This window comes from Gigantopelta aegis, chromosome 8 (assembly GCF_016097555.1).
Source record: "Gigantopelta aegis isolate Gae_Host chromosome 8, Gae_host_genome, whole genome shotgun sequence".
Lineage (NCBI taxonomy): Eukaryota > Metazoa > Mollusca > Gastropoda > Neomphalida > Peltospiridae > Gigantopelta > Gigantopelta aegis.
The window spans coordinates 16,089,430-16,201,183 of NC_054706.1; the positions used below are offsets into that span (position 1 = coordinate 16,089,430).

Below are 111,754 nucleotides of genomic sequence, written 5' to 3' on the forward strand. Positions count from 1 at the left end.
ATGCATGCCACACCGAAAATCGTACCCCACCCATTTCGTCGAATTTTTTTAATAATTATTTTTTATTTTATTTATTTATTTTATTATATTTATTATTAATTAATTAATAAATAAATAATAATAAACAAAATAAAAAATTATGTATTTATTTATTTGTTATTATTTTATAATTATAATATATATTTTAAAATTATCTTTCATGTCTTGGAAAAAATATTTTAATTAAATTAATCATACACAATATACAACACTAAATTACCCCGAAAATGCGCTTCTGGTTAGTCATAAAATTTTCTGTATACTAGTTAATTACAAAACGAACCCTTTTGACACTTAATGGTGATGACCAAGGCAAGTACAAACAAAACAGGAGCTTAGGTTGGTGGTGGTGGGGGTGGTGTGTGTGGGGTGTGTGTGTGTGTGTGGGGGGGGGGGGGGGGGTCATCTTATACCCTCGTCCGCTGAGGCTAAACATATTGTTTTAATGTTCAATACATTGGGCTATACAAGTGTCCAGGGAAATTATTCGTTATGCTTTTATATTCTTGTGTATGGGCTATATACATGCTTCATTATTTATATTTTTAATGATTAATACACTTCCACCAACTTTAATGTGATCTACAATCTTTAAATAAGGTTGTATTATTCGACATACTGGTTTTGCTTTCACAAAACATACTAAAAATTAATGGTAATAAATACTGAAAATGCACCCAGATGCAATGCCTTCACATGTTATTATTGTGCGAATTTCACTCCCTTAATGGCGAACCGATCACGTGATTATAAACATGGCCGCGCACAGTACTTTGACATCACTGGCCAATAAGGTTGGACTATGCCAATTCAAATCCCATAGGCGACCATGTTAACGTTTGTGTTTAAAAACACTATATGCCAGGAGCGTGCGTAGGAAATTTTGCAGGGGGGAGGGGTCGATGCCCGACACCGCGAGTGCCGCAGGCGCGAAGCCCGTGGCGGGGGGCCTGGGGGACCCTCCCCCCGAAAAGTTTGAAAAATTGACCCCTTCTAGGGCTATTCTGAGGTGTTTTCTGCTGGCTAGCCGAGCTGCTTTCACAGGAATGTAAAAAATCGGGCTATGAATATTTTTTTCGCCTTGAGCGGGGGGGGGGGGGGGGGAGGGGTTCGACCCCCCCTCCCCCGCACGCGCCTGTATGCAATATATCAACCAAACTATGACCCATAAATATCAGTACTACAACTCCTACCTCAAAGTATTAACTGCAGAAAATGGTACCTTTCATGGCTAATTTTCGGTATAACCAGATGTTTCTACAACACCCCTAGTTTCGCACAAAATTTGAGTACTTTTTTTTACAGGTACCCCATATATGTTCCAAGCACAAGGCTACTTGACACGGTGGTACTACATCAAATAAAATTGCATACATTTTTAGCCCAGATGAAACCAATGTTTTTTACAACCAACATACTCACATTGATAACCAATCACAGGACTTGTAGTGTTAACTTCTCTATCAAAAGTTCGGTGCACCTCGAACTTCGACCCAGCCGGAAATTAATAGGATGAAAAATTAAGTGAGATTATAGCTTTAATCTGTTTGATTTTTAACTCGGCCAGTCAAGCATCTGATATGGCGATTTCTGACATATATTATGCTTTTGAAAACGTAATTTAAATGAAAGCGCCTGCATTGGAAATGAGTTTGGAAAAACATTATGCATTGTGTTTTAATTTTGTATGTTGTATGATAAATTAAAATTACATATTTTTGTTGACCTGGTTCTGTATTTCTTTCTTGAGTTTTTTTAAAATGGTGTTTGAAAGAAAGAAATGTTTTATTTAACGACGCACTCAACACATTTTATTTACGGTTATATGGCGTCAGACATATGGTTAAGAAACACGCAGATATTGAAAGAGGGAACCCGCTCTCACCACTTCATGGGCTACTCTTTTCGATTAGCAGCAAGGGATCTTTTATATGCACCATCCCACAGACAAGGTAGTACATACCACGGCATTTGATATACCAGTTGTGGTGTACTGGCTGGAACAAGAAATATCCCAATGAGCTCACCGACGGGGATCGATCCCACGCCGACCGCACATCAAGCGAGCGTCTTACCACTGGGCTACATCCGCCCCTTAAATGGTGTTTGATTACACCTGATGAGAAAATAGAACGCTTGTATTATTAGTTATTCGTTTTGTTCCATTTCTAATAATGTATGTCAGCTATAAAGACGTGCTACCGAAAGGTTAGTAGATAATTGGTACCAAGAAAAAAATGGGTTGGAGCCAGTACTAGTACAGGAACCCAAGGAGTAACTGTTGAAGTTGAATAGCGGCAAACGTCTGTAATGCTCAAAACCAGTTTGTTGGGTTGTGTATTGATGATACAGTTTTTATTCTGAAATATGTCTGGCTTTTAAAATGGCGCGTAATACTAAACTTGATGTAAATAAAAATACAATACGAATGAAACCTACTCATCTAATGGTCGTACCGAAAAATGATAGTCGATTGGCCCACCATTTTCTCTTCTTTTTTTTACAGCCTATTATCCTTTGATACAGGATAAAATACACTTCTGAATTTCTGATGCTAGGTTCAGACTATCAACTGTCACGACGGAGTTGGCCAACTCGCCGATCTCCCGACTTTTACGACTGTCCAGTTGCTCTTCTGGGCGCTCTTACAACTCGATTCTCGTCGTATACAACTCCTACGATCGATTATTTGTTAATCTGAGCGAACCCATCGTAAGTCAGGAGTTGGGGTAATTACAACGCAATACTCGAATTGGGCAACTTCGTCACTATAGTTGATATTCTGAGGTTAACATTAGTGTTATTTATGCTTCTAACATGTCGAAATTTCCTTTTAAAATACGTCTAGATAACTAGTGCCCAGGTCAGCGTGCTTAAACCTTAATAAAACATAAGCACAGAAATAAGTATAAATGAATGAACATGTTTTTAAATTTCGTGTTGCATCGCGCACAATTTTAAAGGCGAGCTATGTATCAACATGAAAATTGGACCATTAATACACAATTTAATCATCTGCAAAATATTAGTATTTTATTGTGCATATACTTTATCCGCTATTCAACTTCAAAAAGTGGGACCTTTTTTAATCACCCGATATATACCGGTATTACCATTAAATTAATATCATATAGATTTATATAGTGATATTAACTGTATTTATCCAGCAATCACTGCATACTTTGGCAAAGATATGATGACTAGATAAATATCTTTATCTCGCCTTCATATAAAATTCTTTAATCTCATTGGTTGTTTGCCGTTGGACAAATCCCTTATATCCCTGAGGGCGGATCCAAATTCTCTTATACCCCGTCTGTAATTTCCAACAGTTTCCAGCCACCCCAGTTAATGCTAAAGCAATAATTAGATTATAAATAACATTGATAGTCAATCAAGCATACATAATTAATTTTATTTTTACTATAAAATACACTATTTCAATACTTTTAAAAGCTGCAATGGCCTCAGACTAGAGTTATCCACCCATTTGGTTGTCCAAAATACGGAAACTAATGCGAGAAAATATAGTTTTCTTGTGATGTGATTAATGGCTGGGGAGCTGCTTAGTATACTGGATTGTTACACTGGGTTTGACAGGTAAGAGGATGCAGTTAGTGAATATGTGCACTTGGTTTACACTGGATACTGCATAATGTCCCCCAGAGCACATTGAAGTCATGCAAAAATTTGTGTAAAATGCAGAGAAATGGGTGTGATTCGGTCCCTTAGCCCACGTGTGTTTGTTTACATTGATATAACGCGGAAAAGAGCTGGACAACAGATGTCGTCCTTTCGAGTGTTCAATGGGCCCAGGCAGGTAATGTTTCCCGTGAAATGCTAATGGCCTGGTGAAATTAATAAAAGTGCTACAGCCACTGGGGCTACATGAGAATACATAGTGAAATTAATTGTGGTCTGAGGCCCAATGTTGAACTCGGTCACCTAATTACGGCCGTGGTGTTATTGTATTAATGCGCGATTAGCAACAGTCGTCTGCTACCAATGTAAACAGAACATGGCTGTCAAACGATTTGCAACGCACTCTGCCGTTGAAATTGAGGAAAAGCATGCAGACAATTTCGTATTACAAACATTTGAAGTTAAAAACTCGTTTATCGATGGAACTATTTTTCCTCACTGGCAAGTGGTTTCGTTCGCGTCCGCGTGGTACGGCTCCGTTAATAAATTGTTAAAGGGACACACCCTAGTTACGTTTATTTGTTAACCATTACGGCGTTGTTTTTCGCTATTAAACCCCATTTTTCACAAATAAAATTGCACTTTACTTACATTTTATTATTTAGAATACACATTTCCATTCGCCTGAAGTGCTTTTTGGTAATCCTGATGTTTGTAAAACCACGAAATGCATTTTTTGCATTTTTTCACAAAACGTGTTGTCGAGAAAAAACCGTTAAGCAAGCGAGGTCCAATCTATTTTTAATGTCACAGACGTTGGTATATCACGTGACCATTTTGGTTCGGTTTGTTTTCTCGTGCACGGTTCGCGGAATCAACATCCGATTTGTTGTTGTTCATTTGTGAGATTTTTCTTCACAGTTCGTGAACATTTTCAGTAACAATAAAGTTCAGACAAGTAAGTGTCTCAATACAAAACGTTACAAACCCTTAAAACCAATAATTTTGCTAAGTCTTACGATATCTGGAGAGGGGATACAACCAGGACAGAACAGTCGGAACATGTCCAGGAGAGGTGAAACGAACGCACCCCAAGTCTGTGAAATTTATCGTGACGTAGGCATTGTTGTGCTTCTACCGGTGACATCAGAATACTAACTTTCAAAATTATTTCAAGCAATGGGGACATGGGGATTCCCATGGTATTTATCCATATAAAACCTGCTTTTTCACTCCATTTTATAAAAACGTGATCTAAGTGTGTTACAGGTTTGTAGATTAACCAAATTATAATTTATTTTCGCTGGATGGAACTAGGGTGTGCGGCTTAACAATTATTGCCTGGCGTTATACCGGCCTCGGTGGCGCAGTGGTTAAGCCATCGGACTACAGGCTGGTAGGTACAGGGTTCGCAGCCCGGTACCGGCTCCAACCCAGAGCGAGTTCTTAAAGGGACATTCCTGGGCCATTTCCTGAGTTTGCTGCAACTTTTAAGATGTTATCGACCAACAAAGACTTTTTGACGACTGTAATTATATATCAAATATATTTTTCTGTATAAAATATTAGTGGCTGTATGTTAAACGTGTTTCTGATCGTTCTACTATTTGTACTAGGTTAAATTTCATTTTATTTACTAAAATATGTTTTTTTCGTACGTACGAAATTATTTGAAGACAACATTCAGTTTGGGCTTCTTACAAATTTTAAGACGACCAGAAACACACTGAATATACAGACACTGATATTCTAAACAAGCAAATATATTTGATATGTAAATTTAATCGTAGAAATATGTTATTAGTCGAAAACATCTTACAATGCAACAAACTCGGGAATGTCCTTTTAAGGGCTCAATGGGTAAGGTGTAAGGCCACTACACCCTCTTCTCTCTCACTAACCACTAACGAACTAACAACTAACCCACTGTCCTGGACAGACATACCAGATAGCTGAGGTGTGTGCCCAGGACAGCGTGCTTGAACCTTAATTGGATATAAGCATGAAAATAGGTTGAAATGAAAATCTGGCGTTATTTTGATTATTTGGCTATATGTTTTAACATGTCGGCAAGATAAATTCGTTGTAGAAGCATCTCTCGGGATATATGGCTTTTTATGTACCCTCTGTGTGCTCTTTTACCTAAAAGAACACACAGAGGGTACATAAAAAGCCATATACCCCTCGTGATGCTACTACAACTTATATTTTCGGTCACTGACCAAAAATATAGGTCACGTGACATAAGCCCGACTCGACTCGAGTATTTCAGAGTAGAATTGCAATAAACATACTCTTTAAATCATTTGTTGAAGTTCAGTAAATACAAATAACTTTAAGTTTTGCGATAACAATACAAAATTTGTATATTTATTTATCAATTAGAGTTTGGAAACGCTTTTTTAATGTGACATAATGTAGCTAGCGTCTTAAAATAATGACGCATGCATCTTGTATGATGTCATACGGCAAAAGCCTTGCTAGATTGACAATACTCGATTTGCGTACACAAAACTGGAATAAATAATGATTTTCCGAATATTCCTGTAGGATTGCAGGATAAAAGAAATAACTAGTTAGCCTACTGTCTTAAGATATCGGCTTTATCCTGCTCGGGTCGAATGGCGAAAGCAGCTCGGCAGAGCCTCGCTGCATTCGCCATTCTAACCTTCGCAGGATAAAGCCGATATCTTAAGACAGTAACCAGTTATTCCCTATATATGCGACACGTTTCCTACAAAATAGTAATAACTCGTAAGTGCCATACTATATATGTTGTATTCTTTTTCAATTAGAGGAACGGGGTCTTTTGCATAAAGTTCCGACAGACATGACCTTGCATATAACAGCCACTAATATTTCAGTAATGGAATACATGTTGGAATGGGATAAACGTTTCTCTTGGTCTCCCCCGTCCCTCTCCTTGTATCTCTCTGTATTTGATTATGTATTTTTTGTCTTTGTGTCTGTTTCTTTACTCTGTCTCTCTCCCTGTGTCTGTCTGTCTGTCTGTCTCTCTCTCTCTCTCTCTCTCTCTCTCTCTCTCTCTCTCTCTCTCTCTCTCTCTCTCTCTCTCTCACCCGGCTCGTATTAGGAATAACAATAAAGAAATTATATATTTCATGTTACATTCAATAGTTAAAGAGTATATTTTTAACAGTTTAAAATAATATAGAGAATATTTTATCCAAGTTACGTTAATTCTTCATTGGGCCCACTGACGGGGATCGATCCCAGACCGACCGCTCAAGCGAGCGCTGTACCGCTGGGCTACGTCCCACCCTTCTTCTTTCGAAGGCAGCGTTAAAAATGTATTTATTAAATTTAGAACTGTTTCTGTATGAAATCGGGTACTATACATTAGTGTTGGCATTATTTTATTGTACAGATAGGAGAGCGTACAAAAGGGGCGGGTCCAGACAATATGATGTTGAAATATTCTCGTGAAAAAGGCACATCAATCAACTTGTCAAAATGGCATCCGCATGGGAAGAAAAATTAAAAGAGGAAAAAAAAGAAAGAAGAAAACTGATAGTGTTCCTATTTTATAATTATATTACGCGATAGGAAGATCTGGTCAAATCTTTAAACTAATATAATATCCCCTCTTCTCTGTCAACATCCATATCGAATCCCATTACATCATCGTCTTCATCATCAAGATTATCGACTGTCTTTTCATCTGAAAATGGAAAGGAAACCTTATAACTGGGGAGGGGGAGGGGCAATAATGAAATTGCACATGCATTTGCACCCACCGCAGCTTAATTTTTAATATTTATAATGGTGCATACAGATGCATTGAACAACACACCATACACACACCCTGGACACCCATCACAACACTGTGTCATATGCACAGCTAACAAAAAGTGGTTGGGAATTCTGTAGACCAAAAAAATCCTGGGGGGGAGGGGCTGTACTACTTTTTATAAACAAATGAAACACTATACAAATTAAACCCTGAGATGTGTATGCTATTTTCTGGAGTAAAAAAAATGTGAGTTTCAACTGACACCCACCCTTCCCGGAGGATACGTCCCTGCTAGGAATATAATATTTTGGATCAGAGATACATTCCTAGGCCTAGCTCCTAATTCATGAATTTATTACTGAGATGAAAGTTTTGTAGGTACGATTATAGAATCAAGGCCCCTGTCAAATATCTACCGGCCTCGGTGGCGTCATGGTTAGGCCATCGATCTACAGGCTGGTAGGCACTGGGTTCGGATCCCAGTCGAGGCATGGGATTTTTAATCCAGATACCGCCTCCAAACCCTGAGTGAGTACTCCGCAAGGCTCAGTGGGTAGGTGTAAACCACTTGCACCGACCAGTGATCCATAACTGGTTCAACAAAGGCCATGGTTTGTGATATCCTGCCTGTGGGAAGCGCAAATAAAAGATACCTTGCTGTCTGTCGTAAAAGAGTAGCCTATGTGGCGACAGCGGGTTTCCTCTAAAAAAAAAAACAGTGTCAGAATAGCCAATGATAAGATAAAAAATCAATGTGCTCTAGTGGCGTCGTTAAATGAAACAAACTTTACTTTACCGTCAAATATCTGGACTAGCATTCTGGTCCGGTCCGTGTTTTACCAACACACATCGCTAACACTTTATGTCAATACTGATAGGCATTACGTTCATACCAGTGGATAGTTTGTTAAATATAATTTGTTTTAATGAATTGCTGGCAAAAGTTCCGTATTTCCCCCCTCTATTATAAAAAAAAATATATAGCATTAAGGTTAAGTTGATGAATATAAGTTTTTAACGAATATTAATAAGGCGGGGTGGGGGGGGGGGGGGTTGCGGGGGGGGGGGGGATTCGGAACATTTTGCAGATCGAATATAATAATTGAAAACAAATTCTAACAGGGGCTTAAAAATCATAAAAATTAAATGATTTGGCCTTGTTGATCTGGCACGTGTGAGGTCATGTGACACCCAGCGAATGTTAATTCATCTTGCTCCATTTTGTCAATTTCTACGAGGCATATGGACCCGATATCCGTAATTTTGAAAAATAAACAAAAACGACTTAGTAAAATTAATGATTTTACGGGTTAAAATTACAAGTGATAAAAATGTTCCTGAACTGTGAAGAAAAACCTCACAAATGAACGACTAGCAGACAACAAATCAGATGTTGATTGCGTGAACCATTCATGATAAAACAAACTGAACGGAGTTGCAAGCATAACGCAGTTAGGGACATTGACGATATATTTAACAAAATCTTTCTTTTTACCCCAACCAAAAAAACATGCCCTACTTTTTTTTTTTTATAGAATCCTCACCAAAATTATCCCTCTTTTTTACAGAAAATTTAGTGGGGCCCCGATTCTAGGTCTGAACCAGGGCCCGTATTTTCGAAGCCATCTTAGCTACGACATTTCGTAGCTAGTTAAAAGCAAAATACGAGTGTCGTAGATTTAAGATACGTCAGATTTTCGAAGGTATCGTAAAGTTCTTTTAGTGTGTCATGATTTATCATATTTGTCGTAAACAAAAATGGGAACTCTCATTAAATGGAGATAGAAAAGATGGGGTATTTCTCGGTGACGTCATCAAGGAAATTCCCTCTAAACATCATCTCGGTACAGCTGACTTTTCAGAATCACAGGGGATAACCGCATGCGGGTAATTGTAGTTACTCGCATCCAAGATGGCGATGAACGCAAATGATAAGTATTAATCAATGTGAATTTCCATTCTTAACGTGCTTTTTTGAGATATTCATATACTGAGCCTTCATGAAATATATAAAATACGCATTTTTGAAGCATACGTTTTAAAAAAATAGTATTTGAGAATTGAATAACGGGCATCAAAAATCGCGTGTGATGTTGGTAACTGAAAGTGTCAACATTATAAGGATGTGGGTATCTGTTACGGTTGGATGAGGGTAACTGTTCGATGCAAAATGCCGTTCAAGTCACAAATAATTCAAAATTGGGTGATTGTTTACTTTATTTTGAATATAAGACGAAATGACTCGACGGTAAAGTCATACTATAATATAGCTTTATGTTTTTATAGTCTTCTTGTATTAACTTTCAAGATTGAAATAGTCCGACATATTATCCAAACTCTGAAAGGACAATTACCCCAAACGAAAATTTAATGTTAGATTATACCAAAGTTAAAATTAAAATATACTCCCAATATATACCGAATCACGCACGCACGCACGCTTTCCATTCACTTTTTTATTTTGTTGTTGGACATCAAAATGTCCCGACAAGGAGAATAAAAAAAACAAAACAAAACAAAAAACCACAAATGACGTGGGGTGTGACGTCACGGGGACGCTAATCTTGACCTACTTCGAGTACATAGACCTCACTGGGTTAATGATTTGGACAGCTGTGGGGTGGGTGTGGGAACCTGACCTCTGTGTCAGGAAACACCGGATGTCGACCAGATTGATGGGTGTGTTAACCGTCGGGGGTCTTTTGATGTACAGGAAACAGATGGTGCGGAAGTCATTAATGACCCATAGAGTGGTGTCGAATGACGGGGGGTTTATCTGACTGTGACAGCTGTTCTTTTGATGTAAAGGAAACAGATGGCGAGGAAGTAGTTAATGGCTACCAGATGGCAAGATAGCGTGGGTTTTATGAGTGTGTTAACCGTCGGGGGTCTAAACAGATGGGGCGGAAGTCGTTAGTCAGATGGCAAGATGGGTTTAATCGTTTTGACGTGTGTGTCAACCAGATGTGAGTCAACGGGGAGTGGAAAATTCCAAGGCGTTTGAAACATGCCCATATATGGTCATGGCGTGGGAACACCATGAGCCATCCTAGAACGTGTTCAGACACGTTTTGACCTCGAGATAGCGTGTGGACGCTACCGTGGGGCCTATAAAAAATCAAATTCAGGACGCTTGCCATTCGCTCAGCGACACTGCTAGAGAGAAGACGTACGCTCCAAACATGGCATCGGGATATTCTAGAATGGACAGCAACAGTAGCAGCAGTTGTAGCAGCGGTGACGATGTCTTGGTATGCAAATGTTCCAAAAGACACACGATCAGAAGAAAATGACACGGATCAAACGGACGCTGCTCGTGAACCTGGTGAAATCGAGGATGAAGAACCCACGAATACCCGTGAACCCGTAGAAATCGTGGATGAAGAACCCATGGATCAGACGGATGCTGCTCCACAATATAAAACGGACTCGGCTCCCTACGATGATGATGCCTACGACACCGATGACGAATGGGATGGCCTTTCGAGACAGTACTTGTTCTGGCCATCGTCCCGAAATGAGAGGATTCTACAGACGACTCTACACATTTGGTCGGTGGCCCCTCCAGATGAGACAGAGACCGAGAGAACTCCCCAAGGCCGGTTTCTTCTACACGGGAGACCACGATGCCGTCGTCTGCTACTGTTGTGGACTACGCACCTACGGATGGCAGAAGATGGACGATCCAGTGATGGAAAATTACAGACTGTCCCCGAGATGTCCCTACATTAACAATGTGTTCAGACATTAAACACGTGTGTGCTACTTTTCGTTTTGTAAAATAAACGTGAATAACACGTTTTGTTTGTTATTAATGCAAGGGTGTCTCTCTCTCTCTCTCTCTCTCTCTCTCTCTCTCTCTCTCTCTCTCTCTCTCTCTGTGTGTGTGTGTGTGGACCTGTGTGTGTGGCTCTGAGTGTGGCCCTGAGTGTGGTCCTGTGGTCCTGAGTGTGGTCCTGTGGCCTTGCGTGTGGCTCTGAGTGTGGCCCTGGGTGTGGTTCTGTGGCACTGCGTGTGGCCCTAAGTGTAGCCCTGTGGCCCTGAGAGTGACCCCGAGAGTGGCCCTGAGCCGTGCACGAGCTATTCTTTGGGATGGGGGGGGGGGGGGGGGGCATGGACCATACGTATCACACAAAATTCAAACTACATCGTTGTGCGCATGTGCGAAATTATAGAGAGTATAAATAAAAGGGCAATGGGTAACATCGTTATTTGAGTTAGAACCTTCAGAGAAGCAACATGTCAGATCAGTACAAGTTGTACGTTCCCGACGCGGACAAGTGGACCCGCTTTTACAAGTTACAAGCCCAAGGCAAACTTCAACCTCATTTTCCAGTGCAGCGTGGTGGGAAAAGTCAGATAATGTATAGCGTGGATCGATGTCTAGAACTCTACGATCCCACGTGGAAAAAAGAAAAAGAGGAACAGAACAAGCCCTCGGCACCCAAAGTGGTAGAGCAAGCCAAAGCCGAGCAGAAACGGAAACGAGAACAGAGCGGAGTGGAACAGAAACGACGAGAACAGAAACGACGAGAGCAGACTGGCATAGGTCAAAAACGGCACAAACATTTCTGAGAAGACTATAAAAGGGACGTGACAGTTTCAACATCGTCAGTTCACGTCGAGACGTTGAAGAGTTAACACCACGAGTCAGTATGTTCCCGACACTGTGAATATCATGAATAGAAGGTCATGTCCCATATGTGCAAAGACGTATTCCAAACCATGGAACTGGGAAAATGTACCACAACGAACACTAGCTCTGTCTCCGGCTCCGGCTCCGGCTCCTCTGGCTCCGGCTCCGGCTCCTATGGCTCCTGCTTTCCTAATCCATCCCTTCGCCATAATCGTGTCGGGACCCACGTCGTGTGGAAAGACTTATTTGGTATACAAACTGCTGAGGGACGGTAAAACACACCCACCTCCCCAGCGCATCATCTGGCTCTACAAACGATGGCAACCCCTCTATGATACGATCAAAATGGTCGCTTGAGTGAAATTTGTTCAAGGTATACACGAGAATTTGGAAAAGGATCGTTATTAGGATCCCAGAGTCAGAAATCTCATCGTGTTGGACGACCTGATGTCTACAGCTGGAAAAGACTCGTATCACCGACCTGTTCACGGAAGGAAGTTACCACAGAAAGCGCTCGGTGATTGCCATCAACCAGAACCTCTATAACAGCAAGGACCGGACACAAAGAAGAACCTGTCATTACTTGGCACTGTTCAACAACCCCATCGACAAGCAGCAAGTCCTAACCTTGATGATCGAGCGTGAATTCGACATCAATCGTGACTATATCGAAAGCAACAGGAAACGCTACGAAGAATAAAAACATGTCCCAAGATGCCATCGAAAGAAACATGAAGACTTTACAATGGAAGTTATTTAAAGACACGTACTCTCGCTTCCTGACCTATATGCATTACTTTGACAAAGGTCCCAACACGAGAAAAATTCTACAGTCTGTGAATCCTAAAAGAGATCTGAGACCTCAGATTCGTTCTAAATTAAATCAGTATCGTTCCTGGATCAGCGAATATTTGGACGAACTAGACGACGACGATACCGATGGTCATGATACTGATGATGAGGACGAAGATGAAGAGAAATGAACACTAATATTATTCACATGTCGCCCCTTAGGGCCTCTCGATGTAACCCAATGTGTGTCCATTTTATGTATGTGTAGTTGTCGCCCTTAAGGCCTCTCGATGTAACCCAATGTGTGTCCATTTTATATATATATATGTGTAGTTGTCGCCCTTAAGGCCTATCGATGTAACCCAATGTGTGTCCACTTTATATATATATATGTGTAGTTGTCGCCCTTAAGGCCTATCGATGTAACCCAATGTGTGTCCACTATATATATATATATGTGTAGTTGTCGCCCTTAAGGCCTATCGATGTAACCCAATGTGTGTCCACTTTATATATGTGTAGTTTGTGATTTGTCATTTAGAAATAAAATGAAAAAACCAAACCATTGCGGTTTTTGTGTGTGTGTGTGTGTTTTTACTCCATGACTAGTTTTGTGATTGAATGTCAGTTGATATTTGTACTAGCTACATTATAGTAGCAAGGGATGTGTGCACAGGACAGCACATACCACGGCCCTTCACATAGCATTGGCACTGGTTGAATATAGCCTATTGGACCACCGACGGGGATCGATCCTAGATCGACCACTGTATTTACCCATTTGGTAAAAAATTATATTAAACTGTCAGGGCTAGTACTCTAGGAAGTACTCTGTGCAGTTATTTCCCTGATCCATAAATATTCTAAAAATATATAACATGGACTTATCGCAAACAACAAAAAAATATATATATATATATATATATATATATAAATTGACTTAAAGGGACACACCCTAGTTACGTTTATTTGTTAACCATTACGGCGTTGTTTTTCGCTATTAAACCCCATTTTTCACAAATAAAATTGCACTTTACTTACATTTTATTATTTAGAATACACATTTCCATTCACCTGAAGTGCTTTTTGGTAATCCTGATGTTTGTAAAACCACGAAATGCATTTTTTGCATTTTTTCACAAAACGTGTTGTCGAGAAAAAACCGTTGAGCAAGCGAGGTCCAATCTATTTTTAGAGGGGATATTTCCATTTCAATGTCACAGACGTTGGTATATCACGTGACTGTTATCATTTTGGTTCGGTTTGTTTTCTCGTGCACGGTTCGCGCAATCAACATCCCATTTGTTGTTGTTCATTTGTGAGATTTTTCTTCACAGTTCGTGAACATTTTCAGTAACAATAAAGTTCAGACAAGTAAGTGTCTCAATACAAAACGTTACAAACCCTTAAAACCAATAATTTTGCTAAGTCTTACGATATCTGGAGAGGGGATACAACCAGGACAGAACAGTTGGAACATGTCCAGGAGAGGTGAAACGAACGCACCCTAAGTCTGTGAAATTTGTCGTGACGTAGACATTGTTGTGCTTCGAGCGACATCTACCGGTGACATCAGAATACTAACTTTCAAAATTATTTCAAGCAATTGGGACATGGGGATTCCCATGGTATTTATCGATATAAAACCTGCTTTTTCACTCCATTTGATAAAAACGTGATCTAAGTCTGTTACAGGTTTGTAGATTAACCAAATTATAATTTATTTTCGCTGGATGGTAAGGGGGGAGGGGAACTCTTGGAGTCGTAATGCGAACACTTTTTTTTTTTAATGCAGTTATTTCCCTTAAGCTTTTGGCACAGCACGGCGCGTGTCGTCTACTAGTCTGCCTTTCGCCGAGTTAATGGATTAAACACGTGTGGCATATCGTCCGTCTCTCTCTCTCTCTCTCTCTCTCTCTCTCTCTGTGTGTTTTAACCGTTAGAGGGGCGTAGCCATTAGCTGCCTCTGTCTCTCTCTCATCTCAATACATTACGACTTAACTAAAAACAACTTTAAAACTCGAAACCACAAGAAGACCGGATTACGTTTTCTTGCTCGAACTACCAGCTCCGTATGGAATGATAATATATCGCGTGTGTTAAACTAATATTTCTACGTTAAAGGCTAGTTGCCCCATGCAATTTCTTGTTTATCTAATAAAGAAAGAAAGAAAGAAAAAGAAGTAAGTTAATTATTATTACAGATAACTGAAGTGTTTTTCTGCACATACTTGATAAATCTGTGCACTCTGAAACATTCATTGTAGTATATAAAATAAAAATGTCAATTTATAATTATCCATTTTTATTAATTATTAAGGTACATTATCATTATCTAAATTCAGATTGCAACTTTCAGTAAACATATAACCTCTTTCATTAAACAAGCCAATGGTCTCGGGGAACCACAGATATCCGTTTATGTTTTCAGCCAGCAGATCACAGTTAAACACGACAGATTGTCCAGTGATATAAATAAACACCCTCAGCGTGCGCGCGACAGACATTCGCATAAAAACGTACATCAAAGAGACGTGTTCAGTAAGAAAGAAAAATGTTTTATTTAACGACGCACTCAACACATTTTATTTACGTTTATATGGCGTCAGACATATGGTTAAGGACCACACAGATTTGGAGAGGAAACCTGCTGTCGCCACATAGGCTACTCTTTTACGACAGGCCGCAAAGGATCTTTTATTTGCGCTTCCCACAGGCAGGATAGCACAAACCATGGCCTTTGTTGAACCAGTTATGGATCACTGGTCGGTGCAAGTGGTTTACACCTACCCATTGAGCCTTGCGGAGCACTCACTCAGGGTTTGGAGTCGGCAATCTAATTAAAATTAGCTCCACTATTACATGTGGAGCTCATGTCCACCAATCAAAACCTTACTTGCAGAATCCTGCCAGTGATTTAAAAATAATTTGAAAACATTCCGAATTATCCTGAGGGTATACGACATGTTTCGTGTGAATTACGAATGCCTTAAAACATGTTTTATTTTATAAAATAAATAATTTGTAATGTAAAACTGAAGACTGATTTATTGGGGTTTTTTTTATAAATAAATAAATAATTTTTAATGTAAAATTGAAGACTGATAACCCGCCCCCGTACGTATTGGTATGGTTCGCTGTACTGCGGCCACTAAAATAGACTCGCCCGATATTTTTAGAATTTGTATGCTCCCAAATAACGTTATAAAAGGCGAAGTGTGATTGGTCAATATTTAAATTATTATTTACAGATGAAATGTTACCTGGACATTGGGTACTACGCAGTGTTGTTAGTTTTAAATCACTGGCAGGATTCTGCAAGTAAGGTTTTGATTGGTAGACATGAGCTCCAACTGGCTGGTGTTAGATCCACATGTAATTGTGGAGCTAATTTTAATTAGATTGTGGAGTCGGTATCTGAATTAAAAATCCCATGCCTCGACTGGGATCCGAACCCAGTACCTACCAGCCTGTAGACCGATGGCCTGCCACGACGCCACCGAGGCCGGTGTGTTCAGTAAGAAGACCAAAAAGCTGAGACGGAACAGCTGTTCTGTCAAATAATCGCAACCGTGTATCACTACTGAGTCACAATCTTGTTTATTTTCGAAATCCATCAATGAGCTTCTTCCAAACTGAATTTTCAAATTTTCTTCCAATGAACGTTACAATAATTAATAAACACATCATCGGATTTTTTTTAATTAGCTATTCGCGACACGTTTCTTTGTGTCAACATCCCTTAAATGCCGCAGATATTCGGTCATTTGGCACATGGAACACTGTTTATATTTATTTTCCGTACCTCTATCTCTATTCAATCACGCTATCCCGGGGGTACACACACACACACACACACACAGGGTTAAGCTGTCTGGGGCTGCCTAGGACAGTGGGGATAGTACTTAGTTGTTGAGATTCTCCGGTCTAACACTAATCCAATAATCCATTACGGTTCAGCACGCTATCCTGGACACACGCAGTTAAGCTATCTAGGGCTATTTAGGACAGTTGGGGATAGTGGAGGAGTGAGAGAGATTCCCCGGTCTAACACTATTCCAATAGTGCATTAAGGTTTAAGCATGCTACCCTGGACACACAACCACGCACGCACGCACTTAAACCGTGGGGCTACCTGTTCTGGACAGTGGGAAGTAGTGGTTAGTGAAACGTCTGAATACCAGTTAATACCCGGATACGAACCCAGTACCTAGCAGTCATAACCACTACACCAATGAGGCTGATCATAATGTGGGGTACAGCCATGTCTCGGGTGTGACGTCACATCCCACGCCATTCATAGCGTCCCCGCGCTATCTCGAGGTCAAGACGTGTCTGAACACGTTCTGGGATGACTCATGGTGTTCCCACGCCATGACCATATATGGACACGTTTCAAACATCGTGGAATTTTCCACTCCCCGTTGACTCACATCTGGTTGACACACACGTCAAAACGATTAAATCCATCTTGCCATCTGATTAACGACTTCCGCCCCATCTGTTTAGACCCCCGACGGTTAACACACTCATAAAACCCACGCTATCTTGCCATCTGATAGCCATCAACGACTTCCGCACCATCTGTTTCCTGTACATCAAAGGAACAGCTGTTGCAGTCAGATAAACCCCCCGTCATTCGACATCACTCTATGGGTCATTAACGACTTCAGCACCATCTGTTTCCTGTACATCAAAGGACCCCCAACGGTTAACATACCCATCAATCTGGTCGACATCCGGTGTTTCCTGACACAGAGGTCAGGTTCCCACGCCCAGCCCACAGCTGTCCAAGCCATTAACCCAGAGGTCTATATACTCGAAGTAGGTCAAGGTTAGCGTCCCCGTGACATCACACCCCACGCTTAGAGGTCAGCCAATCAGAAGAGGCCACGCCCAGGTCACGTGACCTAGCTCATTTGCATACATGGTACCCAAGTGCCAGGTCTACTACTGGCAGGATTTTGTATTGGGGGGGGGGGGGGCACCTGGCATCCAAGCCCTCTGGGCCCCCCTGGCTACGCCAGTGATCACCCCTAATTTCCCGGGATTGGGGGCATACCCCCCCCCCCCCCCCCCAACCCGGCTACGCCACTGTCCGTATCCAACGAACTGCATAGGCTAGAGTCCAAGATCATAAGGTGAAATTTAAAAAACAAATCTGAGAAACTTGATAAAAAAGTAAGTTGCCTTCGTGCTACTCTTTTGAAGGAAATGTTTGCCTTGGTACCTCTTGAACTTGCCTTAGTGCCCTAATGTTTGTTATTAAATCAAAGGCAACACTCGCCGACCCCCCCCCCCCCCCCCCCCCCCAATTATTCACCATGGGGCCGTTGAAATATTACGTAACGCTATTATATCAAAATTAGACACCCCCTCCCTCCCCTTTATTACATGGCGGTGGAAGAGATACACATGTGATATTTATCGTCTCTTCACATGAAAATACGTCTTATTGTTTGTATAAACTTCATTGATAGATGTGTCGCGTAGGAATGCAAAGTTTCATTGATAAATAGCTAAATGAAGTAGCCACGACATGACGTTATCCCCCCCCCCCCCCCCCTTGTAACGCCACATAACGTTTGGCGCTACACCCATCAACACCCTCGAGCGTTACGTAATATTTGAATGGCCCCAGTGTACATTTTGATGGGGTGTGTTAAAATAGTATTGGCTCAGGCGGAGGATGTATCGCACAAATAGCACATGTAATAATCTGAAAAGAAAATGAAGGGAAAAACGTAAGAATAATGTTTTTTACTAATTGTTTCTAGACGCATATGGCGACCATTAGTTATGAAGAGATAACTACTGCAGATACTCTCATCCTACAGTTACGCTCATCATTGCAGTTACCCGCATCCCATTTGTCAGATACCCACATCTCATCAGAAGCTGACTAGAGAGTTACCTACATCACCACTTCGAAGTTACCTTCATCGTGCCTAACTTTGTGCTTTCATTATCAGCCGAATAACACAACTTATCCTTAGTTTATTGATTCGAAATATATTCATACTAAAGCAACTGCCGATACGCGCTATTAAAATGTGAATGTAATGCTTAGAAATACGGAAATTCACATTGATTAATACTTTTCATGTGCGTCCTCCGCCATATTGGATGCGAGTAACTACAATTAATCCCCTGTGTTACTTAGTTATGTTATTTGTGGTTATGTCTGCGACAGGGTGAGGATGACTGCCCATGGAGTGCGAGTGCGAATAATTTTACATGCTCATATACCACTAGAGTTTCGAGCATGCCTGTCCCGGGGCCTGCCTCTGGATAGCCAGGGGCTTGTCCCGGGACAGAAAAAAACTTAAGTGGACATCCAAAAATTAAATAGTGGGCCTTTAAAATTTTGATGCGCATCTCTAATTAATATAATTAATAAAGACAATTCTACTCATTAAATTTGGTCGCTAGATTAGATCGGGTGGTCCAAATTAGATAAGATAGATGTGTGTGTGTGTCGGTAGCCTGACTCGGGTGTGGACAACAGTTGAAACAAAAAAGACAAAAAAAAAAAAAAAAAATATATATATATATATATATATATATATATATATTATTAATTTGTTTTACGGCAATGAATTAGGACACAAAAGTGGGGAATGGTGCAGCGCCCTTTTATATATTGCTACTTGAACACTGTATTCATTCAAGTGGGACCGGCCTCGGTGGCGTCGTGGTTAGGCCATCGGTCAACAGGCTGGTAGGTACTGGGTTCGGATCCCAGTCGAGGCATGGAATTTTTAATCCAGATACCGACTCCAAACCCTGAGCAAGTTCTCCGCAAGGCTCAATGGGTAGGGGTAAACCACTTGCACCGACCAGTGATCCATAACTGGTTCACCAAAGGCCATGGTTTGTGCTATCCTGTCTGTGGAAAGCGCAAATAAAAGATCCCTTGCTGTTAATCGGAAAGAGTAGCCCATGAAGTGGCGACAGCGGGTTTCCTCTCAAAATCTGTGTGGTCCTTAACCATATGTCTGACGCCATATAACCGTAAATAAAATGTGTTGAGTGCGTCGTTAAATAAAACATTTCTTTCTTTCTTTCATTCAAGTGGTTTTATAGTAAACGTAAACACGATAGATACCATTATGCGAATGTGTGTCTTCATCCCCTGGGTAACATTCATTTGATAATCCAGACGTTATGATCCCCTGTTTCTCAAGGCAAATAATAGTTCTACTATGAGAGTAGTAGACAATGGAAGATCAGTTCTACTGACTGACCAGTACTGCTTCTAACTATAGGCACTGTTACAGGAGTTGATGCTAAACACATCTAAGTTTAGTAAATAATTATGAGTAATCATGAAAGTAATCGCTGATTACGATTACATTAGCAATGTAATCGATTACGATTGCGATTACATGATTCTCAAACAATGAAATCGATTATGATTGCGATTACATGAAAACATGACGTTTAGCGGCTTCCGGATTTCTGAATATAGTTGTGGTGGGAATTAGTGAGTTTTATGGTGGCATTTTAAATAATTAATGTTGAATATTGTCGGAAAACAATTATATTTCTCATATATTTGTCCGCATTTTTTTTGTAATTGAAATTTTTGCATTATGCTTTGTCACACCAAATTTACATCATATTTGATGGGGACAACATCCAAAGATGTGTTAACTACATTTCATACAACCCATAATCACGATCCATTTCTATATATAAAAGTCAGGCTTTTTTTATTTGAGTAATTAACATGCATGCTATTTCTTTTGTTTTGGTTTTCATTTAAAAGTTATAATGTTTAGTAAATGAAATGGATTTACTGACTGCATTAATTTTACATCCATTCAAATATATAACTCTGTTTTTTTCTTCACACAATTAAATGCACAAATATACCCTGTAATGCTCCGTAACGCTAAACCACACCCACCCCCCAAAAAAAAATTGTAATTTAAAAAATAAAATAAATAAAATTAAATGTATGTATCACTTAAACATCCGCTACCACATTCACAAACAAATCATGAGATATGTATTATTTAATTTTAAAGTATTGTTTGATGACCTGGGAAAGCACATTTCAGTCATATAATCATTATTGTGCGTACATATATTTAGCTACAAAATAAAACAAAAAGCTCCCCAACCCCTCCACCTCACTGTCCAATCCAATCCAGAACAAGCCAACAAAATGCAAACCATTTAAGTAATAAAGAACTGTACTGTGTAACGCAGATCAGGACAACCACCCCACCCCACATAAAATAAGAACATTTGGAAACATACCAACTCCCTCCGTCATTAAATAATATTTGAATGGTCCCCAAACCACAATTGTTAAGGGGGGGGGGGGGGAGGTAATACGTTAAAACAAACATTTATTTCATGGTAGAAAGTTTTACATACATTACATATGATAATTTTCTCATATCTTTTTCAGGTTATTGTACCTCTTGAAAAGAACGCATTTTGTGCAACTGATTACGTATCCTTGTTTTGAAATACAAATATATACATATACTTTTCTTCAATACTTTTAAAATTAACCATGGCAGAAATAAAATTGGCTAAATTTATTGATGAACACCATGTGTATATTCTTTCAATAGATCCCTGCTGTTTTACTATTTGACAGCAGGGGAATGTATCTGATGGATTAGCATACGGAATTGTGATTGCCTGTAGTGTTCTTTGTGAAAAAGGTGCTCGTAGTGCAGTACTTTTTAATATGTTTAAAAGCAGGCTGTCTGAATTAATAAAACAACATAGTAAACCACCTGTTGTCTAGGTCTGGTCATGTACCTGCACAATTACCAGTCTTTTCGAAGGAAACATATATTACATTGAGAGATACAACTTCTCGAACTGTTGAAGACATTGTCATCGTTTGCAAGCAGTTAATGGCTTTGTCTTAAATTTGGGTTAGAAAGTTAGGTTTGTCAGTACGACATTCCACTCAGCTGTTGATTGGAATGCATTGAAAGGTCATATAGCAACTGATCAGTTCTTGTCGGTGGACTCACAAATCAAAGAACAAGTGGATTCACTGAACAAACCGGTTGACGATTTGAATAGTGAACTTGGTCTCAGTAGGGGCCTACCTTAAAATTTTATTGTGACCTTTGTCGTATTCGAACAGCCCAGTGAATACTTAATCAAGCATTGCTAAAAGATGGTGTGCACCCATTTCGAATACTTGCCCGAAAGTGGTTATTGCATATAATAGGGTATCAGCCACACATAGGGATTATGTTACATTATTTAGTTGTCTGTAAATGGAGCTTGAAAATAGGCAACAACTAATTTTCAAGGGTACCCATACAACCCCAATACCCGCCCATTATAGCCTTAAACCGATTTTCGTGATGAAAATGACTATGTAGTTGCTAACTCTAGGCTATAGTAGGGTATCAGACACACATAGGGATTTATGTCACATCATTTAGTTCTGTCTATAAATGGAGCCTGAAATTAGACAAAGAACAATTTTTTCGGGCACCCCTAGTCCCACTACTCATACACTACCCATATTGGCTCTTAAATGGATTTTCCTGATGAAAATTGCTATGTAGTTCCTATCTTTACCCTATAATAGGGTATCAGCCACACATAGAGCTTTATGTCACGTCATTTAGTTCTGTCTGTAAATGGGAGCCTGAAATTAGGCAATGACTAATTTTCACAGGTACCCATACAACCCCAATACCTTCCGCATCTGCCTTTAAATTAATTTGGTGATGAAAATGGCTATGTAGTTCCTAACCCTACCCTATAATAGGGTATCAGCCATACACGGGGATTCACGTCACATTATTTAGTTCTGTCTGTAAATGGAGCCTGAAAATAGGCAACGACTAATTTTCACGGGTATCCATACAACCCCAATACCCTCCCATATGCCCTTAAACCGATTTTCGTGATGAAGTTTGCCATATATTTCCTAATTCTACCCTATAATGGGGTATTAGCCACACATAGGGATTTATGTCACATCATTTAGTTCTGTCTGTAAATGAAGCCTGAAATTAGACAAAGACCATTTTTCTCGGGCACCCCTCGTACCAAAAGTAAAGTAAAGTTTGTTTTATTTAACGACGCCACCAGAGCACATTGATTTTTTTTATCTTATCATAAGCTATTGGACGTCAAACATGGTCATTCTAACACTGTTTTTTTTAGAGGAAACCCGCTGTCGCCACATAGGCTACTCTTTTACACAGGCAGCAAGGGATCTTCTATTTGTGCTTCCCACAAGCAGGATAGCACAAACCATGGCATTTGTTGAACCAGTTATGGATCACTGGTCGGTGCAAGTGGTTTACACCTACTCATTGAGCCTTGCGGAGCACTCACTCAGGGTTTGGAGTCTGTATCTGGATTAAAAATCCTATGCCTGGACTGGGATCCGAACCCAGTACCTACCACCCTGTAGACAGACCGATGGCCTAACCACGACGCCACCGAGGCCGGCCCCCCTAGTACCAATGCCCACCCATACTGCACTGTAAACGGATTATCGTGATGAAAATGGCTATGTAGTTCCTATCTGTACCCTATAATAGGGTATCAGCCACACATAGGGCTTTATGTCACGTCATTTAGTTCTGTCTGTAAATGGGAGCCTGGAATTAGGCAATGACTAATTTTCACAGGTACCTATACAACCCCAATACCTTCCGCATCTGCCTTTAAACTAATTTGGTGATGAAAATGGCTATGTAGTTCCTAACCCTACCCTATAATAGGGTATCAGCCATACACGGGGATTCACGTCACATTATTTAGTTATGTCTGTAAATGGAGCCTGAAAATGGGCAACGACTAATTTTCACGGGTATCCATACAACCCCAATACCCTCCCATGTGCCCTTAAACCGATTTTCGTGATGAAGTTTGCCATATATTTCCTAATTCTACCCTATAATGGGGTATTAGCCACCCATAGGGATTTATGTCACATCATTTAGTTCTGTCTGTAAATGAAGCCTGAAATTAGACAAAGACCATTTTTCTCGGGCACCCCACGTACCAAAAGTAAAGTAAAGTTTGTTTTATTTAACGACGCCACTAGAGCACATTGATTTTTTTTTTATCTTATCATAAGCTATTGGACGTCAAATATGGTCATTCTAACACTGGGTTTTTTAGAGGAAACCCGCTGTCGCCACATAGGCTACTCTTTTACGACAGGCAGCAAGGGATCTTCTATTTGTGCTTCCCACAAGCAGGATAGCACAAACCATGGCATTTGTTGAACCAGTTATGGATCACTGGTCGGTGCAAGTGGTTTGCGGAGCACTCACTCAGGGTTTGGAGTCTGTATCTGGATTAAAAATCCTATGCCTGGACTGGGATCCGAACCCAGTACCTACCACCCTGTAGACAGACCGATGGCCTAACCACGACGCCACCGAGGCCGGCCCCCCTAGTACCAATGCCCACCCATACTGCACTGTAAACGGATTATCGTGATGAAAATGGCTATGTAGTTCCTAACTGTACCCTATAACAGGGTATTAGCCACACATCATTTAGTTCTGTCTGTAAATGGGAGCCTGAAATTAGGCAATGACTAATTTCCACGGGTACTCATACAATCCCAATACCTTCCGCATCTGCCCTTAAACTTTCATACAACCACTTACAAATACTTTATATATTTGCAAACATTACATTTCATGTTCATATAATTTGACAATGTCTATATATAAGAAACAGTACATATGTGAAAAATAGTTTTACTTATTTGTGTATGGATAATTAAATGGTTATTTTTTAAATGTAATTGTTGATAATCTAGCTGGTTTACAGCGACCCCAAGATGATCGACTACATTATAATACAATTGGGAAACTATGGGTGTAACTACTTTCAGGTAACATATTAAGTTTCTATTAGTTGAGGTGGCACTATATCATGTAGAAGAAGTAAGTCTGTCTTCTTGAATGCAAGCTTCAACATGTTGGTAGTTAGAAAAACCAGTTATGGTTTCATGTCTAAAATTACATGAAAGGCCTATTGAGAACATATTTTAGAAATGCTGACAATTAGGCCGAAAGCTTTGGGGTGACTCTATTTTAAAAGAAATAACATTTTAAATTTTAAAAAATAAATTTGTTTGAAATTTTTTTTACTTTTCAATGAAAGTAAGTTAAGACTTTGGTCACAAATGTTGTACTTTTTAAGTTAGTGTGTACGTGCACGTAACATATGTCACCACAAAGGTATCAGGGTTGATGTATGGTAAGCAAAAGTTGAGTACGGTACTTGTATACAGATGCAGAAGTTACTCCCCGCCAAAAACACACACACAAAATAATTTTTAAAAACCCAACCCCAAACCCAACAAAAAAAAACCCCAACAAACAACAACAAACATACAAAACAAGCATATAAAACAACCAGAGGTTATACATTAAAACCAACCACATTTATGCATTATTGCTAGAAAGCAAGACATATTATTATTAGATGTTTTATTTCCAGAGTAAGGAAAAATAGTAATTTTATTTGATATGAAAAAAAACCCCAACAAATTAATAAACATTTGAAATAAATGATAATTATGTATAGTAAGTTATGTTCATATACAACGGGGTCCGTTCGTAATATTTATACGATATACTGTTAATCAGCTAATTATTGGCATTATGACAATGTCGATAGATTTAAGCTGGTGCTCTAATTAAAACACACATTTACCAAAGAAATAAAGATTGTCTCCCTTGATATCTTTTGCGTTTTACCATCGATAACTTCCGGTATAAAAGTTCGCTACAAAATAAAAAAATTAGCCAGAACTAGAAATCTTTATTAAATTACCACATTCAGGTCTACGCAAGGTTCGTTTCTCTTTTTTCTTTTTCAGGCTATTGTTTTTATATTGGGGTTTATTAATTATTTTCTTTAGTTTTTATCGAATGTAGTTTATTTTTATGAACTAAATTTATGTAGCATAGAGCAAGCATTTTTTTAAATGTCATAATGTAAAAAAAAAAATTGTGCAAACAAATGCAAATGGACCTCAATTAAATAAAAAAAATAAAAAAATAGTAATTTGATGTTATGAATTCTCACGCGAACATGTGTAAACATATCACGTGACCAGGTAATGCAAAAGCAAGTGTTCGATTTTTTGCTAAAATTTGACCCCACCTCGCTAAATTCAGAATTGTTTAATTTAATTTAATTCTTAAATACTATAGTTTCCTATATATTTGTACTTACCTGTAGTCCAATTTTTTTCATCTTCTGTATATTTCTTGATGTTTAATCGCCGTAATAGAAGCGCACCTGAAAAGTTGAAAAGGATTTTTTTAATCCAAAGTATAATTGGCTATAATTTAAACTTGGGACCCATCCCAAGAGACAATATGATGTCTCACTTACATTATTTAATTTTATGCATATATGTGCATTGTATATATGGTCATAACTGATTACAATTAATGAATTAATATGTAAATGCTGAAGTAAATATTTATGATATAACATCTTTTAAATAAATTAACTTACATGACACTGTATAGCCTATGTCATGTTATGATTACTTAATTCACAGACGGGGCATTCTACTGTTTCAGAGGTAGAGTGACATTTTGACACTTTAAATTCTCTCTGCTATCAGATACAACATTGCAAAGCTTTATATATAGCTATAGCTATAAATATATCATTGAAATGAAATGTTATTTTTAAACATTTGAATTTTTTTATTATTGATCATATATATATATATATATATATATATATATATATATATAAATTACTGTACATATAAAATATAATAATAATACAACACAATATTTTGGTAATTGCAGAACATCAAGTACATGCATAACTAATTTTCAAGTAAATCAAATGATTTGATACCCAATTGACATAAATTTTAAACTTACAACAAATTCTAAACAATTATGAATCACATTTTAAACTTGGACAATGATTGTGTCTTCATAAATATTAACCTGAACTTAAAGTGAACTCTGGCAACAGAAATATGAAACATAGATGAAACATTAATTATATCAACTCACCATTATTTAAGTACGATACATTTTCCTGTATTCTAACATATATGGGAACTGTGAAAGGTATGCATTATTATATGTTTGAAAAAACTGATAGCACCAGCAATTAATTTAATGTTAAATATGAACTGGCCGTAATCACTATCCTTTAAAATCAACATTTACTGCTTCAATTTTTACACTGCATTGGCTCCAATATTGTAAAAGAATTAATATAATACTTTATCCACAGCATTCTTCATTTTGCACATCAGTTATGTAACTGTAAATTCATGTAAACTGTCAATCTATTACATGGTGAATGTTTACAATTTTTTAAATTAACTGATGCAAGTTTGTGGTAATTAACTCAATATAACTATATGCGGATTAAATTTGCATTGACCGACTTCTGGTTAATGTTACTGCAACACTTTGAAATGTTGCCCATATCATTAGCAATGCAAATATAGACAGTTAGCACTGTTGACAAGCACTGTTGACAGGCACTGTCACCCAGTCAAGTATTTTCTGCACGATTTATTCCTCAGTACACATGTACATATGTAACAGGTCATTTTGACTTTATTACACATTGAAACAAACAATTACCTTAGGGAGAAATTGAAGTTTGTAAGCATTATAAGCATTCTTGTAGAAAATGAAAACAATGAAGATGAACAATAACAATTCAAAGTACTTTTTAATAGCAATACAGCATGTGCTGGCAGTTCATGAGTGTTATATGTATAATTATATGTTATATTATAAAAATGTATAACAGAATTTGACTATACTATGAACAATGTAAAATTATACAATTTATACTGATTATACGATTAACAATATGCAGGGCACAATATTTCACGCGAACCGCTGTTCTGTTCGCGTGTTGGTTACGCAAAATTAAATTTACGCGAACCGCAAATCGGTTACGTCATGACCTGTAAACGTTCAGAAATTAAAACTTGCAAACTTCACGATTACAGGAAGTTTATTCATGCAGACATACTACTGGTATTCCGACAAATGTTTTAGACTGATTTTTAGATACTTGTTGCGCAGCAAACCAGTAAACAACGTTATATTGCAACAGTTGTAACTTGCGACCAGTCTACAGTTTTAAAACAATGTGCTCGGACCGCTTGGGATGGCTAAATTTTCTGCTGCTATTTTATCTCTAAAGGAATATATGTAGACACACTATTGGATTGGCTATAATTTTACATATGTTAAAAACAGTTTTAACGTAAACAGGAATCCAAAGTATATAAGTAACATCGATGAAGTGAAAGTAGTATAGCCACTGCAAATCGCAAAAAGGAATCCCTACAAATGAGTATTTATCTATTTCAAAGGCGTACCGCCCATTACGCACAGTACGCATGTGCATAATTGAAAAACAAAATCTGGGAATAGCTCGAGGCTGTCTGTAATTGTTCTATAAAATAGACCTCTTAAAATTGACTCGAAAAAAGATTTTAAAAAATGCATCTACAGGCGTCCTGAGTTTCAAAATGTTCACAGGGGGAGGCCCCCCGAATCCCCCCGCTCGGGCACGCCTTTGGAGTGCGTAATTCTAAGAATATTTCTGGCTACACACCTGTATTTTGTTTCAGTACTGGGGCTAATATTCAGTTCTTTTATAATATTGTTAACTTTAGACATTTGTGGTTTTTTTGGTAAAAGGTTTTCTTTTGTATTTGTTTTAACTTTATGTTTCAGCTAAAAACTATGTATTTAAAATATAATTTCAACGTAATTTTGAGGTAACCGATCAGATAACCCATGGGTTACGCAAATATAATTCACGTAACCGAACAATTGGTTACCTAGGTAAAAACCACGTGAACTGACTTCTGGTTACCTCAGATTTTGAAATATTGTCCCCTGAATATGTACAACTTATAAGGCATATTGAGTATTGTTTTCAACAAAACATTTTAATTAATTACAATATATTATAAAAGATAATTACAAAACATTATATTTACTAACAAGAAATGCAATGTATGTTACATGTATATCCCTTGTTAGAACTATTTCCCTATTAAATATTTATACAAATAAATTTACTTTGCTTATGAAATGAAAATATTCAGCTTTCCCCTTTTTCATCTTAATTTTAACGGGATCACTGACAGAAATATATACAATGTACAGAGATCAGGGATGTAATTAATAGACGGCACCTGGTGATTTTTCGCTGGCTATCAAATCAATTGTCGTCGGGTATCGAACTTCCAATAAACAATGCTTGTTGATTTTTTGTTGATTAATGGCTGCCTATAAATTGATTTTCATCTGCTCTTTCTATTTTTAATGGCATCATCAGTGATAATTTTTCACTTATATTGGATTCAGAAAATTGGAGTGATTCCCTTATTTCTGGACAATTTATAAAAAGTTGCGTCCCTTTGTACAGCAGTGCGACAGCATGTTCTATTAATCATCATAAATTAACACCTATTTTAAATAAAGTTATTATTTAAAAAATATTATTAAACCTACTCTGTTTCAAAATATATACCTATAATCCGCAATCGCACTTGGTTAATTGTAAAAAATAGCTCGTCAACATTTGTAAACGCTATTTTCTTAATTTATCAAATGTGTATAAATAATACAGTTACAGGATCACGAATGCTGTTTATTCTACTTTATTAAAATTATTGCTTCCCCATTCTAGTGTATGCAGTACAAGTAAAAAATTGGAGTGATTCCCTTATTTCTGTTTCTAAACATAAATGTAGTATTAACACAGTATAAACATTTAACTAGAAATTTAACTAACAAATTGTTAAATTGTAATGCTACTGCAAGGTTGTCATCAGTTGTCACTGAATAATAATTTATAACAGAATATGACTATACTATGAACAATCTAAATTTATACATTTTATACTGGTTACAACAATATGTACAAGTCATAAGGCATATCGAGAATTGTCTTCAACAAAACATTTTAAGTAAATACAAGATGTTTCAATAGATAATTAAAAATACATATATTTACTAACAAGATATGCAAAGTGTGTCACATGTATATCCCGTGTGAGAACTCTTTCCCTATTAAAAATTGATACAAATCAATGTACTTTGCTGATAACAAAAAAACATTCACATTTCCCATTTTTCCTATTAATTTTAACAGGATTACTGACAGAAATGTCTAGAAATTACAGTGATGATGTTACATTTACATGGGAATCACAAAATTTGAGTGATTCCCTTACTTCTGTTTCCAAACAGAAAGTTAATAATTAACACAGTATTTAACTAGAAATTTCAGTAACAAATTATTAAATTGTAATGCTACTGCAAGGTTGTCATCAGTTGTCACTGAATAATAATTTATAACAGAATGTGACTATACTTTGAAAAATCTAAAATGATACATTTTACACTGGTTATAACAGTATGTACAACTTATAAGGCATATTGAGTATTTTTTTCAATAAAACATTTCAATGAAATACAATATTTTTTAATAGATATTTACAAAAAAAAAATGTATTCATTAACATGATACGCAATGTCTGTCACGTGTATATCCCTTGTGAGAACTATTTCCCTATTAAATATTGATACAAATCAATGTACTTTTCTTATGTAATGAAAATAATCTGGTTTCCCATTTTTCCTATTAATTTTAACAGGATTACTGAAAGAAATATTTACAAAGTACAGTTATCATATTTCTCTTGCATGGGAATCAGAGAATTGGAGTTATTCCCTTACTTTTGTTTCTAAACAGAAATGTAGTAATTAACACAGTATAGACATTCAAGTACAAATTTAACTAACAAATTATGAAACTGTAATGCTACTGAAAGGTTGTCATCACTTGTCACTGATGAATAATTTATAATACAATATGCCTATACTATGAACAATCTAACATTATATATTTCATACTGGTTATAACAATATGTACAACTTTATAAGGCATATTTGGCAACAGGCATCCCTGATTACTGATAATGTTGTTACATATTTTAATGGTACTTTTACAATTATTATTGTAAATGGATCACATTTATCATTAATTCAAGGAAAGGATTTTTTTTTTTAATTAATTACTTTGTTACTTAATGACTATCACTTGCAATTAAAATTAATAAATGTAACATGTTTCCCAATGTTTTCATTGAAGCTATATGTAATAACATAACTTAACATCAATTAATGCTGTTTCATTGCAAAGCCCATTCATGAAAAGCAGAAGCTTTGGAAATTATAACATAACTTAATGAATATTAATGTCAATCATGGCTAATAAATGTAACATATTGATATATAACATATAATGTTTGTTCTTTCAATGATGATGAACCAACACTTCTATGGTTTTGAATCTGCAGTTGCTCCTTTCCCAAAGTGTTCAGCAAAGTTAATTTAATAAACATACTTGTATATATCCATAACATAATTCGAATACCTTTCACTGCAATGCCCATTAATGCAAACAGACATTTCTAAATTATTTTTTTCTCTCACATAATGAGTATTAATATCAATCATTTTTAATAAAGTACTATTTACATAAATGGCATACAATGTTTCTGTCAGTAATGATAAAGTAACAATTTAATGTGTCTGGATCCGCAGTGGCTCGTTTCCCAGTGTTCATCATACTTAATCAACATCTAAAGCCCTTAATTCCTGAGGATATGTTTCAACTGCCCCCCCATCCATAGTCTATAGTCCTCTTGTATAATTCCCACGACACAAACCTATGGTATGTGCATACACAATAATGTATTCAATAAAAAAATATTTTTATGTAATCAAGTGCAAGTCACCACATGCATAGTCCATTAAAAGGTCATATACATAGAGGTTTTCAAAGTCATCATATTTTACATTGTACCAATTGGGGTAACCAGGTACAAAAGATATAACTTTTCCAATGTACTTTCTTCCATCAGAAAATGTGTGCTCAATTCGTCTGTCTACAAGTAAAGGTTTATCAGACAAATGTTTCTCTCTTTGATTTGGCCTTTTAAATGCTTCATTAATGAGAGCACGTAGTTTTGTTTCAAGTTTTTTAATGGGAAACTGCCTTGGTTTACCATTCTCATCTTTGCCACTAAATGAAAAGGCATCAGGCTGTGTCGATTTCTGAAATTCAGCTGCACTTTTAAGTGCTTTCTTTTTTTCAGTAGCAGTACTTATCTCTGCCAACTTGTTTGTAACATTGCTATCTGACTGCCAAAGTCCATAAAATGAAATCATATTTGTCAATTCTTCTTTTTCTCTAAGTTTCTTCTCTTGTTTCATTTTGATCATTTCTTCTTTCTGCCTAAGTGCTTCCTGACGGGCAATTTTTATGCTCAACAACCTTTTATTGAATTCTTTTTTAATTTCCTGTCCATGTTTTCTGGAGTCATTGATTAAAGTATCACGCTCAACCTGTGGCAAACGCTGTAACCATTGCCCAGTCTTGTTATGTGAAAACATTAAAAATGCTTCATTGCAAAGTATCGAAGCATTTGGTCTGTATCTGAGAAGAAAATCAACCTGTCCAAAAAAAACCTCAGGCAACTTGTTATGTTTCATAACTGACGCAGTTTCCCGTTGTAATTCTGCAGAAAATTCGGCATATTTTCCACCAGGAAGCTGGTCTACAAGTTGTCTTTGTAAAAGTGTTAACATGCTTTTGCATAACACTTGAATGACGGCAGCAGTAAGGCTGTCACTTGAACTTGGCTTGACCAATTCTTTATGAACTATGTCATCGTTTTCAACAACAGTGTCGAATGGAGTGTTATCTCCTTCTACAAACCTTTCAGTGTTTGTAACAGTTTGCAAATTTTCCAGAAATTTGCATAAAGTCAGATACTGTTTGTTCATTTCCAAAATATGCATTTTACCTTCAATAAGGCGCCACAGTGGTGAGGTTATTTGTTTGGAAATGAGTCCGAACGATCTGCATCCAGTGACAAAAGTATCATTTTTTAAACTCAATACAAACCGAACAAAAATGATAACGGTCACGTGGTATACCAACGTCTGTGACATTGAAACGGGAAGATCCCCTCTAAAAATAGATTAGACCTTGTCTGCTCAACGGTTTTTTTCTCAGACGCGCGTGCGTTTTTAAGAAATACGAAAAATGCATTTTGTGGTATTACAAAGACCAGGATTACTAGGATTACCAAAAAACACTTCAGGTGAATGGAAATGTATATTCTAAATAATAAAATGTAAGTAAAGTGCAATTTTATTTGTGAGAAAATGGGTTTAACAGCGACAAACAACGGCGTAATGGTTAACAACTATGGCGTGCCCCTTTAAATAAAACATTTCAAGTATGGAGTGTCACCCTAGTACGTTTGCTTAAATGTCAATAAACCTAGTGCCGTGACCTCGATTAATTTACATCTCATTTACAAAGTTATTAAATTCATAAAGTATGTACCGGCCTCGGTGGCGTCGTGGTTAGGCCATCGGTCTACAGGCTGGTAGGTACTGGGTTCGGATCCCAGTCGAGACATGGGGTTTTTAATCCAGATACCGACTCCAAACCCTAAGTGAGTGCTCCGCAAGACTCAATGGGTAGGTGTAAACCACTTGCACCAACCAGTGATCCATAACTGGTTCAACAAAGGCCATGGTTTGTGCTATCCTGCCTGTGGGAAGCGCAAATAAAAGATTCCTTGCTGCTAATAGGAAAAGTAGCCCATGAAGTGGCGACAGCGGATTTCCTCTCAAAATCTGTGTGGTCCGTAACCATATGTCTGACGCCATATAACCGTAAATAAAATGTGTTGAGTGCGTCGTTAAATAAAACATTTCTTTCTTTCTTTCATAAAGTATGTGATCTTAAAAATACCACATACATTGATTGCACTGATGAAGGTTTGCAACAATTTGATTTGCCGTTTGAGCTCGATTTCTTACAGCCTGGTTACGGATGAATCGATCCTGTAGGCCTACTCCTGTCGTTGCCCTGAGACGACCTGAACGGGGTCGATTGTCAACATTTTGGGTTTGTTGGCACCTATTCCGGGGTCGATTGTCAACATTTCGGGTTTGTTGGCACCTGTTCCATAGTCTGCTAATGACTGACTTCGAAACATTGAAGGTGTTGGCCACTTCACGTTGACTTCTGCCCGTTTGCAGCATGCCAATAGCCCGTAGACGCACGTCGCGTTGCATACGTTGCATACGCCGCATCGCAAATTCAAACAATAAAAATGACTAAAAACAAAACAAGATTTTCTGGTTGATTTAATTAAATTAATGATTTGTATTTTATTAAATGATTGATTTTGTTAGTTAATTAGTTAGTAATTACTGCGCAAACCCCCCCCCCAAAAAAAACAAAAACAAAAAACAACAACAACAACAACAACAACAAACAAACAGAAAAACAACAAACAAAGCCCCACACAAAACAACAACAAAACAAAACAACAAACATAAAAACCCGTATTGCATTCTTATCCTGTATAAACACTGGGGTGCATTTAACAGGTATCAAGGTGGATCTCGAGGTTTCAGAGGTCTTCCCTCCGGTCATTGGAAACCCTACGCCCACCCTTGTACATATTAAAGTATTTCTCTGCATTTTCAGAAATGGACTCCAATACTGAAACTGTGAGACAAACAACGGGTCCACTTCCACGGTGGGAAAGTTTTCTGTCTGATCTGACGCCGCGTTTAGACCTACCGCCAAAACCATATAAAACTGTGGGCAAGCATTCAGGTATGACCTTTGGACAGTCCATATCGAAGATATTTATGACGAACCTTCTCAACGACGACCACAGCGGTGACGATCTGTCATTAAGTGGGAGCAAGTGGACTTTAGAAATGTTCAGCAAATACATCAATTTTGAACACATCGATCAGCTGCTTATTGATACTGACGGAGTAGATCAGTCGGAAGAAATGAAAAGGATCGCCCAGAAGACTATGGACATGTTTTGTGCGCCTAACACGAATCACTCGCTCGAAAATGTGTTGGCCACGGAAGCAGACGTCAGGATTCATCTGTCAGCCATGTTGAGGGAAATGTGCCCGAAACTGGGGCTCATTCTTAAAACAGAGACACAAATTGTACTGAATTGTCTACCTACCTGTAAATTTGATTTCTTATTTTTGACGCGCGGCGGCAAGCCAGTTGGGTGCATGGAAGCAAAAGTGTCTTCTACCATGAACAAGAAAGCGTTTGTACAAGCTGTCGTCCAGCTACTGGTTCTACAGCAGTTAGCTTATCAGGACGACGTTGACATCTCCACTGTGCCGTTGTTCAACGTCCTGTCTGACGGCCAGAGGTTCGTTCTGATGCAAGTGAGGGGGGAAAAGTTGTGTCTGGAGTACGTGCCGAAGACCGGAAAGAATGTACTGAAAGTCCGTACCACTAAAGTGATGGAAGCATTATGTAAACTGATTAAAATGACACTGAATAATATTGAAAACCCTGGGATTCAGACCAGTTAATTTACCCCAGTGTCTACATCGTTTTCTCCCGAATGCAAAGATTTGCTCCAGCACTGGGGTGCAGTTGACCCCTAGGATCCCCCATCCCTTGAAAATAAGTAGGGAAGCTTAAAAAAGTTAAGTACATGTACATTTCTTCACGGAATTAATTACTACAATGATTCCGACTAGTGTACTTGTATAGCCTTTATATTCATTGAAGGTTGTACTCTCCTAAGACTGAGCAATGTCCATATATATATACACACACACAATTGCACTGGGATAGTCCTATATAAGGTAACAAATTCAACCGCTTCTAAAAATAAAATCCCCAAAGCAGATTTTAGCGGATTTTGGATATGTTGTTCTACTAGAAAGTAAGCTTCAACTGATAACAAAGTAATTTCGATACCATTTTTGTCCAGGTCAAACCCTTCAACGACCAGACTAATACGCTTATGGATACACACACCTTTAACGCGCTTTAACTTGGACACGCACACACACATTCCCGGGAAAAGTTATCTATTTATTTCAGTGGTAGAGTACTCGGCTGATGTGTTTTTGCTCCATCTTGTTTCATGCCCCACAGATGATATATCGAATAGATGGGGCCCAAAACCCGCTGTTGTTTTTGAAAATAGAATTTAACGGTCCTTGAGTGGTGGACGGGATAAGTTTGCATTTGTTTGGTGTGTATTCTGTAAAATATACTGTTTGACCAAAAATATACAAAACTCGTGGAAGGCGCATATGCAGGCACGACAGAAACAAGTGGACATCGGAAAAGATGAGATCGGAAGTGTGAAGCACCCGAGTTACAATGCCGGGGTTCTGGAGTATGCTCTTTCGGAAATGTTTTGGAAACTGGATGTCCTAAAATGCAGTTTTCTGCATTCTACAAGTAATGTAGGCTACATAATTTTTAAATGCATTGTTCACGATGTATAATTTTTATATACATATATTATTTACCAATTATTTACAATGCAATAGCTGTACCAGCCTCGGTGTAGCTCGAGTCACCTTCAGCCCTACCCCTTATTGATATTGTTATGTGGGGTGAGGCTAGAGGAAAGTCTATGTAGTGCTTTGGCAATCATCGACAACCAACATGTTGCAAGCTACTGGGTCTAAAATACACATTTGTTCCTAAATCTGATGCCACAGAGCTTTATTTTGATTACTCATGAGTCCAATCCTGACATTGTTATTAACCAGTACCAACGCTACACGAAGAAACGCGATGCCCCTATACGTCACCACAAGAAAGTACAGCGCTGGTTCGTTTTGCAGGTTTTTTAAAAAAGGACAATAATTTTTATTGTCATATATTTTAAGTTAAACTGGTAAATTTTACATTTAAAAAAAAAAAAAAAAAAAAATTCTTTGGGTTTAAAGCCTATTTGATGAAACGTTTACAGTATTACTATGTTATGGATTTCACAAATATATATTTCTTGGACATACAGCCCAGATAGCTGAGATGTGTGCTCAGGACAGCGTGTTTAAACCTTTAAATTCAATATAAGTACGAAAATAAATGGGAATGAATGAAATGAATGCAGTAGCTGTACTATCCAATAATGATCTTTTTAAAATTGTTTTTAACTTATTATACAGTGAATATTTACAATCACACAATCACTATTAGCAGTAGTATATTTACAATTGTAGTTTGAATACATTACTGTCACATGGTCACTATTAGATTTTGTATTGTACATTACAGTGACATTTATTTATATAAAATGTATATATACATTTTTTTTTTAAATTAATTTATATTTATTATTTATTTATGTATGTATTTATTCATTTGTGCTTTTTATTTTCTTCTTTTAAATTCATTATGTTGCTGTTATATTTGTAGGGGGTTTTTCTAGTTAAAAATCATTACTAATATTTATATATATTAAAATTACTCAGGGTTATCACGGACCCTGAGTCCCGGGTCCTTGACGCAGCGATCAAGGATGGGACGCACCATATAATATGTTTGAATTATAATTTGTAAACGTAGAAAGTTCCAACTAATAATGATTGTATATAAGTGAGAAACAATATGTATTCCTCATCAAAGGAGCTCAATCACGGATTTAGTGGGCCTTGTTTCTCTAAATATGCATTATAACTGGAAATTACATTCATTTGGAATACCAAACCTAGTTACTGTATGATCAAAAAATTTTTACGATCGAGGGAATTCCATGACACGCTTCTTTTTAAAAATTTGGAAGTCTTCTTGTCAAAAGTCATAAAAATACGGAAAAATAGACTCGTAGTGATGAGGCTATATATACGACAACCGTATAATGTATTTGTTGATTTTATATAAGCGACCGCCATGTATAGAGTTTCTTTTCACCTGAATAAATATTTTTAGTCCATGTATTTTTAAAGCGTCTGGTCCATATTTCAAGTAAAGCATTACAAACGAGCGCGCGCACACACAAATAAAACTAATAAAATAAAACGAGTAGCCTATATTTTTTATTTAAAACTGTTTAAAAGAAATAATTGGCCTACACTTTGTTAAAGGAAATTATTTCTTTAAACAATTTTAAATAACCCATATATATATATATATATATATATATATATATGCATATATGTATATATACATATACATATATATGTACATATAGATACATATATATGTACATATAGATACACATACATATATATATATATATATATATATATATATATATATATATGAACATTTGTTACAAATGAACAACCAGTAGACAGTATATAGACAGTAGTTATATATATATATATATAACACATCAGACTTGTCTACTGGTTCATTTGTAAGGCTTTTCATGAACAATAAATTTAAGCAAGTATCTTATTAGAAAACTTTACAAAAACTTTTAAAACTATTAATTTTATCAAGTCCTTTTTTATTCCTTAAACTTGTTGATATCGGATACATATTAACACATTGTATTAAAATGGAGGAACCTAAATTTAGTTTCCATACATGTTCCATGACCACACATACATTTCTCCCTCTAGCTACAGCGTCCCTTTTTAAATATTAGTACAGAACTTAGCCTTTTAAACCGGATACATCTCAAATTTAATTTACTTGGTCCCTCACCTTTGTGCTTTACATCTTCAGAACATTTTGTAGCATTATTTTTTATATATATATACATAAAAATTGCCATTAATATTTTAATCGCCTAATCCCATGCAGGCCAGGACATAGTTTAATACGCAGTCGATCTAGGATTGATTCCTGTTGGTGGTCCTATAGGGCTATTTCTCATTCCAGCCAGTGCTCTACAACTGGTGTAACAAAGGCTACACTATTTATTATCCTGTCTGTGGGCTGATGCATATAAAAGATCCCTTATTGTTAATCGGAAAGAGTAATCCATTGTGTGACAGCAGCAGGTTTCCTCCCTAATATTATCTGTGTGATCCCTAAACATGTCGGACTCTATATATCCGTAATTAAAATGACTTGATTGCATTGTTAAATAAAAAGATTCCTTCCTTTCAAATCTAAAACAGTGTCAGTTACCTTTGACAAGAGGCACAGTTTCAAAGGCTATCACTTTCAACCTGATTAATAAACCAGTTAAAACAACAAATTACTGTAAATGGTAACAATACAATGTTTAAATGTAAGACACACATTAACACAATGCAAATATCATTTGATCATTGGTTTATAATGATAATAGAAAAAGAAAATAATAAATATGTGTTGTCTATTGTTTCTCGATATAATTTTATTGATTTTGTAAAGTCTGTTTTTATTAGAAAATAGAGATCCTGGTAAAAAAAGATTAAATCCAAGTGTTATCAATGTCATCATCACATACTGGATAGCCCCAATAATATTGCACATGGTAGTTGGAAAGTCAGTGAAAAAGGTTCTGGTATTCTTCTTATGCACAGAAACATGAGATACTGTAGAAAAGAATCGCTGAATCCAATACCAGTGTTCTCCTTAGCATCCCTTAATTCACCCTAAAACTTAAACGCCCTTAATTCATCGTGAAAGGCCCATTTTTCATCCAAGAGTTGCCGGTTCTCTTTTTGTCCACAAACAGGGATCACTGATACCTAGAAAAAAATAAGAAAGTTGGTAAATTTCTATGATATATAAGTATGAAAGTTTTATATTGTGAATATTGAATATTATGGAAATATTTGAATACACATAAATGTATTTGTGAAGACATATTGACATCTGTCACTGATGACAATAATACTTGTAAATACAATCAGCCCCCTTTTCTTTCTTTATTTGCTGCAAACAAATTCAGATAACTTATATAATAAATGCATGTAACATAATTTATGTTTTTTAATAAAATATGGTGGCTATCACCAACTTGGGATCAATATCCAGTTTTATTATTAGTATTTACTTATTTTTAATCCCAAACAAATGATTTATTACATTTGATATCCCACCCTGAAATGTTTATACCTTTTATTTTATTATTAAAAAATCAACTTACACATTACAAATACACCTGTGGATCACTTCTTCAATACAAAAAGTAAAACATTATAATTAACATATAATATAATTAATAAATGGAAATATTTCAGAACCATTTTCATATGAAACAATATATATATATGCTTGATTGTACACACACACACACACACACACTCCCTGTTATTTAATTAAAAATATAAATACTCCAGCCACCTACATATTTTATGGCATAATACAATATAAAATATATTCAGATTTTTGTTTTACCCACTATAAATGGATCTGTCAATACAAACAAAAAGTTACATAAAACGTTGTTTGTCGATTGACTGGGTAGGCCTACTGTTCACAGGGCATCTTTGTTTCCATGTCAGTTTGGTGGGGGGGCTTTTATTTTTATTATTATTTTTTTTATTATCTTTTCAATTTTCATTTCAATAAATACTGACGTGTATTAGTATTACGAATGAATAACATACAACAAAACCTTGTATAAAATGACGATCTCCGTTGTGGGATGGGCAAAGTTGATTGTTGTCAGCTTTAACTGTTCAACGTTTCGCTTCCACTGTATTTGATGAAACTAATTTCATAATCCTTACTACAGTGACTTGTGCATCTAACAACAACGTATGAAATTACCATGACAAAATACCATTCATCAAAACTAGTCTACACTGATTTAATTGACGGAAAAACATTCGATTGTTCATTACTACTAATGCCAGTATTGTCAACTGGTTTCTTGCCTACCAGCGCTCGCGCGGTACCACGTGATCAAAACATGTGACGTCACCGTGGCTTCTCCTATAGAGACTTGGCAAATGAGAGCCGGCTATATACATGGCAAATAATAAAAAATATATTATTTCATGACGAAAATAACCGCGAATACGCAGAAATAAAATAATAAACAGTCGGAACATGAACTCGCCATTTATTATTATTATTATTATTATTAGGCGCGTGTGCAAATTATTTTGACTGGTTCGCAAAGTGGTATTTCGGTTTTAATGTATAGCGTAAAAAAAACTGTACTGTTGCATGTTTTGTCGTCCAAAGGTTGGCTAATTATTACTTAACCCAGTTGAATCCAGTTCTACGTGGAGGGACAAGTTCAGCCTGCCGTTTGTGCGTGTGTGCACGCACGTTAATCTTGCATTTTTATAGCCAAAACTCCTCCAGATAAAACACCGCCCCTCCACCCCAAAAAGGTAGTAGTAGGCCAATAATAATAATAATAATAGTAGTAGTAGTAATAGTAATAGTAATAATTGTGTATTATTATTATTATTATTACATGTGTTATAATGTTGGTAAAATCACGTCGCGATGGGGTGGGTGGGGGCGGTTGTTACAGAAATGTTACATAAATTTAGAGGGGGGCCCAGGAGTGGTCTAAGCTTTACTAGTAGCCTATAAAAAAAAATATTTTGAGTTTTATTGGCCCTTGCAATTTTGAGCATTTGAAATGTGACTAAATACAGCAAAATAACCTTTTAGTCATATTTATTTGCGGTAAAATTAACTTTTTTACAAAATTTACGTAAGCAGCCTCAAAATTGTAATCAGTGAAAAATTATTAAGTTCAAGCCCTGTTGTTAGTTTGTGTACTGTCCGCAGTTAGTTTCTCTTTCAGTTAATCTGCCTCAGCCGCTGATAATTTTTTTATTTATTTATTCATCATCATCATTATTTTTTTGTTAGTACTGTAGGGACAATATGACGCTATTCATATATCTATGAAAAGCGTACACAAAAGGGTCCGCTAAATTCATATACTCCCCCCACCCCGTCCCTGTAATATATTAAAAAGTCATTGTTAAAGACTTACAACGTTTAATAACGGAATCAGAGCAAACTTGTAAACTTTTACATTCAGGCCATGATGTACGTTCCGTTCGTGTGCCCTCCTCCTAATGTCCTTGAGCACCACACTGGTGGGAGGTTAACGTGACTTAACTATTAATGTACTTATCATTACAGTCCCCTGTTAAGAAAATGCACTGTTCGTACAGTACTTAGTATGTATTCCTCGTGTTCCAGATGGTTCGGTAATATGGATCAATCAAATACATGTGCTTATTTACCGCCTATATACATTTTTGCTGTGAATATAGCCAGCCCTCGTTAGTGGAGGCTATAGACACGGCCTTCGTATATATAGTCACATCGTATATAAACACCGTCTAGTTCAGAGCATTCTTTAAAAATGTAAAAAATTCCTATCCCAAGACAGCTGTTATTGCATATTTTGTATAATAATGAATTTGACAAGGTGGAAAATGACGGTGTTTGTGATCCAGATGTTTAGAGTTTTTCGCGTACGACTAACGATAAATTTACCTATAGATGCAAAGTCCTAACTAGTCGGGATTGTCGACGTTTAACATGCTTCTGTTACTAAAATAAATTAATGTATAAGCTTAATATCATTCAGTACATGTTTTTATTAATTTTTAATAACTTATTTTCATTGGGGTTTTTTTTCGTTCTATTTACCCTACGTCGCAGAGGACGGTCAAGCGTTCTCGTTACACGAGCTTGGTAAATCGTTTTGGCACTGCGGTTATTTGGGGAATGCCCGTTACGTGACTCAAAATAATACGTCACACATCTGCTCTCCAAATAGCCGTTATTTTTCACAGAATTATGGATCGTACCCATAATTCAATTTTTTAATTTTTTTTTTATAAAATATCAATAATAAGTGTGATATGGTGGTTATGTAGATGGTTCAGTAAAGTACTTTTAGGTACAAATCAAATGTATATATTGTCATATAATATTTTGTTGGGTCAGTAATTAGGTCAACCATCCGCGACAGAGCGCGTTCAATGCACCCACTTCGTAGAAATGAACTCAACCACGTGAACCAGATTTACAACATTAACCGGTACGACAAAACATGACTAATAAAAAGTAAAACTTGTTGTCTCTAGTAATCAAATATTTAATATAAAAAAGCAACATGTCTTAAACAGTATTTCATTTTATTTAATCGCGTTTTCTAGCTTTACGACAAGCAGCTGGCAGTACACTACTGAATAGTAGACTGGCCACGTGGACATGCAAACGGCGCTTATTCACACCATGAGGCGGATCAACTGAACAAAATTGGTTGAAAATGTTTGGTTCTAAAAATCGCGATGGAAAAAAATCTTTCGCAAATTTTTTCGCCAAACCGAAAATTCTTTATATATAATATAAATACATATGTATTTGAGTGAGTTCTTTTGTGTCATTATTAGTTGAATATATATGAGTTACCTAGTATTTGTTTTATATTTTATCATACATTTTAATAATAAAAAAATGTGTTCGTGTACTTTTTATTACGACATAAAACCATTTAAACGTCAATGTTTTTGTGTTGTCAGTTGTTATACAACTCACTTGATATTTTATTGGTTATATCAATTCATCTTCAAATGTGGACTCCTACATTCCTAATGGACTCAAAATATAAGGTCATGAGTCCATGGACTCAATATTTTTGGATGTATGAGAACCCTGTTTTATATATATATATATTTTTCATTTATATTTATTATTTATTTATGTATTTATTCATTTGTGCTTTTTATTTTCTTCTTTTAAATTCATTGTTGCTGTTATTTTTTGTAGGGTTTTTTTCTAGTTAAAAATCATTACTAATATTGCTATTTTTTTTAATAATTTTTTTTTTTAATAAATGTTTATTGCCCTAGAAAAACAATAGATAATGTCAGGGTTGGGGCCTCGAATCATTACCGTATATAGCAATTATACACAGAATATATCATGGAGCAAGGAGAGAAAGGGAAGAAAGCTGAAATAAGTTTTTTCCAAATCAGCAACATTGTAAAACAAACAACCATAGTCCTTTTTTTTAATATAAAAAACAAAGGCTGGCCGTTTAAATATTTTCCAAAAATCTTGACCAACATTCCCAGTTTTCGTCGAATTCTTTATGTAAACAATTCTTGTAATACATACATATTTTTCTAATAGTAGCTTATCTTCAATATAATGTTTGAAGCCAGTTTTATTGAGTGTGGTGTTCTGTAATTTTGTTTTGTAAATATAATACTTCACATTTATAATTAACCAATTTACGAAATTGTTTTCGTTATTTATACCACCAAATAAAATCATAGTTTTGTAAAACTGGAAGTCTTCACCTGTTTGTTGCAACCATTGTTCTGTAAGATTCCAGAGTTCGACGACTTTGGGGTAAGCATAAAACAAGTGACCCGATGTTTCTGGCTGGCGATGACAGAAATTGCAGAGATTTGAATCAACATATTTTACTTTATATAAGAAAGTATTCGTTGCTGTAATTCTATGTAGGATTTGGTATTGGAACCATAACAGTGTTGGGTCTTTAAAAATAGTAAATGGCAGGCTATAATACTTCGCCCACTCTGAAGGGGAAAAGGCAAATCCTTCAGCAGAGTACTTAATCTGCGAAGTAGGAAGTATATTCGTGTCGTTGATTTATTTTTCGAAAAGGGTTTTATTTTAACTGGTAAAATGGGATACTTTGGAACACCAATTGTTTGGATGTTAAAAGTAGTTTTCTTGCGTATAAAAACTTGTATAGCCTTTAATAAAGAAGCAAGTTCTAAAAAAAATGATTTTATGTTATACTTTAAGCTGAAAGTGTCATAATCTATACACTGTCCTTGATTATTAAGTAAGTCTTGTATAAATAAAATCCCTTTTTTGATGTAATTTATATATACTGCAGGCTTTTTATTTATAATAATATTGGTATTATACCAAATGTTTGAACATAGAATGTCTTCTGTATTGACGAATGTTTGTTTACGTTGCAGTAAAATCCAATTATTTAGTACATCTTTCCAAAATAAGTTTTTTTTTATTTGTCTTGTCTTTAACTGAATAAAGTGATCCCCATAAATTATTAAATCTTTCATTGTTAAACCAGTCAAACAATAGAAGAGAGTTGCCCATTTTGAATTCGATATCAAAAGTCTTTTAATCCAGGTCAGTTTTAATGCAATTGCAAAATTTGTAATATCTACCATTTTGATACCTCCATATTTATAATCTTGGGTAGTGAAATTAATAAATAAGTGATTTTGGGGATTACTAGTGTTTTCACTACAGTGATTCTACCCAAAACTGTTATCTTCCGTGTTAACCATTGATTTATCAAATTTCGGGCAACAATCTGTTCCATATTCAGCATAAATGTTACTCCTAATAACGTGAACTGATCAGCACCCCAAGCTAGCTTCCACTTTGCTGGATGGAAAACCTCTTTTGAAAACATTTTACTTCCTATCCAAATAATATGTGATTTTTAATAATTTATTTTCAAGCCAGAAACATCAGCATACATATCTAGTATTGTTAAAGTACTGTCCAGGGACTTGGGAGATCCGTCTAAAATAAAGGTAGTATCGTCTGCGTATTGAGATAAAACATATTCTTCCCCATTTATACTTATCTCTTTAATATCATTAGAGTTTCTAATTAGTGTTGCTAAAATTTCTGCACAGATGACACTGAATTATTATAGAGTTCCGATCCAATTTTTAATTGAACTTTTAAAGTTAAATATATCCAGGAAACTGAATCAAATGCTTTTTCGAAATCAATTAATACCAACATTCCTGATATTTTTTGTACCTCAGTATAATACATTATATCATATATTAATCGTATATTTTCACCTATGTACTTACCCTTAAAGGTAGGGTCAACTCAAACAAGAGCCTTATATGTTGGAAAGATGCATACCCGGATCACCAACACATACTGACACTTTAGCAAATGAAAAACGCGTAATTTTAGAGTTAATAAAAAAACATGATTATTCCTGCTAACTGGGGGCAGCCATTTTGTTTCGTTTATGTGACGTCCGGTGGGATAGCTTGGGGCGAAGTGACGTCAGCTCCTGACCATCTCCTGTATGTACAGTGTAAACAAAAGCAGTAATTTTCGACAAGGTGCTTCTCTTTGATCAACCTGACTTGTAAAACAGCATAAATGACGTAATAATATAATAAACTATTTAACTAAATATATTTCAAGTTGCATTAACGGAACAAAATGGGGTTATAGTATTTTTTTCTGTTAAATAATCCAAAGGAAAAATGTACACTATTAGACCTATTGATATGCTACGTTGGAGCAAAAACGACAACCCACGATACCCAAGTGATAATTTTCTTTTTGGGGGGACTACGTAATAGAGGTATTTCACATTCCTATTGCGCATGGGCGCGAAGAGTAACGTCCGTTGACAAAATAGACTGAAACTAGTCTATTTACAAATTGGGGGGCGTGACAGACAGGTTGTTATGGGCGATTTGAGTAGCTTCGTAGGAGACTTTTAAACTTTGGCAACTAACATGTACATATTTCGAATTAGATTGTATAATGGCCGTAGAAAACGGTCCGCTGAAATTTACAGCGGAATGGTTCAAATTAAAAAGCAGTGCAACAACTAGGACAAAGTCTCTGCGACTTGTATCCGAGCGTTTTGATAACGCCAGATTAAAAGACTATCTCGTAAAAAGTATAAACAAAACATTTGACAGATTCCATAGGTTATGGCATCGACAGGTTATGGCATCGATCGATATATATATTTGAGAGAGAGAGAGAGAGCGAGAGAGAGAGAGAGAGAGAGAGAGAGAGAGAGAGAGAGAGAGAGAGAGAGAGAGATTGATTTCAACTTATGTTCGTGCTTATATCCAATTAAGGTTCAAGCATGCTGTCCTGGACACACACCTCAGCTATCTGGGCTGCCTGTCCAGGACAGGGGGTTAGTTGTTAGTTTGTTAGTGAGAGAGAAGAGGGTGTAGTGGCCTTACACCTACCCATTGAGCCCTTAAGAACTCGCCCTGGGTTGGAGCCGGTACCGGGCTGCGAACCCAGTACCTACCAGCCTGTAGTCCGATGGCTTAACCACTGCGCCACCGAAGCCGGTAGAGAGAGAGAGAGTATATATATATATACACACACACACACACATATATATATACACAGTCAAACCTGTCTTAAGCGGCCACACAAGGAGTAGATAAACGTGGCCGCTAAAATCAGGTGGCCGCTGAGTACAGGTTGCCACATATATAGTCTTTAAAACATTTGTTGTTGTTTCTTGTTTTACCGTCTGTACTGCTAATTAACGGATGTGTGCTTCATAGTTGACTATAAATCAACTTTTGACATGTTGTCTCCTTCAAAAATAATGCAAATAGAATATATTAAATTAACCGTTCTCCACAAGTTTGTTTTCTTTTTCCATTTAATTATTTAATTCCGACTTCATGCGATGTATTGTTATAGTAAGTGAATCTACAAATGCCAAGCGTAGCCTGCCCAGAGGCAATTAGATGCATGTCAGATTCATACTTCCTTAATTGATACACAGTGGAGATGTCGGGACTGAATGGGTACTATTATTCCTGAAGGTGTGAAGATCGGTTATTTGCTGCACCTATCGCTGTTGTTAAAACTTCCCTTTTATATAAGAGTAAAACTTTACTGTGGCCGCTTAATGCAGGTATTTTAGCGATTTGGGATCAGATTTAGGTGGCCGCTGGCCGCGTTAGACAGGTGACCGCTTATTACAGGTGCATCAGAAGGTGTTTTGTTGCATTTTTCTTAGTGTCTATCTAATTGGGAAAAGTTAAAAAAGAAGAAGAGATTTTTATGCTGTTACATGTATATCCATAAAGTGGGAATTTAAAAAAAAAGGGGGATTTGGGGGGGGGGGGGGGGGGGTTGAAGGTAGGTGCCGTTCTGTTTACCCATACACACGTTTTTATACAGTGTCAACATGAACGCATTGAGTATTATACAAAATATATTTATTTTCTTTACTGTTAATGTGTTTTCCACCATATCTAAGTATATAAAATACTAGACGGACCTGTGTAGGAACGTCCTGTACAGAGCCGTCATCACTCTATATATATTTATATATCATTATTATTATTATTATTTAAGGAGTGTCTGTTATTTCTTTTACGTTCATCGGGGTATGAACAAAATAAATCATCCGTAAATTTTGTGAATCGGCGAAGCCGTTCTCACATAAGTTTGCGGATGATTTTTTTGTTCATACCTAGATGAACGTAAATTAATAACAGACAATACTTATAATTAAATTTGAAACATACTGAGTAATAATAACATTAAAAGTTCATATATATATCTATATATATATATATATATATATATATATATATATATATATATATATATATATATATATATATATATATATATATATATATATATATATTCTGTTGAGTATTGTCCGAAATATACATATATTTTCTGTATATACAAAATAGATATTTATTTTATTTTATTTACTGTTTACTACCATATCTAAGTAGAGAATACTAAACCGCCCTGTATAGGAACGTTCTGTACAGAGCTGTCCTGACTACATATATTTTTTATATATTTACACACGCACACGTTATATATTTTATCGAGTATAATCCGAAATATACATATATTTTCTTTATATACAAAATATATATTTATTTTCTTTACTGTTAATGGGTTTTCCACCATATCTAAGTATACTAGACCGCCCTGTGTAGGAACGTCCTGTACAGAACCGGTAAGGTTTTGGTCCCTTATGCGTTCACTGGCTTCCCTCCTACAAAATGTGCCGAACAAACCCTCGTACTTAGAGTAACATTAAAATCGTTTTCTACGTGAAACGATTACCCACAATCGTTTCCGATATCTATTGGCTTGATATCGATGGAAGGATAACGAATTTCCCGGATATATGCGGTTGGAACAGTTTATAATTGAACAATGGTCGTGGCCTCCCATTGCTTTTGCCCCCCAATTTGCAGATAGGTTTATTTTGGCGAGATCTCGCGAAATCTCGCGGTTTGCGTCCTCGAGTAACTCCGCAACGGGCACATGCGCAGTGGAATGTGAAAGAAGTCTATTGGTCAGTTCTGTGGTTTTAGATGGAAAAGTCTACGTAATCAATAGTTTTACAGAACTATATACAGTAATAAACCATGTCCATTACAATTTATGGGGCAACAGGTAATATTCCACAATACCGGTATGTATTTGTGTGTCTAGACAGCGTCAATTAATTGGCTTGTCTGGTTACCAATCAAATACACACGTGCCAATCAGGAATCACAGGTAGAAGCAACTAACAGCATAGACCAATTAACTAAGAAAACACTCCGTGTATCATTTCAGTACGTAGGTTAATGCATGGGCAAAACATTATAAGTTGTAGAAGCATCACGAGGGGTATATGGCTTTTTATGTACCCTCTGTGTGTTCTTTTACCCTGAGCCGAAGGCGAGGGGGTAAAAGAGCACACAGAGGGTACATAAAAAGCCATATACCCTGAGAGATGCTTCTACAACGAATTTATCTTGCCGACATGTTAAACCATATAGCCAAATAATCAAAATAACGCCAGACAATAATTGTTAACAATTTATTAACGGAGCCGTACCACGCGGACGCGAACGAAACCACTTGCCAGTGACGAAAAATAGTTCCATCGATAAACGAGTTTTTAACTTCAAATGTTTGTAATACGAAATTGTCTGAAACAGATATTAATAAAAATAGAATAAAAAAAAAACTTTTTTTTTTTTTATCAGAAATGTATGTAGTAAAAAAAATTAAAAAAAATAAAAAAAACTGTTGCTAATCGCGCATTAATACAATAACACCACAACCGTAATTAGGTGGCCGAGTTCAACATTGCAGCTTTTAAAAGTATTGAAATATTGTATTTTATAGTAAAAATAAAATTAATTATGTATACTTGATTGATTATCAATGTTATTTATAATCTAATTATTGCGTTAGCATTAACTGGGGCGGCTGGAAACTGTTGGAAATTACAGACGGGGTATAAGAGAATTTGGCTCCGCCCACAGGGGGATAAGGGATTTGTCCAACGGCAAACAACCAATGAGATCAAAGAATTTTACATGAAGGCGAGATAATGTTAATTGTTTCGACTTGTTGTGTAGCCACTTTGACAATGATATTTTATTTTGTATTGAAAAATAATATATATATATATATATATATATATATATATATATATATATATATATATATATATATATATATATATATATATATATATATATATATAGTGCTGGATATACTTATTGCTGGCTTATTGGGATGTGTATTATTACAGAACATTGCAATGTATGACTATTTATCATCCCGCAAAAACCAGGTAGATTGTGTTTCTCTAGTTCTAAGGCTCATTCCTGACGTTACGCGTTAAGTATTACGTAACCACCAGCTCGCCAGAGGGCGTACTCACTGAGATGGTACAAAATGGCTGCGCCCGTTATATATAATAGCCGTCACATTTAACCGTTTTATTAATGAACTATACGATTATTGTTGATATTAAGCAATAATGTGCATTATATATCGTTGAATATGCATACCAGGCCAAATGCCTTAATTGTCCTCTCCTTTAATAAAACCGGTTTGATCCTTAGCTATAATTTCATTTACTACCTTTTTAATTCTGTTAGCAATATATCCTGAAGCTATCTTATATATACAATTTAGTACATACATACATACCTATATACATAATACTTATGTACATTCTAGCGCACATGCATGCACGTACATCTTTTATGACACTCCTACAAATAGTGCACTTATACACAAATAGTGCACGTACACACACATGTATAGCTACACAGACATCTCAACCAGTGGATATTGTATCTGGCGAATGTACCCTGTATAGTATTACTATCGCATTTGCTGACTTTATAAGCCCTATTGTCACGTTTATAATAATTGTGTGCACAATAAGTTATTTAAGTTCTTTAATCTGTGGGTAAAGGCCACCTAACCTGGATTTAAAATCGCATTATGCTGAATTATATAAAATGAAAATGTAGACTGTATATTTTAGTTAAAGAATTATGTCTTAACATACACTCGGTAGCTGTGATATATATTATTTTATCTTAACTGTAAGCGCAACCGCACTACACACTCACTAATTGTGTATGAACATTAATCACTTGGCGTGCACACACACACCTGTGACCTAGATGCTTCTAGATTATAACAAGAGAAAAACAACAACACCCCGACGGGATATCTCATAGTTTCCTAATAAGTGTTGATATTTATATTTGGTCAAACAAGTCAATTTATTTATTTTTTCCGTCATGCACAGCAAACACAGTGCCGTTGAAAAACCAAGTATCCGAAATTCGTTCGTCCGAGCGCAGTCTATTTAGCACATTTAAACGTGTCACGTCGTCTGAGATTCGGACTTTGTGTTTCTCTCCGACAAGCTCCCATAGTCTGATTACTTTCAGCTTGGTATCTGAATAAAAGAACTTCACGATCACGGGACGCGGCTGAGACTTATCTTGTCCCGGCAATCTGTGAATGGCTTGGATGTCGTTTGGGTCGATATCCACATCAACACTTTTAATTATGTCAATAAACTTATCAATAATGTTTTCATCTTTTTCATCTGGGATACCCATTAATTTCACATTTCGCTTACGCGAATACTGTTCATTCCTGTTCGCCATTTGTATTGCCCTGTTTGTCTGTTTTTCACATTTGTGTAGCCTATCGTTCATTTCTTTCATCTTACATTGCTATTTTTATAATCATCAAAGTTGTTGTAAAAATCACAATTAAGAAACTAATAATATTAAAAAAATAAATAGTAAAAAATACGTCCGAGTACTATCTTACTACTTCATGAACAGTGGTTTATCATAAAACCAAAATCTGTGTACATGTGTGGGTGGGACGTAGACCAGTGGTAAAATGCTCGCTTGATGCACGGTCAGTTTTGAATTGATCCCCGTCAGTGGGCCCATTCGGCTATTTCTCATTCCCACCAGTATATCCAACGACTGGTATATCAAAGGCCATGCTATGCACTATCCTGTCTGGGATGGTACATATAAAAAGATTCCTTGCTACTGATGGGAAAAATGTAGCGGGTTACCTCTCTAAGACTGTCAGAGTTATCGAATGTTTGACGTCCAATAGCCGATGACTAATAAATCAATGTGATTTAGTAGTGTCATTAAACAAAACAAAAATTAATAATAAAAATTAAAATGGAGGGGAGCTGATTGCGGAAATAGACCTGGGTGGGGGGAAACCAGGGGACATTGTAAGGAGGGATTTATCAGAGGATAGGACGATTTGGAGGGGGTGCCCTGATAGTAGTATGGAGGCCTGTTGAGAATCATGTCCTACTTTCTGTGACATTGATCTACTTTTCCGTGACCTTGACATTTGACTGTTGGTCCGTCCTACTGGCCTTGACCTACTTAGACTGGCCCTGACCTACTTAGACTGGTCCTGACCTACTTAGAGGAACAACGCCCATGACCCTAGTCCCACTTGGGCTAGATCCTACTCTGCTTAGACCGTGAGCTCAGTCGGTCGAGTGCTCGCTTGGGGTGCTTGCGTCGCATTCCATTCCAACCAGTGCACCACAACTGGACAAAGGCCGTGGTATGTGCTATCCTGTCTCTGGGAAAGTGTATAATAAAGAAAAATGTAGTGGGTTTCCTCTCTAAAACTATCAAAATTATGTTTGACATACAATAGCTGATGATTAATAAATCAGTGTGCTCTAGTGGTGTCGTTAAAAAACCTACCACTTCTAAGCTACATTCTCAAAGTGTGACAGAAATACGAACTGATTTAAATAAGTGTAAAAAGGAATTCTCATGCCGCGCTGATAGTGACAATGCGGTCACAAAAGAGAGCACTTCCAGATATTTATGTTAAATAAATGTTCAAGATTGACCTACTTCGTCGCGCATATGTATGGTTTAAATGATAGGGTTTATTGACATCTGTTAAATAGCTCAGTCGTTAGTATCTGTGACTCAAGTGTAGAAGGTACACCGTTTGTTTCTAAAGTGGGGAGTATTATATTTTTACTATTAATTATTATTTTTAAAATTCATTTATTTATAGTTTATTTAATTATTTGTTTTTTATTTATTTATTTGCTTATTTATTTATTTATTTATTTATTACTTATTTATTTATTATGTTATGTTACAAAAAATTTCAAGCAGCCTCTATAACCTACAGGACAGGGCTTGTATAGGTGGTTTGATTTGTAATTTAACATTTTATGTACGAAGTTTAAACAGCAGTTTAATTAATTTACATTAGATTTTAGGGTACATATATATATATTCACACTCCTATATAAGGACATTTACACTTTAAAAATGTATTATGTACACAGAAAAGATATGATTACAACTACTTTTAGTATGCCTTTCTATGCTTTTATGTCACTGATAAAGAGGTTGTGATAAACTAACCATGCAATATTGCTGCAACAGTAGTGAAAATAAAACAAAGGTTTTTTATCTTTTTTCATTTATTTCTAAATTACAATCACTGACAAATATATAAAATGGACACACATTGAGTTACATCGAGAGGCCTTAAGGGCGACATGTGAATATTATTATTAGTGTTCATGTCTCTTCATTATCTTCGTTAGTACTGGAATCATCATCGGTATCGTCATCATCTACTTCATCCAAATATTCGCTGATCCTGGAATGATACTGATTTAATTTAGAACGAATCTGTGGTCTCATTGCTGTTGGGATTCACCGACTGTAGAATTGGCCAAAGTAATTAATATATGTCAGAAAGCGAGAGTAGGTGTCTTTAAATAACTTCCATACTTCCAAACTTCGTAGCGTTTCCTCTTGCTTTCGAAAGTCACGATTGATGTCGAATTCATGCTTGATCATCAGACGTATGCCTTCGTTTTCCAGATCGGGCGACGGCTCTTGTACATTTCCCAATACGATGAGAATTCTGACTCTGGGATCCAAATAATGATCCTTTTCCAAATTCTCGGGTATGCCTTGAACAAATTTCACTCGAACTGTTGCCCCAATGATGTCAAAGAGGGGTTGCCATCGTTTGTAGAGCCAGATGATACGTTGAGGCGGTGGGAAGATTGTACCATCCCGTAACAGTTTGTATACCAAAAATGTCTTTCCACACGAAGAGGATCCCCACACGATCATAGTGAAGGGATGTAACAATCTTAGGGGATGCTGTTGCTGTTGTTGCTGCTGCTGCTACTGCTGTTGCTGCTGCTGCTGGGAAGATTTATTTTCAGATTCCAAAAGTCCATGTTTATTTCGTATGGTATATTTTTTTTCGCAAATATGACACTGATTCATGATCTTGTCTGTTCAAATACTCAACTAAAAATGACGTCTGGCCCATGTGTCTCCTTTTATAGTCTGTTTAGAAATGTTTCTCCCGTTTCGGGGCTTTCCAACCCGTACCACTTAGTTAGTGGTGGTGTTCTTATTATTTCCGTTTCAAATCGGCCTTGGCTTGCTCTACCACCTGTTGCATTGGGGAGACCATGACGATACTGGGTGTTGAAGATTTGTTCTGTTCCTCTTTTACTTTTTTCCACGTGGGATCATAGAGTTCTAGACATCGATCCACACTGTACATGATCTCACTTTTTCCACCACGCTGAATTTTGTAGTGAGGTATTAGAAACGGGTCCACTTATCCATGTCGGGAACGTACAGCTTGTACTGATCTGATATGTTGCTCCTCTGAAGGTTCTACCTCAAATGACGAACATCGTTACCCTTTTACTTATATACCTTCTGACGTATGCGCATAAAGATATGGTACAAGAGTGTTTGAATGTGTGACACATATGACCAGTGTCCCTCTTCTCAAGCCCAAATAGCATTGTGCCATCGTGCGAGCTCCCAAGAAACATCGTCACTAAAATATTACCCTCTACCAGTGTCACGACTCAACACCATAGGGACACGTCCAAAGACGCACCCAGGGACGCAGGGCTTAAATAAGAAAACAAAACATTCACAGTTTTATTTACAACGAACAACATGAAAAAATAGCACACAAAATACAAACACATTCAAGTGTCTGACACGTGTCTTGGAGAGAGTCTGTAATGTTCCATCACTGGGTCTTCTGTCTTCTTCCATCGGTAGACGCGAAGTCCACAACAGTAACAAGTGATGCCATCATCGTCTCCTGTGTAGTAGAAACCGGCATTGGCTAGGGATGACTGTTGCGGTCAGTTTTACTATTACAATAGTATTGCGATAGTTAAACTACTATTGTGATAGTATTGCAATAGTATTGTGAATTCTTAAATCGCTTGATAACAGTAATATAAATAGATATTTTACAAAACTATTTATTTCAATCTTCCTATATATATATATATATATATATATATATATATATATATATATATATATATATATATATATATATGTGTGTGTGTGTGTGTGTTTGTGTGTGAGTGTACGTGTGTCTGTACATATGTTTGTGTTTGTGTGTATTGCATGTCTGTGTTTGTACTTAGTTATTTGTAATACGGCAGTGAAATCATATTTAATAAATTTATAATATAAAGACCCCACATTGTTGTTGTTATGCTTTATTTTCTATGGTGTCCAATGTTTTTGCAGAACGATCAACTTATTAACCATTTATTTATGGTTTCGAAGGTTTCTGCAGATAAATATAATTTTTATGGTTTCCAATGTTTCTGTAGAAAAAATAACTTGACCACGTGTTTTGACTTTAATTGCGATCACTGCAGTGACAATATCGCCGGCTGTTGAAAACACTATCTGAGGACACCGACGTAGCAGGGACGCAGAGGTACTTCTTTGCAATGATGGATAACGATGAATATCTGATTATTTTTACTCCACAAGGTCAAAGGATTTCACTATGCATACTATCGAAACTATCAATAGTTGAGCAAACAATTGCCATAGTTATCGATAGTTGAATTAACTATCGATGCATTGCTATCGAGACACTGACTATCGCAATATATCGATAGTTCGATGTATTGTTACACCATTAGCCGTGGCAAGTTCTTTTGGTTTTTACCTCATCTGAATGGGCCACCAAGCATCCGCGTACAGAAGTGTCTTATTTTGGGACATGACAGAACAAGTAATGTCTCGAATAGCAGTCATCGTCACTGTTAACATCTGTTTCATGAGCAACAACTGTTTCATGAGCAGCATCCGTCTGATCTGCAGGTTCATCCACGAGTTCACCATCTTCAAGTTCATCCATATGTTCACAGACAGCATCCATTTGATCTGTGGGTTTAGTTTCTTTGTTTTTATTACTGTCTTTCTGGACATTTGCAGACCAAGACGTCGTCTTCGTCACTGCTGCTATTGTCCAGTCTCGAACAGTTAGATGCCATCTTCTTCTTAGTTCCCTCAAAATGATCTCAGTAAAAAAAAGTCTGCTCTCTTCGAGTTCTCAAGCACGAATGAACCCTGGGAGAGAAACATAGCCCTTATATACAAGTCCGTTTAGTAACTCCATTGATGGTATCTGTTTTGGGTTGCAGAAGTGACACTGCAGGAAGCCCATCTGGTTTTGGTGGTCTTCTTGCATAGAGCAAGGTATAACCGAATTCAGTTTTGGCACAAAGTCACACAGCACATCAAAACAGCCTTTCAGTTTGTCCCATTGTTGAAGAGACAGGAAAACCCCTTTCTTCGATGACTGGACCGTGTCCACGTACCACCACTGACGAATGTCCACCCTGCAATGTTCTTGTCGACGCTGACATAAACGTTGGCACCAAGATGACGGAACAATTTCTCTTCTTTTCCTTGCTTTAAGAGCGCTATAGTCTCATCTATGTCGCTCTTATGTGTACACAGTTCAACCCACTGCTTGGGGTTAAGGGCGATGCCTCGTTTGGTGGGGAACGTTTTCCCCCTTGTCGCTGTCGAATTTCCTTTTGTGAATGGCAGTGTCCCCTTTCCACTGTTTGGCCACAACGTAGATGTTACTTACAAGTTGTAACTGGCATCTCGATTCTTCTTTCAAAATAATAAGCCACAAAAATGTGAATATCATATGAAGTAAAATGGACGTAGATCTGATCTGCAGACCTTTCGACGAACGAATAAAAACTAAGTCAAAAATACCCCTCTTATACTCTCCACGCCAGTTTAAGTAGGTCAGGACCAATCTAAGTAGGTCAGCGCCAGTCTAAGTAGGTCAAGGTCAGTAGGACAGATCAGTAGTCACGTGTCAAGGTCACGGAACGTAGGTCATTATTCTCAACAGGCATCCATATTACTCCCGATACCATAATCTGTTCTGTACCACTGATGTACAACATTTAAAGAAGAAAAGTTCATATAATGTCTTCCGTTGGGCTAATAATATAATATGCTGAACTGGATTAGGATATCGGACGTATTGTTAAAATTAATATGTTAGTGTGTGTGTGTGTGTGTGTGTGTGTGAGAGAGAGAGAGAGAGAGAGAGAGAGAGAGAGAGAGAGAGAGAGAGAGAGAGAGAGAGAGAGAGAGAGAGAGAGAGAGAGAGGGGGGGGGGAGAGAGGGAGAGAGACAGAGTAAAGAAACAGACACAAAGACAAAGACAAAAAAGACATACTCAAATACAGAGAGATACATGGAGAAGGGGCGTGACGGGAGAGACCAAGAGAAACGTTTATCCCATTCCCATCAGTGCCACCAGCTGTCAAAACAAAAACATAGGCTAATTAAGATCAGCAGGAAAACGGCTTACAATGTATTTCATCATCAACAATCTACTTTGAAAATCATATTTATAAATTCTGCAGTTTGCAAATTATTGAAAACAAATATTATGCTTTATTAAGTCCATTGCACTGTACTTGAGACAATGTTACTTGCCAAAGATATACTAGTCCATGTATGTTAATTAAAAGTCAATGTCCGATTTATATTCGGGTAGGCACGGGCGTAGAAAGGTGCCAAAAAGTGGGGACGCACACGCACGCACTCGCACACACACACACACACACACACACACAAACAAATACAATGTAATGTATAAATATATAAAAACCATCGCTGCTGCTACAGGTGTGTGTGTGGAGGGGGGGTGGGGATATGCCTCCATTGTGCCCCCTCCCCGCTTCCTACGCCAGTGGTTGGGTAGGGACGAGATGTGTTGAATCCCGCCAAGAAAACCCCTGGTCAGCAGATGTGAAAAATGTTGCGTTGTGCAAAAATATAGCTCTTGAGAAGCTGGATCTGTCCGAATAAGAGGGTATGGGTATGGGTAACTATATTTACGTGCCCCTATCCACGAAGGTTCAGGCACGCCCACTACGGAATTAGCGTCTGACTTCGCCAGTGACTGACTCCGGAGCAGGGGGGGGGGGGGGGGTAAGTTTGAAGTGGGCGGAATTTGGAAAAAAGCCATTTAGTAAGCGCGGACCGAATAGCAGACACTTCATAAACAAGAAGTAACACCGAGTGGGAGCCGTGTTCTGATTGGCTGAATTTCGATTCCTCGGTGAAGCCTGTTTTTTACCTAAGTCTACAAAGAGTACTGCATACCGATACATGTCTGGACTCTATAATTTTAGCCAAAAAAGGTTAAGACTGCTCGGCCGAAAAGTTTTAAGGTGATTTTGAGCAATTGAACGGGCGCCAAAATAAAATGCGTTAGACTATTTATAAAAAAATAAACATAAGAATTTTGAACTGCGTTCCAAAACATTTAAAGTCTAACTAGCCCAATACAAGAGGTTAGTACTCACGGAGGTAAAGGTTGTTAGGAGGTTGGGGGCTACGGCGAGCCGATGAAGTCGGTGGCGTCCAGTAGTGGAAGATCACGCCGGTAGGGAGAGGCTGCTACCATCTTTGTGATGTGACTGTACTCTGTCCCCGCCAGGATTTTGAGGACGCGATGTAGTGACGGGTTGTCCATATCCTTAAGTAGCAGCGCTTGATTGTATCTTCCCTTCCGGCGAACGGTGACGCAAACTGCAGTGATATCCACGTCCACCTGGACTCGATGGACAGCAAATTCCCCTTCATCGGACTCGGTCGGTAGCGGAAGGTATGCGCTATGTTTCGGCTCACTAATGAGCTGGCGCACGTCCTCGATGTTGATCTTCATCAGCTGTTGGAACCGCGGATGGAGTTTGCCGGCCTTCAGTGTCCATGGTCCCTCTGGTTGTTCATCTGGATTCGGCGGTTGAGTCGGGCGACTTGGCTTGGCTGGAGTGGCACTCGGGGGAGTGGTCGCCTTCCTCTTAACAACAGCCGTCTTCCGGGCCTGGGTCTCAACGGGTGCCACCGGTTTAATCGGCGACAAGTCCGGAAGCCCAGAAGTAAAGGCAGGCGGATCGGGTCGGATGTATGACGAACTACAGAAGACTGAGTCCGGCATGTCACTTTCCTCGGTTCCTGCAGAGGGGACGTTGATGACTGGGGCCGAGACCACTTCCATCTTCGTCTTCCTCTTCAGTTGGGCGGCGTTGGGCGATCCAGCAGACGGAGTCGCTGCCGGCGGTTTAGCCGCCGGTTTTGTCTCCCCCTGCGCCGCCGCTGGCGCACGTCTCCTCTTCCTCCACCTTCCTTTCTTCTGTGGTACCGGGTCCCCGTACACCAAAGTCACGGAAGCCCGTGACCCGGTATACGTGACCCGGTATTCCAGTAACGCTCCATAGCTGGCTATCAATCCCCCCAGGTGGGGGGGTAGTTCGAGAGAGCAGGCGCACACGTCTTGTCTCATCGTAAGCCGTAGTAGAAGTGCGCGAATAAGAGGTAATCTGAATAGGATATTAGCGACCCTTATTGACAGCGACATTGATCACGCCTTAGACACAATGACAGGATAATCTCAAGCTGATCACTCCGCTTCAGTGGCGTAACTGGGTTGCCAGCGCCCGAGACAAAGGCAAGTATTGCGCCTCCTAACCAGTGGACCGTTAGCACTTCCCGAGTCCCTTCCACCAGTCCAGAATTTTGCGCCCGGTGGCCCCGCCTACATTACGCCACTGCTTCGCCTGGTAGTGTGACCTTTCAAATATACTATAAATTTGCCAGGATGGACATCCCATACGTACATATTTGTAGACAAAATTTCATTTAGGCAGGGTAACTGAAAAGATCCCAGTGGAAAAAAGCTTCGTGTTATTAATCAAAAGTTTAGAGGAGTGGCATTCCTCCTGGAGATAAATCAGTTGTCTCACATCGACCATAGTAGTCAAAAGCGGGGGTGGGGGGTGGGGGGGGGGGGGGGGGGGGATACTGATACCTTAAATTTTCTTTTCTTTTCTTTTATTCCGACTTTTAATACGACGTGAGGTTGATTATAACATAACTGTTTTATAACAATTATGTGTAACTGCATTTTGATGCATCATGTACGTTTCGATATCTCGACTACTGACCTTGCCTTTGTGTTATTTTCAGAATTAACCTTAGTAAAAAAAATGTTTTTATATGTGTTTGATAAAAGACAGTAAAGTGCTTTGTGGTTGTTTACATTAAAATTAGCTATTGACGTTTCATTACGTTACACAGTATGGGATTGGCTTCGGATGGAAAGGGGGGGGGGGGGGGGGGGGAGTGTAGCGTCTTACGTTTCTCATTCTGAGCAGGGCTTCTAGAATTGTTTTTAAAACCCCACTAGCCATGGGTCAACCCCGCTTCTTATTCCTTCTTATAGTGGGGTGGCCAATCATCGACAAAAATCAGCCGGAAAAATTACATGGAGGCAAGGAATCGTGCTAAAAAAGAATCCAACCTGGTAAGGCAGGCTGTCGAAACAAGAAGCATCCTAGCGTTCAACCAGTTCCAATGAGCGCATACATCCCAGCAGAAAACTCCATTTCGTTGAACAAAACAAAACAAAAAATTAATGGAAGATTCTCAAGTCGAGCAAGTGAAAGCACGTATACAGGCGAAACAAACATTTCTTAAACACAAGTATATGTGTGTGTGTGTGTGTGTGTGTGTGTGTGTGTGTGTGTGTGTGTGTGTGTGTGTGTGTGTATTTGTGTGTGTGTGTGTGTATTTATATGTATGTATGTGTATTTATATGTGTGTGTATTTATGTGTGTGTGTGTGTGTATGTGTGTGTGTATTTATATGTATGTATGTGTATTTGTGTGTGTGTGTGTGTGTGTGTGTGTGTGTGTGTGTGTGTGTGTGTGTGTGTGTGTGTGTGTGTGTGTGTGTGTGTGTGTGTCAGAGGACCTCCGGGCACGTGTGTACGTCGTTGTGTGTGTGGATGATATGTACAGCAGTGGTTTAGGGCTCCCATCCCTGACATTGCTATGTTTGAGATCTGAGACAATAAAATAAAAATAAAAAGTAAATAAACCCAAACATTTCTTAGACGTCCCAAGTTCAGCCAGCTAACGTTCGCGAACTATTTGATTGGTTGCCGACGTGGGTATTTGGTTTTCCGTGAAACGCATAAACCAGTCTAGCGGACGTTTTTCTGCTGTCTGGCTAAACTCGGTCCTGGTGTTTTAAACGTAAAACAAGAAATTGAAGCTTAGGTGGAATGATTTTAAAATAAGAAATAAACATGGTGAAAGTGAAACGTTGATTAACACAGTTTTAATGTTAAAATACTACATAATAGACACATCGACATGTTCTGTCCACTCCACTGATTTTAAGTCAATATGTACATCTCAGTACGAACTGGTGTTTGTAAATCGAAAAGGAAGTAAAACACGACTTGGTCGGTACACCGACGTCTCTCTCACTAGTCATTAACAACTAACCCACTGTAATGGACAGACTGTCACATATCTAAGGTGTGTGCTCAGAACAGCATGTATGAACCTTAATTGGATATAGGTACGAAAATAAGTATAAATATACGTTTTGAAGACACTGGAGCAAGGTGTTATCTTGAAAGTTCATTTAACAGGCGTATCTGCCTACGGGTGGAAATCGTAATAACAGAAAAATAATGGACCATAGAAACACTAGTTGACAGATTTATTTGGAGGAATTTTCAAACAACCAACCAACCATGAGTTTCTGCGGTGCTCCGAACACAGGGGACGAACGTATGTACAACCGATCAACCATGGCGGCAAAATCTAGTCGTGTTGGGAAAGAGACCGAAGACATGATGAAATATCGCACTCCGCTTGTGTCCAGATATGCCAGTAAAGAAATGATGTTCAATTTTAGTGAAATGAAAAAGTTTACGACGTGGAGAAGATTATGGTTTTGGCTGGCAAAGGCAGAAAAGGTAACAAACCCAGCCATAACATGAGCATTATGATTATCGTTAAGCCTTAGGTCCTTGGTCCTTAGCCTAGGTTTCACTACACAGATGTCATCTGCCATTGAAAACCATGTTAAACTGCCCAACTTCAAGCGAAGATTGCCCATAGAACGGGTTCTCGTTGGCACTAACAACATACACCATTGCAAACATACATTACATAAGCATTTATTTTCACTCCAAAATTGAGAACATTTCCGTCTCAGTTTTTTGCTATATGACCGCCTCTGGGTGTAGTACCGGTCCGAACAGGTGGTTCATTAACCGATTCACTCCGGCTGTCACTTGCGCTATATACCCATGTCCCAAAAGGTCGATGCACAATATTACAAAATAACATGGGCAAAATACAGCCAGAAGGCTTACCATTAAACATACATATTGTTTTAATTCTTCACCATTTCCTAGAAGTGAATATGTGACCCATAACATGAGTCCTAATTAGGAACTATAGTGGACCGTCATCAATCAACTCTCACCCGGAAATGATCTGTGTAGTGAGACCTTAATTAAAGTCTAGTGACCGATTTTGTCAAACTTGGTTTGAAGTCAGTTTGATAATTTGGGTCATTTACACGATGAAAAGCTATACTAGAGCCGTGTAACTTATGAACTCTAACCAATACACCAAAAGATAGATGCACCATACCATCCAATAAAACTTCATATCACATTGTTACTCCTTGGTCATCCACACAATAGATGGTCATCAAACAAGCAGCCACTATATGGTAATGTATGACCTTGTTGGTAGTTCTGATATGGGGAACATACAAAAAAGCTAATTATCTAGTTAGTTCATTAAAAATATTAGTTTCCATCAATTGTTGCTATGGGCAACAATTGTTTCATAATGAAGTGTTGAAATCCTGTTTTTTTCTGTATGAGTACGGCTCAGATCATGGGTACACTGAGTGTATGTTGAACAAAAAATCAATTTTCAAAGGATATGTAAAAAATTTCAAAGTTGCTTTTACAACTATGTCCAGGAAAGACTTTATAGAACCTAGTAGGAGCAAAGTTTGCTATGTTTTGTTTGCACCAAGTTCAGGAAAAAGCTAAAACGACAGTAATAGTGGGTAAAAACCATGGCCATTTTGTACATCATGACGACTACAAATTTTGATCAACAAATGCACCATGTACAAAAGCAATATACAGACCACAACTACTACCTAACATAAGATAAATACTCTTGTTATTTTCTCATTAAATTGTTTCCATGTATATTTAAGTAAATTGCATGATTTTACTGGCGATAAATCTACATTCCGCTCATAACCATTAGTGTCTTATTTACATTAATGCTAGATAACGCATGTATCTACTGCAACAAAGTGTTTTTTCGTCACAAAGACCACATGGCTTAATATGTACACTTTAGTACTGTACACGGGAAAAAATGAGATTTGTGATTGTAAAATTACGTAATTTATGGTCATATATATAACTCGCAAGTGATTGGTGTCCTGTGCGTTATGAGCGAAAGAACACACGCTGCAACTTGGGTAAAATTGTGATATGTTCTAGGTTTGTGCCAAGCACGTTGTGATTTACAAAGAGAGCTTGATCTGCGTTCGTGTCTGTTGGTTTTGACACATGTTATGAGCGGAAGACAATTTGATCCAGGGACGTTTTTCTTCAATTTGGTTGATAACCGAGCAGTGCACACGAATGGAAGGTTAGTATTTCTTTTGTTAATATTTTTTTTTTTTTTTTACTTGAGACACTTTGTGATAAATTTTATGACGATAAATGCATTTTTGATGGTCATTCTCTCACCACTAGAATCGCGTCTTCGTTATGAGCAGAAGTGATAGTTCGCATATAACATGCCTAATTAATTAAACCAGCTTTATGTTTGTGCACATTAATGAAATAGTGCTTGAAATATATCTGTCTAATTTTTGTAATAAATAAGCTAATTTTAACCCAATTTTAACTCATAGTATTCTGCGCATAACACAGACACCCATTTTATTTTATTTTTGGAGTCTTTGTTATGAGCTGAAGTGATTGTTTGCAAATCAATGTGCCTAATTAATTAAACCAGCTTTATGTTGGTCCACATTAATGAAATAGTGCTTGAAATATATCTGTCTAATTTTTGTAATAAATAAGCTAATTTTAACCCAATTTTAACTCATAGTATTCTGCGCATAACACAGACACCCATTTTATTTTATTTTTGGAGTCTTTGTTATGAGCTGAAGTGATTGTTTGCAAATCAATGTGCCTAATTAATTAAACCAGCTTTATGTTGGTCCACATCAATGAAATAATGCCTGAAATATATCTGTCTAATTTTTGTAATAAATAAGCAAATTTTAACCCAGTTGTAACTCATGGTATTCTGCTCATAACACAGACACCCATTTTATTTTTATTTTTGGAACCTTTGTTATGAGCTGAAGTGATTGTTTGCAAATCAATGTGCCTAATTAATTAAACCAGCTTTATGTTGGTCCACATTAATGAAATAGTGCTTGAAATATATCTGCCTAATTTTTGTAATAAATAAGTAAATTTTAACTCAATTTTAACTCATGGCATGCTGCTCATAACACAGACTCCATTTATTTGTTGAAGTACAAGAGTACAAAGCTTAGAAAAAAGCCTTTTATGTTGTCTTTTGAAATATTTTGAACTTTTAATTATCACCAATGTGATAATCCACATCCTTTTGATACTACAGATTCAAAGTGAGGTTGAATGTATTGTATAGTAACACCTCCCACCCGTGTGGCCCACCTGTGTCTACCTTTAGAATTTTTATTGCCCCTAATTGCCACCTGTTCTAAAAGATGTGTTAACAAGACTAGCCACTTTGTTTTTTGTAGTCTTTGATGGTGAAACAAAAAAGGGTTAAAGTTCTTTTAGTTTGTGTTTGATGTACTTCTATTCGGTAATCAAAATCTTTGAACAGAAAAGTTTTAAGCAGATGTCTGAACAGTCTTTTGAGGATTATTTTAGTTAGTCTTTGTTATGGCCGAAAAAACTTTAAATAATCAAAATCCATCTTTTCGTTGGCTATTTATATAGGCATTTTCATAACCGTAGCAACCACAAACTTTAACAAAAAAATGCTACCAAAAATATTGACTTAGTTGTTTTATCTATAAACATAACTTTTAGGTATCATTTTATGTTAACCATTTAAAGTGGGTTTTTTTTTTACATTTTAACACTTTATTACAAGGAACCTGGAAGTAAAATACAATTAGACCAAATTAAATAATATGTGTGGCTCGGGTTACCTGACCGATCCTAACCCCCTCACCCCCTTTTGCCATTTGTGCCAAAAAAAACTTTATGGAATGTACAAAACAGATTTAAGTTTTGGATTAAATTACTTAGTTATTTAAACCTCATGAAAATTTATTTGGATGTTGACAACAAACCTTGTAAGATAAACAACAGAAGCAACAGCACAAACATGAAACAAATGTGGAGTTTTTTCTGTTTACATTTTGTCAGTACATTGTACAAGCTTGTTATATAATGTGACATTTTCATATTTTGCAGGTTGAAAGTGTTGATGACGATGGAACAGAGCTGCGTTTCCTGAGGAAAATGGGGCAGCACTATGTCATGTCTGATGTATTGGACACCTCATTTTTTTTTCTCCAATAAGATCCTGGACATTATGCCTGTTCCAAGGATTTCTTTTAAAGACACAAATTGCCTACATGATTTCTGTTTAGTATTGGATCCCAATGATCAAATTACAAGTTTTATTCCAGTGAATGCCAACTATTTTTTCCTCATAATATTTCGTTTATTGTTTTTTTTTTCCCAATCATTAAAGTAAGATGTTATAACTTAACACTAACTGAGAGGCAATATTATCCTGCTGAGTATATTTACAGAGCTTCTACTTCCAATCTTTTATATTCATTATAAAAGTGAACTCGAAATATTACAAAGATTCAGTTTTTAAAAACATATTTTACGGTTTTCTGTGTCACAAGTCTATAGCATATATATACTAGTACATTGTATTTTTTTTTTTTTATTATTATTACTCAAGACAAGCTAACACATCCTAGGAATGATTAAGCCATTCTGTCAAATGGGGTCACATCAGTATGATTTGCAGTGTTTTATGATGTATTTTGGCATAATCAGTGTCTGTGTTATGCGCAGAAGGTGATTTGAAATAGTCTTTCTACTTCAATGTGTGCTATTGATTTTGGGTTATCATAAATGATGAATAAATCTATTTCCATTTACCATATTGTGTTCATTGTTGTATATGTCCAATGGTGTTAGTTTTCTTTACCTGGAAACTTTTTTTTTTTAATCTGCTGCTCATAACGGTGTCTATTTTACAGTGTCACTTCTAAACTTTAAGTTTATACACAATTTGGGTTTTTTGGTGTCTTCACATAGTCTTCCACTTATTCATGTTTGTTTTTGGGTTTAATTGTGAAATGACCTTATTTATTGTCAGTTACTATGCATCACAAGACACCATGTTATGAGCAGAAGATATGCATGTCTTGCTATGAAATGCTCCGTCAAGAGCAAAATTCTTATGTTCTTGATCTGCAAGTTATAAATCTACATAGTTTAGATATCAGTCAGTAAATTAGTGTCATTTCACATGATTTGTGCAAAGTTTAATATTTGACCTAGGTGTAACAGTTTCTGTACCCATGATCTGAGCTGTACTCGTATATTTCAGCATGAAGATCCACATATTATTAATGGCAGATACAAATTCTACTTTCATAGTAGAATACTATGTTATGTATTCACAATACCATCAAAACTGTGTGTCATGACGGTACATTCGAAAAAATTCATTATGCACAAAATCACAGAAATTAGGGTGAATTTGGATATTGACCTTGTGACCTTGAATTTTGACCTTTTACAATGAGAAACTCAGTGTTAGACACTCAGATCAATTTATTTATTACATGTAAGAATACTAGAATATACATTTTGACACACACACCCCTAAAAAAGAAAAATAAAAGAAAAATAATAAAAATAAATAAAATTGACATGTTTGAAATATTTACCCAAATAGGGCCCCCATACACTTGGCTGAAATCCACATCAATGTAATTACCTTTTATAAGGATGCTACACTAGTACATTTTCATTTTGGCTTGCTAAACTTATATATTTTGGGATAAACAGTAATTTGATGTTTTACATTATGGTCTCACTACACAGATGTCATCTGCCATTGAAACCCATGTTAAACTGCCCAACTTCAAGCGAAGATTGCCCATAGAACGGGTTCTCGTTGGCACTAACAACATACACCATTGCAAACATACATTATATAAGCATTTATTTTCACCCAAAATTGAGAACATTTCCGTCTCAGTTTTTTGCTATATGACCGCCTCTGGGTGTAGTACCGGTCCGAACAGGTGGTTCATTAACTGATTCACCCCGGCTGTCACTTGCGCTATATACCCATGTCCCAAAAGGTCGATGCACAATATTACAAAATAACATGGGCAAAATACAGCCAGAAGGCTTACCATTAAACATACATATTGTTTTAATTCTTCACCATTTCCTAGAAGTGAATATGTGAACCATAACATGTGCCACAATTAGGAACTATAGTGGACCATGATGAATGAACTCTCACCCGGAAGTGATCTGTGTAGTGAGACCTTTAAGTTAACTGCATTTAAGCAGCGTTATGCTTCCAACTCCGTTCGGTTTGTTTTCTCGTGCACGGTTCATGCAATCAACATCCGATTTGTTATCGTCTGCTTGTCGTTCCTTTCTGAGATTTTTCTTCACAGTTAGTGAACATTTTCATTAACAATAAAGATCAGACAAGTACCATCGACGTCCCAAACTACGTTCACCTAACAACAAAGACATGAATACGATATTTAGGGAAATATTATTCTACATTTTTCAGCTACGATATGTGAAACAAAATAGATTGCAACCAATTAACGTAAAAAATTAACAATGTGGATGTAAAACAAATCCATTCTAGTAAACAAAAGTGAAACGCCCTCCGGTAAACAGGAAAAAGTGCAACGTTTCTAACTGCGTTCAGGCGCATGCGTTTGCAAAAATTATGGTAACGCACATGTGCGATTCATCATTTTCCATTTTTAAGGCCACTACATAAACAAAATATGTTTCTTAACTACGCACAGTTGACAAAAACTTAATTTAATATTTTTTTTAAAGAAAAAATTCAAGTTGTCAAGCGTTCTGGTCCGGTCCGCGTTTTATCAACACACATCGCTAGCACTTGATGTCAATGCTGATAGGCATTATGTTTATGCCAGTGAATAGTTTATAAAATATAATTTTTTTAATGAATTGCTTCATAATTAACACAATTTATGCACTCAAAATTATTTACAATTGTTATGAATGGATTATGAATACTATTCACTATAATAGAGGCACAAAAATATAGCATACCTTTTGCAGATCGAATATAATAATTGAAAACAAGTTCTAACAACAGGGGTCTTAAAAATCATAAAAATGAAATGTTGACCTGGCACTTGTGAGGTCAGGTGACACGCACCGAATATTAATTCATCTTTCTCCGTTTTAACTCAATTTCTACAAGTCATGTGGACCCGATATCGGTAATTTTAAGGATTAAAAAAACGACTTAGTAAAATTAATCAGGGCTAGCTCTGGGTGAGCAATAAAATTCGCCAAATTGTTTATTAAACTTCAAAAATTGCAGAAATCAAGTTATTTTCTGAAAAATGTCAGTTATTACATAAAATTATTTCGCCAAATTAAAATAAAATTCGTAGTTGGCGAGTGCCAGAGCTAGCCCTGTTAATGGTTTTAGGGGTTTGTAAAGTTTTGTATTCAGATACTTACTTTTCTGAAAAACCTCATAAATGAACGACATGCCGATGATAACAAATCGGATGTTGATTGCACGAACTGTGCACGAAAAAACAAAGTGAACCAAATTTGAAGCATAACGCAGTTAGGGAGGTTGACGATAAGTATCTCAATACAAAACTTTTCAAAACCTTATTTTAATTAATTTTGCTACGTCGTTTTTGTTTAACTTTATGCCTTAAAATGACCAATATCAGGTCCACTTGACTCATAGAAATTTATTTAAAATGGAGGAAGATAAATTAACATTTGGTGTATGTTACATGACCTCATACTTGCTAGATCAACACGGCCAAATCATTTAGTTTTGATGATTTTTAAGCCACCTATTGTTAGAATGTGTTTTCAAATTTGAAATTCGATCTGTAAAAGGTATGCTACATTTGTGTGCCTTTACTGTAGTGAATATTATTTATAATCCATTCATAACAATTGTAAATAATTGTGAGTGTATAAATTGTGTTAATTATGAATCAGTTAAATATTTTACTAGTTCATTTATTTTACATCCACATTGTTAATTTTTTTATGTTAACTGATTGGAATTTATTTTGTTTCTTGTATCGTAAGTGAAAGATGTAGAATAGTATTTTGGTAAACGTAGTATCCGTGTTTTTGTCATTAGGTGAACGCAGTTTAGAACGTCGATGGTATATATCAGTATCGGGTTGTTTCGCCCATGATATATCCAGATTTCGTCCTGGATTGTTTCCTCACGTGTAGTTTTGTCCTCCAAAGGGGTCATTTCGCCACTCATCAGGGCTCGTGCTGTCTGTAGCCATTGGACACTTTTTACAAAAAAATAAAATTTGCAAGTGGCTAGGCATAACATTTTGGCTGAGCTAGCACTTAAGGTCCCTTGTTTTGGCTTCGTACACAATAAATAAAACATATCGAACGGTAATTTTTTTATGTGATATATTTGACAAAAGGTACTTTTTATTTCCTTCATCTTTTAAAACTTAAAATTAATATTTTGTCCAGAATTATGGAAAAAAAAAATATATACCGACCTGTAAACAGCGTTGTCTGCTTGTTATAGAAATTTGACAGGGGTCTAGGTGAGTAGACAAGTTTTTATTTTAATGCATATATATATGTATATGCTTTCCTATCTGTGGGAAAGGGCATCTAAAAGATCCCTTGCTGTTAACAAAAATCATTAGCAAACTTATGCGAGAAAGGCTTCTCCGATTCACACAGTTTGCGGATGATTTTTTTGGGGGGGGGGAAAGAAATAACAGACAATCCGAAAATAATTGATTTGATAATTTCAGGATCTTGGGTTAAATATAACTGATGAACAACTCAAAGAGCTGGAGAGTAATTTGGAAAACATTGATTTCGCCGAAGCGGCTGTGGAGGAGAAGCGCGTCCGCCACGACGTCATGGCTCATGTACACACGTTTGCATCATGCTGCCCTCTCGCGGCACCAGTCATCCACCTTGGGGCAACTTCTGCTTTCGTTGGTGACAATACGGTAAAACTGTTGTACATAGCTGAACCAAAAATGTACAGGGCTGAATTTACAAAGCCTTTTTTTCTTAAACTGAAATGTTTAAGCATTATAAATGTATGTAGTTACACGCGTGTAAGACAGAAACAGGTGTTTAAGCATTATAAATGTATGTAGTTACACGCATGTAAGACATAAACAGGTGTGTAAGCATTATAAATGTATAGTTACACGCGTGTAAGACATAAACAGGTGTTTAAGCATTGTAAATGTATGTAGTTACACGCGTGTAAGACATAAACAGGTGTTTAAGCATTGTAAATGTATGTAGTTACACACGTGTAAGACATAAACAGGTGTTTAAGCATTGTAAATGTATGTAGTTACACGCGTGTAAGACATAAACAGGTGTTTAAGCATTGTAAATGTAAGTAGTTACACGCGTGTAAGACATAAACAGGTGTGTAAGCATTATAAATGTATGTAGTTACACGCGTGTAAGACATAAACAGGTGTTTAAGCATTGTAAATGTATGTAGTTACACGCGTTTAAGACATAAACAGGTGTTTAAGCATTGTAAATGTATGTAGTTACACACGTGTAAGACATAAACAGGTGTTTAAGCATTGTAAATGTATGTAGTTACACACGTGTAAGACATAAACAGGTGTTTAAGCATTGTAAATGTATGTAGTTACACACGTGTAAGACATAAACAGGTGTTTAAGCATTGTAAATGTAAGTAGTTACACATGTGTAAGACATAAACAGGTGTGTAAGCATTATAAATGTATGTAGTTACACACGTGTAAGACATAAACAGGCTTTTACTGTATGATTAACGTAACTCATTTTCTTTCTGGGGGAGGCCCCCATACCCCATATTGACTGTGGTTGCATTCAATTCCATAGTACTATACCCAAAAATTTCTTTCTAGCAGAAACACTGATTCATTTAGTGTTTCCAATCATGAGATTACACATACTTTATATGATGTACATGTACCAGTATATAGGTTAAAGGCATACGGTTATATGAAGTAATGACTGATGCCTTTGTTTGAATTATTATATTAAAAACAAGTTAAAAGTGATAATGGGTAATAAAGAGAATAACCAACTCATTATGAGGAGTTAAGAATTATCTGTCCCTCGTGGATGAATGTTGTAAAACTCTTGCCAAAGGCTCATGTTTACAACATCCATTCACTTGGGACAGAAAACTTGTAATTCCTCGTAGCTCGTTAGTTCTTCTCTAAGTATCTAGATTTGGTCCTTTATGTTAATTAAATAATTTTATAGAAAAACTATTGAAATAGATCTGAATGTTTCGAGTACTAATCATTGATACAATGATACTGTGATAATGAACTTTCTGCATTTTCAGGATCTCATTGTGATGCGAGATGGTTTTAATATTCTGCTTCCAAAAGTAAGTACTGTGCCATAATTCCATATGATTTTCAGTCTTCTGAAATTTTGACAGTTACACTGTTCATTTATTAATAATTTACAATGTTAAATGAGAGGTTGGGGAGGGGGTGGGGGCAGAGCTTTAAATCTCACCAAGTTGGGCACAACAGGCTTTTTAGTGCACTGATGTTAATAATAGCTTGTAAAGAGTTGTACATATTCAAAAATGCATTTCACGTTATTTTAATCTAATTAAAGTTTAGCATTCTGTTAATTTCAGATGAATTGTTTAGAGGTTAGCATGTTTGTATTTAATTTGTGCTTGTTTGTTTTGGGCACATCCTTTATCGCCTCATCTTTAATGCAGTCCAAAGCCCCGAGGTTATAAAAAGTCTCTGTGTGTGATTTGTTTTTTTAAAAATGTGAGAAATATTATGAACCAAATTTATTTAATGAATTGTAAGAATCCACTTTTCCATTTTTTATGTCGTGCTAAAATTGTAATTGCAAATTATTTAATTAAGACCGTTAAGCACTGCACACTTAATTGAGTACAAGTTTTATGGTGGAATTTCATAAATGATTACGATACAGAGTCGCCTCCCTTGTACGTGTAAGTAATTTAATAATCCTTCAATTATCTTTCCATTCTATCGTTTTATGAAGCATCAAAATAACTACAAGTAGTTTAAAACATGTTGAGGTGTCCTTGCACAAAAAAGGTTTAGTTTCTGTCTAAACTATATCTCATAGATACAGGTCGCACACCAAGAATAAAGTTAACTAGTCATAGGTGGGCAGCTAGAAGGTTTCAGCATGTTTCACTGGTTGCCTATAGGTTCCAACGATCCAAATCAATTCCTGTTGCCGATAATGTTAACGTTTACTAGTAAATGATATAAGCAGCGTATCAATACACTCGGGCGATAAAAAGTATGCCACCTCACAAGAAAATGGGGGGTCACATACCATTTAAAAAAATTAATTAATGGTTTTATCAGCAACCCTGATTTTTTTCTGAAAATCACAGTTCCATTTGTGGGAGTACCCTGCACTAGTTTCAACCTCTAGTGTATGCTGCATAAAAACTGTATAACAAATAAAAGTGTATTTATTTATTGTCAGTGGATAATAGTATTTACACAATAATCATTGTCACATATTAATACCAATCACAGCTGCAACTGTTTTTACTACGTAAATATTTGACGGTGCAGATCGATTTTTGACAACAAACTAATTTCTTTGATACCATGCAATCTATATGAATGGTGTGGTCAGAGTCACATATAAAAGTAGTATAATGAAGTTCAAGGATCGAAATTAACCAGCAACATGGCATATTTGCATCGACCTCAGGGTTCAAAATAAACAATGCATCCGATACTTTGCAGTCCATTCATATCATTGTTCTCACTGCTATGATACAGTATGTGTATCTAAATAACACTCAGCTAATCAAAGGTTTGGTGCTGTGGTTTTAGTTAAATAAGATTTTGTGAAGAGACCTGGTAACCTAAATGATTTATTTTGATGCCTGGATTACCTAATGGATTGCGTGTAAGAACCCTAGTCTGCTGCTAATAAACGTCGTGGTGCCATTTATCCTGGAGAAAAAAATGTTTTGTTTCAAGTAGAAGAAAAAATAACCAACTTTATTGGTTGTAACAGTTTACAAAACACTTATCCCGTGGGTTGGTGTGTTAATTTCACTGTTGTGTCAGCAAAGATCATTACTGACTGAGAAACCACCCATGGCTTGGTGTGTTGATTTCACTGTTGTGTCAGCTGAGGTCATTACCAACTGAGAAACCACCCATGGCTTGGTGTGTTGATTTCACTGTTGTGTAAGCTGAGGTCATTACCAACTGAGAAACCACCCATGGTTTGGTGTGTTGAATTCACAATTGTGTCAACTGAGGTCATTACTGACTGAGAAACCACCCATGGTTTGGTGTGTTGAATTCACAATTGTGTCAGCTGAGGTCATTACTGACTGAGAAACCACCCATGGTTTGGTGTGTTGAATTCACTATTGTGTCAGCTGAGGTCATTACTGACTGAGAAACCACCCATGGGTTGGTTTGTTGATTTCACTGATGTGTTAGCGGAGGTAAAAAAAACACACCCATAGGTTGTTATGTTGATTTCACTGTTGTGTCATGTACTGTAATTGTGTTGTTTTCATATTGATGAGTTTGTGATGTTGTTATTACAGCTTGCCCGGTGTATTCATCGCTTGTCTGCATTTGCAGAAGAACAAAAATCACTTCCATGTCTTTCATACACACACTTACAGTAAGTAAGTTACTTCCAATGCAGCCATCTAAAAAATAACCCACACAATTTATTAGTTTCCATCCTCTTATTTTGTTATTATTAGATTTCTCTTGCATTCATTATCGTTCAAAGCTATCCAATTGGTCCAGTCATAGCAAGCCAATTTTTTTTAATTCTTGACCAACATTTCATGGAGCGTGTAATGACATTACTTTATATTGGTGCTATGTATTATTATGTAGTATTATTGTTCTAGAACAAAACAATAAAAAAAAAAAAATATAGTATTTTTATTTTTTATGTATGTTCAAATTTAATTTTAAGGATGTTTGTTATTTCTTTTGGGTTCATCAGGTTATGTGAACATTGAAAAAACAAGGCAAAATTTTCTAATCTTCAATATGAAATGGCTGTAGTGTAAAATGTATTAGATGTCATTCAGGGCTTCTAGAATTTTTATAAAATCCACTAGCCATGGGATCCGTTATTTTAAAATTTACTAGCCACGATTAAAAATTCACTTGTCCTACTTTACTTTAAGTTAATACAATTTTACTAAATAATAGTAAAAATTGGATATGTCGCCTAAAGAGAGAGATATATAGCTTAAAAACTAACATATGGGGGGGGGGGGGGGGGGGGCATGTATTCATATTTACAAAATAAACTTAATTGCAACATTTGACCCCAAAATGTCACTAGCCATTGGGCATGGCAATATTAGTTATTTACTAGCCCAACATTGAATGTCACTAGTCATGGGAGTGGTGCTACCATAATCTAGAAACCCTGCGTCATTAAACAATTTATGCAAGTACCAATATTCCTTACATCTGAAGTCCAAACAAGCCTTGGTCTTTTCCTCTTCACCTGTCCTCAGATTATTTGTTTGAGGACAGGTGAAGTATCTAAAAAGAAAACACTCCAGTTTTCTATTTAAACGTTTTGTAGAAGGCAAGAAATATTTTTATGACAACTTATAGTAGGCTCAAACTACCAATTGCCAGCACTTCTATGACTGTTCAACCCCTGCATTTAAGAAACTGACCACAGCAAAAAAATTGTCATAGAGAAAATAGTGTCCACTGCGTTTTCCACAGTAATTTTACCGTTATCAGGTTTGCAATTCTGGATTGTAAGTAAATTTGAATGATAAGTTTGTTATTTGTTTTGTTTGGTAATATGCTGTAAAATTTATTCAAACCAGTGTGGCGGTATTCATGGACTGAAAATGATTTAACAGTTAATACGTGAATGCCGTGTACAGTCAAGAAAAATGGAGTTGTAAGAGGATGACAATTTATCATATACAGAGTAGTCAGTCTGCAGTGATGTGCCAGTTCAATATTTATTTTTTAATTTATTACATCAAAGTGTCAGAATATATTTAATGCGATATAGAATAAAAATAATTTTCCATAATAACGGCATAATTTCTGTTAGGAAATCTATCACCAAGACTGAATGTTCCCCCTTCAAATCTAAGTAATCGTAAAAAAAAAAATAAAAAAAAAAAAATTATTAGGCCACTCAGCACCAGAAAATGGTAGCATATTTTGTCAATATAAATGATGGAGAAATTTGTATTTAACTATGGGAACGATCTCTCTTTATATATGTATATCTAGAAATATTTCATCATCAGGCTTGTAGGAGTGTACATGTATGTTGAACATTTTACTGAAAATAAAACATCCGAAATTCACCACAGCCACAGTTCAGCAATGTATAAGCTGTCATCCTCCTGCAAGCCAGTGGTCCGTGCAATGCACTTGCTATGAACAGTCAACAATTCAGTGACCTAGTTCAATGACCTAGTTGGAACTCACTTAATGCTGGATTGAGTTCAGCCAGACCCAGCAGAAAAAGTCCGCTAGACTGGTATAAGTGCTTCACAGTAAATCAATTGGCAACGTCGGGAATGAATCAAATAGTTCGCGAATGTTAACAAAACATTTTCTGTCTGAACTTTCGATTGGTAATTAACATGTATTTTCGATTGTGCCTGATGGCACTGAGTAATAACAGTGCAGTTACTGTTTTAATATTTACTTTTACACTGTTTTCAGTTAACAAACTATATATTTTATTTTTAACAGTAAGGAAAAAATAATCCAATATAGTTCATAGCAAATTTTGTTTAGCACAGAATGAAAAACACTGCAGTTGCAGGGTTTGCATTTCAGGCCCAACATTTGCTGCTAGTCTGATCACACATTACAACTCAATGCGACTTCCAGTCTGAGCACACCTATTGGGAGTTGGGGTAATTACAACACATCCGTCCAGTTGACCAACTTTCTGCTGGCATTTGGTAGTCTGAGCCTAGCATTAAACTCTCTTTCTCTGCAGGCCAGCCCAGTTGTCAACTGTTGGTAAGCGAGCATCGATCTGGATCCAGGACTTACTGATGGACTTGCGTAACCTCGAACGGGCTAACCACGACTTACGTTTCCGAGGAGTGAAAGGCACTACAGGCACACAAGCCAGCTTTCTCGCTCTGTTTGATGGTGATGTACAAAAGGTGGGATTTCTTCTCTTTATTATTTGTTTCTTATTTGTTCTCAAGATGTTGTCCAAACGATGATGGTTAGTAATTGTCTCCCTTGTTCTTTACAAGTGTTTCCTATTAGTTTTTTTGTCGATTGAGGTTTTTAATTTTTTTAATAAATTTTACCATATTAAATTTATCATAAAGTAAAATACATATATATATATATTTGTTTTTTTTTTCACATTTCATTTTGTATTTTATTTCTGAGTCAAAGTCCAGGTATATTTTTAATAATTCAGGGTGTTCATTCAAAGTAGGTGGCTAAGCTGAACAATATAATACAGTAATACAATATAATTACAGTAATGTAATCTATAAAATGTAGCCATTACAAAAGTTACAATAAATTCTCCATTCTGATTAAATTTGCCAGTTGCAAGCTTAGTTAGAGAAATATTCTTAATGCCTTTTCATTTCGCAAAGTTTTCTTCCCTCCATTTTAGTTTGTGCTACTCTTTTTTTTAAGTAATGAGGTTAGCTTGTGTATTATCAAGTTTAATTACAGGTGTTTGATCTGGATAAGCGAGTTACAGAAATTGCTGGATTTTCCAGGTACGTTCATACATGTAGTCATGTAGAATATCAGGTTATTACGTTTTGATTATTTGGCGATGCTTTTGATAACGGTATATTTACACCGTTATCGAACCGAGCCAAATAACTACAATATCGAAACGTAGTAATCTGATAGTTTTTAATCATGCAACCCCTTTCGTGTAACATTTTAAACTTTTTTCTGTAGAATCAACACAAGTTAGATATTATGCAAGAAGATGTAATTTAATCTTGCAGGAAGTGTAAATGAATGTTTGATAAATGAGCAAATGTCGTCATGAACAGAACTCATATCCTACTTACCTCATAACACTGTCCTGCACAAAATCCTTTTCCTACTGAACGTGAAAAATGCGTTGTCGGGGAACGTCATATCTGATGATGTCATTTTATATTGGTACTTTGTCTTATCAAGCGTTATTATTTATGGACCAAAAAATTATTCCACATAAAATACAAACTTTTAATGTTACTATTAATAATTATGTTTTAAATTTAATTATAAGGATTGTCTTATTTCTTTTACGTTCATCTTGGTATGAGAAAAATTCATTTGCGGAAGATTTGTTTTTGTTCATACCCTGATGAATGTAAAAGAAATAAAAACAATCCTTAACAAGAGTTGCTAGTTTAAAACTGCTGCAGGCAAAGTCATTTCAGGATTGTTTTAAGTAAAAAAATAAAATAAAAAAAAACCCCGATAAAATTAAATAATCTTGGTAGTGGTAGTAACATATTCTAAATGACTTTTTCACTGACTCAGTGTTATTCTTTAGATTTTAATTCAACAAATCAAAGTATTGGTACAAAAAATCATAATTCAAACCCTGAAAAAGTACTAACCATGTGGTAGTATTATTAGTAACTTGCTTACAAATATTTTTCAATTGAGTTGGTGTTATTCGTTAGCATTAGCTGTAGACTATAATTCAGCTGATCAAAGTACTGGCTTTAGTGCAACAATCAGAATTGCTATGTTTGGTATCATTTGCTGTGACTGCCTTTGGATTGTTGTTCAGTTAATCTTTTATCTTTTAACATTTTCAGGCAGTATTTGATCTGTGGTCAGACATACAGTCGTAAAGTCGATGTAGACTGCTTAGCAACGCTGGCCAGTTTAGGTGCCACTGCCCATAAGGTGAGTCACATTTTATTGGGTGAAGTTTTACTGTCATTTTCATTTAACTCAAACTGCCATTTGCCAGCACAGAGCTTGAACTTAATGACATCACCAGCAACATTTGCTGTTATTGTGATATAAATTACCATTGGTCATTGGCTGTACTGATAGTTGTTTGGCATCCAGTAACTGATCATTAATAAATCAATGTGCTCTAGTGGTGTCGTTACACAAAACAAACTTTTACCGATTTTATTTTAACTTATTTTTTGCTTATATCCAATTACGGTTCAAGCATGCTGTCCTGGGCACACACCTCGGCTATCTGGGCTGTCTGTCTAGGACAGTGGATTAGTTGTTAATAGTTAAGTGAGAAAGAAGAGGGTATAGTGGTCTTACACCTATCCATTGAGTCGTTAAAACTTGCTCTGAGTGGGAGCCGGTACCGAGCTGTGAACCCTGTACCTACCAGCCTTATGTCCGATGGCTTAACGATGACACCACTGAGGCCGGTTTTTACTGATGGTTGTGTTTTGCTGCTGGATAAAAAATATATTGCTGTCTGTTGAGTGGGGATGGTTTTACAAAATTTAATCTCTCTCTCCCTCTTTCCAACACATAAGGCTCTTGTTTGAGTTGACCCTACATTTAATAAATTAATGTGCTCTAGTGGTGTCGTTAAACAAAACAAACTTTTAACTTTGAAATTGATTCCCTGCTGAAGCATATTATCAGATCATAGATAAATCATGTGTACTTTCGGTGTTCTCGCAGGGTATAAAATTAAAGGGGTCACAACCCCCTGTCTTGGTTACTCTAAATTTTGGACGGTGAATATGCTGACCCCATATTTTGCCTCTCAATATCTGGTTGAAAAAGGCTGGTACCATGTATAAGTCAGTGTTCTCGCTGCTCCATTTAAGCGGGGCGGCCCGTCCTGCTATTGCATTTTGCCGTCCTCCTTTCACGTCCGCCCTCCTTTATTTTTCTGCGCCCCTCTTTATTTTCCAGCACTCTACTATATTTTCCAGCACCTATCTGTGCTATTTCCAAATGCACACTTTTTTCCACACATAAAAAACCCACAACAATCAGTCTGCCCACTGGACATCAAAGGAAACGAGCCGCGTTGTGTACGAAAAAGCAACTGACGAAACATTTACGACGGTTACCGTAACATAATTTAATAGTATTTTTAACAGCCTCTATTTCGATGAAGATGGGAATAAAAATTTAAAAAATCGACATTAGGGGATTACACAAATGTCTTTTTTGTTTTTCGTATATCTTGAAATCTTTATTAAAATAATAATATTAAAACTTTGATTGGTTCAGCAAAACCGGAACTGCCCGTGAATATCAGATCAATAACATCTTCGGTTCAGTTAAAAGACGAGTCTGCTTGTATTTCGTATAAACTTTTTGTAATCAAAATAAGGAGTATGTCTTTCCACAAAGTCTATCAACACACAACAACATGGTAACCACCAAGCTCTCCCCCCCCCCCCCCCCCCTATTTTTTTATCTTTTTTTTGTTTTGTTTTGCTTTTCGTTGTGTTTTTTTTTTTTTTTTTTGAAGGGTGTGGTGCTGCGCGGCCGCCCTCCTTTAATTTTCACCCAGCAAGAACACTGTATAAGCCAACTCAATTTTGAACCAGATTGGTGAAACGATCAATGTACAAATATTATATTTTAATAAAGGATTCAAGATATTTGAAAAAGAATAAATATTCATTGAAGTGAACTCCTAATGTGGGATAACATTGTTGTGTTGGTCTTTTGTTGTTTTTTTCAAATGAATCGATCGCATTGATATTACTAATATAGTTTTGTTTTGGGGGTTTTTTTGCCAGTAGATTATGATTAATAAAAATAATCATTGTGCTCTAGTGGTGTCATTAACCAAGACAAAACAAACTCTTAACTCTGTTTAAAACCAAATGATTTATTCAGTGTAAAAAGTTCAAAGAAACAGAACATTATGATAAGTACATATACATACATATCATTACCATCGCAACAATTTACGTCATTTGTGACACAACATTTTATTTACCTCATTTAACAGAATGCTTCCCTGAGTCACAAATCCATTTGTCATTCTGTCCACTTGCCATCTTGTATGAGAAACGACACCAGTAAAGTGGGCCATTTAATGCAGATGACATAAATATACAAACACGCACAACTGACCAAGTTGTTATCCTACTGGTACATATATGTTGTTGTTAACACTGTCAGCTGGTATTTATGTCCTGTAGTTGGTCATATGTCATATTGCTTATTCTGCCATCACATAAGTAATTGTAATTTGACAGAGAGAATGAATTACATTGTTTGTAGGGTTGTTGTACTGACACTACATGTACACAGAGGGATGTAGCTATGGTGTTTTTTGTTGGGGTTTTTAGGGGCGAAATGTATCCCAGTGGCAAAGCGTTCGCTTGATGCACGGTTGGTCTGGGATCGATCCCCGACAGTGGGCCCATTGGGCTATTTCTCGTTCCAGCCAGTGCACCACGACTGGTACATCAAATGCTGTGGTATGTGCTGTCCTGTCTATGGGATGGTGCATATAAAAGATCCCTTGCTGCTAATCGAAAAGAGTAACCCATGAAGTGGTGACAGTGGGTATCCTCCCTTAATATCTGTGTGGTCCTTAACCATATGTCTGACGCCATATAACTAAATAAAATGTGTTGAGTGCGTCGTTAAATAAAACATTTCCTTCATTTCCTATGGGTTTTTTATTAAATGAAGTAAGGTGATGATGATCATACTGATCATACACTCAGACCTTTACCCAGGATTTGTTTTAAGGTGCTTGCATTTTTACATTGGCCATGCAAGGAAATGAAGGGGTGATTAAGGGAGTGGGTTAAGGGGACAGTCCTGAGTTTACAGCCACTGTAAAATGTTTCCCACCAATAGAGCCTTTTCGATGACATAATATACAAATTAAATAGAGAATAACTAGTTAATGATGTCGGATATCTGCTGTATCCTGTGACGGTAAGAATGGGAAATTACGCGAGGCTCTGCCGACGTCAGGTGTATTCATTCATTTCCTACAAAAATCATTCGCCCATCTATCATGTTAGTGCATGTTATTCTAAAAAAAGTACGGTAGTCTCCTTTTGGGGGGGGGGGATATTTAGATTGTTGTAATATCCAGGAAGACATAAAGGAAAAAGGATTGTCTTAGAACATAACTGACAAATGGTACCTGTATGAATTGAGGATGAAGATGCTACAATCAGGAAATGAGTTGAAAATGTTACATCAGACTGGTGTGTGAACGCCATCTTGTTTTCACTGAAGTGGTCACTAATACTCACACAGATTGTTTCCTAATCAAACAAATGATTTAAATTGAGTTACAGTACTGGAAACCCCAGACCAAATCAACTCCAAACCATAACGAGTGCGTATATCGGTAGAAAAATTTTAGGCTTTTACACCAACTTCGTTCTCATTACTGTTCTAACCTATGTCCTAGACAAGACAGCCCAGAGAGTGAGGTGTGTGTGTGCCCAGTCACAGAACTAAAGTACATGTGTAACCCTTGCCTACCAGACCATATCTCGCACTAACCATATGTAAGTCTTGATATAACAGATCATCTCTCACACTAACAATACCGGTATGTAAGCCTTATTATGACAGCCTAGATAGTAGACAACACGAAAGTTTAACCCTTGCCTACCAGACCATCTCTTGCACTAACCATATGTAAGTCTTGATATGACAGCACAGATAGCAGACAACACAAACGTTTAACCCTTGCCTACCATATTATCTCTCGCACTAACCATATGTAAGTCTTGATATGACAGCACAGATAGCAGACAACACAAAAGTTTAACCCTTGCCTTCCAGACCATCTCTTGCACTAACCATATGTAAGTCTTGATATGACAGCACAGATAGCAGACAACACAAACGTTTAACCCTTGCCTACCATATTATCTCTCGCACTAACCATATGTAAGTCTTGATATGACAGCACAGATAGCAGACAACACAAAAGTTTAACCCTTGCCTTCCAGACCATCTCTCGCACTAGCCATATGTAAGTCTTAATATGACAGCACAGATAGCAGACAACACAAAAGTTTAACCCTTGCCTTCCAGACCATCTGTCGCACTAACCATATGTAAGTTTTGATATGACAGCACAGATAGCAGACAACACAAAAGTTTAACCCTTGCCTTCCAGACCATCTCTTGCACTAACCATATGTAAGTCTTGATATGACAGCACAGATAGCAGACAACACAAACATTTAACCCTTGCCTACCATATTATCTCTCGCACTAACCATATTTAAGTCTTGATATGACAGCACAGATAGCAGACAACACAAAAGTTTAACCCTTGCCTTCCAGACCATCTCTCGCACTAACCATATGTAAGTCTTGATATGACAGCACAGATAGCAGACAACATAAAAGTTTAACCCTTGCCTACCAGACCATCTCTCGCACTAACCATATTTAAGTCTTGATATAACAGATCATCTCTCGAACTAACCATACCGGTACGTAAGCCTTGTTATGACAGCCCAGATAGTAGACAACACGAAAGTTTAACCCATGCCTACCAGACCATCTCTCGCACTAACCATACTTAAGTCTTGATTTATATAACAGATCATCTCTTGCACTAATGATATGTAAGTCTTGATATGACAGCCAAGATAAAGGACAACTCAAAGGTTTAAGCCTTGCCTACCATACTGTCTCTCTCACTAACATACTTAAGCTTCAACTAGTCAACCCAGATTACGGACAGCACCATAGTTTAACCCTTGCCTAACACATCTCTCACACTAACCATACGTAAGCCTTGTAGTTGTTAGACAACATAGGTAGCAGACAGCACCATAGTTTAACCCTTGCCTAACACATCTCTCACACTAACCATACGTAAGCCTTGTAGTTGTTAGACAACATAGGTAGCAGACAGCACCATAGTTTAACACTTGCCTAACACATCTCTCACACTAACCATACGTAAGCCTTGTAGTTGTTAGACAACATAGGTAGCAGACAGCACCATAGTTTAACACTTGCCTAACACATCTCTCACACTAACCATACGTAAGCCTTGTAGTTGTTAGACAACACAGGTAGCAGACAGCACAAAAGTTTAACCCTTGCATCTAACAAGAATGTACACCACTTCTGCCATTCATTGACTTAATTAGTAACTCATTTTTGGCTCAAAATTTCAACAATATAATTTTTACAAGTTACTAGTTTATGCAGTGGTTATTTTTTTTCAATTATAACTTTGTTGAGGTATTGAAAGTAATCATCCACAGTAATTGTTGCATCACCAGAAAGACTGGCATCTCCAGTGATCAAGTCGATTTTCAGAAGTAGCCTTGTTAAATATTGCAATCAACACGTCCTTAACCAGGCACATCTGTACCAGTTTTTTTTTTTTTTTTCTAAAACAAGTTTTTAAAAAGTTACTAGGATCTGTCATTGCATGGCTGGCTGTATGGTAAACATGTCTCTATTATAGCAGAATCGTGCTGTTCTCTTTCTTCAGAGCATTGAGGATTTTCTTCACAGTCTTCCGATCTGTGTCTAGAGTGGCGGCGAGTTTATCCTCCTTGATCAGTCGAAGCATTGTGTTGCCATCGATTCTGTTCTCGAATATCTGGTGGCACACTTGGTCTGGCAGGTTGTGCTTGCGTGCCCACATCATCATGAAGCTGACTGGGAAATGTGCTATTCCTTTTACCCATTCTGCAGTCTCAAAGTGGTAGGCACCTGAATCTGTTGATACGGTGATAAATTAAAGGTGATAAATTAAATTAAATAAGTACGGTCTAAGTATAGCTAGCTTTTACAGTATATACAATGAAATTGGTCCCACCGCTACCTTTTTTAAATAAAGAAATACCAACAAGTAATGTTGTGACATCTACAAAAGTTGATAGATATAAAGACTTAGACTTTGATAGTTATGTTTACTACCCCCCCCCCCCCCCCCCCCCCCCCAATTCTGGGCATAGGTTGCACAGTCTTCTGTTTAGTCGTAGGATATTCAAAGGTTAGTAGTTTTTGTTTTAGTTGAAGAAACATACAAATAATGAAATTTAAAAAATACCTAAATGTAGACCCGTACCTAATCTCATCCCCTCTTCCCCGTAACCCCCTAGCAACTTAAGGGGCTCGGTTTACGTGCAGTTATTTTGCCAACCTTCTGAAAAAATCCTGGGGAAACACTATGCTGTCCCAAACCCGCCCACTGACCTTGCCAGAGATGGAGCTTGGGATAGACATGCTTGAACATTAATTGGACATAGGCACATTATCGGAGTTTACAGACAGACGGTATAAAGATGTACACTTACGTCCATCGTCAAATTTAAAGCTGGTTTCCCATTTGCAGCCTTTCGTCTGGCAGAGAAAGACTTCAGTGCCAAACGTCTCCCCATTGGCCCTGATTCCGGCCTTCTCCTCAAACCTGCCAATGTTTTTCTCCCCACACTTGACACACGCTGCCAGTCCGCTGTTGTAGAATGCTATCCTGCTGGTGTCTGTCTGGTCGCCCGTCGAAAACTGATCCTTCCAGATGTCGAGATTTGGATCTTTGAAATAATATTGGAAATGAATATTTAATAATACATTAATAACAATGTATGTTCTTTCCAAATAGTTTACGAGTAGCACGGATAAACGGTCAACAGTACGTTAAACCTTTTGCAGGCTTTTTCAGTATTAGAGGTCAAATGGCCTCAGATTACAGTTATCTTCCCATTTGGTTGCCCAAAATCCGGAAATTTGACCGCACAAGTAGTCTGCTGTTTGACTGTGATTATTTCATGGCAGACAGCTATGAAGTGGCAACTGTTTGACTGAAGTGACAGGGGATAGCATGTAGTTTGTAAACATGTGTAACTTGTTGACATTGAAGACTTGTTTGTGGTAATTCCGGCCCATGCAAAAGTAGTGCTTTTTGTGTAAAATGGGTGTACTCCGGCCTTGTTTAGAGGGTGTGTCTGTTTAAACCAATATGCTGGGAGAAAGAGCTGGACAACAGGGGTTGTCCTTTTCAGGGTATGTGTCCCCCATGCAGGCAAAGGTACATACAAAACTTCACGGGCCTGCTGATATTAATAAAAATGTTATAGCCACTAACGCTATATAGAAACATATAGCGAAATTAATTGTGGTCTGAGGCCAACTGAGACCCTGGTCAGAAATATCAAACAGAATTTTTCACAGCGTAAGGCATCCATATTACCGTACCGTATTACCTATTCATAATTCTTTAATGTGTAGTTCATATTCATATAATATATAAGTATACTTTAAACACGTGTAGTCGTTTTGTATACGATGTCCCTAGTGTGCGAAACATTCACATAAAGAGCTGCATACTATGGAATTTATTATAACTTGGTCTATTAGTATAGAAAGTGAATTTTGCAGATTATATATAGGTTTTGTATATTAAAAAAAGACAAAAAACAAAAACAAACAAACAACAGATAAAGGATATATGGGACCTGGCCTTTATTTGTAATTTTAATGTTTGATATTGATATTTTCAGACTTTCATTACTCATTATTCTGACACATTAATCTTGTGATTTACGGTATACATAAAACTTAAATTAAACAGGCGAACAGTTTGAGGCCAGAGTAATGGGGTCATATTTGGCTGGCTCGTGACCATTTTACGTGGATCAAAGTTTGAATGTGGATTTCAAATCTTTTGGACCTTTAAAATAAAATGTAGCCCCCATGTATCTCGCGAAAGTTCCAGCCAAATCCATGGTGGCTGCCGGCGGTCATACTGGAAATCAAAAATCGTCATATCTCTCTTAAAGGGACATTCCTGAGTTTGCTGCAATGTTTAAGATGTTATCGACTAACAGAGACTTTTTGACGACTGTAATTACATATAAAATATATTTTTCTGCATAAAATATTAGTGTCTGTATATTAAACGTGTTTCTGATCGTTCTGATATTTGTACTAGGTTAAATTTAATTTTATTTCCTAAAAACTATTTTTTCGTACGTACGAAATTATTTGAAGACAAAATCTAGTTTGGGCTTCTTACAAATATTAAGACGACCAGAAATAAATTGAATATACAGAAACTGATATTCCAAAAAAGAAAATATATTTAAAATGTAAGTTAAATCGTAGAAATATTTTATTAGTCGGAAACATCTTATAATGCGGCAAACTCGGGAATGTCCCTTTAATATGTGAGTAGGAATCACGAATAAGGTGTCTATTCCATTTACATTTACACTATTCTTCTGGTGGTGTTAGTTTGCAATTTGAGGTCATCGTAACATTCAAATTCAAGATGGTCCGTTGTCTAACATATTGATAATTAAAAAACAGCGGAACTCTTGCATTATTTGGGCTAAATCATAGATGAAGTATCGGCTAGAGGTAGAGCCGAACAAAAATTACAAACGTACAGCCTGTTCACCAGTTGACTGAAGGTCTGTTATTCCGAAATTAGCCCAACCCTATAAGTAACGGACCTGTAGGATAGAGGGATGTCCCTGATTAACCTCCAGAACATGTACGAATTTAAGTTCGTTTTGCAGCGTGTGTCGGCGGATTCCAGAACGGTGTGTCTATGTGAATGAATACAAGAAACATATATAGGGCTGAATTTATGAAGCCAGTTTTTCTTAAACGCAGGTGTAAGACATAAACAGGCTTTGTAAATTCGGCTCATAATCTTACTATAAAGGAGAGGAAAATATAACCACACACACACCTCCCCCCCCCCCCCCAAAAAAAAAAATCAACAACAACAAACAAACCATTCTTTATCTTTTTTCTTTTCTTATAAGTTATTACTATTAAATAATTTAGGTTTTGGGGATAATTTCGATTAGGCCATAAACTAGCTCAAGTGGCGCCATAACCGTAGTACGCTAGACACGAAAATTGTCATATTCTAAAAGCTCCTGAGGTATCGTTGACAACCCCCCCCCCCCCCCACACACACACACACACACACACATATATATATAGACACATTTTTCCTTTCAAAAACTAGAACTTGTTTATAAAATGTTATTGCATTCAATCATTTCAACTTATTTTCGTGCTTATATCCAATTAATGTTCAAGCACGCTGTCGTGGTCACACGCCTCGACTATCTGGGCAGTATGTCCAGGACAGTGGGTTAGTGGTTAGTGAGAGAGAAGTCGGTGCAGTGCCTTACACCCACCCATTGAGTTGTTAAAACTCGCTCTGGGTGGTAGCCGGTACCGGGCTGCGAACCCAGTACTTACCAGCTTTATGTCCGATGGCCTAACCACGACACCGGTAATGTTTCTAGACGTAGCTGCTTTAAATAGGGTTTAATTTATTGACAGTGCTACAAGAAGCTGTCCTTGTGCCGACCTAGCCTACGATGTACTCCTATTCCATGCACGAGTAAACCACGAGTCACTGGGGTCACGACTTTGTGGCATGATGATAAACCATCATAGCAAGCATACGTGGTTTCGCATACCAAACAGTGTGTACCTGTATTCACGGTGTGTAGATCTACATGGGAGACGGTGATTAATTTATACTAGCAGACCGCGTAATAGTGTCTCATGAAAGGAAAGGAAAGGAAGACAGTCAAACCTGGTTTATCGGCCACCTGTATTAAACAGCCACCTATGATCAGAGGCCACGTTTTTTGGTTCCCAAATCATCTAGTACAGTATAGACTAAGGGGCGGGATTTATAGCCCAGTGGTAAAGCGCTCGCAAGATGCGCGGTCGGTCTAGGATCGGTGCGCGTCGGTGGACCCACTGAGCTATTTCTTACTCATGCCAGTGCTCTACAATTAGTGTAACAAGGAAATGTTTTATTTAACGACGCACGCAACACATTTTATTTACGGTTATATGGTTAAGGACCACACAGATATTGAGAGAGGAAACCCGCTGTCGCCACTTTATGGGCTATTCTTTCCGATTAGCAGCAAAGGATCTACAGACAGGATAGTACATACCACGGCCTTTGATATACCAGTCGTGGTGCACTGGCTGGAACGAGATTGTGTAACAAAGGCCATGGGTGTGGTATGTATTATCCTATATATGGGATGTTTTATGCAAAAGATCCCATTCTGCTAATCGGAAAGAGTAGCCCATTGCGAGGCGTCGGCTGCTTTCCTCTCTCGTCTGTGTGGTCCTTAACCATACGTCTCATTCCATATACAGTAGAATATCGTTGGGTCGAACTCGAAAAGGTCGAATACACCAGAACTCTCGAACCAAAAAGGAAGTCCCGAATTACACGATGTTGACCGAATGGTTAGGTCGAATTACCCGATGGGTCGAACACCGACCGGGTTCAACTGTAACTGTTATTAAAATGTGCCGAGTGCGTCACATAAGCAGCAAGGGACTCTTTCATATGCACTTTTCCATAGAGAAGACGGTACAATTGAAGGCAATCGATCGAATGATCCATCACACCTTAGGCGAGGTGTCTTAACAAGTAACTGATGAATTAAGATACAAAGAGAAACGAGAAACCGCAGACGACATTTTTTATTAATCTTTGAATAACGGATTCAATGCATGTAAAGTCGTATTTAATTTTAACACATCTGAGCTAAGAAGCGTATTTTTTATTATTTTTACTAAGACGTACATGTTTCAAATTAGAGCCCAAATGTAGCTCCATATCGCAAGCCAATGGACGCTGGCATGGTTGGATTCAGGGGAATGGTACGAATACCTTTTTTAGACATTGTTACATCCCTTTGTATTTTGCCAGTGTATAGTCATGTCGCACTCTACGTCCAGCACTTAATAATGTGTTTGTTACATTGTGAAGTGAATGCTCATGGATACCTAATTTGTGTCAAAACATGTAAGGAAACGTTGATTATGGATATACAGTCTACACTTAACCTGTCAAAACCGATGGTTCTAAATTTTGAAACAGGACTCTCTAAATACCGGACCCTGTTTAAATCGGATACATATTAGGTCTCCGGAATGATCCAATTTAGACAGGTTTCACTCTTACTGTATGTCATAAATGTCGGACTCATGAATCAGAATCTATTGCTATAAGAGGCCTTAAAATATGTCTAAAAAACAGTAAAAACAACTTTTCGGCGAAGGGTGTGGGTCGCTCTGGACTTAACCCGGTACCTGTAGCCAGAGCCGGTTTAAGGATCCGCAGGGCCTGTAGCACAATTAGGCCTAACAGCGGGTCCCCCTTCCCAAGATATATATTTTGCAACGCCCTCGGGGAGAGGGGGGGGGGGGGGGGGGAATAAATGTACCACCGCGGGGACCGTAGCATGTCGTGCTACCTGTGCTAGGCCTACTAGGATAAACCGGCTCGGCCTATAACCCCTGGGCCCCAACTTTAAGATGAATCTCACGACTTGAAACAATTACGGGTTGACATTTCTGTTGTACAAAGGTCACTCGTTAGACAAATGTACCACACTGTGGTTGTACCTGCTTTAGTTAGTGTAAAGTATAAGTTACTAAGTAACTGTATTACGCAACAGCGTAATATATATCTCTTAACATCTTGACCCAAATGTGCGTTGAGGTAGTATGCAGAAATTGGTGGTGAAAATCCGCTGTAACTGCATACAGTAAAACATGCTTGTTCAATAATTCTCTTCCGACGGTCCCGCCCTACAACAGAAGTGTGCGAGCTAGAGGCGGTGTCCCACCCCAACCACCACCACCTCTTGAGAAATTGGTGGCACATGGTTAGTTATGAAAAAAAAAGTCAAACAAGAAAATATGTTATTTACACCTACCTGTCTGTAACCATGTGAGTTCTCTAGCTTTTGTGTTACATAATATTTTAGCATCTGTTAAAAAATCATTGCAAAGTGAAAACATTTCAGGCCAAATTTCTATCGACATCACAGAAAAGCGACATACCATATGCTTTATAGCCCAACAACCTTATTCGTTTTTAAAACGTGTATTATAATAATATAATTTAAAACTGAATGGTAGACTACAAACCGTCTTTCTCGGTAACACGTCCCACTGGCGGCGATGTTAAAACTGCAGACTTCGCCGAATACTGAGAACTTTTACGTTTATGTTTGCCAGTTACAAAACAAGATGAAAAAATATTCATCGTGACTGGATTCCAATTTCTTCAGTGCAGTTGTTTCGAGCAAATCGTAAAACTTCACACCACGTTCACGGTGCAGTCAGCGATGAAGGAGGTCTGCTCTTAAATGACTGACATTGGATCAAAAGCGAGAACTGGTTAAGAGTTTTTGCCAATGTGGATTAAACAGGTCTACGTGACAAGGGCCTACATACAATCTCCGAAATTCCACGAATTCTCTTCGGGGAATACCGTAAAACATTGACCATCGGTCGGTGTCAGTTGACGCAGTTAGCGTTAAATGTGCATCTGTGGTAAACAGTTACGTTGACGTTTTTCGGTTACGGACTGCTCGTTTACGTAAACTGTGACGTTCTAACGGGTCATTTACGTATCCACTTGTGTCTAGGGATTTATGCCTACGTTTTGCGACAGCGGCGTCAGGTCAGGTCAGGTCATAGGGTTTTACGTGCACATTCAGAACAAGCTGTTGTAGCGCACGCCTGTCGTGGGCACAAGAGCCGGCCTTGGCCGGCCCCTTTGTCCATGGCAGGAAAGGTGGGGGGAGGGGGGGGGGACCGCCTGCACTGGCAAGTGCAAGGGAGCACCAGCAGTCCGATTGAATCGGTAGCAGGCGGGTGGGACAGCGGCGTAGTTTTGAACTAGTTATATTAAGGAGTCGTTCGACAATTGCGTAATGAAAAATATGGTTAACACATTGTCCTATGTAACATTTTGTAAGACGCCCCTCATCTCTAGTTCACTATTAATTGTGAGGTAATGTGATAAATATTTTTAAATTTTGTCAGTATTTCGTATTTGTTTCTTTGGTATTAAAATACTTCATAAAAAGCTGTAACAAAAAAAAACCCAAGTCATTATTTCCTGTTTAATTTATGAATAAAAACGACGTTTGGTTTTGAAAACGATACTGTATGTAACTCTTGTCAAACTCTTTCTTCCACAATAATGTTTTTTTAACTCATCTCATTATCCCCCTAGAGTGTCACGTAACATTGAACGCCCCTAATTTGGAACAGAACAAACAGAATACATCTTTATGTACACTCGCATCACATAACAAGTGATACTTGGGCACATAGTTACAGTATGTGCAATATGATAATACAGCAGTTCTACATATATAATATAATAATACAAAATTAGGGCCAGGGCATAAATGTTCTTATAATGTTATCTAAAAATTTACAAGTATTATTTAATAAAGTAATATTCATGCTACAGAATAGATCATGATATTTAATAGCATTTGGTCTTACATAGTACTATTTTGGTATGCACTTGTATCTTTAGTTTCGGAAAAAAATAGCTTTCAAATAGAAAGTGATATTCATCACCAACAACATCTAATTTGGAATAGATGTTCGTTGGGCAGGATGCGGAGAATAAAGTGTAGAGAGATGAGTGACTTCAGTATCTAGACTTTCCAAGGGTCTAAGTATGGCAAAACTTTTATTCTAAATCAAAGTGAAAGGTTCTGCAACTGCTAAGCAGATCTATTAAAGTAAATAAATTCCCTTTTCCTTTCTTGTTCTAACAGCATGTTAAAACGCTTCCAGAGATCTCCATTTGGGCTTAAACAAATTAAAAATAAAACACCTGTTTTTACCTTTAACCAGAGCTTCACTGGACCTTGGCTTCTACATTTCTCACTCATTAGAAGTGCCACAGGTTGATAGCTTAGCTGCTTTAGAAGTCTTCTAAAGTTAGCAACTTGCTGTAATACTAGTAGGTCGGTACCTAACCTTATTTGTAATTTGTTGTTAAAAGTTATAAAAATTATTTTGCCATGAGAAACCACCACCTAAAGAAACCATTAACTATCGTTCTTGCCTTTTGAACATGTAGGTCACACTAAGCATTGGGCAGCATTTCTCGGGTGTCACAGTCTCATGGTCATTGAGTTTTGAATGTGTAGTTTTGTGGTGTTTAAAAGAGAAAGACATGGAAATGTTTTAATGTCATAGCAACTCTGAAACTGTGTGTTAAGTTGTGTTCCATTATCAAGTACATTTCATGAACTGCTTTTCTTTTTTTTTGACTTTCCAGATATGTACAGATATTCGCTTATTGGCCAGTTTTAAAGAGTTAGAAGAACCCTTTGAAAAAGATCAAATAGGTATGTATAAATAATGATGTGAATAGAGATGCAATTTGCGATTATTTACTACATATGTACTAGCTAATAATGATTTAGGAGTGGAAGGAGAAAATATTTATAATCCATGAATTTCATTTTGTCTATCCTGCATTGATTTCTTCACCCCATCCACCCCTAGTTATTTCATTCCTGCCGGATGGCAGACATTTTTGTTCCTCAACGTAGTCTTGTAGTTGAAAATCCTCTTGATGTTTCTTGAATTCCAAATGTTAATAGTGCTACCTGAAAATGTCCTCTTCTGGTTCTTGTCAGTAAAGAAAAGAAAAAGAAAGAGAAATTAAAAAGCTCATAATTCACAAATAAACATCTACTTTTTAAGACCCTGCAACCTTTTCTCCATTTATTTTATCCTGGTCATTTCCATCACTGTAGTCTGGTCTTTCCAGATGATGTTTGTTGTTCAGTGAATACTGCATGAGCTGGTCAAAGCTCCTGGGTAACCGTTTAGTATCTTTTTCAGGCTCCAGTGCAATGGCATACAAGCGTAATCCCATGAGAAGCGAGAGATGCTGTGCTCTTGGTCGACATCTGATGTGTCTGGTTCAGGATCCTCTGATGACCGCCTCGGTGCAGTGGATGGAGAGAACACTCGATGACAGTGCCAACAGGTAGATCTGGCACCTTCAATGTCTGAAGTGGGGGGAGGGGGGGGAGCACAATCCAGATTTGATCTGTATATATGTATATATAGAGGGACAAAAACACATTATGTTTTTGTACTCCAGCAAAAGGACTATTACCCCTCAGGTACCTATGGGCCTGACTTTGGAGATAATTTCGAAATGTAGATGGTGTCAGAAAGCATAGTATTAATATAATACACAAATGATGTATTATATTATATATACTATGCTTGCTGACACATCCACAAAAATTGTGACATATTTAAAATGTGTTTCCTTGTCATAATCAGTCTTACAGTGAGTTTATGTAGGTTGGTTGGACCCAAGATTCCCAAAGACACCAATGAATTAATGTGACTGGATGAAATGTCATGGAATCCAGTCAAATTATTCAAGGGCACTCGTAATTCTAAACCACGATTGGTACAACAAAGTCTATGGTATGTACTGTCCTGTCTGTGGGAAAGTGCATATAAAAGATTCATTCTGCTTTATTGGTTAGAGTGGCCTGTATGTTGGCAGCAGGTTTCCTTCAATCCTTCGCCATCATAAGTGCTTCACTAGTCTTGCGATGTAGTTATGCATCAACACTACCCAAACAATATAAGCACTTGAGTTTATTTAATATTATCTATGCCTCATCGAGGACTGACCCTGGAGGCCGAGGGCACAAGGGCACGAGGACCAACTCGTTTTAAAAGGAGGCACTTCTTTTATTTATTTTTTGGAGGTGGGGTGGGGCAGGTTTCTCTGCCCCCCCCCCCCCCCCCCCCCCACCCCCCCTTTCCTTGGATCTGCTCTTGTATCAAGGTGTTGCAAACACTGTCATCATGTAGTACTAGTAACCAGATGATCTGTATACAGTATACATGTACCAGGGCTTCTAGATTATGGTAGCCCCACTACCATGGTTACTGATATTCAATGTTGGGCTAGTAAATAACTACTATTGCCATGCCCGATGGCTAGTGAAATTGTTAATGTCAAATGCTGTAGTTAAGTCTATTTTAAAAATATGAATATCCTGCCCCTACCACCGCCACTCAATGGTGACATCCTGTTATTACTCTTAATTAGTAAAATTGTATTAACTTACAAGTAAAGTAGGGCTAGTGGATTTTATAAAAATTCTAGAAGCACTGGTATACAATATTATTATGGCCAATATATATTATTTATATATAAAAAAAAATTCTATATTATTGCAGGAGAATATGCCTTGCAGAATCATTTTTGACTGCTGACTGTGTGTTGGGAACATTGCAGAACATTTTTGAAGGACTTGTAGTATATCCCAAGGTGTGGAGAATAGGCCTAAGCTGCACCAACTTTAGTTTGATATAGCCTATATTTCAGTGAGATTCAGATCAATCTCTGTTAAGCAGCTACCTGTCTTAAGACATCATCTTATTGTTCTAAATTATGGTATCATTATAAAATTGTATGAAGTAGCCTTTTTTTTTTATCTCATTTAGAATATATTATTTTTGTTTGTCCATTTTCTACTACATTAAAACTAACAAAATGATAAATAATTTTTAGTTTTTCCTTTTTTGATAATGAACTCGCTTGAGGTACTTGTGTCTTAGGATCGAACCACTTCAGTGGATCCATTCAACTGATTGGCTTTTCTTTCATTCCAACCAGTGCACCACAACTGGCCATGGTATGTGCTGTCCTGTCTAGGAAAGTGCATATAAAAGATCCCTTGCTGCAAATGGAAAAATGTAGCTGGTTTCCTCTGATGACTACAAGTCATAGTTACCAAATGTTTGACATCGAATAGCCAATGATTAATTAATCAATGTGCTTTAGTGGTGTCGTTAAACAAAACAAACAAACTTTTGTAGAAGTCATTGCATCAAAAACATTGATTGTAGTGGAGATTTTTTAATTTAGTGCATTAGTAACTTTTGTCATGTTTTGTTTGTTTGTTTTAGGTAATTGAAAGGAGGGTCAAGCAAGAATTACCCTTCATGGCTACAGAAAATATCATCATGGAAATGGTTAAACTTGGTGCCAACAGGCAGGTAAGATACTAGAGTTGTCTTTCTTTGATCAAGTAGGATGATTAAAGTTGTCTATCTTTATTCTGATAGGCTGATAGAGTTGTCTTTCTTTTGAATCACAGTAATAAAAGTAAATTATTTTGTTCAAATCCTATTGCAAATAAAGATTGTTTCAGTACTTCATTTTTATTTACTACTATAAACATTTACATCAACCAGATTGCATTCCATTTTTAATCATTACATTTCTAGTGCTACTTTCTCAATGGAGTTACAAAACAATGGATTAGTATGCATTAACAATATAACATTTCTATATTGGCACATTACGTTACTGATCAGGCCTGTGCCATCCTCACACGTTTTTTTTCCCTTACTCTTGAGAAAAAAATCTGGATTGTGCCCCCTTAAGATAAAAATCTGGTTGTGCCCCCTTAAGATAAAAATCTGGCTTGTGCTCCCTCTAGAGATTGTGTCCCCACACATACTACAGGTGATGTTCCTACGGACCTGCCGATATGATTTATTTTCAGTATCAGTGGAGACATTAAATGGGTGGATGTATCTCGATGTACATGTTTCAGGAATGTCATGAACACATCCGCGTGTTGTCGCAAGAGGCGGGGATGGTGGTGAAACAAGAGGGAGGAGACAATGACTTAGTGCAAAGAATCCAGTCCTCTAGTTACTTCAGTCCAGTGCACAAACAGCTGGGCAGGCTGATGGATCCATCGACATTCATAGGGCTGGCCCCTCAACAGGTATATAACAAATTGAAATAGAGGAATATTTGTTTAATAACACCTCAGGACTTTTTAAGTTTGGTGTAAAAAAAACTGAAAATGAAAAAAGTTTCTAAGATATTGGTGAGAGAGAGAGAGAGAGAGAGAGAGAGAGAGAGAGAGAGAGAGAGAGAGAGAGAGAGAGAGACAGACAGACACACACACACACAGAGACAGACAGACAGACAGACACACACACACACACACACAGAGACCGAGACGGACGGACAGAGACAGAAACACGGAGAGAGACTGACAGATGGAATACCAGAGTATGACAAATATTTTGAAAAGTCACTAGCCACAGGGCTAGTGGGTTTGTGAAAACCACTAGCCCACCAAGATAAAGCACTAGCCCAAATTCCTGATCAATTATAACTGGATTTTTTATAAAAAAAAGGTGTAACTTACACATTTACGAGTATAACAGTAAAAATAAAACAAACACTTAAAATCATGAGATTTTCAGTTTTTTGTCGTGTTGTAGGTTTTTTGTCAAGTGGATCCATCGTCATTCGCGTTTTCGCGTTTGCCCTCCCCCAGAAAAATAATTGAGCAAACTCATGGTTGAATCTAAACCCACTATCAAAATAATTAATTTAAATGAGGGTACGACAGTGTGACACACGATAATAGATGGTTCAGTGACACATTTAGGGCCATACTATTTATGTCGCCAGGAACGGTGATGCCAATTGATCAAATACAGGGCATTATCCCGTGTCAGACCGATATCAAAAGAATTACTACATCTAATCCGTTGTTAATTGATGAACACAAAATATCATCTTGTATCGGCAGCTGACCGATACACAAATAGGTCAAAGCAGAGTCATTGCATGTGCGTTACCATTAAAGTAAATTGTTTTCCTGATTGCCGATACCACATGTCAGCGAAGTGTAAAATTAGAAAACAACAGGTAAATAAAACAAACAATGAAATTCAAAGCGTGACGGGGGTTTACTTGATTGAGATTAACCTGTCGTCTTAAGTGCGAAGTTCATATGTACGAGATTAACTACCACGTGACGTATCCAACCAATCAAAACACGATGTCATTTAACTTATTTCCTGTGCCAGAAACTTGAAAGGGAAAAGTAAACAATGCATGCTGTAACTGTGGCGATGTAGAGATAGCATGTTACTGCAGTTTGCAGACCTAGTTCAAGTGGATTATCATTATATACTGATTGCGTTGTTGATATTATTCGATGACAAACGTCACAATCAAATTTATTAAACGAAATTTCAGCCGAGAGAAAAACAAAAAACCACAAAAAACCCACGATCGAGCGATAAGGAGGGGTGTGGAAACCACTAGCCCGCAGGGCTAGTGGTTTTGCGGTTCTCACTAGCCCGAACTTAAAAACCACTAGCCACGGGCGTCGGGCTAGCGGATTTGTCGAACTCTGAATACACTGAAGTTAATCGATCTCGTGACCCATCCCACCTCAAGTTAAGCTACATCCTGCTTCAAGTATTTGGCATTATTAAATTTCAGAGGTGGGTACAGCTCAAACACTTAAAAGGATACCTACCGGTTACGTTCATTAGGGCAATTATAATGTATCAGATTGTTTTGGGGGGTTAAGTGGACTCTCCAAATTCCCCTGCTCAAAATCTGTTACTTTTGAATGTTTGTTAATGCTGCATCAAATAAAGAATAAAAATTCAACACTTACAAATCACATTTAGTTGAAGTCTAGAAACTTAACTAGTCATGAATTTAAAATCGTATAACCATAGCCCCAAGTACATAACAATCTGTATAGGTAACATATCAGTACATAGACATGAGTACAAATCTCTCTTTTTTTCTTGTCATTGCAGGTTGTTAACTTTATACAGGAAGAAGTCAGACCAGCACTTGAGCCATATGCAGGACAACTGTCAGAAAAATCAGAAGTCACTCTGTAACATAATCCCTCCAGAGACTTCTCTTTGTTTTTCTCCTATAAAATAAAATAAAGATCTGTGAGAAATGTCGAAACAAGACGTTTTGTGCAGTGTGGACAAGACTGTGAAAGGGAATCTTTAGGTAGAGGCAGAATTACTTTGGAAGTCTCCTCTATCATCATAATGACTATGAAATAGTAAGGCAGAAGTTTAATAGAAACATTCCTTTATAGTAGACACACTCCTAAAAAAAAAAAATTAAAATCTCAACTCCATCAAACCTTTACATCATCACAATCTGCTATCATTACTATTACCCATTCACACTTCACTGTGACAGCTTAACAGACTGGTAGATTCTAGGGTGGGGGCTTACATGTATTCCCCACTACTCCTTTTATATTTTTAACTATGGCAAAACAAATTTTAACTAGAAAGTGAAAACTCTTGTAACAAAATGAGGAACTTGTAACGGCAACTCTTTACAAATTTTCTGAATCTGCCAGTGTAGAAACCTGTTTTAAGTGTTGTACACCTGTGATTGCCATTGTTGTAGATTTTTAGAAGTTTGATACTTTGGATACACAACCCTTGCAATTAAAAAAAAAAAAAATTGATATGGTGTTACTGCTATGACAGCAGTAACACCATATCAATTCTTTTTGGCTGTGAAAGAAACAAAAGAACTGGTAAGTTACACATTGACATCGGTTTATTTCGAGAACATAATGGGGTTCCCACCTAATTTGCATAAATACAGGGAGAAATTAAGTAATTATAACTCAATTAAATTATCTTTGAATAGTTTTTCTATATGTAATTGATTTTAACTTGGTCTAAAAATAATAACAAATGCATTATTTTAATAAAATTTTTTTACATTGGATTGCCCCATTTGGTCCTACTAAACATAGCCCATGTCACACTCTCCCCCACTAAAATTAATCTTGTCTCAAGATTAGCATCACATGCCAACTTACGTAACTAATTAAAACAATATCAACATTAATTTCCAACCCTGAATTATTATTATTTAAAGTTAAACAACCAACATATCAAAATTACATAACCATGCTGTGTCAATAAAGTTAAAACTTTTTATCTATAAATATATAAAATAATAAGTTGGCCATACTGATTAAAAATTTAATTCAGGGATTCAGTATAACAGCACTATTATTATGTAACAACGATTGGCACTAGTTAGACAGTAGCATACATGTATAGGTAAAATAACAACCCAAAACATTCTACACAGGGATCAAACATGAATATTAGTGAGGTATCGGGAGCTGTATTACCTTAAATTACCATAGTTAATAACCTCTTTTAAACAAAAACGGTGGACCCCACTAGCAATAAATGTGACCAAGCATATGCAGTTGGGCTACCTTGATGGTCATAAGTGAATCGAGTTGGTGCAACATGCTTTCTCTTGCCCTGTAACACCAGAGTGTTTGAACTATCACCGTCAGCATCACTTGGAACTACATTAACATGGTCAGTTGGAGACAATTCATCTACACCAGAAATATCCGAAGAGACATCAGTAACATGTAGACTATCGGAATCATCCTTAGTAGTACTACTACTCCTTAGCGTAAATGGTTTTGCAGATGGTTTCAGTTCACTTGCACTACTGGTACCAACTTCAGAGTCTGAGATACCAATAAGTCCTTTCCAGATTTACCACCGAATCATCGTGCACCGTATTTCACCTATTGGATTCCTTTCGCAACCTCTTGGTCTCTTTCATAGTAGACAAAAGATCATTACACTGCAACAACAAATTGTGATACAGTCGTCAGATGATGGGCCCCTTTCCATTTTCTGCTTGTATTTCATACACTGGTAACTGGTCATTCATACGCTTTACCACTGTGTACCGCTTCCTCCCAGAATGATCTCAATTTGCCTGGACTTCCCTTTTCAGAAAAATTTCAAACTAGGACTTGATCCTTTGCAGCACTGCGATATTTAGCATCATAAAGCCTTTTTCCTTTTAACCCAGACTTTTTGGCATTCCAAGCATCAATTTTGTATGCACTTTCCATTCCCCTTTTCCATTTCTGAACATACTCAGCATACGTGTATGTTTCTGGCTGCTTTGTCCCACACCGTTCACCAAACATCACATCAATGGACAATCGGGGTCAACAACCAAATAACAGCAGGTAAGGGGAATAACTGGTTGTATCATTTTTTGTTGAGTTGTATGCATGTATTACTTTGTTCACATGGGATTTCCAGTCAAGTTTATCACTCTTTGTTAAAGTTTGGAGCATTCCTAACAATGTTCGATTGAAACGTTCTACTTGCCCATTGCCCTGTGGGTGATATGGCGTTGTTCTAGATCGTTCCATACCACATCATTTTTGAATGCAGTGAAACAACTCGTTCTCAAACTCCCTCCCCTGATCATGATGTAGTTTGTAAGTCATTTAATATCTTTTCTGATGCCGTTTTACCAGATTTGTTTCTTGTTGGATAGGCTTGATCGAATCTTGTAAAATGATCCATTATTATCAAGATGTATTCGTGACCACCCTTGCTTATTTTTAGGTGGACAAAGTCCATGGAAACAAGTTCGAATGGAAAACGTAAAATTCAGTTGTACTGGTGCATTTTTCTTTTGTTGTGATGGCTTGTTCCATAGACACATACAGACTTTAGTCACAAAATGTTCGATCTCTGATGCCATGTGTGGCCAGTAAAACCTCTCACTGGCCAAATCCAATGCTCTGTCCATTCCTAAATGTCCCATCTTAACGTGCAAGTGTGAAACTTTCTTCAGCAGTTGATCCCCATCAATCTGAAGCTTTGGCCACTCGCGAAGTACCTTTTTTTAAATTTCAGGACAAGTGATGTTTTGAGGTGGTTTTCTACCTTGCTTGACATATTCAAACACTGGACCTATTACACTGTCATTCAACTGGCTTTTACATAAAGTTTCTACATCAATTGGTTTTACACCACAGATTGTTTGATCCACGTTATCCCCTATCTGGGGTTCAGTTGTCAGAGCAGAGACCCATGCCAGGTCACAACTTCCCTGCACTACTGCACAATTAATTGCCGCCTTCACAACATCCATAGTCATTTCTTGAGAACAGTCACTAATGACATCACCCCTGCACGTGCTGTAACCTCAGTGTGGTGCAGGGGTGTAACATTCTCTTTGAGAATGGCCAATACAGCACAATTGAAATTTTGAGTAAAAGTCAGTATCTGTGATATTTGTATTTTTGCACAGATCTTTACACTGTTTTTATTTAAATCTTGAATTTTTATATTGATGTTGATCATTACTTTATATTTGTTGCATTACCATAGTTTGACACCCAATAGCCGATGTATTTTTCATGCTGGGATGTCATTAAACATTCATTCATTCTTATTCTAATGACATTTACATCTAATGGCATTTGGCTTAACCCATCAGCATCTCGGTTTGATTGGCCTGGTTTATAGCAAATGTTAAATTTGAATTCCGCTAACTCAGCAACGCAGCGAAGCCGTGTGACATCTAAGCAGGCAGATGTCAACAGGCATTGTAACGGATTGTTATCACTATAAACAGTAAAATGAGGTGCATAATGCAAATAGTCGCGATAGCGCTCAGAAATAGCCCATTAATTGCTAAAAACTTAAGTTTTCCCCGAATGGTAGTTCTTTTCAGCAGGTGTTAAAAGTTCTTGAGGCATAACTTATCACTGCTAGTTTTGCACTATCGTGCTGTTGGTACAAGATAGCACCCAGACCTTTATTAGACACATCAACATTGAGAATGAACGGTTTTTGAAAATCTGGGTAAGCCATAATCGCTGGAGCTATTAAAAAATCAATAAGCATCTCTAGTGCTTCTTGATGACAATCAGCCCAACTAATGTTTTGATCGGACGATGGACCTCTAACATTTTTTTTTCCCGAGACCTCCTCCCTTGTACCTTAGAATCCTTTGGACACTGTAACAACAGGGAAAATCAGGAATGTATCTACGGTAGTACCCTATGAATCCCAAAAGATTTCACACTTCCCGAATTCCAATACAGCTTCTTTATCCATGGGATCCCATTGTATAGCCATCTGCAGACACCAAACAACCAAAAAAAAAACCTACCTTTTTCCAGAACATTTCACATTGTTTTGGTTTTAGTTTCACACCCTTTTCTTGCATTCGCCTTAATATTGCATGCAGATGCCCTACATGATCATCAAATGACTTACTATTGACAATTACATCATCAAGATGGGGAATGCAAAATTTGTCCCTAAAATCTTTAAGAATCTCATTCATAAACCCTTGGAAGCAACCGGGAGCACCCGACAATTCAAACGGAATTCTATTTCATTCAGATAATCCCCATGGTGTGACAAATGCTGTATAGGGCATAGAATCCTCCCTAATCAACCCTTGGTGATATGGTTACCCTTGATCTAATACAGTAAACCACTGACTACCAGCTAACCCATCTAATATATCCTGTATACGAGGGATCGGTACACTATTCTTTACAGTCTCACTGTTAAGTTTTCTATAGTCAATACACAAACGTAGAGTCCCATCACGTTTTCGAACACAAACCATCGGACTGGAGTACGGTGACTTCAGCTTGCGAATAAAACCCTTGGCGATAAGGTCAGTTAAATGGTCTTTCACCTCTTGATACAAGGGTTTAGAAATAGACACAGGAAGCTTGCACTGGAATGTTATCAGTCAACTTAATCTCAATTTCAAGTTCTAGAGCACAACCAATGTCATCTTTCGCATATGCCCCAGACTCACTACGCAGAGGTTCGTGAATTTGCTGAACCTGATCGGATAATAGTTAACACTTTGAGAGATCTACTGGAGGATCCCAGTCAACACAAACATGTTCCATATTCTCAGCTGTCCTCTGTTCCTTGCATCTGGAGATATCCGGGTCGTCTGTATATTTCTGTCACAGATAAGATGTTCCGAAGTGATTGGTGTTATTAACTAACTTAACACCAACATATTGTGACCAACCTTTTTTTACCCTTACCAACGTCTCTGAAATGGTCAATCCATCTGGAAGTTTATCCATCTGTGGTTCAAAGAGAAAAGTAGTGTCCGACTAAGTTGATCGAGTTTGAGCCGATAACCGTACTACTCTGTTCGAATTCTTTATAAACAATTCCAATCTTGTAGCTATATGCACATCACAAACCCTTCGATAGCATTTTCACAAACAGTTTTTACAAACCTGACGGCACCTTTTTAAAGACAAGACAATTTCGGAAAAGCTGCAGATATTTGATCACACACTTTTGTTTGATCAGTTTTGGGTGAAATGTTCTATAACGTTGTATCCAAGAATTGAACAAGTCTTTACATGCTGTAGACGTTACTAGGAATGGAACATAAATTTCTTTATCAGTCTTTTCACCAATGTAGACCGTAAGACCTACCCAACGATCAAATGGAATCGAGGTGCCATTTGCTGACAAAACTGATAAACTCGAGTCCAAAAATTCACTTAATGGTCTGATGTCTAAATTAGGAAACGTTTCTTTCAACCAAATAGAGTTTACCAGTGAGACCTGTGTTCCTGTCTCCCATAACACTTAACACTCTTTCCATTCAAGCAACAAGTCACCAAACATGTCTTACCAACCAACTTGACAATTCGGCTTTGAGTATGCGGAGACAAACTGTGAACTGTCCCTAGTATTTCACTATCTTCTTGGATCTTTCCACAATGTGCTATAAGCTTAATGTTCTTACACCACAGCCGATGTTCTGGCCAATGCTTCTTCTGGCATTGCTTTGAACAGTAACAAGTTGATTTGCAGTCAGAGCACTGAAGTATTGCACCCGATCTATTGGTATTTTAACACCCAAATATACAAGTTTTCTGGGACTCTTTGCATGAAGTGGGGTAGGATTAGTCCCTCATCGCTACCCCTTGTTCGTGTCCCATCGGCATAGGAGTTAGGTTGGAATCATTTCCTAAAAGTGGACACTGTCTCTTAAAGTGATCGTTTCCACATTTCCAGTAATGTCAACACATATTCCCAATTCCAGACTGACGACATCGGGGACCCTCTCCGATTTGGTTTTTCCTGGCTGTGTCTGGAATCTCTGCTGCATAGCTTCTCTTGGTCCTGATACTTTAGCTCGAAGAGATTTTATTTCAGTCATCAAGACACTTTCTTTTGGCAATTTAGAAGAAAAAAAATTGTCGGCACATGGTACTTCTAACTCAGTCTCTACATTTGCAACATGGCGCGTTTTAGTAACGGTGGTGCCCAGTTTGTTTCGCCCTTTCTTCTTCGCCCTTTCTTCTTCGCTTAGGGACAATCTACTCATTGACTCTGTTAAAGTTTCCTCATCGAAATCGCCTCTATCCAGTATGTTTTTGATCTCTTGTCTAACCACAGCATTCCTTAATCCAGTATGAAGGGACCTAGCAAATGTTTGGTTGAATTGCATTTCATCATGAGCAATTTCGGTATTTCCCTCTCCCGAAACAAACTAAATTTTCTGTCTTAATTTAAGAGCCTGCATTAGAAAATCTGGACTCTCTTCCTTTAAGCCTTGGGCCAACTGTCCTAACTGGTGATACAGTTCGGTTACCGATTTTTCCTTATAATGTGCTCGTACGATTTTCTTAGGTTGGACGGGTGAGGTTCTGGTCGTCCCTCCTGATGGGTTCTCGACCTGGAGCCACTTGGAATAGCTGTAATCACCCCATCTATAATGTCCTCTGTATACCCCTTTCGTGAACCAGTATCGATATGTCGCACTAAACTGGCAAAGGCCAATCCACCTTTTGAATCAACAACTCCGTGAATCTTGAAATCTTGTTTTTTATTGTTGTTTTTTTAGAGTGGATAGTAGTGGTTTAGCTATGCTCGGTTTATCTTCCAATTTTGTTGGACTCATGTTGATTAGCAACTCATCTTTGTTACTTTCTACTTTCGCCATTTTCACCGCCATCCCGGACGAGCCCAAAATTGTTACTGCCGAGTTACTGCTGTCATGGCTGTGGGAGAAACAAAAGAACTGATAAGTTACACATTGACATCGGTTTATTTCGAGAACATACTGGGGTTCCCACCTAATTTGCATAAATACAGGGAGGAATTAAATAATTATAACCTAATTAAATTATCTTTGAATGGTTTTTCTATATTTAATTGATTATAACTTGGTCAAAAAATAATAATAAAAGAATTATTTTAATAAAAATATTTACATTGGATTGCCCCATTTGGTCCTACTAAACAGCCGATGTCACAATAGTTCACAGCAAAAAGTGCCGTGGAGAATTAAAACATCCATGGCAAATCTTTGCAGCATTATCAATTGTCAGAGGTTGGATCCAGGTGGCTGCCTATCACAGCTTCATGGCCTTACTTAAAATATATTAATTGAAATCGAAATATTATGGTGTTTTTTATTCTTATGAGACATCCATCACAGAGCCCTACAGACCGTTCGCTCATGTATGTTTGCCAGTACCGGATTTACAATGGAGCAGATGTAGCAAATTGTACACAGGAATTTATTCAGGATTTTTCATCAGTGTCCCATATCCAATGGGATTGGGAAAATTAGTGGAAGTAAATCATACTTTGGGGACATTTTAGGTCACTGAATGATGCAGTACACCACTGTAGAATTAATGTATTAGAATACACATAATGGGAATTTTTAGCATCTTTTGGGAAGGTGCCTATGTTCGGACCCACAGAACGCCCCACACTATCAACTGATCGACTCGTTATTATTAATTGTCCCCTACCGATACAACCGGAGATGACTATAGGTTTCATCTCCATCATTTTATCTGTCTGTCTGTCTGTTCGTCCATCCGGATGTTTTTTCACAATACCTTGAGATATTGAGCTAAGATTTTGTGTATAGCTTTATCATGTACTGTTACAGACCAAGTTTGACTTCCATGGCGATTAACATTTTTATGGAGTTATGGTCCTTGAACTTGGGAAAAACGAAAAATATATTCCTGACACTTTTTTTTTGAGTGCTCAAGATATAGAACTGAAATTTGTTATAGCTTTATTATGTACTGTTACACAGTGGCGTAGCGTAGCGTGGGTTGCCAGTTTCCGGGGCAAGGCAAGTATTGTGCCCCCTAACCAGTGGACCGTTAGCACTCTCCGAGTCCCTTCCACCGGTCCAGAAGTTTTTCGCCCGGGGCAATGGCCCCGTCCACACTACGCCACTGCTGTTACAGATACAGTTTGACTTTCATGGTGAGTTCAGCATTTTTGACAGAGTTATGGCCCTTGAACTTAGATAAGAAAATTTGTTTTCTCTGACGTTTTATTTTTTTTTAACATTTCCTCAACATAATGAACTGAAATTTTGGGTATTGCTTTATCATGTACAGTTACAGATCAGGTTTAACTTTCATGGCAATTTATGGCCCTTGGATTTAGGAGATAAGAAAATTAGTTTGGCCCGGTAGGAAACATTTATTGTTTTAGCAAGATTCTCATATGTTTCTTCTTTTTATTATTATTTTTTTTATTATTATCATCATCATTAGTATTATTGTCCGCACAATAACTTTCGTTTATTTTTGTCACTATGTATGCCTATGGTGGTATGGGTTGTAGTTCGGTTATTTTTGTCATTATATAAGCCAATGTACATTGGTAGTGAGTGAGAGTGGGGAAGGTTAGGACGTGTATCCAGCGCTGATACTTGCCTGTCTGCATACATATATATTTACAAAATTATGACTCGGGGCTCATTTGGCGACAATGTATATAACTAAAAGTAAAATATAGTCATGAAACGGTGCTTCCCCTTTGTTGTTTTGTTAGAATGATATACTTGCAGTACTTTAATTAAATCTCAGATATATTCTTTTCTTTGTGTTGTTTGTTATGTGTTTCTGCAGACGAAGTCGTTTTCCTGCCAACATTTCTGATAATTGTATGTTAAAAAATTTAATGTCTGATGACGGTAGCAAATTGAATGTGCTGTCATGTCTGTTTAGATACTAGTAGCCTAATAGTTTTGAATTTAATAACACAGCGAAAAATTAAGAACATGCCAATTAGTCAACGAGGTAGACCAGGAATGTAACAAGATTGTGATGTTACTGATGTAATTTGTATTCATTAAGGAATTTATTTATAACAAGATAACCGAGATGTTGCATCATCATTAAAATCCAAGATGACCAAGAAAATGGTTGTTAGGAGTAAGAAGTGGCCGGCCATATCTTGCATACATTTTACCCAAAACAACACGTTTTACTTATAATACAGGGTTTTCTAGGGGCAGGCATTCACTTCTCAGTAACTTCATATGACGAAATTATATCATTGCTAGAATTCAAGATGGCTAACAAAATGACTGCCAAACTAAAAAGAAAGTATATGCATCACCTGATTTCATTTCATTTCAACTTATTTTTGTGCTTGTATTCAATTGAGGTTCAAGCACGCTGTCCTGGGCACACATCTGGGCTGTCTGTTCAGGACAGTGGGTGCATTACCTGACACAATCTTTTGAAAACCAGCTTATAAATGTTTAGGGTGTTCAATCCAATTTTTAAAGAATACCTTAACACATCATCTAAAATAATAATTCTTACGTTGAACATTCCAGCCAGTGCACCACGACTGGTACATCAAAGGCCGTGGTATGTACTATCCTGTCTGTAGAATGGTGTATATAAAAGATCCCTTGCTACTAATGGGAAAATGTAGCCATTTCCTCTCTAAGACTATATGTCGAAATTACCAAATGCTTTACATCCAATAGCCGATCATAAATAAATCAATGTGCACTAGTGGCGTCGTTTAAAAAAACACTTTTAACTTTAACTTACGCTGGACGTCTTATAGGTACACCAATCTATAACTATCTAGAAGTAATGTTGCATCATATAGAACAAATCTACAATGACTTGTGTTTTTTGGAAAAGACTGAAATTATATCACCGTTGTTGGAGCATTCTATATATATATATATATATATATATATATATATTTTAACTGACAATAGACGAGTAAGAATTTACGGATAAAAGCATTAAGAATTAATTACTCGATGAAAGAGACCAAACGCAAATAGGTTACACACGCAAATGTGAAATCGTTTACACGCACAACCCACTTCATTAACATTTGCGGGAACAGCAATTAATTTGGTAGAATGGAATCTATAATTCTACTCTCACGTTTTGTATCTGATCCGGTTCGTACTTGGACGTTTCTTACTCACTACTGTTTTATAACCTAGATATTTCGTCCCCTGGTCATTTAATACACTTTTTCGTGTTGAGAGATTTTAACTTCCCCTCCCCCCCCCCCCCCCCCCCTCCCCCAAGGCAGGGTTGAAAATTAACATGAAAACCATGGTCGCCTGCAGGGTCAGTTGAAGAAAAATCTTACTGGCCCTTCTCAAATTCAACTAGCCTTCCAAAACAAGAGCGGTTTTTTGTTGAATAATAGCCATGTGCTCACCGTATATAGTCCGTTTCCTTTAAAGAAAACCGATGAATTGGCATTTAACTTCATAATGAATAAAGTTAAAATTAATACAAAAACATGTTATTAAGTTGTAAGCCCATACCAACTCAAATAAAAAAAGTGAAAACGAAATCCAGTATAAATAAGCATGTTTCTTTACAGAGTACCATTAAATTATACATATTAAATCACATTTTTAATACATGGTAAAAGATAATACAGTACAAAGATACTAAAGCTAGAACTGATCGTTCTTTAGTAAACTAGTCTTCTGGGGTGGATCTAGAGGAGGGGTCCAAGGTGTCCGGACCCCCCCCCCCCCCCCTCAAATTTGAGAAGTGCCCCTTTTATTTAGGATTTTTAGGTTTTTTACAAATTTATTTATTCTGTCAATGTATAGAACACTGTAGAATACGTCTGCCATCGTCCCTGTTGTAGCACTAGTATATTATGGTCCATGTGAACCGTGTGTAATTTTTCAATAGTGCCTTTTCATAATGTTATGGTCCCCTTTTTGTCTCCCCCCCCCCCCCCCATCAGAAAAGCTGGATCCGCCCCAGGTCTTGGAGTGGCCGTCCTCTTTGTGACTGTCCTTTTTGTGGCGATGCAAGAGAGATGGAATAAACTTTGTGGCGATGCAAGATGGGTGAAATCACCAGCAAATGATTTCCTCGGGAGTGGCTGTTCTCCTATAGACGAGGCACTAGATAGAAATCCATGGAATCGTCAACTATTTCGCCAAATGGCCATGCGACTCTGCTTTGTGCAGAGATACAGCTCATGTATTATGGTTGTGACATTCAGATTACCTTGGATTTTCCATCAATTGCCTTAAAACATGTATTAGGGAGAGAAAAAAAGAAGAGTTAACCTATGTAGCTTGATGGTAATTTGTAAATATTTTTTGTTTTAATTTACACTGCACTGTTACCCTCAATAAAATGCTATTTGAGACGGTATGGGTTTAAAACTTAATAAATTAATGTTTTTATGTGAATTTTATCTTTATTCATTATGTTGACGCTGTCAAAAAATTGAACATGTTCTATGTATTGTGTTGCCAGATGTGTAGTGTGTTTTGTCATATTGGATTCAGTATCTTCTTTTTTTAACTAGTACGATACAGAGATGGGGTAATCGTAATCAGTAATCGTAATCGATTGTAATTGATTACATGTTTTCATGTAATCGCAATCGTAATCGATTACATTGCTAATGTAATCGTAATCAGCGATTACTTTCATGATTACTCATAATTATTTACTAAACTTAGATATGTTTAGCATCAACTCCAGTAACAGTGCCTATAGTTAGAAGCAGTACTGGTCAGTCAGTCGAACTGATCTCCCATTGTCTACTACTCTCATAGTAGAACTATTATTTGCTTTGAGAAACAGGGGATCATAACGTCTGGATTATCAAATGAATGTTACCCAGGGGATGAATATACACATTCACATAATGGTATCTATCGTGTTTACGTTTACTATAAAACCACTTGAATGAATACAGTGTTCTAGCTAGCAATATATAAAAGGGCGCTGCACCATGCCCCAGTTTTGTGTCCTAATTCATTGCCGTAAAAAAAAAAATATATATATATATACATACACACTAGGGCCTCCACGAATCCAAAATATTCGACTCGAGTACTCGAGGGTCAAACTCGACCCGGACCCGAGTACCCGACACTTACTATTAGATCTATGATAATGAAACTAAAGAATAAAGTAAAATATATGGATTTAATATTATCCCCTGCGCCAGTGCGTTAATATCTATGTATGTAACAGTCAACCTCGACATACATACAATATATAGATAGTCATACATCAATACATACTAGCCAGTGCTAGGTCTGCCCACTGTTTCATGCATGTAAGCGGGATCGACCGCGTAGATTGTAGTCCCCATGCATATGGTTGAGTTAAAGAACTTCCTTTTTATGCAAGCTTCGATAGCTCAGAGCGTATCGTGGTTAGTCTTGCAATTTGCGGGCGATTCGGTGCCACAGGTTCGAGTCCCAGCAACGGCATGGGACAATTTGTGAGGCCAGAAAGGATTTAATTATCCCCTGCGCCAGTGCGTTAATATCTATGTATGTAACAGTCAACCTCGACATACATACAATATATAGATATTCATACATCAATACATCAATACATACATACATACATACACACACACACACACACACACACACACACACACACACACACACACACATACATATATATATATTTGTTTTTATAATAAAACACTCGCGTTCCTCTGAATGCATATACAGCGTTATCAGGGGTCTGAATTCAACTAAGAAACGCTTGACAATATCTTGTTTTGTTACAGGTGTGAAAGTCCACCAATGGTACCGTGGCAAACTTTCTTTTCTTTTGTTAGTGGTTACGACTGCCAGTCGTATCAAACTTGATTCCACGAGCAGTCATCCTCACCCTGTCGCAGACACAACCATAAATAACGTAACTAATTAAGCAAACACCCAGTTGAAAGTAGGCTATCACGATAAACCTTGGTTTATTTTCCTTTAAAATAGCTTAAAATATTAATACGTCTGATAACAATTCCCGAAAGCTGATTTTAATAGATGTTCTACGAAACGCGGCGCTTTTAATGATACCAAAATAAACATACCCAGACCAAGATACTTGTCATTTTCACCGATACAATTGGATCCTTATAATATGGCACAAAGCAAGCATGACTGCAAATCGATTCATTAATAATAGTCATTTTTAGAATGTCAACAATTAAATGTAATGAGCAACTTGTGCACATGTATATGTATGCAGATATCAATTTAATTATTTAGTTACTTGTTTGTTCTTTTCTTTCGTTCTTTATTTCTTAATTTATAGATTTAAAAAAAAAAAAAAAAAAAAAAAAATTGTGGATGGTATTAAATGGTATACGTTCTACAAACAATAAAAAAAAACAAGTAATAGTGATAAGACAGTTTGCAATTACTAAGTATGGCTTATTTCAATAATATAACAAAATATATATGTTACGCATTGATACAATAATTATACCTTATGGGTACCTTTTCGTCAATAATCCAAATTTAAGAATAATAAATCTGGTTTTGGAAATTGATTTCCTCCCTGCAGTATACATACGTTTATAAATGTTTGAAATAATTTAATAAATAATCCAAAATTATCCATTATGTCTTTCAGTGAATGAAATCGGTATGGTTGTAAAATAAAGTGCATAACTTCATGGTGGTAACATCATTTCATTATTTGTGAAGATTTGTGGAAATGTAATCATGATTGTAATCATGATTGCTAAACAATGTATTTGCAATCGTAATCGATTACTTTCAATTATCTTGTAATCGTAATCGTAACCGTAATCGTGACATTCTAAAGTAATCGTAATCGATTACTTTTGTCAAGTAATCGCCCCATCTCTGGTACGATACCGTACTCGCCAGACCCTAAAATCGATGGTCGCCCAACGGACTACCTTTGTAAAAGACTGCTAATTTTCAACCCTGCCAAGGTATTTATTTATTTATTTATT

At 37.1% G+C, this 111,754-nt stretch overlaps 4 protein-coding genes across 4 annotated transcripts; 2 read left to right on the forward strand and 2 right to left on the reverse strand.

Annotated features, from left to right (window-relative positions):
* Positions 1-6,797: 6,797 nt before the first annotated feature.
* On the reverse strand, positions 6,798-59,366 carry LOC121379511. Its single transcript, XM_041508155.1, has 3 exons — positions 58,387-59,366; positions 26,073-26,138; positions 6,798-7,363 (listed from the first exon to the last, which is right to left on the reverse strand). The coding sequence occupies exon 1, from the start codon at positions 59,364-59,366 to the stop codon at positions 58,416-58,418; it is 951 nt and encodes a 316-aa protein (XP_041364089.1). The 3' UTR covers positions 6,798-7,363; positions 26,073-26,138; positions 58,387-58,415.
* On the forward strand, positions 25,372-37,276 carry LOC121378505. The gene is made up of 2 exons (XM_041506706.1): positions 25,372-25,687; positions 34,437-37,276. Exon 2 carries the CDS (start codon positions 34,439-34,441, stop codon positions 35,303-35,305), a length of 867 nt encoding a protein of 288 aa, XP_041362640.1. The 5' UTR covers positions 25,372-25,687; positions 34,437-34,438; the 3' UTR covers positions 35,306-37,276.
* A 2,272-nt stretch (positions 59,367-61,638) lies between the features above and the next one.
* Positions 61,639-97,826, forward strand: LOC121378271 (adenylosuccinate lyase-like). The gene is made up of 13 exons (XM_041506354.1): positions 61,639-61,853; positions 70,034-70,237; positions 71,602-71,646; positions 73,846-73,925; positions 76,260-76,431; positions 76,967-77,013; positions 78,064-78,154; positions 92,310-92,379; positions 92,882-93,029; positions 94,253-94,343; positions 94,985-95,074; positions 95,638-95,814; positions 97,667-97,826. The coding sequence occupies exons 1-13, from the start codon at positions 61,668-61,670 to the stop codon at positions 97,751-97,753; spliced, it is 1,488 nt and encodes a 495-aa protein (XP_041362288.1). The 5' UTR covers positions 61,639-61,667; the 3' UTR covers positions 97,754-97,826.
* On the reverse strand, positions 81,277-90,623 carry LOC121378272. Its single transcript, XM_041506355.1, has 3 exons — positions 90,146-90,623; positions 84,508-84,744; positions 81,277-83,926 (listed from the first exon to the last, which is right to left on the reverse strand). The coding sequence occupies exons 1-3, from the start codon at positions 90,261-90,263 to the stop codon at positions 83,664-83,666; spliced, it is 618 nt and encodes a 205-aa protein (XP_041362289.1). The 5' UTR covers positions 90,264-90,623; the 3' UTR covers positions 81,277-83,663.
* Positions 97,827-111,754: the final 13,928 nt, after the last annotated feature.

Coding starts and splice junctions, on each gene's coding strand:
- LOC121378271 (XM_041506354.1), top strand. CDS start 61,668: ATGTACAACCGATCAACCATGGCGGCAAAATCTAGTCGTGTTGGGAAA. Junction 61,854..70,033: donor GGCTGGCAAAGGCAGAAAAG/GTAACAAACCCA, acceptor TGATAATTTCAG/GATCTTGGGTTAAATATAAC. Junction 95,815..97,666: donor TAGGGCTGGCCCCTCAACAG/GTATATAACAAA, acceptor TTGTCATTGCAG/GTTGTTAACTTTATACAGGA.
- LOC121378272 (XM_041506355.1), bottom strand. CDS start 90,263: ATGAATATTTTTTCATCTTGTTTTGTAACTGGCAAACATAAACGTAAA. Junction 84,745..90,145: donor ACGTGTTACCGAGAAAGACG/GTTTGTAGTCTA, acceptor ATTATTTCAAAG/ATCCAAATCTCGACATCTGG. Junction 83,927..84,507: donor CTTTAAATTTGACGATGGAC/GTAAGTGTACAT, acceptor CCGTATCAACAG/ATTCAGGTGCCTACCACTTT.
- LOC121379511 (XM_041508155.1), bottom strand. CDS start 59,366: ATGAGACAAGACGTGTGCGCCTGCTCTCTCGAACTACCCCCCCACCTG.
- LOC121378505 (XM_041506706.1), top strand. CDS start 34,439: ATGGACTCCAATACTGAAACTGTGAGACAAACAACGGGTCCACTTCCA.